The sequence below is a fragment of the Brienomyrus brachyistius genome, chromosome 11 (genome assembly GCF_023856365.1).
Source record: "Brienomyrus brachyistius isolate T26 chromosome 11, BBRACH_0.4, whole genome shotgun sequence".
Lineage (NCBI taxonomy): Eukaryota > Metazoa > Chordata > Actinopteri > Osteoglossiformes > Mormyridae > Brienomyrus > Brienomyrus brachyistius.
This window is the reverse complement of record NC_064543.1, coordinates 1,963,777-2,107,955: the sequence shown is the minus strand read 5'-3', so window position 1 is coordinate 2,107,955 and position 144,179 is coordinate 1,963,777. Positions and strand designations below refer to the sequence as shown.

General features: G+C 46.0%; 1 protein-coding gene across 1 annotated transcript; it reads left to right on the top strand.

Moving 5' to 3' along the window:
* Window positions 1-24,780: 24,780 nt before the first annotated feature.
* Window positions 24,781-124,681, top strand: LOC125751805 (transcription factor Maf-like). Its single transcript, XM_049031085.1, has 3 exons — window positions 24,781-26,205; window positions 43,208-43,272; window positions 122,811-124,681. The coding sequence occupies exons 1-2, from the start codon at window positions 25,241-25,243 to the stop codon at window positions 43,233-43,235; spliced, it is 993 nt and encodes a 330-aa protein (XP_048887042.1). The 5' UTR covers window positions 24,781-25,240; the 3' UTR covers window positions 43,236-43,272; window positions 122,811-124,681.
* The last annotated feature ends 19,498 nt before the right edge of the window (window positions 124,682-144,179 follow it).

Below are 144,179 nucleotides of genomic sequence, written 5' to 3'. Positions count from 1 at the left end.
AATGCAAAATGATATTGTATTTAACAAATTGCTCATTTCCAGGTTACAGAAAAAAAGAACTGATGAATTTTATATACCACTGAAGCATGGAAAATTAGAGCATGTCCTAACACTGAACTCCCCCTCTCTGCTATGAGGGGTTATACGTCAGTGTGTCTGGAGGGTCATGGGACATGGTACATTTTTCAGAATTTTATTTAGTGTCCCACTATTGTGCTTCTGCATATGACCACAATAGGAGAGTAGTGTTATACAATAGCTTTTTTCTAATTAAAGCAAGCTTCAAACTTGGATGTATGCATTGATTGACAGAATATTGATTTTCCTATTGTTATGTCTTTGCAATGATCTACATTTTTTTTCCTTCCGAAAAGAGAGCAGCGTTTCAAAGTAATACCACATTTGTCCTTTTGATTTTCGCCCGTGCTAATGGTTCTAGCAGGGATGCTGAGAAAAACATATCTTCACATCAGACTCGAAACCAGACTTTAAATAACAAGTTGCAGCTTGTTTGCCATCTTATGACTAAGGCAACGCAAACGTGTGAGTTTAGAGTTGACTGCAGGGGCCCTTGTTTTGTAGTACGTATGTGCAACGTTGTTCAGATAAATGTTCTACCTTCAGTACAATGCTGCAAAAATGAGTGTTATCCTCATCATCCCAGTGCAATGGGCTTTGTGTATATTGTTGAATGTCAATAGATGAGAGCTGACAGAAATACAGAAATCCATTCCCAGTAAGCTGGTGAACTTTCCACTTCTGGGATTCGGGAGGAACAGGAACCATCATGCATCGTAATTGTCACCAACTGTTATATTAGTTAGGGTCAGAAACCCTAGACTCAAGCGAACCACTGGGCCACCTTCCACATCTACACACGCACACGTCTGCAGTACACACGCACACGCAAATTACATGCAGCACAGCTGGTTTCTTGGAGTGCTGCTGTTGATGCAGTGCAGTCATGCTAGTCCTTGAGATTTGAGGTTTCTGCATATGAGGACTCTATTAATTAATCACTGCTTCCTGGGCAAATGTCAGTATGGCGACGCAGCAGCTAAACCAGCCCAGAAGTGGAACAAAGAAGGGGGGGTCAGAGTCACCAGAAGACCAGCAGAAAAGCCCAAAGCTACGCTGTTCTGCCTGCTGCTTCAGCTCTTCTTGAACATTCATTTTAGGGGTAATTCACCACTACAAATCATTAAAAAAAAAAGAAAACAAAACCAAAGACCATGTTTTAAATCTTAATTCACTCAGTATGTTACAACCCTCCATCTTCTGAGTCATGAAAATCATTAATCACGAGAGCGACTGCTAGTTATTTCAAGACCGGCTTTGTCTGACTGCTTGAATCGCAATCAACTTGGAACGTTTTGTTTCCGGTGCTCCGAAACGTCCACACTGTCCACACGAGGCAGGCACGTGTCTTATGGAGCCAGAAAGCAAACATCTGCAGAGGACAGCATAGAAGGTATCTGTTGCAGTACAGAGAGCCCCAGAGCCGGATGTGTGCCTTATGTCTCCATTGGTCCTTTGTGTAATGCTAGCTGGTACATAGACTTGTGGTGATGTTGGGACAAGAGCCGGTTGGTTTCACTCAAGTGCCCATGTCACTGCTAGAGCAACAGCAGACTGTTCCGGTGTTTTACCAAAGCATCTGTCTTCACACTGTGGCTATTCTTGTTGTTGGCATCTGCTGTCAGTGATCATTAAAGTAGCCTGCACTGTTTTATTCGTGGAGTCACCTAAATCGTACAGGGCACAAGGAGCACCCTGGATGGGATGCCTGTGCAGGAAAGGCCCTTTTATTCTGATGCAATCGTACACTACGGGCAGTTTAGAGATGTGAGTTAGCCTAACTGCATGTCTTTGGACAGCAGGAGGGAAGCTGAGCACTCTGCATGACATCGGGGATACAAACTGACACAAACAGAGGCCCCCAACCATCGAGGTGTGAGGCATCAGGGTTACCTACTGAGCCACAAAGTTCCCCTATGCACCATGCATGCCAAATACTGGCTATTTAGGATTTCACTCGAGGTTTGGGGAGCAGGACTTGCACATATTAAAGTTTGGGATGCAAGAAAGTCCGCGTTGAGAAACACTGATCTAAGATGTGAGGTTAAAGCATTCAGTGACTTTGCCCACTGTTCTGCAAATTCTGTAAGTCCGGCATGCGGGCCAGGTGGTTCTGACAAGTCTGAGAGTCTGAGTGGGATGTGGAAAGTCACATAAGTGCAAGTTGTAAAGTGCAAGTAATAAAGTTTGAATCCTGAAACAATGACGTGTGTACCACTCATATTAACAATGTTTTAGTAACTAATCTTGGAATGAAATCATAACTGTATTACTTAAATTAAGTGGTAAACCTTTGTAAAATACGCAATGCAGCTCGTCTGGTACAAATTGTACTGATTTTTCATTTATCCGGGGGAAAAACGATGTGCTGCATCATGTTTCATGCGCTAGCGGAGGTTTCATGTTTACTCACGGGTTTTCCAGGCGACCGGTTTGCTAATCTTGTGTTGATAGCCCAGCTCCTAGAGTGTTAAAGAAGCATTAAAAAATGTGATGTCACAAAAAAAAAAAGAAAAAAAAGCTGATGTGGCACATGAGAGCGTGGGAGATTGGTTGGCCGCAGTCCACACATATGGTTGCCAGCACAGAGCCCAAGCGCTTCAGCTATTAACACAGATACACAGGAGCCTGGGTTAAGAGGATCTCAGGCCTTCAACTCAGCTTTTCTAGAGTAACAGCAGGCCCAGCTGTATAGGCGCAGAAGGTATTTCGAGCTCAGGGTACTGAGTCAGAACAACTAATAGACTTTAGTGAAATTCTTTAGAATCACTGGTACCTATCGACAGCTAACGATGGTTTGGTGAAATAGCCAGAAAGCCTGTGCAAGATAAATACCACAACAGAAGAAGAACACACCCCTACTTCCAGCGCAATCTAGGATGAACAGCTGTCTTTTCCCGCCGCAGGGGGTGGGACAGAAATGGGGGTGGAGTGTGTGTGACCGAAAGTTCAAAGCTACCCCCCCGTAAGAAGTGATGTATAAAGGGGGAGGGGAGACGCCACACCCACTGCCTGTCCGCAGGTGTGCCTGGTCTCACCTGCACCCCTCCATCGGCACCCCTGCCCCCCTCCCCCTGTATTACATGTTGTCTCTGGTTCTCTTACGGGAAAGGGGGCACATTAAAAGTAAATTACAGCTGGCAGGTTTACGGCCGTATCCCTCCGCCCCTGCCGGCCAATCACAGCGTGCCGTTTTCAGCCGCTAACGGTCACGTAAAGAGTAATTAGTGTGGGGTGGGGGATTTATTTCTGGGAAGGGATGAATCAGGGTGAGGAAGGCCGTCTGTTCTTTTTAAAAGTCGAGGCTCGTGATGTCACCGCGCTGAGCTTGATGCTCCCCCACAGCACAATAGCTCAGGCAGAAGGTACATATTAATGAGCGCATCCAAACAGGCGCACGCCACATAAATAAGCGTGTGCAGCTTCACCTCCTCTGCCTACCCATGTGTCTCCCGCCGACCTGTGCACAAATCACACCAAGGCTGCTGGATGGTCGCACTCATGCCCTAAGGCTTGGACTGTCGGCTTTGACAGGCCAAATTTCACCAATGGTTATGTGTAGCTTTTCTGCGCTTTCGCTGTTATTGTTTTGCAGCTATTTGTACACACAATGGCAGAAATGCTTCACTATTTGTCACCTGATATAAATTGCAGGTGACAGGGTGACTTAGCATAGCAATGTCCAATAAAAGGGTTGGGGCTGCAGTACCAAGCCCCTTTTCAGTGCGTGCGGTGTTTGCATGTGTATGCCTGTGTTTGCATGGGCATATTCCATTAGTTTCAAAACATACAGGTGAATTCTGGATGCCCTGTGATGGACTGGTATCCCATCCAAGGTGCCCAATCATTTGTGCCTTGGGCATCCAGGCATAGACTAATTCTCACTGCTACTGGGTAAGTAGATATGGAGGATGGATGGAATAAATTCCAGAAGTGTCTGACAGCATACATTAGCTTAGGTATAATGTTAGGTTACTTTTATGCACTCTTTTCTATTTTAGGAAGAAATACTGGGAAAAAAATGTCTAAATGATTTCTCATTTAGCGGTGTGCTTCTAGAAGTGGTGTTAAATCTTGAAACTGGAGCAGAAATAGATCATCGTGGAGCTCGTTTAGCGGAGAGATACTGAGTGAAAGAGCCACACACATCTGGCATGATGCATTAAAACCTGATTCGAAGTCACTGATTCTCACTGAAAGAGGACAAGCCACAGTTTTAGTGCGTCATCTATTTCTGAAAGAATACGTTCAGCCTTCCCTGGGCGGTGTGGCTCTTCAAGAAATGGCTTCACTCTGCTGTTAACTCCCCTGAATGAAAGGAATGTGGTCAGCATAGGTCTTCCAGGAAGTGCAATGATGTGGGGGGGGGGATGGGTTAGTACAGCTGATCCCAGACCAGGATGCGGCATGGGGAACCCCGGCCCCGCGCTCTGGCCCAGCTGCTCGTGAGGGAAACGGCATCATATCCGGCCTCGCCGGTAACAGCTCTGCTGCATCACCAGTGGTACATAATCTGCTGATGCAGAGTGCCATTATTCCCCCTGCCACAGCACACATTACAGTCGAGCTGTTTCCGGCCCAGGAATTTACTGACTTCTTGTGTTTTCGTGCATTTCTCTGATGTCTTTCAGCATTACCGGGCAAAGAGCTTCAACTTCCTCTATTTGGAATTAAGAGTACCGCGACCGCAGAATCACCTGTGTCAGCAATAGAGTCTTTGGTTCTCCTCTAAATGTGTAGTAAATTGTAAACTCACCTCCCAGCACTGCCTGTGTTTTACATGGAAGCACAGGTACAGGAGCGCTCCTCACTTCCCGAGAAGGGCTTGGTGTTGCGCTGCCTGATGCACACATTATTCTCCCCTCGAGGTCTAATTCTGTGTCACATTCGGGCTGTGCCCCATTACGGCTTGATGGCCTGACACCAGCACACTCCTCACTCAGACCTGAGGTGTCTCCATCATCCATCATCTTGGGCACCGGGGTGAGGGGGGGGGGCAATGAGGCCAAGTTGCTACAGGCACACTCAGCTGAACTCCACACACCCCCGACGGGAGTTCCTTGGCCAGCCTGACAAAGGTCAATCCTAACGTCAATGTTTAGTCACATGGCAAACAGTTTGATGGCTATAAAATTTAAATCGTGTTTGTTATTGTGAATGTATCAAAACTATGTGTGTAAGTACGGAATTACAGAGCGGGAACTTGGAGACTGAGGACTGTTCTAGATCTTGTCAGGCCTGGCTGTGGCGAAGCAGTGGGGGGTGCCAATTAATTAGAGAAGTCTCGCAGTTAGTAGCCAGAGAAGAAGACAAAGCTCTCATTCCCATCGATGCCGCTACACTTCATTCCTCCTTCCCTTAATTGACGGCACATGCTGATGACACCAGTAACGGATTTGAATAATCAGTGTCTGGCTGGATGGAATGAGGGGAAAAAAAAACCCATTGGTTTGTCCCTTTTTAATTTTGAGAAGTGCTGAGTGCCTCACATAGAGAATGGCTTTGATATACTCAGTAGAAGGTAAATCCTGCTACGGATTGCAACCCCCCCCCCCCCCCCCCCCGCACCACCACATACCAATTTCCATTTAATCTCTTGATAAGAAGTATAACATATTGTGTAATAAATTATTAAGGAGTCGTCAGGTTCAGGATTAAACTCAACTCTCACTAGCGACTCCACAGAGGAAGAAATGCAAGAAACAAGAGACAGATTAATCAAAGTCTCGGATTCATAATATTTGATTGATAATATTTGTCGAAAGACTAATTATGTCTTCCCAGAAAATTTATGCTCCTAAGAAAGGTGCCCGAAATCATTTGTTACGGAAAATACAGGTTGTGCGTTCAGAACAGGCCAGTCCTGATAAAACTTGTCTTTGTTCATTATTCTAAGTAGACACACTTTCCCCACAACAGAGTGCAGTGTGACATAGGTACTTTACCTTTAATTAAGCTTTGGTTGTGTAGTACAAACGATGACTTTCATATGTTATGCCATGACCTGAATGTTGCCTCCTAAGTTCCCTTGGTCTCTCATCCAAACGGCACCCTTTGTCTGACCTCCGTAAGGCTTGTGATATGTGAGACCCTCCACACTAATCACAGCAGGCCACCTGTGGAGACTGAGGTTGCGGAGACTTTCCTCCTCTCTGATTTTAAGGTTTCCACATTGTGGGAAATGATGTTTACCGTGCCATGTCCTCATAAACCACAAGACGGCCAGCACTGCCCTGACAAACTGCTTTCAGGCAAGGAAACATTCCAGCCCAGCTCGCAGGGGCTCCATTTTTTATGCCGTGCGGTTCCTGGGCCGTTGACACTCGTGTGAAATGGCTATTACTAAGAATCATGCTCGTGGAGAAGAACCAGGGTAAAGGGCATGTAGGCCAAGCACGATGCTTTGTCCTTCCCCAGCCCTGTCCCGGAACGCCGCTCGCTGTCCTCTGTGCTCCTGTGGTGGGTGACAAAGAGCACAGCTGACTAACGGAGCTAATGATCTTGCAGCGTCTGGTTAATGAGAAAAGACGAGCGTCCATCCGGGGGGGGGGGTTCTTGAAGCACTCGCCTACTCTTTGAAAATCTTTCAGAGGAGTGTCAGAACTACAGTGGGGCCACAACCCGGTCGCCCCCCCCCCCCCCCCAGTTTTTCTCATCTTTACCTCCTGCTTCCCTTCCATTCACTACTGCAAATAAGCATGGATTTTGTTTCCACAAAAATAACCAAACACCCCAGATACAGTTGTGCTCATCCTTTGCTCTTGTTATTAGAAGGAGGAAAGAATCATAACATTTGAGGACACGCTGAAAAGCTATCCTTGTTTGCCTCTTTGGCTTAGTTGTGTCTTGGCTTGGATCCTTGCTGGACTGCAGCCCAAATCAACCTCACTCTCAATGGTCCATCCAGTGTTGTTGCTAAGCTACTTGGCCCAATCATATTTATCCACACCCCAGCTCCGCCTCTTAAAGTTAAACAAAAAAAAAAAAACAGGTCAAGTTGAAGCTTCACTCTATTATTAAATAATGAGACGTTAAGCTGAGTGAATTGTCCGGTCATGAATAAATATGCACATGGTTAAATGGGTAACAAATGGCCCCTAAGTAAGGGAGAACCTTGTCCATTGTTCCACTCTTGTCCTGCTTTTCATATGCCACTCTGGTACCTGATCCTGGCAAATCCACCAGTTGGTTGCCTGTCTTTTCTTCTACATCTTCTAGATCTACGAGCACCCCAAAGGAACAGGAGCAAAGAAAGGCCCATTTTATCAGCATCTCCCACAGAAGATCATCCTGTTTAACAGCCCTGCAAGACGGAATGAAGGAAAAAGACACCTAAATTTATGCTGCAATTACTTTTCACCATCCCAAAGAGTGCAAAGCACCTCAGTCATGCACATTGAGGGTCATGGTTTCATAACAACACGGCCAAAGGGATCCCACACTGACAAACAGCACCTTCTTGTCCCGTTATGTCTCTACTATGCTTCCAGTTTAACTGAACCAGGAATTACAGATGGTGAACAAATGTTCGTTTTTTTTTTTTTTGTTTTTTAATTTGTGGGGGGGCTTGCACAAGGCCTGGTTTGCAAAGCCTTCTGCGCACATTACAAAATACTTATTGATAGGCAAAACAAACAAAGAAAAAAACATACTGGTGACAAGACGGTTGTTGTTTTCCAAGAATGTGGCAACATGTTAACAATTAAAGATGTAGGCTGAACCAATCTGGCACAAACAAAGAAATCCTCTCAGTGCATAGTTCAGTGTAGTCAGTACCAATGAGCAGTTAAATTTTTACTGTTTGTTAACATGCTGTTTGTCGAGGTTAGTGTGATTATTTTCTGTGAAAAGGCCAGGGTTGAAAAAGACTTGTGACAAACTAACTGATATGTTTCGTTCAATATTCTGACATGACGTTTCTTAGATTCAAAAAAGCTGTTTGTAGATATTCAAATCACTGTGGAATATTACGATTCCTGTGGCTACCGTTGATATTTGGATACTTGAATTTAGGCCCATAATAGTTTTTTTTTAACAAAGTAATTATCATTGTGCTTATAGAATAGCCAGTGATTATGACACTGTCCAGTGTTCCATTGAATGCCCTCAAATATAAAAATGAATGACGCATATCAGAGTACCCCCTACAGTGGAAATGGAAGGTTCCCATAATGACACAGACAAGGGTCCCGACTCTCAGTGTGTCTTGTCGTATTCGTTTTTTTTTAACCTGGAACAAAAACTGCAACACATTTTCTGTTTCCCAGATCTGCATGAAGACCACTATTGCACCAAACATCTGTTTAATCTAACTTTTGTTGCGTGTAATTCAAACCAGCAGTTTGTATGTCAGAGTGAATGTTACAATTTCATTCCCTCTTTGTTGTTTGGGACAATCTCAGGAAGGTTACCCCAAAAACACAGTCCTGTTTGTGAAACGTAAACACTAGGTACAGCCCTAGAAGTAGATGAATATTAAAGATGTCTTTGTTGTTTTAGAACTGGATTTTAGTCAGCTTTTCTGTTCTTTTCACACAACAGGAGAAAAACAATTCATTTAAAATTGAAGCAATAAAGCGACTTCATGCAGTGAACATTGTCAACTCATATCCATTACAGTCTAATTGAGGAATGTTTGACTGCCAAGACTGTCAGGATTCTGCTATTTATTGAATAAGGTTTAATTAAAAGATTTAAACGTGGGTGCTTAAAAACTTAAACTACAGGGACTACTCTGAAAGCTCCTTTGTCAGGACACAATTAAATCCTTTATTTTCCGCAATAGGTGTGTTGAACCGAACCAATTGGAGGGACTTGGTAATCACCCTGTGGAATGTTCATTCAGTTAGAGTCAATACTCTGACGACTGGAGGTCGTTGTGTTTAAGGTTCAAGGGGGACTTAGAGCAGTGTTACTGCAAAGAGGATACAGACAATTGTTGTTTTCTCCGACATTTGAGTAGCTGATATACCCAGTAATTTATTGAGCTGGGGTACGGATGTTTACACTGTGTTTGGATTTAAGATGGAGAAATAGGTCGAATAACTTCTCCAGTTATGTCAAACATCATTTATCCATAAAACCTACGTTTTTAGACACGATGCGTTCAACAATAACTGTTCCATCCTAACCGTGTTGAACAATGAATGGTTGAGGGGAACCATCACCATCAAGACCATTAGTAGTACGAGTCCGATTCATATCATTGCTATGTAGAGTCATTGTTTTCACATTCATGAGTTTAGTTTGACAGTCACCCCACCAGTGTTTCCCAACCCGGTCCTTAGGGACCCCCAGACAGTCCACGTTTTTGCTCCCTCCCAGCTGCCCTGGACTGAGTTGGGTAACACAGGCTTAGACCATTTCAAGCAAGACAAATATCAGTCCAAGGTCTCTGTGGTAAGTAATGGTCAGTGAGACAGGAATGATTGCGTAATCGGCCGGGTTTTAAGACCTCGGTCTGGACCTCGGTTGGTCTCCACCAACATTGTTTTACTCCATCCTGTCATTATGGCACTGACCACGACTTCATGGTTGTTGTGATGCATTCAGTGGAGGTTTCCCCTATTAACAAAAATGTAAAGCGTGAATTCTCTCCAGTCCTATAACACAATTAAACAAATATTGTAACATATATATAGTAAATATTGAATGGATCTAAAGCTTGGATGTAGAAACAATTGTATTATAATTAACAAACAAATACTTGTTTAACATGTATATTAAGGGACACAAACATGTCTACACTTGTATTTTAACGAAAGAGACATAACTAACCAAACACAGATCATAAACTCCTGGAAAGTGTGAACAATCAAGATCATGATTTAATCAATCTGTCACTTTTCATAATGCATTAATAGCTCGCCTGGAAGTGGGACCCCAAAACGCGGCCTGATCCTGAATGGGTTTAAGCGGGACGCAGAGCTACACACAGACAAATATTAAGCATGAGCTTAAGTAACACAGACTGTCATTTTGCAGATTACATCCACTCGCATGTTATTTAACAAGGCCAGGAATTCTGGAGCTGTTAGTTAACATGGAAGGAGAGAGAAAGACCCTCAAGCCAGATCTGCCGTGGCTGTTAGGATTCATCACATTCCCAAGTTTTATCTCAATGAAATTCACCTTGTGTAATGCACTCTAGTAGCAAACACTGCTATTCTAGCATGGCTTTCTACACAAGAAAGACAATCCATTGAATCTTAAAGGACATGAATGGAAACTACAATCAGATGTCAGTAGTATGTAGACATTACTGTTTTACCCTGAAAATCGATTGACTTGCACAGCCATACCTCTGCAGAAGGCCACTTTGAATCGGTATTAATTAAGCCTCACTTACCTGCTGATGTAAGGGTTGCATATGAAGCAGACTGGGCCTCAGGATCCTATTACCATGGCCTGCTTTTCTTATCACTGAAACCTCCTTCCTTGTTTAGCCTCTGCTTGGCCTAATTAGCAGCCCTGGGTGGCGATATTGTGATGAGGGTCAGGACTGCGTGGGGCCACCCCTGCGGCAGCATTGCAGATTTCTGAGAAAACCCGTGGGCCCCATGACCACTGTTGGCTCAGCAGCAGATACTTCCGGTCCTTGTGTTACACCCTTGCCGCACATCTGATTTAAACCAAGCATGGTGGGAGAGATTGATAGCCTTGCCCACCACATGCAGACCTGTATATAGATTTCGGGTTTGCGCTCTGAAAAACATTGTGTATTGTCTATCATTTGTTTAGGACAGCAGTATAAAATCCTAGTCAGGTAGATCTTATCCAGCAGGAAGCATTTTAGGTCTAATTAAGGCCTGAATATCAAGCTGTTTTTGAGCATTTTATTACAGGTTGGCGGGTTGGGCCAATAACCAGTGCTGGTTCTCTTCTGTTTCCTTGACAACGTTGTCGCAAAGGTCACAGGTGTGTAACGGTCAAGCACATGTGGAGACTAAGTCAACACGGTCAAAACGTAGCTTTGACACATAAGGAGGGCCAGCAGGCTTTCTGTGAAGGAGGCAGACCATTAGCTCAGGTCACGATGTTCAGAAAACAGGAGGAGCAGATGTTAAGCAGACAGAACAACTATGAAATGGCTCACTTAACACCATAACTGCAGGGCACAGAGACTGTGCTGAGCTGCCCCGGTTTGGATGCTGCTTTCCCATGACTTGAAAGAGCACAGGCCTCATTTCTTGGTGCATATTTGATTTTCTCAAAGAATAAAAGGAGGCGTACTGCCTCTCGGTGCGTGCTTTTGTGCTTCTTGGATTTTACAGATGTCTCGGAGCAGATGTCTTCAAAAGGGGCAAGCTTCAAAGACGTCATAATAAGATAAAGAATTTCCAAACGGCATTCAGGAGTTTATGAATATTGTTCACAATGAAATTGCAGGCTGTTCAACAGAGACAGTATGGGGAGAAAATGAAAAATGAAAGGAGCGAGATGCCTGATGAATTCATAAGCACCATTCATGCAAAGTGGAATGTTATTATCTTTCTATGCGGCCATTTGATTACCTTATTACAAAAATTATAAAAGAATCGCGTTGATGTCCATCTTTGTAATGGCCTTCATTTTAGCCCCGTGCACCTTTGCTCTATTACAAAAGATACAACACTTAATTCAGCTCATAAGAGAAACATTTAATTATCTTATACCAGTAATTAAATGTTTCTTAAATGGGTTCATTTAAATCATCTTTTTCATTTGGACTTACCCTTCGACTTAATATGCTGTATTAAATATGGAATCAAAATGAATATTAAGCCACTCACCCACTGGGAATATTTGAATGATTATATTCATAATTACTGTAATAGTACATTTCTTGAGCTTAGTGAGCTCAGGATAGTATGGGCTGTTACCCAGGACAGATTTACCCCACTTTATGAACGCAGAAGGGGGGGCAATTAAAGACCAAACCTGTTCACTTAGCAGGCCGAATATGAAGCGGTCATCTTTTCACACGGCTATAATTTTGATTAGTTTCTTTTCCCAAAATCACTAACAGGAAACTGCACATCACACATACACCATTGTTGTACTTTTTTACAGCCTTACAATTGAGTGCCTCAGAAAATGCGTGTGCAGCATATCACAATATGCATTTCATATTTTAACAATGAAATTATGAATTTAGAGATGAAAATATTAATAGTACATCCCTGTGAGGGGGTGGGGGATTGCCTGTTTTCCTGGTGTTGTGTGGGGACCATCCTGGTTCATCATCCTTCCACAACCCAACACGTGCAGGTAGGTGAACTGGCATCCCAGAATTAACTGGATTGTATACTTACATCTGTGAATGTGTGTGTGTGTGTGTGTGTGTTTGTGGATTAGGTTTATATTACACTGTGGGGAACAAATGTCACTCACGATGTGAGAAAAATCTGTTATTTTGATTTTTCAGGTCCCCACAAAGATCTGAGAATGCAATCAAAAAATTAAAAACACCAAAAGTCTCATATTTTGTTTGGTTACTTATGGTTAAGGTTTGGGCTCGGTAGAGGTTGAGGTTGTTGGGATTAGAGTTTTCCCCATAGAAATAAATGGAAAGTCCCCACAAAGATGTAATTACAAAACGGTGTGTGTATGTGTATAGGTGTGTGTGTTTATGTGTGTGTGTAATGGAGTGGCATTCTGTCCAGTGTGTACCCTTGCTCTGTGCCCTACGCTGCCTAGGATAGACTTCTCTGTAACCCTCCCCAAAATAATACGTGGAAGAATGATTAATAATTAGAGAATAACACAAGAAAAATGATTAATATTAAAGCTATTCTCAGAGGGCAAATCTGTCATGAAGAACCTGCAAGGCTAATAGAGGTAAGCTATACTTACACACAATGAAGCGAACCTTTGTTAATCTACATTCGGCTGTTCTATAGAATCTGTGGCTTGGTGAGTTAGGACTTTGTGCCCATGATCAGAAGGTCACAGGTCTAAAGTCCTGGGGGTAGCAGACTGATGCGGCCATCAGGCCCTTCAGCAAGGCCCTTAAGCAGGGGGGGTGACCCTGCACTCGGACCATAACGTTTGCTCTCACCTGTATGTGTTCGCGTGTCTCAAAGAACAAGGTGGGAAATGCTGTGCTTCTACAAAAGGCAGAACATTTCATTTTTCTGAATGTTACTGTATGAAAGATAGCAAAGGCTCAAATCATTTTCTGTACATAAATTGCTATAATATGTGAGTTTAAAAAAAAAATGCGATAGGTTGCATACAACAACTAACGTAAAGTAAAAACCAGCAGTTGTGACATGCGTCAGTACAGAAAGTCAGTGACGAGAGTGAAGCCTGGATGGGCCCCGGGGACCGTGACTGGCTGGCAGGCCGCAACACCGACGAGCCTCATTGATGAAAGGAGACATTCTTCATTTTCTTTTCTTCCCCGATACACACCGCCCTTCTTGACATCCAAGACTGACCCTTTAACCTTCATTTCGATGCATTTTCCTCTATAAAAAAGGGCGAAAACATCCTTGAGGTTATCACTGAAATTCCATGACTTAGTTTAGCGATGATTTAAGATGGCCTGCTATAGTCAGACAAGGTCATCACTAGTGTGATAATCTCGAGCCCACTGCCTCCCACTCTGTGTAACTCTTTACTCACTGTAAAGGTCCACATGCCGGTCATCCTTCACAGGATGGCTTGACCTCCATACCAGTGAGATGAAGATCAGTGTGCAGTGTGTTATTGGAAGTGAGTGAGCATTAGCGGCTCGCTAACCTCCGGTGCATTTATACCCAGTTAGTTTGCCTAAGTGAAACTTAATACACATTTGGCCTTTCCGTCGCCTTTTGCCGTCAAAAGCGCACGCCTTCCTGTATACGCAATGCACCACTGCTTCCTGTGCACCACGCTCTGTCACCGCCTGCATATCCCCCAGCGAGACTGTCAGGAACAGGGCAACGGGGTGAGAGAGCACCAAGCTCAGGAAATGCAGGGTAATGGTGTAGACCGGAAAAGCGGAATTTATCATTGTATATCCTCCGTGACAATGCGGCCACTTCCAGGCCTGACGATGCTGTCTGACGCAACATTCAGTCTTTGTGGCTCAACGTTTTCTTCAGATTTTTATCACAGATGTTTTTTCCTCAAGAAATTTAGTGGAACGAAACGGGGGCCCGACTAGCTTCGGCTTCCTTTGAGGAGCACGGCTTCGCAATTAAGAAACATACGTGAATCTTCCCATGGCTGGTTGGGCTTTTTTGTGGTAATTAATACTCAGTGTTACTTCCTGTCGCTGCTGTGACAGATGCGCGAGAAAGTGCTTTTATGAAAACATGCTAACTACTGCAATCGGCACCTCGCGGGTGAGGTGGGTCAGCTTTCTGTGAGCCTTGCTGATGGACACGAGGTGGCCAATCGGAGCGCAGCGTGCCACCAGCTTAGGACCGTCCCTGTGAGGCCTTACTAAGATCGTATGACGTTACTGAGAAATGGAAGAGTCGCCATGTACGATGTCTCTCTCCCAGTGTAATTTATTATGCTATCCATATTTAGTATTGTGCACTTATCGTGAATCGGAATGAGGTGCCCATTTCGATTTTCAATAACAAAAACAACAATATGTACACAAAGCAGGAGATCTTCTAAGGCCTGCTTGGGAGCAGTGTTGGAGAAGTTACTCACAAAAGTAGTCCATTACCGACAGAAAGTTCAGGTCCAGAAAGTACAAATCCAGACCAAGGTTTTGTTTCAACCAACCAGTTGAGTACAAGGGGTCACAGAGTGGATTACTTTTGTAAGTAACTTCCCCAGCACTGCTTGGGTGAGTGTTTTTATATCAACCTACAGCACAGTGGCACCAAAGAGAAACTCCGTTGGTTGCTCTTGCTTTCTTTGCGACGCACAGGCTCTGGCGATGGATGCCGCTCTGCCGAGTCATGCTGGTGCTTCACACCTTCGCAAACCTGTCTGGCCTCTTCAAGGTCAAAGAAGAAATTACCCGGCCAGTTGTCCCAGTCTTCTTGGGCTCTTATCTGCTTACTCTATCTCATTCAGCCCAGGATGTGTGAGGTGAAATCATAAGCTCACCCAACGGTGTGGAAGTGTCACTTTATGTAATCCCACAGGTCGTCGCCTCCCCCCCCACACACACACACACACACACACACACACACACACGTACTCTGGTTTCTACAGTACTGGCACCTGAGGCTGCGTGGGAGATGCCTTGCTACACTGTGAATGAAAACAAGGCAGGAGGAGCTTCAATGTCTCTTGGGGATCGGAAAACCACATTACGGTGATTTCGAAAACACCTGTAGCCTTTCACAGCATCTGCATTACAAAACCGATCCACTACTACACTCACCATCAAAGAGTGAAATCAGCACGTGTGCAAAATAATCAATGCACGATAACCAAATGCAAGGTACAATGTGTGTACAGGCTTTGTGTGCGTGGGTTAGGTCTATATTACATTGTGCGGACCAAATGTCCCCGACAATGTAATAAAAACCTGTTATTTTGATATTCTGGGGACCATTTTCCAGGTTACTTATGGTTAAGGTTAGGGCTGGGTGGGGGTTAAGGTCATTGTTGGGTTAGTTTTCCCCATAGAAATGAATGGAGAGACCCCACAAAGATATAATTATAAATCTGTGTGTGTGTGTGTGTATGTGTGTGTGTTGTGGGGCGGGGGGGGGGGGGGGGGGGGGGGCGTTTAAGACCAACACTTAACAAGCAGGCTTTGTAATTGATATGTGTATACATGGGTAACACGGCTAAACTGCGCTTTGCTTATCTTGTGGTAAATAAGTTGAGGAGGAGAGCATGAGGCTGGAGCCCAGCATTGAATAAACATCTCATAAGACAACTGGCCTGAGTTACACTAGTGATATATTATGGCTGCAATCTACACATTAACCACTAAAAAGGACAAACCAATACAGGTTGCTGCCTGGGATGTAATACACAAAACAAACCCGCCCACGCTTCTAACTGGTAATCTGACTATTGACTGAATCTGTTCGGATTGCCTAAACTTTGCTAGCATTTAAAAAATACCAAGTCTTACTGACCCCGCTCAAAGGTTACATGCCCAGCATTATAAATGCCCTGTGGATTTTCAAATTTATGGACATATTGTGTTTTTTTTTAATGAATGAATGAATTTAATCAAACAAATGTTAATAGTTCACTTACCTTGTGGTCGTGATTGCGCTGACCGTGGGTTCAAGATACAACCCTACAGTCACGAATGAGGAATGGGGTCGCCTCTATGGGATGCCCCCACGAAAGCAAGCCAGCTAAGGCAAACAGCGATAAGCCCCGCCCCTTTGAGGCACCCCGGCCCTGATGCCGCTGTCACTCCACACTCTTAAGTCTGGCTGGGAAACGTATTTCATTCAGGCCTGGTCCATATTCCATCTGTTGCAGACCAAATGCAAATGTTAATGCTTAGGGCAAAAACATCTTGAATCGTATCTTTCTGGAAACTGATAAACACAAGGAAGAAGGTCAAACCCATAGCGCAAGACCTACTGAGCTGCCCACTGAATAAATATATTCCTTACTGTTATTATACACTTTTCATTACAAACCACTGACAACTGATTGTGTTTTCATTCAGACTGAAGTAATTTGGGCTAAGAGGGTGAAGTTAACAAAAAGGTTAGGAGGAGTTTAGAGCTTAATAAATTCCACAGCAAATTAAATCAAGATCCCTACGAAAGATCAGTGTAACAGCCATCTGAAATGTGCCCGTGTCACAAGCCGTCAGTAAATGCACATCACGACTCGGATTTTATGCAGTGCTGCCTGTAACCATTTCATCACTGACCTCCTCACCTCATTTTTCAATCTGATCCTTTTAGCTTGGTTTTGTCAATTATGCTGCCGTTCTGCTCGCAGCTTTTAGACTGAACAAAGAGCGAACCCGAGGTTAAGGCCCAAGTGAACAATCACACTTTATTTCAAATGATTCACATTGGGCCTGTTGGTTATACCGCAGAATCACAAGGGGGGGCACGTTTGAAAAAATGTCGCAGGATAAGCACTGGAGTTTTGGCGTATGACTTCAGCGTTACGCCCCGACCGGCTCTGCTCTGTGGATGACAGATTAATTAATGTAATTTGAATGCTGCGTGGTGGACATTCTGAAGCTTGGGTGAAAACTGTGACGTTCCATGGGAGACCTTCAGCTGATAAGGCTTTGTAACTCAGGGTTCTTGCCCGAGTCCGTGTTTATCCGTCATGGAACATAAGAAATTTCGGCCCATCTAGCTCGTTTGGGGAGAATTCAACAAATAGTTTTAAATTGTTAAAATGTTATCTAGCTCTGATTTAAACCCAAGGTTTTAGCTTGCACTACACTAACAGGAAGACTATTCCATACTCCAAGTACACGCTACGTAAAGAAGTGCTTTCTCAGGTCCGGTTTAAAATGTTCTCCCTCTAATTTCCATCTCTGGCCGCAGGTTTTTGTATTTCAACTAATTTTGGAGTAACTGTTTCGTTGAACAGCATCCAGACCTGTCAGGATAGGACGTATTATGGAACAAAGATGGCGTAACTTTTGCTTGCCTTACCTGCAGAGAGCTAAGCCCGACACAACGCCGCCAAACATGCCCTCCACCTTTATCTCCGTGTTAGGACTGTGGCTCTGAACAATGGCGAGGCCGATAACATGCAGATATTCCTTCAGCACTGCAGACCTATAAAAGGCGTATTAGCTGATGATTACACAGGAGGAACAGACCTTATCAAAAGCGCCGATTCAATAAAGTGTTCCAATGAATCAGTCAGACGCACGGCAAAAGCCAGTCATAACTCAATCTCCACTACAATGGAAAAATAAATGCAAGATTGCATAACATGCCCATCTTGGCACATGTGTTGTAATGAGGTTATTAATGCCCAAAAGTAAACAAAAGGCACTTAGTGACCACATTAATAAAGAAAATAATGAGGTACATTTTTGGTTTTACTTCAGTACATCTTGGTCAACTCGATGATTTCCAACTTTGTTTTACAACAACTTTTTTTTTTTTCCTGTGGACTAAAAATGGAATAAAGGAATACATACAGTTTTTAAAAATCAAATTAAGTGAAGATATATTAAGGGACCGTCATTCCACAGTTTTACATGACTTGAAAGTGCTTGCTATAAAAAATATATCCGGAGGGACAGTGTGCAGTGTTTACTCAGTGCTTAAACAGTCTCCAAAGGTTTTTCTTTTTCCTTTTGGTGATCCTAATTAATGGAATTATTTGTTAATTCTCACATCGTGTCCCCAAGAACAGTGTTTGAGACAGGCGGGTGTTTACTCATGCTGGTGAGCTGGGGGCTGGATTTGCTTTGCTCCTGGTCCTGTACCTTCCCCAATACCATCCCTGGCGCTTTCCCGGAGCCTCCTGAGAGAAGCTCGTCTTTATTTATCATATTTATTAACTACTGCACTGCACAGGAAGCTTCCCACGAAAGCAGACCTGTTTCCACTAGACACCAGTGTGTACTAAAAGGAAAGTAAACACTCGTGCCCTCTGCAAACACGAATGAGTGTTTAATAAGCAACCTTTCAAGACATAGATTTTTAGCCAAGGAAGATCGTGTTGAGTTCTGCGTTAATATCAGAAATAACATTAGTAAGCATTTAGTTTTTACAGGGCAGAGGCCAGAAAATGCACATTTTCATTGTCCAGTTACATCCCAGACACAGGCAAGCCAAACCGGCCCGGTTGTCTATGAGTATGTCAGAGATCTCACTGATCCACGGGGTGTTTCCATGCGCCGTGCAGTGCCAGCTGTCCATGACCTGCTGATGCCCTGGTGTGGCAGTGTAGCTGCCCTTCCACAAGTTGTCCTTGCAGTGTTATGAGTCACTGGCTGCACCGAAAGCATGCAAGACCTGCAGAAGGGCATGCATGCTGCACCGAAGTCATGGCACTTCACTGCACGTTAAAATTAGTTTAACTGCAAATGAACAAAATGTGATATGCTCTCATTTCTCATCATGAGGAAACTGAAAAGGGACTTTTTTTTTGTACAGTTTCCTCTGCCACTGGTGGACTGCCGTTAAATATCTCCATATACTTTTGTGTATCCTCTGTCTGGTCTATAAAATGAAAGATTAAATGATAACGTTGAAACGGTTCCTCGCTGAGAGGCGATTGTCTCGCCTGTGCCGCTCCTTGTCTGCATGTTAGCAGCTGTCGTGAAAATGCGGTGAAAAGATCGAAACTTTGGCGGTGGGGGGTAAATGAACTGGTATGCATCCATGCCCCAGCCTCACACGGCCCCGCAGCCTCAGCACTGAAACACGCCACGGTCTCTTTCTTTGTAACTGAGGCCCACTTCGTGAAAATGGAAGAAAATGGTTTTTTTTTTCTTTGGTTCTGTTCTTCGTTTTGGGGGAGACATCCTGCATCACTTTGTTCTCGTGAACTGCAGTGTTCCTGTGTGCCGCTCACCGCAAAGCTGCACGTCTTCTCTCACGTACCTGCCGATGCCACACACACACTCGTGAGGTCACAGCCGCTCCTGCGTGTCCGGCCCGGGAAAGACACTACTCCCCGATGGGGGGGCGACTGCAAGCCTATTTGGCAGCCTGGAACAGTGGGATGTTTAACCGCTGGAGCAGGGGGGGGTCAAACACGGCCTCACGAAAATATACGGACTGATTGACTAATTACTGGATTCTCGTTCGGAAAGAAAACCACACAGTTCTCCACTGAAGGAAATTTACGGTCCCCAATTGAGAACAGCTCAAGATGGCAGACTTACATAACATGCAGCAACAACAGCACTGCAGCTCAATAATTACAAATGAACGACCTTTGCTAATGGTGGGCTCGTTTCGGGCCATACTTTGGAGAGCCATAGATTTATCTTATTACACCTACTTGGTTTTGCTATTTTCTGAGTAGCTGCTGTGTGATCAGTGTAACCCTTGGGCGTAACACACATGGGGTCATGTAAAAAATTTGGACTAATCTCTGATAACCAGTAAAGCTCACTTCTGAGCCTGCAGGATCGCAACCCCACATCCATCCCCGGCCAGGGTCCTCAGACATGCTCCTCTGCAATAACCAACTCTTCTCACATTCGGCTTGAATAACAGCTGATTAGTTTAATCAGATTGTCTGGATATTAAATGTAACAAGTATACGGGATGGCAGTGGTGGGGGGGGGGGGGGGGGGAGGCTCGAGGAGAGGTCTGGGAACCACATTTCACTGTTCTGTTTCTTACGAGCTGCTAACGCCTAGATGATAAGATTGGAGCCACTTTATCATCTGAGACGAATGGTAGGCAAAGTCACTTCCATACTCACTGCCCCAGCTATATTCCAGCTGCTTACTTACGCTTCCCTTTGCCTGGAAACAACTGGACACCATTACAGTTTTCTAACCCTGGACCAGGGGCGTCATTAGGTACGATCACTGATTAAATGATTAGCCCCTATGCTACTCCTCCTTAAAAAAACAAGAAGTCAAGTCACAGGTAAACTTGGCTTAGCCCGATCTTTGCAATCACTAATAACACCCCTGCCCTGGACAGTTCCTGCGCTCCATTATTAACAGGAGCCACTGTCGGAAATATTAACTACTCAGGTTCTACTGAACAAAAACAACTTGCACCCCCGCCCGGTCCCCCATCCCCCACCGCCCCCCGCCCGGTGTGCCTGCTCGTGCTCCGAACTTCCTGGGGCAGGTAGGCTGCGGGATCACAGCGACCCTTTACTGGCGCATGTGATGAATGGTTAAGCTGGCGTGCACTGTTTCCACAAACACCTCTTCCCCAAAACCGGTGAATAAACTAGAGGAAGCACGTCATTTGAGGGACTTGAGATCATTCTGGAAGCTGAGCGGAGGCGGAGAAGCGCGGAGCGGCCGTTGGCTGCCTACTGCTCTCCGAGCAGTCCTCTCTCGCACTTCTTATTTTGATAGCACGTATTTGTTAATCTCCCAAGGATTTCACACCGTATTGAAAATTCAGCCATGCTTCACTAAGACACTCTGTCCTTTTCTTCCTCCCCCTTTTTTTTTAACTGCCACAGTTCAAAAGCAGGCAGGGGGGGCCGGCCGCCCATACAAATCGCAGCCAAGCCACATTTGCCTTATTGATAACCTCATTTCCCTCCTTTTCTGCAGTGCTTTCATCCTTTCGGCTCCCCAGATCTTTTTCATTCTTTGCTCTTTGCTCCCAGTCCACAAGGTATGGTTCCCCCCCCCCTGACTCAGAAGGGAGCAGGGTGGGTGGTGATCGGGAAGTGATTGAGGGGGTGGGTCCAGCAAGGCCTCGTTCCAGGTGGCCAGACTGCGACCTCCACCCGAAGCCTCTCAGCAGGCCTTAGCTAGCAGTGCCCTACTCAGCGGAGCAGCCCTGCTCTGCTCACGCCTCCACACCTCCTCAGATTCCTCTGGTCTTTACACAAGCTCATTGGCTTGCACCAGCGTGTCCTTTATAGGGTATATCTGACCGGCCGCAGAGATGCAGCAGGAAGTGCCGGAGAGAGCATCAGAACCAGGTGGAAAAAAGCCACGTAATACATATAAATTCCTTTTTTTTTAACCAAATTAACCAGATAACGGGTGATAGATTGTTCTTGCACAAGACACCTTACTGCTTTTCACATGATCAGCAACTTGGATTAAGTGGTCAGTCCAGAGGTCCTGCCTTTTAATTTAACAACTCTTGTACTGTTGGTGTCCATATTCTTGCATCTGACCTGTGAGCATTCCTAGCTTTCTTAGTCTTTTATTTCTAAAGAGTTAAAAAAAAATAAACTGTCATTATTGTTTTTTTTTCTTCTAAAGATTCATGCAAATCATCTCACCATAAAAAGCAAAATGTACTTCTTGAAAGCTCCAGCTCCCATGTGTTGTCCAGAGACATCACTGGAAGGGATCTCCTTTTGGTCCGACTATCACTATTCTGTGATTACCGAACTTAGTAAAATGTCCTGAATGTCTAGGGTAAGATCACAGGTTTCACATGAAAAACATTTGGTACATGATTATAGGGTCACGTTGCAGGGAAAGGCCATTTGTCAAAGCGACATCTGAGTACTGAAGTAACATGCAGTCCGAAGAGTCACAAAGAAAAGCAGCACAGTTTATTCCACTGAGCTAATCAATGTTGCACTGGAATGGCACCCTGGGAAGGTTCTCGTCACGTATGACAATCCGTATATGTGTGAATGCCTGCGCAGCATCGCTACAGTGTGCAGGATGGTCCTTCACAGACGCCGGCATGAAAAAAAAAAACAATATCTGCACAGTGGTGAAACAAAATGGGCCATAAAATTAAATTGGAATCTGCTTTTAACTGCTGTGTGTCACTGTATTTATCCTGCCTGTTTAACTCCTGGCCGTGCTGAGAATTGATACATGAGGCAAGGCAGTGAGATGGTGTTATATTCTCTGTGTCAGCGTGGGCACCTAAAAGTGAACTTTTCGGAGACGCTGAGCAATACTGTACTCCCATGTCATGGTACCAAATAAGGAGCCTTTGCACTGTGCTGTTTGAAGCTGCGAGGAAGGTTGTGACGTTCTGAGGGCTACAACCAGAGGGACACAATGCAGTGAGTAAAGAACAGACAAAAACACCAAACGCAGAGGCTGGAAGGCTGGAGAACAGGTAAAACACCGAGCACAGAGAAAAGCAGAGAATACCAAAAGCATAGGCTGAAGGACAGGTAGAACACCAAGCACAGAGAAAGGCGGACAACACCAAACAGGGAGGCTGAAGGACAGGTAGAACACCAAGCACAGAGAAAGGCGGACAACACCAGACAATAAATTAAAGAAGAGACAGAAAACACGATAAATAGTAAGTGAAGGGCACACAGAACTAGTCACAGTGAGTGAAAGGCAGCGATCACCAAACACAGTGAATGAAAGACAGACAACTGCCCTCTGAACTCCAGATAAAGAGCAATGTACAAGAAAGTGGTTTAATATATGACTAAATGTCAAAGGTCAGGCTTCACGGAATTACTCTTTAGATAAATAACTTTACAGCCATGCACACAATCTTTGGAACATATAGTCCAATGCAGAGTTATAGCTAATGTTAACCACATCATCATAACCACAGGGACCATTAAAAGGCAATCTGCTAAAACAATACTTTGGTGCCTGGATTTGAATCTGTCTCTTATGTCTTATGTATCCTCTGCTTGTAGAACTTTGACGCAAGAAGAGAATAATTCAGATGCAAGATGTAATTGACAGCAAAATAAAATGATGGAACACAGTACCTTTTCATGTTTACTGCTGTATTAGACTCTTCTGTGAAAATGAAATTACACTGTATTGTTTTAACAGGGACTGCCTGCGAAAGGCAAAACTGCTTCATGTGCTGCACATTTCTTCTGCTAATTCCAGCAAATGACATAACTTGACCCATATTCACAAAACATCACAAACTAACTAACCCTCGTCTCCCACACATTATCCCACACTTCCACCCAAGACAAATGGCACACAGAAAGTAACCTGATATTGGATAGTACAGACTACCATTGACAGTCACCGATTATCAAGACCTTCCACTCCAAAGCTACACTCTAACTACCTTTGACTGACCAAAACTGACACTTGCTGCTCTGAAATGGCACAGTTATAAAGCACCACAAACATTAAATGCCAATATTTTTAAGCGAATCTGGTGAGCAGTTAAAAAGAATTTTTTGCAGCACTTTTCTGCATTTCAAGCATAAAACATATTGCAAAGTACTGTCAATTTAGTAATTAACGTTACAGATATCGTGCATCCACGCACGTTGACAACCTGGTAACATTTACATTTTTGTGGGATGTATTGTTGTTTGTTTGGCTGTTTAATTGCTTTTTTGCTGAATACATACTGCATCGCTACTCCTTTAAATTTTTCCCCTTAAAGTGTTCCTTGTTTTCCAATAGGTGGCACTGTTGAGTTTTCAAAATGCAGAATTGTTTTTCTTCTCTTTACCGTTTAGACAAACTAATGCATGGTTAATAATTTTATTAATTAGCAAACATAATTTAATAAGTATTTGTGTAACTGCATTAACCGATTTTACGCAAAAAAAACATTTTAATACAGTAATACGAACGCTAATCTGAATAGTTTTTATTAAGAATTCGGGGTTACTGTATCTCATACAAAACGAGCACTTGAACGTATCTTTAAAGCAAATAAATATGAGGTAAAGAGTGCACAAGTAAATGTACACCCCGACACACATTTAAAATACTTTCCGCCTACATGGGCAGTATGTGCGCGTACAAAGAAATACGATCGAGCAATTGCGATATTAAATCAGTCTGATGTGTCGCTAACGCATTTAAGTTAGCCGTCCTGTAAAATATACCGCTCGCATAATGAGTGTTTTCCGACATTTTTCATTGCACAACATTCGTAAACAAATACTGTTCGTTTTATTCCTGTTCGCTACGCTAGTTATTTCATTATTGCCAGATTTTTTGCAATATTGCTGTTTGTGCAATACTACGCTTGCAGGGATATCTCCCCCCCCTCCCGCTGGATTGCTTATTGAAACGTAACCTACGCGCATTCAGTTGCACTATACCTCAATTTAAACATTTTTATTACATTTCTTCACTTCACGTACGGCGGTGCGAAAGAGTTAAGCGTTTCAGTCCCAGCTGACAGTCAGCTGATAGTCCCTGACAGTTGAAAAGTTTTGTTTCTGTACTATTATGTTAATTGGCTTTCAGAGTGAGCGAGCCCATTGGCTCCGAGTCTGAGTCAATTTCCCATTTCAAACTGACGTCAGGACGGCTATAAAACTCAGCAATGCTTTTAAACTCATCTGCTGGGTGAGCCTTTAAAATTCTCCAACAAGCCCGGGGTATTTATTTTTTTCTACAAGACTGCAGTTTGTCTACCACTTGCATCTTCTACCGTCTCCAATTTACGCAGTATATTTTTAAAGAAGCCATGAAGTGTTAATGTTTGAAATACAAGGCTGCCGATATTCTCATGCATTGAAAGGAAAAGGGCGAGACGCGCGCACCGCTCTGATGCGTCTGTGCAATAGACTCTGCAAAGGGAAAATCATTTAGGAAAAGATTGCCGCTGCAAATTGAAAACCTTTTTTCTTGGTTTGAAATAAATAAATAAATATCAAGCTGGCGCACACTCTTTCAAACCAGAACAGTTTGACAGCTGCTCTTCACCCCCTTTGGAGGACTGTCAACAGCAAAAGGATGGCATCAGAACTGGCAATGAGCAACTCCGACCTGCCCACCAGTCCCCTGGCCATGGAATATGTTAATGACTTCGATCTGATGAAGTTTGAAGTGAAAAAGGAGCCGGTGGAGCCCGATCGCAGCATCAGCCAGTGCAGCCGCCTGATCGCCGGGGGATCCCTGTCTTCCACCCCGATGAGCACGCCTTGCAGTTCGGTACCTCCTTCTCCAAGCTTCTCGGCGCCTAGTCCGGGCTCCGGGAGCGAACAGAAGGCGCACTTGGAGGATTTTTACTGGATGACCGGTTACCAACAGCAGCTGAACCCGGAGGCATTGGGTTTCAGCCCCGAAGACGCCGTGGAGGCGCTGATCAACAGCAGTCATCAGCTTCAGAGCTTCGATGGTTATGCTAGAGGGCAGCAGTTTCCCGGTGCAGCCGGATCGGGAGGCACTATGGCCGGGGAAGAAATTGGTTCGGCAGCTGCGGTAGTATCCGCAGTTATCGCGGCTGCTGCAGCGCAGAATGGGGGTCCACACCATCACCACCATCACCATCACACCGGAGGACATCACCAAGCACCAGGCATCCCCTCCAACGGAAACTCGGGAGGAAATCACCAACATATGCATTTGGATGACCGGTTTACGGACGAGCAGCTGGTGACCATGTCAGTGCGAGAGCTCAATCGGCAGCTTCGCGGGGTCAGCAAAGAAGAAGTGATCAGGCTTAAACAAAAGAGGAGAACCCTCAAAAACAGAGGCTATGCCCAGTCATGCCGCTACAAGAGAGTCCAGCAGAGGCACGTCCTGGAAGGCGAAAAGACCCAGCTCATTCAGCAAGTGGATCACCTCAAACAAGAGATCTCCAGGCTGGTCCGGGAGAGGGATGCCTACAAGGAAAAATACGAGAAGCTTATCAGCAATGGCTTCAGAGAAAACGGCTCCAGCAGTGACAACAACCCTTCGTCTCCAGAATTTTTCATGTGAGTCTCCGCTAAAAAGAAAGAAAGAAAAAAAAACATACACATCGAGCTTGTCAACCCCGTCATAAAAGTTCTCCGTGTGAATTATTTTTGTATGGGGCTTGCTAGACCAAGAAACAAGTTTGCCAACTTTTTTTGTCCTTTTTTTAAATTATTTTAATTTTTTTATGAGAATTGGGGTTTGCTCGAGCTTGACAGCGTAACGTTCTTCGTGAGTTTTTTTTTTTTTTTTGTTGGGGGGGGGAGGGGTTGGGGTAGGGGGAGGTGGGGGTTACAATAGAAAGATTGAACTTGGTTCTTCATTGTGGAGCCGGCTCTTTGAAACCTGCCACCAAACTTCAATTTAGTATCATACTTATTATTATTGTTTCTACATTTGTTTAGCTCACGTGAGTTTTTTTTTTTCGTTTTTCTTTGTTCTTTTGGCTTGCTGTGTTATTATTAATAAATACAACGTAGTTTTACATTTTTCTATAGTTGATGTTTGACCTTATAATGTATACGTGTGTGCGATTTCGCACGCGCTTATTTATATGTATACAAGGGTGGAGTCCATCAACTTCAGTTTACCTTTTTTTCACCATTATGCTTAAAACAGAAATATATACATAAAGCACCTGCTAAAATCAACTGCAAGTACCAACTGTAGTGCGGTGTTATTTTTTTGTTTGTTTTTCTTTTTTTGCTTTTTCTTTTTTGCCATCTTCAACCCATTTTCATCTCATGCATTACGCTTACTATTTTGTGTTTAGCGGCAACAAAAAACTGTATAGAAATGAATGCATACATCGTTTATAAAGAGACGACATATTATTAAAAGGCCCTGCATGCTGGACATGTACGGTTTTCTTTTTTTTTTTCCTTCTTTTTTGTGCTTGAGAAGGGACTCTCTTGGATGACGCCGGCATGGTATTCATAACTTTCTTTTACTGCCTCATCACTTTTTTGGGACTGCAGCAAAAAAGTGAGAGGGACATCCTTCACATCACCTTCCATGCGTCTAATTAGTTAGACTAGCTTTGCGGAATCTACACCCATTTTTACACAGTGAATGCAATGACGCATTCCCATTGAAAGTTGTCAGACTCTATTCCTCGTTGTCAAGGGGGAAAAGGACTTAAGCATTTATATAAGAAAGGAAATCCCGTTTGGGGACTAAAACTGTTTATTGCTTAAAGCGGATTGTTTATTTGAATAAGTACCCCATCTATATGCATTTGGTAACTCTGGAATTCTATGGATTCCTAGTATATAATTTAAGTATAGTTTTATAATCTGTAAGCCTAAGAGTTAATATGGTTATGCAGCAGGTTGTAATTAAAAAGGAATGTGGTAGATAACTTAGGTTTTCTAGATGTAGGTTTTATAATGGTCCTATGCACTAAATTGTTCCGTGTTTTTCTTTTGTTAATGTTGGAGGGGGGGGGAGGGGGGTTAAAATCTGTAAAATAAAACGGGGTTTTTAAATAAGAAAACAGCTTTGCGGCATGTGCTTGCAATTCAAACAGAAGCTTGACAGATGTAGCCCTTGTTATGCGTACCACTGACTGTATTTTAAGCCAAAGTATTATATGGAGAGACTTCTACTCGCTCAGCGGAGACGACCATCCGTTTGCAAATGTATTCCTCTCAAAGAATTGAAGTATTTGGACTGAATTGCACTAAAGTATAGCTTACAATCCTGTATTACAGAATGGAAACTGTTCAAAACGCTAATATATATATAAAAAATCATTCAGGACATTGCTCGAGAAATTAACGATGCGATTTTAATAGTTGTATTGTGATACAGGGCTAAATATTTTTCAAACCGAATCCATAATTTTCAAGGCAATAATATATTGATCAGCTATGTCTGGATATTAAGAATTAGGCAGGGACTGACACCCTGATTGTGGAAAACGGGGAAATATCATCCATCAATAAATTTTTTAAATATGTTAATTGAAACATTTCTTCATTTATATATATATATATATATATATTTTGCTGTGCAAAATTATTTCACTCACTAACCATATGTGATGTTCATGTATGTGCTTATTTTCATTTCATACCATTAAACAATATGCAATAAATAAATAATTGTAAATTGGGCTTCATTTAGTTTTTCAGTCCTTTGAGCACGCATTAACCTTAACTTAAAAAGTATTGAGGTTTGTGAAACTTAGTTCCAGTAGCGAAGGCTGTCAGATATCGCAAACGGCATTGTTTTGCATTTATGCTTAGTGATATCAAAGTTTTAAATAATCGACTGTCGTAACATTCGCCCTTTCTTTAAAGATCGTGAGATTTAATACGCACGTACACAAAGGTTCTACATATGTTTATGACAGGCGATTATCTTCAGGTCGTAATATACTATACTTCTTTCCCTTATATTCTTCAAAGGTGGTATTCAGCGGATACATCGATGTGTGCTGGTATCCGTAAACACTGCTTCATGCATTACATCAGATATATGTTGGAAGCCGTAGATAGCAAAAGTTTTGTAACTGGCAAACCAAAGATATGTTAAATGAAAAAAAAAAAAACTTTCATTTCATGACAAATCGCTAGGGTGGTATGAAATCGGAACGAAGACAGCGTATCGCACTGCTACAATTAAGAAGAAATGATAAACTTTAGCAATATTTAAATGCGATTTTTCATTCCTGTAAAGTAACGGGAGATTAACTGGTTATTTTAAGACTGACAAAGACGGGGCGGTGTGTAAATCGAGACAAATATGACTAATCGCATCTGAAAGTCGAAGATACTTCTTACCACCAGAATGAAGTAAAAGAGTAGACCAAGGTTTTATCTCAGGCAATTGCGCATGTTGAAAGCAAGAGGGAACAAGACATAAGTAAATGTATTGAATAATTTCAGTGCTGCCTGGCCTTCCGCCAGCATTGCACAACTTTCAATAGGAACAGTTCAAGCTGTCGTTAAATCATAGTTAATTATTCATTTGAAGGCAAACGTTTGGCGTTCAGTTTGCTTAGGCAATTTTCTATATGCGGGACCCTTTGAACCCTCAAAGTTTAGATGTTATCCATTAACTTGTAAATAAGAAAATCATATTGAACTTAGAGAAAGGCGGAGCAGGCTCAAGTGAGACAAAATTTTCATTGGAAGAGATTTTTAAAGGGCATTAAAAGTACATCTGTTTACTTGATTTAAAAAATCATCATGTTTATTTCATTAAATCACTGCATGTCTGGCAGTAACATCAAGGTTCATATATTATTTTTACTAGCCTTACAATTGTGTACACACGTGGATCATTCATAAATTAAGTGCAAGATGTAGCCTCAGGTTAAAATGAAACCGTGCATTTAGCAAATGCATTTTTGTGTGATCAGTTTTAAAGCAATGAGGTTAACTCACTGGATGTTAATGGCCAGTATTATGTATGTCTTGTGTTCATCAGTTCAGTTACTTGTGTCCTAAAGTCCAGAATGAATGAATGAATGAATTAAATGCGCTATGTTGTTCCATCTGTCAAATTGCGACCCCTTCCCATTTTGTCCCATATATCGCTGCGTTCATTCACCTAATGTGGGCTCTGCTTTGCACTTAAATGTCTGGAGATGTAGGTGTTGACCTGTATTTAAACATCCTCACATCTGAGGGATGGTGTTTTGAGCCTCAGCCATACGGCATGTGAGTAGTGATCAGTAGGATTTTGCTTTGCATAAACAGCAGGGGAAGTAAGGGCCGATTGTAAAGCAACAGCTACGCGTTTTGCACGGAAAGAGAAGCAAAATGAGGCAGGAGGGGAGATGAATTTGATTAGAGAGTCATTTGTGACCCCTCTCAAGTGCCATGTGTGAACAAGAATGTACCTGCATGTGTTATGTACCTGCATGCGTTATGTACCTGCATGTGTTATGTACCTGCATGTGTATATGTACTTACACATAATTGATTTTGAATACTACAATAAGCATGTTTGCGATTCCCGCATGCTGTGGGCCACTAGTACTTAAAATTATGTTTGTTTGGTTTTTTTTTGGCTTTTTTCTTTGTGCAATGCTTATAATGCAGTAGAGTAAGAGAAGGGGAGGGGTTATATATAAGTATGTAATTGTTAAACTGAGAAACTGTAGTGTCTGATCCACAAACCATGTGCTCGGGAGGTGTCTGTTACAGGGTGATGCATTTTGCCATCTGATTGTGGGAAGAGTTCCTGTCAGCTCGGGGCTTGGGTGCAATCTTAGAATGACCATAGTATATATATTCCACAGCACAGGCTAGCCGCGGCACAATCGCATACAAACAACAGCCCAGGGGAGACGTTACTGACTGCCGAACAGCGTGCAACAAAATATATCTGTTCTGCTTCACATAGTAACAAAAGACGACCTCGCAGGTATTTGCAGTATTCACATATGCTTGAGAGTGTCTTCGAGGACATGGGTCCTGTGTGTCCCCGCGTCTGAACGCCGCCTTCGTCCCGCTGTTCAGAGGTGTGATGCTCTGACGCCAGGATCCTCCAGTATAACGTGCAGGAACTGTCTTATAGAGCGCTGTGTATAGGGAACAGCGCTTATACTGGGAAGTACTGCGATGCAGCTGCCTGGACAGAAGCGACTATGGCGGTAATAGAGACGGCAGGCCAAGCAGCTGTAGGCGAGGAGCCTGGTGTAGTTACTTATTTTGGACTGCAAGTTCCATGCCATCTGTAATGTATTTTCTATATTTCAGGAAGCCCCCTGCTTGTCTCGCGGTCTGAAATAGTACTATGCCCTAAGACACAACCTGGGGTTTTCTTTCAGTCTATGTGCTTTTCCTGATTAGTATACTGGTGGGCTGGGTATGTATAGGCATACTTCATTATATGTAGATTATATCTGTGTTTTACAGATATTCCAAAATTGCGACACGTCTTGCCCAGCAGCATCTACGCGGCCTTTTAGTCAGTTTGCATTTTTCAGGTTATGGCATTCCAGGTTACGAGAGAGGGACTCTCTAAATCCATCTTGCAACATTATTAAAACATTCATATTTTTTAAATTACAAATTTGTTCTGTGTTGCCGCGCGCATCACTCCCCGCTGAAGTTTAACGAGATATTGCTTCTCGGCACGTGGGGTTCACCGCGATGCCATGGAAGTGTTCGCGTGCCACTAAACGAATGTTGACATTCACGTCAGCAGTTTTTTTTTTAACAGTGTTAAGACAATTGTTAATTGCGGCAATGTCTAATCTGACGTCAAAACGTGAGACCAAAGCGCAATGTGTCACTGTTTTCCCACAACATGGAAGCGCGCGTGCTTTCCCTGCAACCAGAGAAAGCATTAATGGTCAGTGTGCAGCTCGACACGGGTGTCCTTTGTAGAGACAGTGACACGAAGTCATTTTGCATGAATTGTTTAGCAAGTATGTTCCATCCTAATAGTACTGAAGGTCCAGTCGGGGACATCCCGTTTGTGGGGCGTTTATCCCCCTGTGCTCCACGCCGAAGGGATTATTCCGCATCCCGGACATGCCAGTATCCCTCAGCGCTTTTTCGGGCACCGCAACAAAATTGAAACGGCCTGCCCTGATGCAGATTTTCTGATTGCTTTCTTAACTCGTTTCTTGCGTTCCTTACATTTTTTAAAAAAGATATAAAGCAATGCGGTCATTTGTGGTACAAGTCAACTGGCCAGTTACGAAATTACCAAAGTAGCCTATACCCTAAACCATTCGCTGTGAGGGCTCAGTGCGCTCAAAACCAGCAAGGATGTTCGCCAGATCTCGAAACAGGAAACACAACAGCACGGACGACAAATGACAAAATAAACTGCGAACGGATTAAAAAAAAAGTCATTTCAGAGTCGAAATTAAGTAATTGGGTATGCTTCCACCTGAAACACTTTACGTAAACTAAGGCAAAACGAAACATCATATAACCACCCTATCTGCCAAGTAAGGGTCAGATCTATAAAAGCGGGAATACATGTGCGTGGATACCGCAAGGACAAGCCAACATAGCGGAGCCCGAAGCACCACACGCAGAAGCCAAAAGCGCGTCTTCGAGGTCCCCGCTTCGCTTCCTACACATAATAGAGAAAGCGCTTCTTTCAAGGACCGCAGCAAGATGACATTTTCAGAGTCTGAATCATTCTTTAATGCGTCATTCCCAAATTAATATTGCGAAAAGGATTCGTTTTAAACTACTTGCAAGATGACACGCTACAGAAATATATGTAATTTTTGAACACTCGGCTGGGTTTGAGGCGGTATCTTAAGCAGCAGATCGAACAGATAGGCTACTTCTCTAAACAGAAAGAATCACGAGCAACTGATTTAATAATAAATCGAGCCAAATTATAAAGTCGTAAAATATGTTGCTTTTCGGTGTCACAGGCAGACCATAGTTTTTAAAAATGATGTGTAATACGGCTTATTAGTACGTTCATATAAAAAAAACTAAATGGCATTTCTGAAAATAAATGTATTTACTATTGTTGTTGAATGGGGGAGTGCGATTGCAGGGTCATTAGTTTTACTTAAGGAGTAACAAACCAGTGCCGCTTTGTGAATCATTTTTGTTAATTAAAAATCAAAAGCATTGATATTCAGAATTAGCTTTCAGAATCGGTATATGTTAAAACTCGTTACTGCATATTGAAACGCCTCCTACCTTTTTACAGTACGCTAATATAAACGAATATAGTTATGCATGTCTAAATCCAGAAATCATTGGATGTAATGTATGCAGATTTTAAATAATATAATTTTGCCAGCTCTGTAGTTACAGCACCCCCAAACAGATATTACTGGTCGGAAACTTGTCTTGGGTGTCGGAGGGGAAGGATTACAGAATGTCTTATAATACTGACTAGTAATAAGAATCTGACCTTGTTAGCACTTCCATGAAATGGCACACCATTCATCTTAGCTTTTTCAGTGTTTTGAGCAGTTACAGCTTTTGCAAAGGCTTTTCCGATTGCTGCTTTGAGTAACATAGCTATGATGCATCACTTTCACGTCGCCCACGAGTTAGCGGACGGATCTGTGGACTTATTCTGTAGTATAATCTTTATTTACACAGTATACTTCTGTTTAACACGCAGGCTTACATTTTTAACCTTAAAAGTTGAACGTCATTTTTACAGTATGATGCTAAATATCGGTTTGGAAAATGGATGGATGGATGGATGCTAAATATATAGTAGTTTACTATATCACAGAACATTGCTTATTTCATAGCTCCCTTTCAGTCGTATTAACACAGCCATTCACTTTATTTAATAACTCTGACTAGGTGCACTGAGCGGGATCTGATGATTGTATATCTGGAAGTCTGCTCGGTATGTCTTGCTGATGTAGAATACATTCACAAATATTGCATCTTATTAGAGGGCAGGGTCTTTTGCATAAACCTCGTACGTAGAAAATGGGGTTCAACCCAGCATTTTCAGAACTTGGACAAGGCCGACTATTTGGTGGGTATAGATGTTGCGCAGATAAGCTGTTTCCTTATTACCTGTTTTTTTCTATACGTTATGCTGTTCAAACATTCATGCGTCGGCGGCGTAACTTTGCGTCTATATCAGTGCTTAATCAGCGCAGCCGGGATAACATTTATTTGTATCTTTTTTTTTAAACTGTGTTTAAAATGACCAACTTTTGCAAACTGATTGCGCTGAAACAATCGCTGGAGAGTACAATATGCTAAGTAGTTCAGGTATTCCAAAGGTAACGATTTTAAACGATTGAATTAAGACTCGTTTAGTTGTAATGACGTTTCTGCTTTGGAGTAAATAACCGCATCTGTATTTTGAAAGTGTAATTTCCTGAAATGGACGCTTCGACATTGTTGGAAAGGGGACCCAATTACGCGCTGGAGTTCTAATTAGGCTACTGAACACGATTTCGAATCCTATAGCTACCGCAACGAATACTAATAGTAGTAGTAATACTGAATTTGTTGGTTTCGATATTTTTTTAAAGTTTAAATTAACACGAACAGTTTGATCGCTGAAGAATAGGAAAGATTTAGCCTTAGAAATGGTTATATTATAGACTCAGCTCTTTAACTTAACCTCATTTAAACAAAAACAAGGCCCAGAAGCAGGTAATCTGCAATCTTGAACAATTTGATTATATATATTTAAAAAAATATTTTTGTTACTCACTCATAGACTCTTAAGCATCTACGTCTACTTTGACGTTGACACGATAAATCACGAGAGCATTTGTGCCTCTTTGAATCGCTCAGCATCTAAAGGCCATGACAATATCTGGGGTCCAAAATAAGTGAATGTGATGCAGTGCGTGGCAATTTATTCTTGCAAAATAAAACCACAGATCACTGTTAGGAGAGATACTACTGCTTCGTATCTTACAGATTCCACTACCAAGGACAGATATAACACATTATAGGCAGCTGTCGACTTACGTAAACACAAGTAAATCCGGACTAAGGCAAAAAATATCCTCAATAAATAGCTTACAGAAGCTTTAATGCAAAAAGGCCACAAACACATGTAAGTACATTTACACTTTATCTTTTTATTTATATAAAATGTGTTGCTTAGTACACATTAGTATATTTTTGGCTTATGTGTTTTTTTACTATGTATTGTCTTGAATTGTATGGGAAGGTAAATTCAACTTACATAAAGTTTAATAACTTTAAGTAGTTTAAAGTTTAATAAGGGACTGTGAAACGGATTACTTACGTCAGTCGACAACTGCCTGTACACATTATATTTGCATCACCTAAAAATAGATTATGGTTTGAATTATGTGTTACGTGACTTTATTTAAATAGTAAAAGCAGGAACTGGTCTAGAAATCTCTCTCTCTCTCTCTCTCTCTCTCTCTCTCTCTCTCTCTCACGCGCACACACACACACGCGCGCGCGCACACACACACACACATAACAGACTGAATATTTTTCAGCCTTAATGTAGGGCTTTACCACTTTGTCTTGTAGATGTGGCTGTGAGGAGCCTTCACGGTCTCTTATCTCTGATTGGTGGTAGGTTGCTAATGGCTCAAGTTGATAAAAACGGGGAGAAGGCAAGAAAAAAGCGAGAAAAAAGGCCGCTGTGACCTGAAGAAGAATTTCTCTGCCATGACAATACACTGTTCAGGGTCCCCAAAAATTAAGTGTTACGCTCAAAAACCTTGAGTGATGAAAAAGTGTGCAGGCTGTCGCAAGCCGTATCTTAGCAAATCCTTCTGGGGAGCCTCTTGTGACAAAGCAATGCAGCATTTCAGATTTGTGTTTCACACTTAAAGAAGCCCGTTTATGAGGATGTAATTACCAGTTAAGTTTAATAACATCTCCAGGTCCCAATTTTTTAAATATATGTAGTTTCTCTCCAAATAATAACAGTTTCATCAAGCTTGAAAATGTTTGCGTTTGCCGCTTTTAAAAATATTGACGAATGTGCGTGTGCCTTGTTCATTTGTAAGGGTTAATTACAGGGGTGACACTAGGGTTACCTTTCAGAGTCACAATATTTCCCTTTGAGGTCAATAATATGAAAACTTGTCTATGTCCATACATATTGACATTCGAATCATTAACATATATTAGGCTATAATATCCTTTAAGCTGAAGTGACAGGGTCTGTGTGGAAGGAAGTCAATGTTTAAAGTGGTGTATTTAATTCTGCTTGTGTGCGTCGACCTACACAGGCCTATTACAAGTATACTGAGATATTCAGAAGAATAAAAGGCTGCATAACCAGCTGTATGTAGTGGTCAGACCCAGCACTGAAGGTCCTGCAGATCTTGTAAGATTTAACCCAGCAACATATCAGGTCAGTTTATGCATCCACATATCTTGGCTTCAGATTTATTTTTCCTTAATTAGTAATCAGATACCCTTCCCGTAAACTGTGATTTATACACAGCAACAGAGATGCTTTCCATATGATCTCATGGCAAAATATAAAGGCTTTACGGTACTCAGAGTCAGCGGTGGAAATTTCAGATCCAGAAAGTAAAAATCCAGACCAGGATTTTGTTTCAACCAACCAGCTGTGTACTCTGTGACAGGGACTCTTCATACTTAATTGGCTGGTTGAAACAAAATCCTGGTCTGGATTTTTACTCTCTTGACCTGAAATTTCCACCTCTGCTCAAAGTTACGCACACACTGTTTACATTTTGTAAGCCACATGTAGCTGCCAAAGATACTGACCTCCATGTGGGACATATAAGGATTTCTCAGCAGCAAACATTTTTTGAGATTTTTGTTTATTAGTTTACCTTAAATTCAATTTTGCGGAAGGTAAATAACGTACATTTTTAAAAAATCACGGGTGCTTTACAGTTGGTTTGTGATGTATTACATCAATTAATTTTAGCAGTGGCCTGGACAACAGGTCTGGGATGACAAAGTCATGGTGGAGAAACATGCAGCACACTGCTCCGCCGGCATAGAGACGACCACGGTGTGGCTCGGATCCACACAGCATCGTGAAGGTCATCGTAAGAAACAGGAAAAGACCTCACTTTAAATCTGAGAGAAAAATTAGAAATGTAGATCAGTTACAATGCATGCATTTTTACTGGGAGACACGTTATTTCCCCTCTGTGCGGCAGAAAGTTGAACTGCACTACAGATAGATTTATAAGAAGCCTCATTATAGTATTTTCCTTGAAAGCCTCCCTTGCTTCAGGTTATGCTGATAATGAGGTGTGCAATGCATTGTAGCGTAATTTCATCCCTCTAAAATGTACTGAAAGTAAGAAACAATAATTTAATCTGGGTGTATCCCAATTGTTTTGTGCCAGAAAGCTAATTAAAATATATATATATATATATATATATATATATATATATATATATATATATATATATATATATATATTTTTTTTTTTCTTTTTTTTTTTCTGAATTAATGTTTATTATTCATAGACATTTAGACAATGGAGTAATTATCCTTACTCAATGCACATTTTTGTTTTCTTAAATAAAATGCATGTTTGTACACATTTTACATGATTTAGTGCATGATGAGGAAAAAATATAAATAAAAAACAGTGCTTTTGAAAATAAAACATTTACTTAAAATGTCTTATATAAACAGGTAGGACTTCAGTATAATATTCCGTCATGCGTCAATGAACATTTCTCAATAAATGTTTTCCTTGAGGTCAATCAATACACAAGCCAGTACCAACCTCTCTAAATTTTAAATTAGAGAAATTATTTACATTTATTTAGCATGCACCAAAAAAAAAGGATAGACACATCTTTGAGGTCAGCAGCCTCTAGAAAGTTAATGCAGATTTTTATTTTACGGTCAAGGGGAAATGCTTTGATTCATTTTGACTTGCATAGCGTCTGCATGTTTTAATTCAAAGTGATTTATATTTGTTGTCCGTCAGTCCATCATTTCAGGGCAACATGCCTGTTTCTTTAGAGTTTGCTGGAGCTCAGTAAAAATGTTTTACGTGGCATTTATTTGAAAACCTAATAATTGAAATCTGCCACTGCCCCCCACTCACCATCAAATGATTCCTTTTGAACTGCCCCTTGATTCTCTTCTTTCAGAATGCTCCACTAACAGGTAGATATTTGCATGCATACATTGATTTCCTTTTCCCCGCGGTTTATCTTCTAAATTCAATAACTTTTTCTCATTTATTTACTGGTATTACCCAGTTATCTATTTAATTAGTAAAAGCTGTCCAGTTCCGACTTGGCGAGAGCTACCGCCTAATTTCATGAGGTCACAGCACTTGCATGGTTCTCTTCCTACAGATGCACTTATTACATAGTAATTAATCACTTTAATTAACTTTAATTTAATTGAATAAGTATTAAAATAATCCAAATGATATGGTTTTGCGAAACAAAGCACTGCTACATCGTTCATCTGTAGGAGATGCAATTATTTTTCACATTTAAAGTGAAGGAATTACCCACTCTCTTTCAAGTATTATTGATTGCTTGATGGAGGTTGGCAGATGCAGACAGTGCGGCCTGCAGGAACTGCGCAGTGCTTACCCACGGCATCGCAGACTGGGGCTGATTGTGCAATGTGCCACCTGGTGAGTGCACCAGGGCCGTGTAGCACAATGGTGCAGATTCTCACTGGAATGCGCACCTAAGCCAGGCACTTAGTACTGTGACAGCCTATTTCCAGCTTTTTTTGACGCAATAAGGCTTTCATTTATTTAAAAAAAATCAGTGGTTTCTTGTCCCATGAATATCAGCAGGAAACACAAGGTGAGGAGGGGGCACTGCAGCTTCAAACTGAATAAAGCCGACACAAAATAGCCTCATAATGGAAAAGCAAATAACATACATCTTTTACAAAATTGCACAATTTTTACTGAACAGTGAAACAGTTCAATATCGCAAAAATGAAATACAAAACACCAAAAGGCAATTGATCATAGCTCATTATATACAATTTTGTGCTTTAAAAAAAAAGAACCTGGACACGATTTTTTTACTGTTTTATGTGTTTTCCACAAATTGTATGTTTTGTATTCTCCCAGAGACTTATTTATGAATTTATTTTTATGAAGGAAAGCGGTTATTGAGCCATTTAAATCTTGCAGAAAGCACACGTCAGAGAGCCAGCATAAGGCGTACGGGAGCTGAGCCCAGCGTGTGCTGTGCCTGCATCTCAATAGGGGCTTTGGCCGGCCGCAGAGCCCCTGTCTTTCCTGAAGAAGACTGAGGCAGCCAGGCCAAAGAGACATTGATCTCACAGCCAAGCAAGGTGACCGGACAAGGCCTTTCAAAATCGGATTTTTTTCTTGTTTGCTTTCTCTTCTGGAGGAGATGGAATCAGCCCTAAAGGATACCTGGTCCCCTATCTGCAGGGTGGATTTGGTGGAGTAAATTACTAGAGTAAAGGGCAATTGTTGGGGGAGGGAGCTTAATAAGACTTTGTGAGGCCCAGTTTACACCGGATTGATATGGAACCTTCTGTAATCTGTCCCCCTTCACTCTTACGCATTTACGTCATGAGTGTGTGTGCTCTGACTCATCCGGAGTCGCAGCAGAGATCCATCATGGTCATCATAGTATTCGTCACAAGGGCTGGAGAAAAGCTGATAGGCATAAATCAGGGTTCAGAGAAGCTAAGAGATGGAGCATTTTCTAAATGAATGCGCCAAGAACCTGTTCCTGGCGTGATGAGACGTGGATATGCGCGGAACTTTAGACCTGAGGCAGAGTGGACCTGCACCTGTAAGGGTTCCTATTAGATGAGCTTCCCATCCTCTGGTAATCTTGCGACTGGCTGCGGAGATTCTGGCCCCCATAATGTCTGACCAGACCTGACCGGTGATGGCAGATTGTTAATTTGTATTCTAAATCCAACACTCCATCCATTTTCTGTAACTGCGTGTCCTATTCAGGATTATGGGGTGGGGGTTGCAGAGCCTATGGGTGAAAGGCAACCGAGGATGGATGATCACCCCTTAACAAGCCACACTCATGGGCAACGTGGTTATTACAATTCACCTTAGCACCGGGGGGGGAATGAGTCAAGAGAGGAAGTTCCACACACGAAGCCATGGCAAAGCCTCGAACCCAGGTCCCAGAGGTATGATGCCATGGTGCTAATCACTGCGCTACCCCTTGAATTTGAACGCATTCTTAAACAACACTGTGATGTAAAACAAAGCAGCTGTTATATGTTATAGTTTAAAGAAATCTCACCTTATCCATGGGGCCGTCATGGGTTTTATATTAGCCACTGTGAAATCTTGGCTGAATCTATTAGAGTCCATTTTTGCTCCTTTTAAATAAGCTTAGCGAAGATGAATAGGACACATTGTCGTTTAAAACAGGGATGTAAGGATTTACAGTTACTCTCCTTACCTGAAATATGCCAAGCCGGAAAAAGATTCATGAGTTCCTTCGAGTTAGCCTACAGAAAGTCTTTCCGGTTTTAATCAGCTCTACTGTGCTCACTGAAAGACATAATTGTAAAGATGTTACATCCTGAAAGGTCAAGGTGGTAACCATTTGAAGCAGCACCTATCGTGCGACTGCAAATAAACCAGGTGTACCTGAATGGCAGTTTGACGTCCTAAGCTGGTCCAGGCTACCAAAAACAGATTAGATTTTTAATTTCTCTCCATAAATGCCTATTTAAAAGCTAGGAATTCCAGGATGGATGTTTCTTAACCAACTCTTTTATCATTCTGTATAGGATTATCTTTTTTTTCTCCTTCAAAATGTGACACACACACACAAGTTGGTCTTCATATCTAAATGGGGATCATCCACTCATTTCTATGGGAAAAAACCCTAATCCCAGTCACGACAGCCTTAACCCCTACCCAGCCCTAACCTTAACTATAAGTAACCAACCGAAATACAAGACTTTTGGCACTTTTACTCTTTTGATTGCATTCACAGATTTTTATGAAACTGAGGTTATCCAAATGGTTCCCCACAAGTAAGGAAGTTTCAGGTTTTAACGCACTTTGGGGACATTTTGGTCCCCAAATGTGATCTATGCAAACCCACCCCACCACCCACACACACACACACACACACACACACACACACACACAGTCTATATACCCTAATCACATTATTTGTTAAAGTAAATGCCTAAATATATGATGACATAATTTAGAAATTGTTTAGCAAGATGCTCCTCTTGGCATAATAGTAATAATATTTGACATATTTTGATAAACCTCAGATGAAGTACAGGACTAGTACACAGAATAATACAGAAGTACAGGAAGGGTTTGCCAGAATTTGGTGGACGTATTTTTAATTTTTAATTTTGGCGAACAGATCACAAGTTCATAGCTGGACAGCCATCCACCCCGTACTGGATGAAAGAACAACCAGTACAGACTCATTTTTAAAATAAGAAAAAAAACCCACTATTGCTACTTCACAGAACACAATAAAAATACAGCATGTTTCCATGTCTTATCTTTTTTGTTATTTGACTGTCACTTGTAACAAACTAACTTTGCTATTCGTAATCAGCCACCCCCTGGGTGTATCCAGGTACGTGCAGTCCTGGTTATCCATCCCAAGCAAAACACGTTAACTGTATATTTCGAAAATCACAATGAACAATACAGCAGCCGCAGTACCCCGTTCAACAATACCGAAGAAGAGTCTGGTAGAGGTTTCATCAGCGGAATCACCCGAACGGTCTTCGCCGGCTAACCGTTAGCTAGCCTTAGCTAGCCGCTTTGTCACAGCTGCTGGTTACAGGCTGAGGGCGGACGTCGTGCCTTTTATTAAGGGTCATTTACAAAGCAGTGCTATAAAATACCAGAAAAATTTGATTGCCATTAAGTAGACAGGCTCCCTCTGTGCGGTTTATTTTATAATTTTATGATGGGATCGTTTTTACTTAAGGCATGTTGTTTAGCTTAGCGTAGTTAGCTCAGTCAGTGGCCCTAAATTATATATAGATGATATATTAATTTAGTTCTGTTCTATCGCATGCGAACCTTGCTTAGTGTGTTTATGAATCATAAACCAAGATATTAGACCTTTGTGCCAATTTTATTGCCGCAGCAGCTAGCAGGTATGGAAACGCCAAGCTAATGACGGCGCCGTGTGGTGAAGCGATGATAGGAGCAGCACGGCCAGTATTCTGTCTTTACTTTAATGTTTGTTTGAATGTTCATTAGGTTTTACTCATAAAATAAAAACTCTGATGTGACCCTGACAGAAGTGATGTAAACACACCGGTGTATGTTTAAAAAAAATGCATAAATGTCATGCTTAATAATACCAATGACGTGCCATTACAATCACAGATGGATAGTCATGTTTTGGTTTCGCCATATTCCATCTTGTTCTCCTATAAGACACACATATGGGTGAGCATTTGGGGGTCTGAGCGCAGGGTCAGGGTCCGCCACTTTTCCAGTATTTCTTGGCTCCGGGGCCCAATAGTGACATGATTACTTTGCTGGTCGTGGGATTCAAACCGGTGACTTTCTGGCGCAGGTTTCAAACTCAAAATGAACTTTGGCATTGATTTTTTTTTTTACTTAATTTGAGGTAATACAGATAATGTAAAGCCTGTATTATATGTCAGATTTCCTAGCGCACCTTATATATATATAAAGCATTCAAAGATCCAACCCCAAAACTAGTAAATATAACAAAAAGTCAATATGATAGGTAGGATTGAAATGACCTAAAATCCATAGTTTTGATGGTAAGGTTTGCATGTAAGACCATGTGCATGCTTTGATTCTGGCTTGTAGTCGTTCTATGGTATCCACCGGTACTCCAGGGTGGCTTTGTGAAAGCCACACACACACACCGTCTTAGTGGGCATACTGGGTAACAGCGTACAGGATATAGAAATGAGAGCTGTCTCTCAGCTGGTTCTCTGGTGATGTTATCTGCCTGTATCTTCTGCAGAATATGCTCTGTTTAGCAGAATGGTGAAGGCAGCAGGGAGAAGTCAGTGTTCTTAAAAGTTATACCCCATTGCATGATTCTCCACTCCAGTTGCTACCGTTAGTCCCTTTGTTAGTTTTCTGGAGGATGCATAACTGTCTGGATACTGTATAATAGACAGCACCTTACAATAAAGATTTTTTTGGTTGTCCCACTGAATGTGGGTGAGCATTTGAGTCTCATGATAGAGGGATCTTTATGAAAGTTTTTGGTTTATGTATACTGTAGTCTGCATTGTGTATGGTGCATTTTTGATCCATGTAAATTTTCATTTCAACATACATTTAGTACAATGTCAGATCAGTATTGATGCAGACAGTGGCTTTCAATAACAGTATCACAAATTGCACGACAACTCCCTGAGCTATTTGAATTTATCAGTGTGTTTTTTTTATTGTATTTGTAATAGTTTCAGTAACAGAAAAAATAAGGTTTCTGGCCAAACTATTTGTATTGAAATATGTGTTTTTGGCTCTGTGTATTCTGTTTGGATATTTTTTTTAAATGCAGAATACAGATGAAGGAAACAGTCCTAGTACTGCTTGCTTGTGCAACCTGCTTGTATTTTTGTGTTTTGTACATATGATTAAGCCTCTGTTTTTCTGCTGCATGTTGATCTTGCTTTTTGTGTATGTTATGCCAGGTCCTCAAGAAAGTTTCTACACCTGTGATAGAGAAGATCCTGTGTCCCTGGCCTGGGAGTCTGAGGTAAATTCCAACATGCCAACCCTTAAAGGATTCTTAAGAGAATTCTTAAAGGAAAATACGAATCTACTTAAGCCTCTCAGCTATCTTATAAAATAACGACCAATACTTGCTATTAGTACTGGATGTGACAGTGTTGGTGGTTATTTGTTATTATAATTATTTGAATATGTAACATAAGATGATTTTTTTTTGTCATAGTAAGTATTGATAAAGTACTGAATACATTTGTTGAAATGGTTAGTGAAGAGTACTATGGTAGAATAAATACAGATGTCATTTAAATGCTTGCAAATAAATGATATTCCCTACTTTGTACTTTTACTAAACTGGATTCATTAAGTTGGATGTTATTTAAATGACTCACTATGAAATAGTACTACTTGCTTGTGCTATAGAACTATGTTGTTACGTGCATTAAATAATAGCAACCCACTACGGAACATTCATCATGGATGTGTATTCTTTTGAAATTATTACTCATTTTCTCTACTGGTAATGGAAATAGCCTCTGCCTTTTTTAAAATGCTTTGAAATGCCACACTTAGAGGAAATATCACTTTCCGTCGGTGCTGCCGTGAACAGATATGTAGGTTTGGATTTGCCAGAGGTAACTAGCGAAAGTAAAATTATGCTAAACCATTGGAAGATTTTCCTGATCACCTCCAAATAAAATCGTTACTGAATATGCATCCCACAGAAATTCTTTTTAGTGTAATAGTCCTTCTAGTTGTGAAAAAAGCATTGCATTTTCCTCCATTTGTGTGAATTGTGAATAGTCTATTCTTCTAATAACATTGTGATCTGCATCTTTTATGATGAACAATTATCCTGTTTTCTAAATGACCTACTTTTATTTTTTATATCACATGCTGTCATCACCAGATTTGGTTTCGGCCTTAAACTTCTTTATCTCCCGGCAAGCACATCGTTCTTGCTAAGCGCTAAGTGATTCCTGTACTTGATTTAAACTTTTTTTGTTAGAGAAGTGCAGTTTTTTTTTTTTTTTTTAATAATAATAACCCTTGGACACCAGAAATAAAGGTTGTTTCTTTAGGCATGGTTTAACTGCTGTCATCTTCTAGTGAGGTTAATGGCATGGAATATCCAGTAGAATTGTAGACAGAAGTGAAAGCATTTCAGTTTTAATGTCTATTTTAAATTCCACCTAGCATTGACCATGACAGGTAAAATGGCATTTGAATTATTGAGGGAAACATTAATTAGAATCAATTTTTGACGTTCCGGTTTAAACACACTTCATGTGCAGAATCAGAAATCAGACATTTTTAAGTGAGAGATGAATAGAAGTTCAATTTCACCTTCCCCTAGGGAGGTTTCCATTCTGGTAATTTCAAAAAAATCTTAAATGAGGCTTGCAATGATCCAGAGCTCCTTTTAGCGAGTGTGGCGTGTACCTGCAGCCCGTTGGGTATATGTCAGCTCTCCTGGAGCATCCTTTAGTATAGTCTTCATTTTCTTTATTTTATTCAGTCCCAAAACAGATTTTCCGCTTTATCGGAAATCTCTGCGTATGGTGTGAAGGAATTCTCGCTTTCACGGCTTCCTCGGTCCTTGAAGGTATCGCATATCCGTGTGGGATGGGCCACTCTTCATTAGTCAGGTGGCATCTGCAGAGAGAGAGCGTTCTATGTAAACTGTGAACCAGTTTTTTTCTTTTTTTTTTGCTCTCTTCCTAACTCCCTGTAGTTAAAATCCCCAGTGAGCCCACAGGAGGTATCACAGCGGTGGACATGTTGCAAGATATTCTGGAGTCTGTGGGGAAGGGGGGTGGGCTCGATCTCTGTCAGGCAAGTGTGTCCCCGCTGCAACTCCTCCGTGTCCCTGTCGCTGTGTGCCCCCTGCTTGCTCCTGGACCAGGGCAGTGTGTGGTGCGTGCACCTCCATGCTGCTGTAGCAGCACCTCACGCCTTCCATCAGGATGGCCCAGCTGGGAGCCCACAGCTGCTTCAAATCAGCAGCTACCCAAAAAAGGAAATCGCTTTATCCCCTCTACGGGGCCTTTCAAAGCAGCCAGCCTTATTTCTATCAGAAGCAGCTGCTGTTTGTTAGTTAGTTAGCACCCAGCTGACCCACATCTAAATGAGAACAATACTTAGCTATTAGCATGCCGGTTTGCTGAGGAGGTTCTGTTCACGTTGCTTTGCTTTTCTCTCCGCCCGCCTTTAAGACAGGTGTGAGGCAGGTCACCGGCTGATATGCAGCCACCCTTAATGGCAGAGCTCACAGACTAAAGCTTAATGTAGCGACAAGGACAAATCATCCTCAGATTAAATGTTGTTATTTTTGTCAGCTGTCACAGCTGAGAGTATGTTGCCCTCTTTATAGTGCAGGCTGTGGTGGATGTAACACAGGTAGGTAGTGTTTGGGGGGGGGGGGGTGGTGCTGCATGAAAGCATTTGGCCTCTGTGTTTTGGTGGAGCAGTAGTAAAGTGCCGAAATGGCTTATTTTAATTGAAATCTCCCAAATTTTCACAGATGGAGGCGTGGCCATCGGCCGTCTGTTTAATTGCTTGCTTGAAGTCACCTTTATTTTATGCGGATCCGAGCAGCAGAAGCCTGCGATGAGCATTCGCTGCACGTAGAGCACTCACCCTGAGAAGTGATTGAGAGGGAGATCGCAGAGTACCCGATCCTCCCAGGCCACCTATCGGGGGGGGGTTGTCCTGAACTCGCCCTGAGCCCCCACGCTGGCCCCCAGCTTGGCTTCAATATTTCATATTTCCTTTCCATTTTCTTACGAAGATGGGTGTCCGGTCGTACTCCTCAAAGTGACTGACAGGCTGGCCGGCACGCGGGGTGTCCGAGGGGGGGTCCCGGGGTCAGGGCTGCTGTAAGAGACAGCGAGCCTGCAGAACGGGAACCCCTGAAATTACTTTTTATCTCCTTCGGGGTAAAAGGCTAGAAGGTTGTTCAAAGACTCAATGGGAGACAGGTGAGAGAGTGGGGTGGCCTCACGCAGAGCCCCGGGAGGGAACGCGCACCCCACACTTTTGTGATTAATAAGCATGTTTCACATTGATAATTGACAACAGCCTTTATGGCTACATGCCATAATGTCCTTCATCCATTTTTTATGAATGTTAAAGGCTTTAGCTGTGATATGACAGAGCGGGAGGCTGGAGCTATACAAGCCTAAGGGCTCATTAACATCGAACCCCCTACTTCACCCCTTTTTCCTTCTTTTTTTCACGCGTGCTGTAGGCAGGGGTACTGTATTTAGGGCTGCCTTTAAGTCGCAGTAACCCTCTGCGAAACAAAACACAAAATTCAAGGGGTTAGGAAAGCTGTGACAAACCCACAGAGGTCTCCAAAATGTTGATTGGGGTTAAAACCGAAACCGGCAGTCAAGGAGCACTTAGTAAAGTTGGCCCTAGGAAGACTGTGAGATGAGACTGACATGTAGTCGCACTGGTCTTTCCACACATCAGTGTTTGCTATCCCTGTTTCACTTCTGCAGAATGGACTCAGCATGGTCCTTATACACTTATGGGAGTGATTGGAGAGGTAACATGTGTCCGATGTGGGTTAGGGGGTCCATCGTGGCAAGACGCCCCCTAGACTCATGCGGTTCTCTGACTTGGTCACTCCCCCTGTGCCCTGCCGCTCTCCGCTGTTCCCGCAGTTCCTCAGATGGAAATGGCAGACATGCTGCTGTTTGCGCGCGAGTTATATTTAGTACAGTGACTGAGGATACGCTGGTCTAGCTTTAGGGTTAAAAATATACTTCTCCATGGGCGTTGAATAGTATGTCATCTTCAGAAATTTAATTTACAGCACTGATTTAAAATCCTGTCATGATATTTTGCTCCCTTATCTTGTTAGAGATGCAGTGATTGCTAGTTTCTTTGAAGGACTGCAAAGAGAATGATTTTTTCCCCCTTCAACATGGAAATGTAAAAAAACACAATTTGATAAAAGAAGATGCCATTAGACAAATCAGTGCTGTGTTCAAAGATTTACACAAACTCGTAGATGTGGGTGAGTTCTGAAATTTTCTAAGGGTTCTGTGCATGCTATGCAGGTTTGTGGTGTCTGTCAGCCATGAGCTTTTGCTGCACGGTGGATCAATGCAGTGCAGGACTTGATACTAACACAGTGTGAATTAAAGAATGAGATAAGGAAGGGAGAGAAACCAAACAGATGATGCTGCTGTAGGTGTTGGCAGAAGGAGCTTTGTGAGCCCTGTAGATGCTGTGATATTTTGAAGCGTGAGGTGGACGTGCCGGTATAAAGCCTCGCCGCTTGCATCCAGGGACATTCTGATGTGTTACTGCTTTATGGTCATGCAGTGTTGACTGTTTGGATGAAAACACACTCATTTTTCAGTTTGGTGTGTCAGGGGTGAAGAGCCAGCAGCAGCTGTGGCATCAAAGGTTGTGTAACTGGTTCAAGGCAGACTGTGTTTTTTTTTTTTTTTTTTTTTTTGGGGGGGGGGGGGGGGCAGTGCCAAGAGTTGGGATTCTTTCCACTTCTTTCCGCTTGCTCTTAAAGGCATGGAAAATAATGAGCTTTCCAAATTAGGTTTGAATTAAGTCCTCAAGGTGCCTCTGATTCGTCTCGGGGCATGTGAGCACACAGAAACAGTTGTTCCACTTTTCTAATTATTTTTATGATAAAAAAATTGAAGCGGGGGCCTTAATTTTCTGATCTTTGAAAGCATGAAGCTAAGGCTGAGAATGAGGTGAGACTGACGTGGCACCGACTGCATTGTCGTAGACCTGGTTGGATGAGTCTTGAGACCTTTAAACAGGTTAAAAGGCCCAGCCCTCTTGTTTAATCATCTTAATTAGAAGATGCGAATGGTAAAATTCTGGATTTAGGGCTTTTGTTTACTCTAGTGGCTGGAAATTATGTTGCGAAAGTGCGTGTGTAAGCAGGTCTGTTGAGCTGGCCATTTTAAACGACAATGAAAGAATCACGTTTATGAATTCATAAACACTCTGTGCACATGAGAGCAGAACAAATGCTCCTATACTCTAAATAAATATTTAAAATGGTAAATGTCTCCCAAGTCCTGCACGCGCCCAACCCCACCACCGCCTCTGCAGGAACAAACTACGCCAGCTTTAGCGCTCAGCTGTGCTCAAACCTGCCTTTTCATTCAATGCTCCCTCATTGAATTTTCAGCCTTCCGTGTGGCATGTCTTGTCGGCGCATTAAAAAGTTGCAGGTGTGCGGAGGTGTTGTCTTTGTTTGTAACTCATTTGAATACCGTGTTGAGAAATTAAACAAGTTTTGCTGATTAGCAGCATTTTTATGTAATGTATTCTTACAGAAGCACCTCGACTGTAGCCCTGGGCGTCTCCTGTACCCCGGCCTGTTCCTCCAGCTCACCCCCCGCCACCGTTTGCTTGTTAGTCTTATTCTGTGTGTCTAATTAAACTTAGCTTCAGCTTCTTATAAAGGAGTATTTTATAGAACAGAGAACAAAGGAAGTCTTTATATTCCTGAGGTGCTAACAACAGGGGCAACGTGCTGACTGGTCTCTGCCAGAGGGCGGCTGTAACCATGGGCGATTAGCAGAACTCCATCGTCGTTCTTTCCATCTGCATGTTCCAGTGCTGCTCCGGACTCTGGAGTGACCCTCTGCTTGTCCCCACGGTGTGACGGGGTCCCCGTTAATAGGAGGGACTCTTTGGGGATAGTGAGCACTCGGAGCCTAGCCATAAAAGCATAGTTTCTTTCCTGTATCCACAGTCCAGTCTGCCATACTGGCCACCAGTCAGGAAATGAGCGACTGAGAGACACCGCACAGCTGAAGTGAGGGCATCGCCCTCAGGTCGAGTGAGCGCTACGTGCCGATGAGCGCTGACTGCCGCGCATGTAGGAAGAAGCGGGAAAAACCATTGAAGTTACCTAGAACAGCCTTTTAAAAACCAGGAAACAAATGCAGCTGGACAGCTGCAGCTGCAGCACTGGAGTCTGCATGCAAGAACACCTAAATACGTGAACCTGCAAATAGACACTGGTGTGCTGGTCTTCTGGAACATGCAGTATGCGCTTGGGAAATCAGATGTTTTGGCTGGCTTAAAGCAACCGTGTGCCCCCCCCCCCCCCAACCCCCCAGGCTGGGGACTGTTGCAGACCAGTTAATCTGTGGCCGGCACCCTGGCAAATAAATGCGTCTGAGCAGAGTGCTGCATCCATATTGCAAGCACCACTATTTATCCCAGCCGCCTGACAGTCGCAGTTTTATTCTCTTGCATGGAAAGCCAAAGCTGGAATTTAATGGCGCATATTTCCTTGGCCCCTTGTTGAAACGGGAAGCTTCTCCTCCTTGTTAGCTTGATAAATAACTTTGCTGCTGGGAAACTGCTGAATTTTACTTTTCCTTGTCTATTTTCTGCTGGCTGACATTAATTTCAAGTGCTCAGAGGGAACTAACTAAGTGTGGGGGGAAATAAATAAATGAATTATAGTACATATATAAAAATATGTATAATTTAAAATATATACCATGATATATATACACACATATGTGTGTGTGTGTGTGTCTGTGAGAGAGAGAGAGAGAGAGAGAGAGAGAATTCCATACTCTGTGTATCCATGTTTGTGTGTGTGTTTATTTATTGAATTATATAGTTTTCAGCATTTGGTTCTGCAAGGTTATTTGTTGATGTATTTTTCTTCTTTATGGTAGCCCAGTCTAATGAGGCCTACTATAACATGCACTGGAAGATTGGTCTGGCAAAGCAGCGTAAGTAACGAAGACTGTGGGCCTGGAGCCGGCCATTACCTTCCCGGCAGGATATCAGTCTCCCACGCCGCAGCGCGGCTCAGGACCGCGAGATTGCCTCGGTGCTCCACGCTGCGTGCCGGGGCCTTTTATAAACGCTCCGAGAGCTCGCGCTGGTTACCGTTTGCCATTACCGCGCCTGTACATTAAAGGATTATTTCCGCAAGCCGTCCGCCGTGTTATGTTTGGGTCTGTGTCACTTACAGCTCACAGTTAATGCCCTGTGCACAAGTGCATAAAATACATGCCTTTATTTATTTATTGATTTATTTATAATCCACATGCTCGTGTAAACACACACTCTTATTTATACGTGTATGAATAACTTATAAAATACAATGCACCAGGAGAGTCATGGGCGACCCTCTCTTTGCTATTTGGTGGTACAGTAGACTGCAGATGCATTTCAGCACCTTTTGTTTTGTGTGGCACTAAGGGAAAGAAGGGGGCATTCAGATATTTTGTGATTTACTCTAATGAACGTTAATTATTGGACGGTAGCAAATTTGTGTCAGCTGGAAATGAAAAGACTGAAAAGTTAAAGGTATTTGGTTATAGCTCCACGTGTTTTTTTTTTTTTTTAACAATCTGTGTCTTTTCCAGGCCTTGTGCAAATCGGCGGTTTGATTCTAAAATCATGGTGCCACCTGCCGTCTTCGGGAATCTGCAGTTCTCTGTGTCGGTCCCACAGCGTAACGCCGGTGCCGCTACACCTCACAGAAAATTCTGCTTTTCTGTCACGCTGTAATAACTGATATCACCGTTATGAAAATAAAATGCACTGCTGAGCTGGTAAAAAAAAAAAAAATCAATATTCTGTATAAATTAGAACATGAGCTAATGCGGGTGAAAGCCTGTCGAGTGTGATTGGAAAACGGAGTGAGAGGAAATGGGCGTGTGAGGAGCATGGGGGTGCAGGATCATCACGAACGGCTCTTCTTTGCCATTGATAGCCCCCACCCAAATGTGGCCTCGCTGACCTGGGCTCAAGCACCAAGGCACCTCCCTATTTCCCCTAAAACCAAACCCATTTCTCTGCTGGGTCATGAACTAGCTCTTACTTAGGCAGCAGACCAGGGCTGGAGGCTGCCGTATCAGCTAGTAATGTCTGATTTTTTGTTCCTGTTTAAGCATCGCTTTTTACTGGGCGGCAAGCCGGTGTGGAAAACTGACAGACTGCCGCAGTGCTATGTTGTTCGGCACTTTCTGACAGAACGTTGCATATTCTGCTGCATTTTTGCACAGGACGTGTCAAAATAGTCACGCCGCGTCATCTCTTGTCGCCGGGTCGTGTGGTGCGCGGCTGTACTGTAACACACGTGTGCTCCTTCCTCCCCGGCGCTCCAGGATCTCGGTGTGAAGTTGTCGGCTTTGTAATTCCCCCTCTAGCATCGTGTGGGTATTTAGGGCTGCATAGCTCTACGTTTGCAGGGTTAGCAGACAGCTGGAAGCTTTCCAGCCCTGTAAGATGGCAGAGAGCTAGCGCGGCTAAGGGCATTCGGCCGCATCGTCTGGCTGTACGTGGGGTCAGATTAGGCACCGTGCCTTTCCACTCCACGCACTAGAGCCCTGCCCCTGAGGCCTGCCAGCACCGCCTCCTGGAGCCGCTGCGGCAGATTGGAATCGTGTGAGGTTGTTGCGGCTGTAATTTCCTTAATGAAAGGTCTTAATCGACAATTAGCATCCTCGCTACGGCCCCAGTGAAAACAACAGCTGTTAACAACGACAAGAAGCTGAGGCCTCAAATCCCCAGCTTGTCCTTCTTAATACGTCTAAAGGAAAGCATGATTTGGATATGAGCGGCCAGCTAAATTGGGGGGAGGGAGCTCCGCTCCCTCTGTCTGAAAGCCACATGAGGGAGGCCTGAACCTCCGGCGGCCTGTCTCTCTCTGTACTGTATGAGAGAGGCCTGACTTCTTGGGTGCTGTTGGTTAGCGTCCTCCCTCTGCTGGCGAGCATGCCTTATGTTTAGCTCCACAAAACATGGGTTAAGTTAGCAAGAAGGGGTCAGAATAGGCTGGAAACCGGACCTGGTATGTTTCATGATTGGTACGCTTCCCTGGCTCACTTAATTAAAGTTCTAGCATTTTTTATTTTAAATGTGTTTTTTTTTTGTTTATTTTAATACTTAGATGAGACGAATGTAATTTATGTTGAGATGTTTAAATATTAATTTGTTTAAAACAATCATATTCTTCAGTCTTACCCAAGAAGAATTCAGTGTGTTTATTTTTATGATTTTCCACATAACAAGCATTCTCTCTGCTGGTAAAAGACTTGGTATGAATCAATAATTTAGACCGTATTAAAATGATTTTATCGAGAGTGAGCGGAATTTGTTTTCTCAATGCAGAAATCAAATCAAGTGGCAGGAACAGTAAATAAGAGGCTGGGTGTCTGAGCAGCAAGGCCTGTTCTGTTTGTAAAATGAGATGAGGCTATTGGGAGAGAGGCATGTGTGTCGTGCGTTCTCTCGCTGACACTGACTGCAGTAATAGTGATGAATCGCGTTCCCCCAACGCTAGCCTTTATCTCCTTCCCGCGAGTGCTGCCTCTAATGACCCACGATACCTCAGATGTGCAGTGCGTCCCTCCTTCTGTTGCCCTGGCAGTACCTCCCGTCTTCTCCGCCGGTGGTGAGATTCACAGGGATCTCAGAGTGGAATTCACAAGCGGTTACGTTCTTGCGGTGTACCCAGTACATGAACCCATCAACAGTGTTACCTCAACCAGCAAGCACCATGTATACCAAATGCCCGAAGCTTTTTTTTTGTGTGTACATCTTGTTGGAGAAATTAACTAGGAGTATTGGAAAAAAAAGCACAATATATGCTTAGAAATATGTTTTGAGATATATCTTATAATGTGATCCACCTCATTTTCATTCAGCTCCTAGATACTGTTCAAGTAACAGGCCGTTAGGGAAAGTGTATTTCCCTACATCTACAAAGTAGCGTTTATGTTTGTTTGAATGAAGCAAGCCTTTTCATCTGTGAGAGTGGAACCTCTGCAGGGAGAGTACAAGGTCTTATTTGGGATTGCTTGTTTTGGGATTGTCCAAGTACTTAGCTTGCTAGAACGTACGTTCTCTTTGAGGAACCGCAGGGTGACGTAACACTATTGAAGAAATAACTTCACAGATCTGTTTTCTAACAGTCTTCAAGTGACAGTCGGTTATAATTGCATATTGAAGAGAGGAAAAGGGGAGCGATTAAATCCATTTTTAGGTTCTTTGAATAGATGTGGGGTGATTATATTTTCATATTTAGCAGAGCTGAGGCCCAAAGCTGGAAGTGAGATTCATATTATTAATGCAGCATCAGTGGAGTCATTAGACTGATTGAGATGTGCTATCGTGTCAAGATAATAGGTTGATTGTACACAACTGGTAATAGTCCACTGATTCCCCTAAGCCGTTGCAAGCACAAACAATGCTCTACATAATAAGTACTTTGAAAAAGCTGGCTGTCGTTACTTAGGCTGCTCGTGCAGTCTTCTTCTGTTGTCCATATTAATTCAAGTAAGCTATGCGCGCTATTAAATACCAACCAGATAGCTATTTCCTTAAATAAAAAAAATGCATTTTACAGTTAGAAGTAATCAAGTTGGATTAATACACTGATACAATGCATTTTGGCTGAGTAAATATTTCACTACAATTATGAGAGTGTTTTGTAAAAATAGAATGTTTTCTTTTATTATTTGTAAAGGAGGTTCGGTAAAAATGTCAGATTTACTTGTTTGGGACAACCTTTTTAATTGGGAACCAATTTGGGAATACCTTTAACACGGATGGATTATGGAGCTGACCTTCTGTGCAAGGGACAACTCACAGACGACAGTTTCTGAGAGCAGTGTGATGACATGAGATAATCTGCTAACAGCTTTGGAGTGGTGTGAAACGCCGACACGCCAGTCGTCCCCAGCAGTCTCAGTAGGCCTCATCACTCGAGGTTTGCCGGTTAACACAGGACGCGCATTCAGGCAGCTGTCGGCTGATTTTGAAAAAAAAAAAGAGCTTCCTCTCTAAGAACGCAAGTGAGAAGTGTAATCAAAAGAATGAAACGCAGTAGACACTGAGCTCGTCTGTGACATTGCTGGTCCTGTTCGCTTCTCATTCCGGGAGCTGGGTCCAGATCTCTGTAAGGCCAAAGGTCATGACCCTTCTGCAGGCCTGTCCTCGCACTCTCAGGCCTGTTCTGTGGCTTGCCAGTGCTTTGCTTTACGAATACATCTTCGTTCCAAAAAACGAGACGCGTTGTGTGGCTGCTCTTAGGTGCTTGTATATGAATAATACATAAGAAAGATCATGTGACTTGGGAATGACTTTTAAAATAATGAACAAAAAAAAATAAATGAATAAAAAAAAACAAATGAAGTTGGACCTCGTACTAAAGGACTCATTACGAAGGCTTGTGGCCCATTTTGACACTACATTTAGATCACTTTCCTACTTCTACGATCTTGTAGCGATGAGCCATCAGGGACTTGCAGATCCTTCTGGAGGATCGTTCCAGCATCCCAGGGTACAGTCTGAGTGTCATAACTACTGCTGCCCTGGAGAGTCTTCTCAAATGTAGCATCCCAAGGGGGGAGGGTGAGATACTGGTTGCGAAATAACACATCCTTCTGCTCAGTAGCGTGTCTTCAGTGGTGGTTTCTGTGGCGTTCTGTTTCACACGCTGCACACGGCCCAGGCTCGCAGTGTGCCAGAAAGTTCCGTGTTGTCAGGCCTGAAACAGGGCATGGAGAATGGGGACCACCTAATGTAACCGTGGAGCAGAGCTGCCACACGAGTCCGTCTGGCAATATGGAGTTGAAGCCCCAGTAAGACTTGAGATTTGTGCTACATTGTTGGTTTGAGTGACTATTTCCAGGAAGAATTGTTTGAAAGTATCCCATCAGGGTTCCCACCACATAGAATTTCCTTTATCATCCAAGTTTTCTAGCGTAGCTCTTGTGTAGTGGTGTAGCTGTCTTAAGGTTATTGAAATAGTGAATATGCAGGCTCCCTCCACAACCAGGGCTTGAGTCAGAGCGACAGCATGATTGTGTTGCAGTAGAGTCCAGAAAGCAGAGGAGTGGCCTATTTCATTAGCAGGGAAGCGGAACCACGTTCAGTGCCGGCAGGTGCTGTTTCAGGAGTCGCTGTCATTCAGCAGTCACAGACCATGCGCGCCCCTCTTGCAGGAAACTGTAATTTATGTGTTTGCTTGGGAGGTTTGTTCGGCAGAAGCACATTTATCACACATTTATCAAATTTATCACATTGCAGTATGTGCCTTGGTCACCTGTGTGAGAGAACAATATTTTTAAGAAAGGACAGGCCAATTAAAGAGTGCGAACAGCTCCGTGTGTGCACGTGGGCAGAAGGCGGAGGACTGCGGCAGGAGCGGACACCCGGCTGACGAGGCCCTCCCTGCCACAGGAAGTGCCTCAGCTGCTCGGCGTGCAAATCCTTCAGCGCCACGTGTCAGCTTCACCTTGAGCTCGGTCTGTCTCTCCCCTTTCCCCATAACAGAACTGATGAACATTGGTCTGCAGTTGGAGAATGAGAGGGGCCCTGACCTTATTAGCCGAGCGGCACCGTCTGTTATCGCATTTCCTGCGCGCGTTGCTGCAGAGCTTGGCCGCTTTCTCACTGACTTTAACCTGCCAGTGATTTATCCAACCTTGAAGACTTGACATTTTCACTTTTGATTTATGGACTGTTCACTGTAGGCATTTAGTCAGTATGTATGGCAGCAAAAAACGACATTGTTTAGCAGGAGCATGCTTAAATACACCTTTAGATTTTTCTGGGTGACTTTATTTCTTTGTTTAGTGCAGTTTGTGGTGCCGTCACCCTCTAGTGCTGCTGGTTTGTCTTCGTGTTATTGTGCAATGTACTGTAGATGAAGTTTTTTCACATTACTCTGGTGAGATAGATGTGTGGCAGCACAGCAGTAGCAGGAAGTTGGTCTGTCGTACCATCCCAGCTTGTCGGAGGCTCCGGCCCCCGTGGCAGAGATCCTCAGCCGTGCCTGTTTATTTTAAATGGCTGATTAAAATTTCACGGTGACAGGAAGTGGCAGAGGCAAGCAAAGACGAGCAGCAGGAGAACGAGCGTTTATCAGAGTTGCGTGGTACTGATCGCAGGCCTCCTGTGCAGCCCAGCTGTACCGAGCCGTACCAAGACCGCTGCCCCATTGGCTCTGCGCAGGAACTATCCACGCCAGCCTATTAAAACTGTCAGCGAATAAAACGCGCTTTAAATATAGCGTCCTCTTGAAGGAGTCACAGTCTTAATATGTAACGTGACACATAAGTGCCGTCACATGTAGTATTACGTTTGAATTCACCATGTTTATGTGGAGATGAACGCTGGCATACTGCTGCTCTGTCTAGATTCAGGGAAAATGCATTCGTGTCAGCAGAGATGCCTGGATATTAGCGACCTACACAGTTTTCCTATAAATAAACCAAATGCGAAATTAGGTTCAGACATCAGAGCACTTTGCCTATATTAACATAATAAACAGCAGCATTAAAGTAGGGACTTTCGGCTAAATGGAGTGCTTTTCCACATGGTTAACATGCTGGTATGGGGACAGGGTATAATGTGTGCGAGGCATATCCAGTTTTATTTAGATGTGTTAATGCTGCATTAGTGTTTAATTACATCATGCTTACGTGTTTGGCTGAGGGCTGGTGTGCGTGTGGTACACCAACCGCTCTGGACATACAGCCCGCTGTCGTTTAGGAGTGTTGGGTGGTCAAAAGTGTCAGCCACTGTGCCTGAGCCTGGGGCAGGTGGGAGGCAGCGGGGGAGGTTGCTGTGGTCTGATATGGGTTACATATTGAGGAGACACCTTTCCACTCTCTGCATCGGCCCCCGAGGATGCCATAGGGGGTTACGTCAGGGACAGGCCGGGTCTGTGAGGTCTGCTCTGAGAAGCACCGACAAATACTTGCTGTAACGGGTTAAAATAAAAACAAAATCAAATGAAAGGCCTGCGAGGCGCACGGACATCTGGAACAGACGGGTCCCATCGGCTCCTGGCTGCGGCTGAGGCAGTGCTCCCCCAGGCCTGGTAAACCTCCGTAACTGGCGTCTCTCCATGAGGTGATCAAGCTAAACACTCTTGTTTTCTCCAGTAACACTGGTTTGTCTTAACTCTCCCGCATCCCAGTATCACAGACGGTTTTAACAGCGGCGTGTTCGCTTTCCGTGGTTGGCGGCGAGTTTGCGCGCAGCGGTAAAGCGCGTGAATGTTCACACAGCTCGTTAGACGTTGGTACGGGAAAGGAAGTGCAGTCTGTCTCAGCTTGTAATATCTGGGGGTTATTAGTCTTTGTTTGCTTTTCATCGCGTTGGTGCTTCTATGGATGCACGGCGTGTTAGTATGAAGAAATGCCGGTCGTACGGCTCTCAAGGTAGAGATGAGTGTTCGGCTGCCAGACGGGCATTTAAATCGACCCAGAGCAGCTGTACAGCAGAATGGCGTCATGAGAGAACGCCTGGGCTCGTTCATTTACTTCCTCTGGCTCCCTTTAATGCTGTCTGTCTGAGGATAGCGAGTAGAGCAGCAGTGGTCATTTAGCTCAATGCAAAATACAAAAACAGCCGTAAATGCACCCCAGGGATGGTGTGCACTCCTGGATCTGTCATCATCCGAGTGCACGTGCAGCAGTCATGCTTGCTGCCCCTTTGACCTCCTCGCGGTGCAGTGATGCTGGTGACGTTCTCTGGACGTCAGGCTCCCCGGGCAGCGGCTACCATTACCGGCCAATCACGTGTACCCACCCAGAATCCTCGCGCTCAGAAATCCTTCCCCTGATGCACAACGAGCGCAGCCTCAAGTCAGTGCCTCTGCTGCAATTAGAATAATTTCAAATTAATATGAGTGAGCCGGGCCGTGCTTATCTGGAGCGGGAGAAAGCTTTCACTTCAATCAAAATGCACGAGAGGCCGCCCCGGCTGAAAGCAGGACCGGGGTTCAGTTTTAATGCTGCCGCGTGTAATCAGCACGAGCAAATCCGTGCAGCCGCTCGCGCTACGATGGCCGGCACCTTTTTGTTGTTTTAAATCAGCGGGGTTCAGGGGTTAAGATTAAAAACGAAAAGAAATGGCACGAGAGGCAGAGTCTCTCATGGCTTGGAGCACAGCCCTGTGAAGCAGTTAAACACACGAAGCGACTGTGGGCAGATCCTGTGAAGTGTGCTGTTTGGTGGCCTGACGTGTAATTCACACTGCTATCGCTGGCTTTTTCTTTCTTTTTTTTTCCCTAACCAGCGTATTGTGTAATTCTTAATATGGTGTCAAAAGCAGCAGAAGGCTGTTTGTAAAGAGAGGTATAAACAAAGAAGGAATGAATAAAGCATGGCCGGCAGATGCAGACACGGCCGCAGGGGAGAGAGCGCCGGGAAGAAGCCGAGCAGCCAGAAGACCTCTTCCGAAGTGCCATTAATCGCCGCGAATTAGAGAGAAACTCCTGTTGTGTTTTTGTCTCACGCTTCAATTGATCTGAGCACAGCTATTAAGTCTGCGGCGGTCTAATCTGGCGATATTATTTCTGCGGCGGCCGTCTTGGATCCGTAATGCATATTCTTATTTCCTCGTGTTATTGTTGTTGTGGGAAAGTCAATTGAATTTGCACCAACGCAACTCGGCGGGTATTGGAGGGCACACGGGGGCAGTCTTGATGAAGTCTAGTTCCATCTCATGCAGGCCCGCTAGGCTGGACCTGGCCAGTCAGACCCCCCCCCCTCCCACAAGGGAGGGCGGGAGCCTTTAATGCACACCACATTTACTGTGTTTAGCGGGGGGAAATTCCGGGGATAAAAGAAGGCTCCGGATGATTGGATTCTGAATCCCAGACGTCCCATGCTCACATTCACGTTTCTGCCTTCTGTGTCTCTTATAATGATGTCAGTTTTAACTTACGGATGGGAGAAGAAGAGGAGTGAAAAAGCAGAGGGATTAGTGCGAGGCCGCTGTTGAATCCCCCTTGGTTTCAGCTGGACGCACGTGGCGGTCCAGCCCGTCTTTGCCTAATTGAAGCTGGCCGCTCCTCTCGTTAGGATTAGTGTTCCCGTAATCTCTTTGTGAGTGCGCTTTACATACCTGGGCAGTGTCTTTTGGCGTGAGAGCATACGGTTTAAGCTGCTTTTAGTGAAACCCTGTGTTTCAGGGACCGTGAAGTGCTGCCGGTTGGCAGGCGGGCGGCGTGTTCCTCATGCCGTCCGCTGAGTGCGTCGTACTGCGGCTCGGGAGTGGTCGCCCCGGCAGGCGGCACGGCAGGGCGCCTTGCCGGGCGAGTCAGCTGTTTCCAGGGCTCCCTGACAGACGGCCGCTCGCTGGCGTACACCTGCCAGCTCGTCGGGTGGCCCTCGCAAAGGGGCGCATCGCTGCAGGGCCAACGCCGAGCTTTCAACAAACTCAGAGTATAATATAACTAGCTACAGTAAACTGTGCTGCCAAGGCTGTTTCATTGTGCTCTCATTGGCGGCGCGAGACCATGCTACGTGACAGGCCAGCGGCTTGGCGGCTGCAGGTTACAGCCATTTATGTGCACCTACTTTAAACACCATCGGACCCCTTCCACCAAGACAAACAGAAAAGGTCAAACTGTGTCTATCTCTGCCACCCCACGGCCCAGTGATGTGACTGGCACTTCTCCGCCGAGGCCCCCAGATGGCCACTGTCACTCGCATCTCGCTTTACCGCATCGACCATCAGACGAGGGAGGGGCATGAAAAAGCCTGGCAGGCAAGGGGAAACCCAGCGGCCCGTCGCGGCCTGTGCTCCTCCGAACAAAGGGGGGCGCTGGCGAACTGCAAGGTTCAAGGAAGCTACTAAGGGTGTCACTTGCTTTTAAAGAACGAGTCTCCTTCCAGCAGCTCTTGTGGTCCCCCCCCCCGTGTGCTTTAAATGGCCTCTGCTTGTACCCCATCAAGGGAACCCCCCCACAGACAATCACCAGCTCACTCCTGGATCTGCCACGAACATCCTCTTTCATGGGCCTCTTCAAAAATTTAAAATTTCGAGGGAATCAGTTTCCTTTGCCTTCGTGCTCAGGATATCATCGCCTTATCCCTTCCAACTCGCTCCTCCCCCGAACTGTGCCAAAAATCCGAGGCTCGCATTATCTTGGCTTTGAGATTCCACACTGATTTATGCAGTATTTATTAAAAATGGATTTCATCTTCATGCATTTTATATGTGTGTTTGTTTATATTCAGTCTAATCAGGTAATCACTTTCCATGCAATTTGCTCTCACTTTAAATTTTAAATGTAACATAAAATATTATTATTTATTCAGAATAGTTGTGAGTCTACAGTGTTTTGATACATTATATATATTTTTATTGGAATCATTTTATGTCGTTGTTATTAAAAACAGCTGAAATGAAACATGTAATTTTTCAAATCTTCATTTAATATGGTGCATATGGGCTATAATCGAATCGGCATCATGCTCGGGGTGTGTGTCTCTCCCTCAGACAGATGTGTTTCACCCGGGCCATGGTGCATTTTGACCGCAGTGTTCGTGCTGAACTTGGGAGGCCCTCGTAGCCTCGATCACTCTCCTCTGTTCCACTCTACCCCACCCAAACTCGCTGTGGAACAGGAAACGCTCAGAGCTCGGACAGCACAGAGAGGAACCCCGGTTCTAGCAGCGTGCTAGTTCAGGATTTCCCAGCAGCCCGTCGAACAGTCACGCTCCGTCCTTGCACCCCTGACCCTGCCTCCCCGGCGCTGACGCACTGCGCGGTCTCATTCCGACAAATGCCACAGCGCTCTTTCCTTTCCGTGTCCTCGGGCTGCTTTCCCAGCTTCCAGAGCTGTGTGAACTCAGTGCCGCTAATTGCTGGCAGCATATTAATTCGTTTGTTCTGCCGTGAGTGTGGAGCCGCGCAAATGGGCTAATTCATAACCAAAGGACACACAACTGTTTGCTCATCTGGGAAAGTTAACACTTCGGAAATGAATGACTCTTCAAAGGGGATTCAACTTAGTGAAGCCAGTATCCGGACTCGCTGGAATATTTGAACGGAAGATAAATTTGCTTGTGTAGTTTTGGCTTTGTCTGTAATTATGTACGCTGACATGTTCCATTCTTAATACGCTGCCTTACGCTGTGAAATTATCTCCTGGAAAAGAATGACAATTAATTGTGGCACTTTGCAAGCATACTTAAGTACTTTAATAATGCTTGCTGGGAAATTTCGTACTGTAAAATCTCTAAAAAATAATATCAGAGGTTAACCAACTGCGCCTATCACTTATGTAAATTGTAGAAGCTTCCTGCATATGAAGACGAATCATTTGTATGTATTGACAAAACTGGAGTGCAACGTTAGCCTGGAGGATGAGGTTTTATAGGCAAAACAATGAAGGTAAATGAGGTGAAAAAAGCAGGAATGGGGGAAACGTCACAGAGGATGAAAAGTAAACGAGGGGGGGAGGATCTGTAGATGGCTGTGGGCAGGTCTGGGAACAGCGGCTTTTGGGCCTGCTCACGCCACACGGAGGGGCCCGTTGTCAGCTGGGCGGACCGTCCTGTCAGCATTTTGGAGAAAACCCCTTTTGTTGCCGGTTATTGGCTTCACGGGGACGAGTTCCAGCGGTGTGCGGGGGGAGGGGCAGGTGATGGGGCTTCCCAAAGGGAGTGCCAGTCGTCCAGCGAGCTGGAATGGGCACTCATCCACACAGGGCCTCCGCGTAAGCGTGCGTGTTCCTGTCTGCCACAGACCCTTTCTGTGCACAGCCCGCAGTTCAGGGTTGCGGTACGTGTTGGAGAGACGCCTTTGCATGCGTCTGGCTGCTTCTGCGCAGCTGTGGTGTTGGGAGAATAGTAATAGGATGCTTCTGTAGAGACACTCCTGGGGTAGTGATTCGTTTGATGTTTAATAATAAAACTGCTGATTATTTGTGATATAATTTTATATGTGAATTATATACTGATGGGATTTCTAGTAATAAAAGCCAAGCAGCGCGGGAAGGAGTTTGAGTGTCGCAGGCATGTGACCGGTAGGGTGTGCAGGGAGGAGCCAGCAGAGGGCAGCCTCCTGCAGGTGGAGGGCGGGGCGGGGAGTGCGTGGGTTGAGCTGGGCGCGCGTTTGGTTCGGAGGACGAGGCAGTAGGCTCAGGACGAACTTGGACGTACGTTGTCCGCGCTGCTAATCTGGGCATGCGCCATCCGCGTCCCAAAGCTGGGCATGTGTCGCTCTGCATCCCCACCGAGGGCGTGTGTGCCGTCTGGATGTGAGGCCGAGCAGCTGGAATGGCACGTCTGTGCTCGTGCGGGGTGATCCGCCGCGAGTCCTGCCCTGTGCGTCTCACAGCTGGCATAGGAGACAATCACGGAGCCCGGAGGTTGTGCTGCGAGGCTAGCGAGGGCTTGGAAATAACATCCCTTCAGCGTGCAGTCTTCTCTAAAGCGCTCGAGTATCCGCGCTGACGAATCCCTGATGGTTTCAAGCACTGCAGTTAAAGACAAACTGCAGCCATATACTACAATAAACAGGCAGCCAGTTCCCACTGCACTTTGTGTTTGTTTGATATAGTTTCACTGAAGCTTTTTCTTAACAAAGGAAAAGAGAAAATATGGTGCTCATTTGTATTGAAAATACTACTTGGCCGATCTAATTATAGAATATCTAGCTTAGGTTGTAGTGGTGGCAGGTTGGTTTCCCACGTTTTCAGCCACCTAGAGACCCTCCAGGGAGGGTCTAACGGGGGGGGGCGGGCATTCAAGCACGTGCAAAAACTTTGACACCACAGCCCACTGTTCAGAGAAGACAAGCTCACTACCACCGCAAACGCTGTGCTGCCATTTCACGCCTGTCACACGTCCTTCGTAGAAAATAATCATCGTTAGACAGCGTCGCTGGGAGCTAACGACTTTGCTTCAGTCCGCTCTATCCGTTATTAGATCCTTAATTGTGCGTTTGCCTCTTCTTAAAGCGCACGTTCATGTTTGCGCGCGCTCCCCCATGCCGAAACGCTCACAGTCCTGCTGGGCTTTATTTAATCAGATAACCCGCCGCTGGGGCCCGCGGCACACACACCATCCGCAGCATCTCCTGTCGCTTCCACGTCTCTGCATAATAACCCATAGCGCCGCGCAGCGCTTCCACGAGCAAGCGGCTTAGCCGGAGACAGCGGCGAGCGAGCGGCGTCCCCGCCGGTGCGCCCCTTTGATAAGCGCGCTGCGCGCCGTCCTGCGATAATGCGCCGCGGCCGGGGGTCCCAGGCGTGCGCTCGGCAAATCTGCGCGCCTTTCTGCTGCTCCTTTCAATCGGCGTGAAGGACACAAAAAAAGCAGCAGAATCGATATTCTGTGCTGATGAACGGTGGCTATTCATGGAAAGTTCAGGTATAAAAAGGCCCGTGTTCCCTTACAGGTGCATTTCCTCCAGCAGCCGTACGCTGGCCCGAGTTTGTACAGGCTGCTCGCGCGAGGCATCCTAACTCATCTCCGTATTTATCCGGAGCCGGCGCTCAACTGCTCTAGATTAGAGCTAATCTGAGTTGACAGGAACGAGGAGTTTACATCTCAGATTGTCTCCCACTCCTCCAATGCCGGTGAACTGCATTTCATGGGGCTCTTTGGAGAATGACGTCTCCTGTATTCATTTGCATTAAAATTGAAATATAGATATTGAGGGGGAATTATGAACCAGTTGTTGCAGTGATCAGTGATTACTTTTTATTTGATTGATATTGTGTTTTGGCCTTTTTAATAAACATTTTTATTTGTAATTTAAGAACAACAACAGTTAATAATAATAATAATAATAATAATAATAATAATAGTATTCATGATAATGATAATAACAATATCATTGTAAATGTTAGTGTCTTTCACCGCCCCTTTGCTCAGTGAGGCCGCCACTGGCCCCCAGGCTACCGTTTTCTCCGCATAGTTTATTATCACTTCAGACAGGACGCATGGCGTTTGTAGCAGGTGGCATCTTCCCACATTATAGTTAGTATATGCCGTTATTCCGCTTGGAAAATCATTTAATCCAAAGTGACTTATCTTACACTTCACAGAGCTGGCAGGTTTTTTAAAATTTTTTTTATACCACAGCAGTTGGGGTTAAGTGCTTCACTCAGGGTTATAACAGCAGGGCTCCTACAGGCAGTGTTAGGGTCACGTTCCCAGTTCCTTAGCCACATAGCCACCCCCCCGCACAGGAGCAGCCCGATGGGGGTATTTCTCTAGCTTCCCACCAATGGGGTTTTTCTTCAGTCCCTGTTCCTTCCCTTACTCCCCTCTCTCGTTGCCACACCATGGTAAAACACCATTGTCAGGGTCCCCCTGATTCCACACCCCTTCCCCCCCAAAAAAAGGATCAGTGACAATTGCAGGCAGCACAAAGAGTTCTGAACAGCTTTGCATTTCTGCTGGGGGATAAAATGATTTTCCATTTTAATTTCGTCCCCATTGCTAATTCATAATCTCCTTTTAATGAAAAAATAGTTGTAGTTTAATTTATATTTTTTAGCCTGTTTTTTTTTTTTTTTTTAATAATACACGCCCAATGTATTTATTACTGAGTGAGCACACACACACACACACGCACACGCATGCACACACTGCTCAATGCACGGGCTCTTCTGAATTTGCAAAACCACATCCTGCAGTGTGTATATTTTTGCACGTTTAGGCTTTGCTTGCGCCTATGAGTACAATCGCGTCTGTGTTCATGTGTATGTATTAATGTCTGGCCCTCTTCCATCACGCTGGGCACCCTAGTCACGCTTAGCATTGCTTCTAAAGAGCTTTATAAGATAGGGATGTCGGGATGGTCTCGTAGTGCACAGGGCAGCCTGTCATCCAGAGTTATCAGGCTTGGGGAGGGACCTGCCACAGCAATGTGAATCGGGGATCAGGGGAGATGGGCTGCAGGTAGGGCAGGCCCAGGCTGACAGCGGGCGAAATGGTCGGGGGGGGGCAAGGGGTGTCTGTGCTCGAGAAACTTCACTATTTATCCAGCACTTTAATTTCTGCTGTGAGTAATCTTCAGTTAATAACAGAACTGCTATATCATAATGCACGTAATCGTTGGGTTTTACTCCCAAGTTTCCATGGGAACGGCAGTGGGCGTGGTAATGTCATTCATGAATATTCAGCGTCTCAACCCTGATTAGTGTTAATCTGCGGAGATAAGACCTTTTTTTTTCGCGCCGTGAAGGGACAGAAAAATTCTTTCCTGCTGAACAACAAATATCGTGTAATAAGACTAATCACATTTTCACACTTGTTTTCATCAGCTGTTGTACAAATATGGTATGAATGCATGAAAATGAGAATTATGCCTGGAGTGTGCCTTTTAAGTCCTTCGTTTTATGAATGTATTTTTTTCCACCACCAGTATAGAAAAATGGTAATATACTTTTGTTTTAGTAATGTGGAGCCTGTATTCCATTTAGATGTTTGTATAGTTTTGAGTTATTTAAAATGAATGCTTATCTGATTAAATGAATACAGTGAATGCTTTCAATCTGTTTAACTGTCCACCCGCACCAAATCAGACACCGCTTGATTATATCATAGGCGCATGTCAGGTTTGTTGAGTGCTTGGAGGAATTACCTTCTGTGTATAAAATGGCGAGAAATCACTTTGTGATTGTACCCGCACATTTAGCAAGTGTAGCTTGTGGATGATTCCAGGGAATCAGCTGTGAAAGTGCTCCCCAGCTGAGATCTTTGCTTTTTTATTCTTTCGCATCAACGATAAAAGCAGCAGTGAAGTGACAGGGCCGCGTACGCGAGGTATCAAAGCGACCTCCGCACACAGCGTCGTGTATGTGGTTAATGTTCAGCCTCTGCTTAGACCACAGATCAGATTGATGGCTCACTAAGACCCCATGAGCAAAGAGCTATTTGGGTGAGAGGCACAGCAGACTAAGAAGTGCAGCAGGCCCCTGGGTGGACTCCGTCCCTCCACTGCAGCTGAGCCAGGCCACAGGGTCACGGTATACAGGCCAGGTCAAGGAACTGGAGGCAGTGGGCCGGGATTCTGCTCTGGGTCACCGTGTTAAGGCAGCGTTTCCCAACCCGCTCCTTGGGGATGCCCCAGACAGTGCACGTTTTTAGGGAGCTGGGAGGGAGAAAAAATATGGACTGTCTGAGGCTCCCCAAGGAGCGGGTTGGGAAACACTGTGTTAAAGAATGCCTTCGCCGGAGAGGAGTTACCGGAAGAAGGGAACTAGGCGATCATGAGGGAACCGAAGAATCCTGGAGGTGTTTGGTGTAAGGGGAAGGTGGCGGTCTGTTTTTCTCAGTCTCACTGATGCTTCTGCAATGCTGGGGGAGGGGCTCATACCCCGGACCCTGACCCAGGTCTGTTTAAACCCCTTTGAGTTTTGTCTTAGTCAGTGTGCCTCACTGGAGGTTCCCTGCTCATTATCTTTGCCGTTGGTGGTGCGTGAGCTGCTCTGTGGCCTTTTAAAAGCACAATGCTTTTAGGCGGCTCGAATCGTTTCCACTGAAGGACTGAAGCTGAGGTCCTTGATGATTTTCAGGTCCACTTGCGTTAGACTTGTGTTTAACCAGGTGTAAATAAAAAAAAAAAAAAAAAATTGTAAATTCACCTTCCACTCGAAATCCAGAGCAGCTGGAAGGCGTCCGCCTGGTAGCTGGCTCCAGACCCCCACAGCCCCGTGGACTCCCCGAGTTGTCATTGCGATGCCATAACTGCCGCCAAGATCTATGGACCTGTGCTCTCTGTTTGGTGGGGAAGCTCCTGGTGCATTTGCACCTCGTGGCGTCTGCTTTTGAGTGTCCTTCAGAAGACACCACCTCCAGCCGAACAGATTAATTTCCAGCAGCTGACGGCAGAGCTGCGGTTCAATCTCTGATCACCTGCTTGCCTCTCTATGCGCCTCCTGCTAATGAAAAGCTTTATGTTTCTCTTTATTCCCGTTATTGCCAAGAACAATGTGTCCAGGCTGATATAATAGTCATTTAACTTCCCTCTTCTTTGTGGCAGTGAATCGAGGTCATTTCCCCTTCAGAGGGCACCTGTAACTGGCTTGTCAGAGCCAGCCTTCCTTCACATGTATGTTCTTATTTCCCTGAACACCATTAGGATGAACATGCACAGCCGAATGATGAGGGGGGGGGGGCGAGGCCCTTGCCGTGGGTAAACCTGGTGGACCAGGCCAGACCATGGTGCCACAATGACAGCATCTCTACCTGTGGCTTCCTCTGTTGCCTGTCTATGGAATATACAGCACTGTGCAAAAGTCTTAGGCAGTCAAAGAAAATGATGTTTAAACAATCGTATGTTTGTCAAAGTGTGTCAGCTTAGCCATTTCAAAACCTTTTCTAAAGTCACCCCACTAGCTGCAATAACCATCTAATATACCCATGTACTTTTTTGACTCAACCATTAGCATACCATGTTTGGCTAATCGATACCTCACTGAGTTACCGAACTAATTCTTAATTAATTAAGATGGCTGGCTGTGAAATTTAACATATACGTGGAATAAATGGGGTGTCCCTGAAGAGAGGTTTGGGAACTGAAGTGGTGTTCATCTAGACTTCTATCAAGAGTAACTTTTGGAGAACCGGAGAAATTGCTGCTATTAGCTTTTACTGTGTTGCTGTTAATTTGAGTATGTTCTAATGTTATTTTTTTCTGAACAAATATGCAAATATATACCCAGAAAAATAAGTTTCAACATTTGTCTGCTCAAGACGTTTGCAGCCATTACTGTGTATAGATAGGCACTAGAGAAGAATTTTCCTTCCTAAACACAGTGCTGATGTCTCCTTGATGTATTTAGCCTCCGCGTTTAGTCTGCTTCTTAGAGTCGGTCCCATAATACGCCGTGAAGGTTTACCCTGATGCGTTCAGGCTTGTCCTCCTGCGCTTTGTGCTTGGTTAATCCTGCCCTGCCTGCACAGACGCTGCCACAGTAAGGCAAAAAAGAATCAGCACCATCTCATTCTCTTATCGTTTTGCAAGGTCGGAAGAGGGCTGTCATTCGCGCGGCCTTCCACCAGCCCAAACTAAAAGCAGGACTTCTGTTAATATGGACATCTAGGCTGGACCACACCCCAAACCTTGTTAGCTCGCCATCAAGAAAAAGAGTTTTATCAACCGTTTGCAATACTTTGTACTGCACAGTCTACAAAATTATGTCTTGGACATTTATTTTTACTTCTTTTTTTATTATTTAATTACGCAGCTCACCGCTGAAAATATTAAGAACATAACAAAGAAAATGTTATCACATAAATGGAATTTGCAGGACAAAGGAATCCATATTATGTTAATTAAAAGTGAAATGCGCCATATGGCAGAGGAGAGAAGTTGGGCCTCTTTAAGCACAATCAGAGTAAAAGCTTAAAGTGAACAAAAAGCATGCATCTGTGTGTGTGTGTGTGTGTGTGTGTATACCTATCCTTATGGGGACACAATGTCCCCATAACATGATAAATATCAGTTTTTTTTCCCTTATGGGGACCGGTTTCCTGGTCCCCATAAGGGAAAACTCTATTTTATAAAAATCAGTGACTGCTATGAAAAAACTAAAAATGCAAACACTCTTGTATTTTGCTTGGTAACTTGTGGTTATGGTTAGGGCAGGGTGGGGGTTAAGGTTGTCATAGTTAGCGTTAGCATTTTCTCATAGAAGTGAATGAGCGTGCCCCATAAGGATAGGTATACCCTACGTGTGTGTGTGTGTGTGTGTGTGTGTGTGTGTGTGTGTGTGTGTCTAGATTTTCCTCCCAAAACCAACTCCGCCATCCCACTGTTCCCACTTCCTGAAATGTGACCTAATCAGGAAGATTCCAACACTTCAGCCAGCTTACAATCTTTTAGTGTATTAATGCTTGCAAAGTACTGGAGGGCAACCCGCAGACATTTGTCAGTGTGTGATTACCATGACTCAGTTTTTATTATTAGTATTATTTTTTATGAAGAGCATATGCCATCTGGATCCAATTAATTTGCCAGCTAAACCTTTGATCAGTTTTTTTTTTTAACACAACTGAGTGCAATACAGAGTGGAGGAGTCTGACACGGATGTTCTGCAGATCACTACAGCCCCCTTTCACCCAGGAAGAGCCCCCAGACCTCTTGAACAGTCATTGCTTTCCCCCACTCCCCCCCCCCCCCCCTCAGCTCGCACTTCTCCGACCTCTGTCCCCGCCATGTACAGGAACAGGCAGCACGTGGCTGTACCCTGGAGATTCATTCCTGCAGCAGGAAGCCGTTATATAGTTACAGTTATTTATATTGTCTGTCTGGGTATAGTTTTTACTGGGAGCGCAGAATAAATCAATATTGTCATAAAAGAGCGCGTCACCTCCTGCCCTTTGCCAGGGGACACTGCCGGCTGCTACGGCAACCTGTCTGCACATAGCTTGGGGGTATGTTGTCCATCTGTGTTCCATGCGCATGTATGTAAACTGTGCAAGCCAGTGTTCTCATACAGATGAGCCCATGCGATGTCAGACACGCTAACGGGGGAAAAGGATTAAGGCGTGCAGACAATGTGCCACAGCATCCCAGGCCCATGGCCCCCCGCCCCCAGCTCGCGCAGCTCCGCTGACCCCTGCTGTGGCCACGTGAGAGAATCAGACCTCATTTTGCTCTGCCTCCCTTTGGACATGACGCAGCAGCTTTGCACCGCATGCAAGCTGACTATTCAGAGCAATAAACACATGCAGGGAAATTTGCGATGCCTTCCTTGGTGCTGTGACCAGCTTCACAGCTCCTGCACCACTTTGCCTCTGAGCAGAGATGCTCCCTCAGGGCTTCCGTTTTCCCCCGAGCTGAGATCCTCCCGTTACTTGGGCATCAAGTCGCCTCAGTGCTTCTCTTAGTCAATGCTGTCTGACGTTTAAGCCCTGCGATTCGTCATTGTGCTTTGGCCTGCGCGTGCTGTACTCTTTTTATACATCTGTACATCCAAACTGCTGTACGGTCAGCATAAAGGCAGCCCGCCCCATGCGGTAGCAGATTGACACGGGGGGGTCTCATGGAGCTCCCTGCAGCCTTCGCACACCACTCTGCGTACACGGTGGGAAAAGTTTTTGTTCAATGTGGGGGGGGGGGGGTCAGATAAACATTACATTGTGGGGACCAAATTTCATCACAATGTGATAAAAACCTGTTATTTTCATGTCGTGGGGACAATTTTTTTTCAGTGCAGACGAGGGGAAATTCAATTTAGTAAAAATCTGTGAATGCAATCAAAATTCTTATATTTTCTTTTGGTTTCTTATGGGTTAAAGTTGGAGCTGGGTGGAGGTTAAAGTTGTCATATTTGGGATTAGTGTTATGCCTATAGAAATGAATGGATGGTCCCCACAAAGATATGAGTACAGGTCTGTGTGTGTGTGAGTCTTTGTGTGTGTGCGTGTCTGTAGATGGTCCCCCCCCCTTCAGTCCTGGTAAACAGGTAAACGCACCATTTGGGGATGTACCTACAATGTAAAATGTTTTTTCTGACTTGCAGTGTTTTCAAAACTAAGTGAGAATATTTTGTTTGTGAATCATCTTTGTGGATGTTTTGCCATTTTATATCACATGAAAATGAGATCTGGTGTGGAGTCAAACCGTGGCGCGTGTGTGAGTGTCTGTGAAGGATGGCCGCGATGTCGTCCCTTTATAATTATCATTGATCCTTTGATCGTTTCGTTTGCTGCGCATGCCTGCTAGCGGCACAGATGTTCTGTATTCCGGGAGGGCATGCGGTGCGCGGCGGTTCGCTGTAGCCGTGACGACAACAGCGACGGCAGCATCGGCGCAGCGGCTCAGGCTGTTATGCAGCTTTGCGCATTACAGATGTAGGGTTAATAAGTTAAGTGCTCTCTGTCTGTATGACGATTTTACTCGTTTAGCAGCTAAAGCACAGTCGTCTTCACACACTCGACTACGAATAACATCTGTTTATTTCTAGCCGAGTTAATCTTTTCCATATTTTAATTAACGATGATACAAGGCATCTAGATGCACGTTGGTCTCTGAAATCACACCTTGACTGTCAACAGCATGGGTTGTATGAGGGGGAGCCACATAAGCGGAGGAAGAAAACACTTAAACACAGCTAAGCAATAGTTTAAAGCTCTTATGAAGCTAATTCCCACATATGACATTCATTAGATAAAATAACTCTACTTATAAGGTCATATGCAGATGTAGCATTCATTTAATTCTCGGCCTAATTGAAAATATGATTGCTGTAAGTAGTTGAGACCAGATTTGATTATTTTAAATGCGCTGTCCACACTGCCGTACTATTGCTGTCTCACTGCTCTTGTTTTGATGTCAGTCAGGCCTTTAAAACTTTGCACTGTCGAACAAACGAATGAACACGTCTTAGGACAGGGCTCTGTTAGATGAGTGTGTGTGCACACGCCTCCTTCACCTGTCCCCTGTCTCCGGAGATGTCCTGGGGGGGGGGGGGCAGGCGCGGACTTGCTGAATGTTCACTCTTGTGTTAGGGAGGCCTGTTTCCATACAAACGTGACCCGGTCTGCTGCTTTCACTCCCCAGGACTGGGCTGTAAATACATCCCACAGCTCCGGGTTTACTGTATCATTTAGAGTTTATACAAAACACTGGGCTCTCGGTGCAACTGTAAACAAAGGCAGCAAACACATAGACACACACAGACACTTACACATACACATGGACACACAGGGAACATTTCATTTTTATTTATGCTCTTTGTAATTTAAAATATTTTTAATAATAATACATCAGCAGCAGTAACATTTATAATTACCAAGCAGCTTTTATCGCTGAAATTATATTTTTCTGTATTGTTTCTCATATCAGTAGTAAAATATTACACCTAGCATAGCTTTTGCCTTAATGAGCGTAACTGCAGCATTTGTGCCACTGTAACGGCCCTTCGCAGGAGAACCACATGCTGAGAAGCTTTGCTGTGATAATGGCCATGTGGTCCAGCCATGTTCAGGGATTTCGATGGATGCTGTTCTCATATCCCCCCTCCCCCCCCGATGCCAAGTGCATCGCATGATAGGAGGAACACTCTGCTGTCCTGAGTGTGCGCTGGTTGTATACCTGCTAGCGGCTCCCTGTACCTGCGAGTGTGGAGGCTGGTGTACCTGTTAGCGAGGGGGGACATGCTGACCTTGTTTGCCCCCCCCCACCATGTTCACGTTCACGCATAGCTGCAGCCGTCCCCTGAAGCAGGAGGGTCACTGGCCCGTGCCGCCGGAAACCCCTTCTTCTTGGGGTGCGGGAACGTCCCGCCGGCCTTCTCTGCAGCAGCTTAAAATAGCAAGAGGAGCGGAAACGCGGTGAGCAGGCGGCGGAGAGCAGGCAGTGGTGAGCAGGCGGCGGAGAGCAGGCAGTGGTGAGCAGGCGGCGGAGAGCAGGCGGCAGAGAGCAGGCGGGGACGAGCAGGTGGCGGAGAGCAGGCAGCGGAGAGCAGGTGGCGGAGAGCAGGCAGCGGAGAGCAGGCGGCGGAGAGCAGGCGGCGGAGAGCAGGCAGCGGAGAGCAGGCGGCGGAGAGCAGGCGGCAGAGAGCAGGCAGCGGAGAGCAGGCGGCGGCGGGCCCCCAATAATTAGATTGTTCCTCGTAAATCAGCAAGCCCCTGAGCAGAGGCTCGTCCCAGTAGCCCGCTCGCTGGACACGCCGTGAAGGATGCGTAAATCACAGGTGCGGAATGCACTTGGGTAGCGGTAGCCCCCCCCCCGCGCCACTGACAGTTATTGTCCTGGGCCTTTTAGTGCCGGTGTCTGCCCGCTTTATGCACCCAGCTTCTCCTTACCATCCTCCCTGACCTCTGTGGTATTCGTGTGGGGCGCTTACCTGTGTAAGATGTGCGTCTCCCTGGCCAGAGCAGGAATCTGTTTGCCTGCGTGATAATTTGCTAATAGCACAAGGCTGGGACAGGCACTATGACCCGGTGCTGGGAGAGGGGAGGCGGGCTGGGCTGTCACTCCTGTGTGAAGCGGCATGGCGACTTCCCGGCATGCGTGTAGCCCACCGAGTGTAATCACGAGTACACAAAAGTGGCAGAAATGATTCACTGAAAAGCATCGCACAGCTTTCGGAACGGATGATTAACGCTTTTACTTATCAGAAGAGGGGGGCTTCTCCTTGTTTTCATGGGCACCGGCAGAGTAAATAGGACACATAATTAAAAGGACATCAAAATGTGCTGCACAGCAGAGCCAGTAATATATGAAGGGCAGTTAATTTTAAGTGTTCGCCGTCTTGCCTGACATAAAAGCCTCTGGTGATGATGAGCTTTCCTTAGTAATTGTGGTGCAGTTTACACTAGAGTCACCGATTCTAATGAGCAGGAGGGAGAAAAAAAATATCCGAGCGTGGAAGGGAGAGGGATTGAACTGAATCAGGTTCTGTGTGTGATGCGTGTTGGTCTGGAGGAGGCGGAGGTATCATCACGTGGGAGGTTGGGCTTGTGAGCTCCTTCCTCTGAAAAACACATGCGGACACAGCTCAGGATAAAGTTCTCCCGGCCTACCCAGCATGCAGTGTGCTCCGTACTCAGCAGCTCAGCCTACGCTGATGGATACGCCGGCACGGTGAAGCTGAAGTCTAACGCACATGCCTGACCTCCCTCTGGCACGGCCTGGCTGGTCTGGCCCCCTCCTGCTCCGCTGGCTGTATTTCCAAGAGCACGTCAGCTTCGTATGAGAATTGTTTTCATCCCAATCATAAAAAAAAAACTTCCAGTGTTGCTGTGATTTTACAGATGATGGAGCACACCCGTAACGCGCGCGTGGAGCAGTGTAATGACGATAATGGGCACAGAACAGCGTTATGTAAGAGCAGTTTCAGTATCCCTGTGCTGTTTTCTTTTTCAGTCATGGGGCCTGAGCCGTTCAGTCACTTTACTGCTGCTGTGTTTCAATTCGTGTTTTGACACCACATTCGTGTTAAATTAGAGATGGTGGTTGGAGCACTATGGATGCGAGCGGGAGCACCAGCGCGGTGGGGGGCATCTTCCTTTACTTTTTGTTTTTTTTTAAGGCTGGGCGTTCTGGCACCCCTCCCTCCTGGCCCCCACCCTAGTCGTGGTGCTGGACCAGTGGCCCCTTTGATGGGTGGTGCCTGAAAAGCGGCCTGGCGTCGGTGAGGATCCACGCTGCCCCCGTGCAGGTACGCCATGCAAAGCTACCTGCGATTAGCCGCCAAGGTAACCCGGCGACCCTGTCCTGCTGCGCTTGACCTCTCGCCCTCCACCACTTATGCACTGCCGCCTCTCGGGTGGCCAGACGACGGACGAGCTGCAGATCGCAGCCCTGCGTGATGGCCTCCGCCCCCTCCCCCTTCCCCGCCGCCTCGCTCCTTCCGCCCCCGCACCGACCTTCTCCATAGCATAGCGGCCTGACCCCAGCCCCTGGTGTCCTCCGCATTCCCCAGGCATTAAAAATTCATGGTGCGGAAGAAAGAAACCCCGCAACAGTGAGCCTCCTCTGCAGCCGGGCCGGAGATGCGCTTGCCGAGCCGGGCCGGACCACTTCCTCCCACTCGGCCCCCGCAACCCAAGCAGTGCGCGTACCCAGGCTCCCCTCCCAGCCTCTGTCTGCTGTCACGGTCATGCTATGAGAAGCGGGAGCCACTTTTTCAAGAGAGCCCAGCATGCACCTCTCCAGCAGCTGCCACGCCCCCCCGCCCCATTATCACACTTCCATGATCGTTCCTGAAGAGGGCTGTCCCCAGTCAAGGCGTGTGAACACCCAGGGACCCTCATCATGTTGTGTAACGCAGCGAAGCGCAGAGCCGGAGGGCTCGTGCCATTTGCTGGCACTTCAGTCTTGGGTGGTTTCTGTCAGGGGACTGGAGCTGTCTGCTGATGTATTTATGGCCAAGTCGGCCAATCAGGAGTAGCATTTGCCTCTTTCATTGCCTCTCAGTTGCCGTCACGCTGTATTCCTCCAGGGCTGGGCTCGCTAGGAGGAGATCGCACTCTCCACGCCAACGCTGCAACTGCGGGAACATACCAGTGCAAGTCCTGCAGGAGCCCATTTCACAGATCGTTGTGTTTACATGCAGGGAGGGACGGCCATAACGTGCAGTAACAGAGCGTATCCCGCGCCCCGGACACGTCCCGTCAGCTTACGCGACGTATCCGCGAGCTGGGCTGTGATTTGAAGGGAAGGTTGTATGCTGCTCTCCTGTGTGTCACGCGTGGTCCGGCAGGATCTGTTTGGCGAGCCTCAATCAGCGGGAGCGGTCCTCCCCTTAAAGGAGCAGGTACCAAATGAGCTGCCCTCCCCCCTCCCCTGTTTGGGCCTTGGCCAATCAGATCTGCCGCATTGTCAAGGAGTCCAAGAATACACAGTGTGCCCGTGCCTGTGATGCGCCACGGCCCTGTTTTAGTTGATAGTCGTGGCTTTGCATGAGAGCTTTGGTACGGGGAAGTCATATCTCAGGCCCACAGATCTCGGCCTCCTCTAATGCATTTATTATTTCCAAAGAGGATTGTGCTCCGCGCCAGTTGACGATAAATAGCCGACGATATTAAAGTCTGTTTCTGTTCCTTTTTTTTTTTTTTGGGACAGAAATAATGAAAGTGTGCAGATGCGCGGCTTGTCCCCCGCACTGCAGAATCCCTCTCTGCATAATTATGGAGATGCTGAGTTTTGCTATATTAAGTCCTTTTTTAATTAGTGTTACTTGTGGAATAATTTATTTAGAGTGAAACATGCCCAGTGTGGAGAATAGACGGAGGATGTAGGGAACGGGTATGCTCGGAGCGGCGGACCGGGGGAGGAGTGAGTGCAAAGGGAGGGGATTATTTTAAACATGCAGCAAGTGATGTGTAGGGGTAGCACAGGGCTGCCTGCCTTTGGTTTAAAGCACGCAGAGGACTCAGAACAGGACTCAATCAATAAGTTCATCTCTGCAGTACCCCGGGGATCATAAAGGACAAGCAAAGAAAACATGCGGACACACAGCAGGGAAATGGTGATGAAATACATAAATCCAATGTTTAATTCTACCCCACGCGCCGGCTCTGAGTACACGTGTGCCCCCAGATCGCGGCGGCGGCCCTGGGATTTGCGGAGTAGAGAGCTACTCTCCGGGCTCATTCTGCCTTTGGCTTAATAGCTGCTAGCTGAACTCCGTCAGTATCGCAGTCGGTCAAAGGAAAAAGTTGCAGCCTTCTAGAGAAATTTGCTGCCGATATCTGCTGTCATTCCCCGCGGCTGATTTCCCTGAACCCGGGCGTCACAATCGACATGGGCTCGGCCCGCCGCTGCCTCTCGTCGTCCGGATCTCTGCAGAGATGAGGCCCACCCAGCATCCGCAGTCATCCTCGGCGTTCTGCGTGCGCCGAAGCTCTCGGGGTGGCTGTGGTTTCTCTTCTGCCGCCCTGCTCCCCACCCACTCCCAGGGTCTCCTCATACACCACAGTTGCAAAATCGTTGCAGTTCATAGCATTTCCGTGATTTATCTGAAAGATCAGATTATCTGAAAGTAAAAGTACGTCAGGAATTACTGTAGGTATTCATTTGTTTTGTGAACTGGGGGGATTTTCTGGGGAAATTAAATAGATCACCCTCCCCGAGTCGCTCATTACCTCCTACATGAGGTAAGATAACACTTTTAGGGTCGTAGTTTCTCAAGAAAACAGGCAGAAGCCGGAGTGAGACGTGCCGCCCGTGATAAGGTGACTCACTGCCAACCGGTATTTGCTGCTGGTCGAGGGTCCATGTCGTCATGACGGCGAGCTGATCTGACACTAGAAGCTGCCGTCCGCAGGCTGTGGCGGCGAGATGGTTATGTTTTGGCTGCCTGCGCTTGCTAAAGTACAGTTATAAATGCCTGTTGAATGAGGAACATTCAGCCCTGCTATGGACTGGGGGTGGCTGGGCTCTGATCTGCCAGTCAAGAATCCCTGTGCGTTTGTGTGTCATGACTCCAGCTGTCATTCAGTTTACTATCCAGGCAAAGCGTCGCCTGTTCTTGTTTACAGAAAGGGGGGTTTTCTGGGCCCTGCCCCCCCCCCCTACCCCACCCATCATCACAGCGATATCTGTAATCTCCCAGGCCTGGACTGGACTGGACTGTACCACAAACAGCAATAGATCACAGAGGAATTTACAGGCTTTCGTGGAATTCAGTAAAAGATGGACAGCCATGGTTAGAGGTAAAAAAAAAAAAAAAAAGTTAATGGCAGAACATTTTACAGAGCACGGCACTCAGCAGGACCCAGACACTGTCTAACATTTAATATGACGTTTACTTGAATGGCTGCATCAGGCAGAGGACATTTAACAGAAAAAGGGAGGAGGGGCTCCGTTAGGTTTCAACCACTAACGGTACTAATGGCATAACTGTACTGATGAACACACCTTGGAATTTGCAATAGAAATCCGAGAGAGAAGATACATTTCTTGGCTTAAAGTGTGAGGCCTGGCTTCCTGCTTCATAGCTGAAGCCCTTCAGTCTCCCCCGGCAAACTAACGGTCTAAGCGGAAGAAAATCGGCTCCTAAGTCCCATTCCTCTTCATAGCTTCAATATTCAATGAGAGCACTAAATGCACACAACAGAGAGGAGAAGTGGGCTCGCTCCCATTCCTTAGGGGACATTAAAAAAACAATAAAGGTGGAGAATTTCCCAAGGAGATTCTCCAGTGGTCCACAATGCATCTTTGTGTGATAGTGCTGATTAGACGATCCCTTTGATGTATAACACGCCGTTACCTGCAGCGCCGTTCCCACATGCCGGAGTCAGGGCCGTTCCACGGCCGCTCGAAGGATAGGAGGAAGTGCGGCTGCCGGATCAGATGCAGGAACCTGGGCTGTCCCACAGGTATATTGCAACCGATCCTCCGTCAATTTCCTGTAATGCAGTCATGGGTCACCGGGAGCCTGCCGTTGAAGTCTATGGTGTGAGACAGGGCAGCACAGGAGTCTGCAGCTCAGCTGAGAGAACACGCTAACTCCGCGGACATTGGGAAATGGGGCCAGATTGTCAGCTTGGGGGAATTATGCCATTTTTTTACAAATAAGTCCCTAGTTCAAAACTCCCTATGCCCATCCAGCTGCATGTGATGAGGGGCGGCCTGGTGGCTGGGGTTGGTGGGTCGCATTGGAGCCCCACTCCTCCCGTTCTGCGTGTGTCTGCATGGTTTTCCTGTGTCTTGTGTGCATCACCTCGGGGCACCAAGTTCCTCCCAGAGTAGAAGCTAGTCTAACTCGACTCTAAAACTTGCCCATAGTGCATGATTTTGCGTATGTGATGGACTGCCGTCCTGTTCCGGGTGTACCGCAGCCTTGAGCCCCATGCTGCCTGGGATAGGGCCCAGACCCCCCATGACCCTGACCAGAATAAGCAGCTAGAAGATGGATGGATGGATGTGCAGATTGGGCCGGCGCTACGCAGTGGGAGAGCAGCTCCTTGCTGGCACATGGCTCAGCACACCACTGGCCCACGAGTGTGTCTGCAGCAGCATCCGCAGTGACATGGGCTGTCAGAGTGGAGTAGGCAGAGGAAGAGGCCCGCGGGCCCAGCGGGAGGCGCGGCCGTGTGACGTCACGCACAACACATGGGGGTGAGGGCTCTGAAGCCCGACTAACAGGATCCCAGCAAAGCATTGTGGGAGCTGGCCACCTGCTCCTGTCAGCGCTGTTAACCTTGCACAACGGTGTTTCTACATCCAAAGATATATGGGTAATAAAATAGTGCTGATCGTATATTATCTCTATAAATCATGCCAGCAGGAAGAAGGGGTGACAAACGCGGTGTCCTTACATATGGCAGCGAGACACCAGCCCGCCACCGTAACGCTCCGCGCTCAGAGCTCGCTGCCTCTGAATGGCTCTTGGCTGTGCGCGCATACATGTGTGTATCTTATGTATATATTACATTACTGGGACCAAATTTACCCATAATGTGATCAACAAAACTTGCTATTTTGATGTTGTAGTAAGGCTGAGTGGTATGACTTTGAATCAATACCACAATTAATTGAATTTTTCACCTCAATTACAATTAATGGCCGATTATTGTGTTTTTGTTTTTTTTTTGTTTGATAATATTTGTAGTGTAAATATGGTCAACTATTAAAGCTGGGATATTTTTTCTAAGGAAATACTATATATCTTTATGATTTTAAAATAACTGAAGGAAACATACAAATGAACCATTTATGGTTATTCATTGAATATTTCGAACAAGTGAAATCAAAGCACAAATTACTTGAAAATATCTATTGAAAAAGGTAACATTTTAGTTTTAATGTAATAAAAAATAGAAAATAAATTATTTGCATTTCTTGCAAACAAAATAAACCATTTATAGTGATCACATCTGTCTGGGTGAAATTGATCAGTATAAGTGGATGATCCTTATAAAAATAATTTTTTTTCTTCTTTATGCCTCAGGCAGATTACCACCTAATTCACATTTGTATATTTATTACACAAATATAAGGTAATAAACGGACAGTGTCGCTATTTACTAAGTCTTATTAACTCTTTAAAAATAAACTGCAGCTTTTTCAAAAACTTTTCAAAATATAGTACTTAACAAATTAAATTACTGAACTGTGTATAATTCAAATACGCTATAATACAGTGCAGTTCTGTACATAAAATACAGCTTATTTCGCTGCTGCATCTCGTCGGCTTGGTTTTGGCAGTTTATCATAAACTTTGATGAGTCTATATTCGTAATTGAGAGGAAATGACTTTCTTTTGCCCGTCTTGTTTTCTGTGCACGCAGCATTATCTAACCTCAGGTAGAATTACTGCGTAGTTTAATTTTTTCCATATGTTGTTTTATATATATATATATATATATATATATATATATATATATATATATATATATATATATACTTTATTACAATAAGTGAATTATTTAAACTGTATTTGTACAAGAATGATTCTGTCCGAAGCTTTTTGATCCATATAAGCAGTTGATCACTATAATCATGATCAGTATAAGTGGTTTCCACTGTATTTTAAATATTGCTAGTGTTGAAACCGATTGGTGGTATTACCTTTGGTAGCTGAAACAGTTTTTCCGCACTTTTGAACTTGACCTCTTTTTGTTCGGTATCGTCTTCACTAAATCCACAATGTGTCCAAATGACGCACACGGTATTTTCCTTAAGTACAAGCTGCTGGAGTTGCTCAGTTGGCTTGGCGGTTGAGGTCTCCATGTTGCATCCATGTCGCTGATTGGATGGGGGCGGAGTCACGTGAGCACACACGCGGTAATATGTTTTTAAGGGGACAGTACATGAACACGCTGGGGAAAATATTAACTGATTATTTTTTATGCATTAACGGAATAATAATAATAATAATAATAAAATGAAGTAACCAACATGGCCAACATTACGTTGATGTTATGTAGATGTTACGTACAATCTGCTGAGTATGATGAGGTTCTGAATGTTGGTTTTGATTAATTTCTGATTAATTGCCCAGTCCTACATTGTGGGGACCATTTTTCTGGTCCTCACAAGGGGAAAAACCAAAAAAAAAACAAAAGTCTTGCATTTTGTTTGGTTACTTATGGTTAAGGTTAGTGCTGAGTAGAGGTGAAGATTGTCATTGTTGGGATTAGGGTTTTTCACACAGAAATAAATGGACGGTCCCCACAAAGATATGAATACAAAGATTTATGTATGTGTGTGTGTGTGTGTGTGTGTGTGTGTGTACATGCCTCACATCTGGAACGCATGCTCTGGATTCCGTCCCCCCGAGGAAGGCAGCCCTCGACTCTGTGGCTTCTTCTCTCGCCATGCCTGCGCTTGTGTCTGGGGGGATTTGGGGGGGGGGGGGTGCGTGGTTAGTATGCTGGTTGCTCACCACCCACGTGTCTCTGGCACTCTGCCCTCCTGCGTACCCCAGTGATGTCATGCAGAGGGGCTGAGGGGACGGTGAAATTCGGGACGGCCCACAGCAGCTGCGGGGGCCTGGCTCCGTTTATGGGCGGCACCACAAACCAGCCCCGCGCTGCCTGTATCCGTTTTAACTCGCTCCCCTGCTGCCAGGCTTCTTGCATTGCGGACTCCACATATAGACACAGTGCTGGCTCTGCAGCCGCTCCCTCCCCCGTGTCGTATTCTGCACCGTGGCATGTCCCCCCCCGGCTGTCTCCATCTCCACATGCAAGTGACAACACCTGGGAACTGCCACTGTCCCTTTGCCACACTCCTTTGCGTTCGAACCTCATTCTGTGGCCTTGACTGCATGGCTGCATACGGAGTTGCATGTTTGGGTCTTGGACCTCACCGCTTATAAGAGCACAGCTGCTAGGGCTTCTGACCAGTGGCCATCTCGACGGGTACCGCTGTTGTACTGCGAGATAAGGAAGCAGCTCAGTATGAAGTAAAGTGCGTGAAGCAGGAGGGACAGTGCAGTTTGTACGCTGCCGATGTTCCACATGTTACAGACCATGTTTGCAGAGACGAACTGCTTCCTATATTTAACTATAAACCTTGAATCTCTCAGCTTGTCTTTCCCAGGAAAGACTCCAAACTGGCCCGTGGATGCACGTGCGTGCGTCGTGCTTATGTGGAATATCGTCATGGCGATCTGCCTCCCCCGTCTGTGAGTGGTTCGGCAGGGTTTGGGCGGATCTAACGGCGCTAGTTTTGTTCAGCGGATTGCCAGGGGAAGCGCTGCTGCCTCCCAGCCTGGATTGCAGTTGGTTGTGCTGACGGAAAGTGAAGGAAAAGGAGCATAGGATGGAGGCCAGTCCTCTCTGCTGGAGCAGGAGACTATTTACAACAAATGGTTTCCTCTCCGAGAGCCGGGGCCCGTCGAGGGAAAGCAGCCTCTGGTTATCTTCATAAGCAGCACTTCACGTGCCGTGACTTTAATTGTTTTCCGAGGAGCGGTGTTGGCATAGGCAGGCTGGGAAAGCTTCTGGGAACAACCTGAGCATCCTTCCCCGCGTCATTAAGCCAGGGCCGTAAACAAAGCTCACCGGAGGCTGCACCGTGACGGGAAGCCGGCCGGGAACGAGGGCCCCGCTCCCCCCTGATACGGAGCTTCATAACCGTCACGGAGAGCAGGAAGAGCAGGCTCTCGGGCCCCTTTCCTGCTGCCCGGCTCCGCTGGGGAGCGCTCGCATGTTAGCCCGGCGCAGCGCTGTTTGGCACTGGGCGTCCTGTTCTGTTTCCTAATAAGTTAATGAGAGCAGGTTGCAGAAAAGCTGCTGCTGTAATGTAAACAGCTAAAGACACAACTGGAACACCATGGCACACAGCAGAAGTGCACTGTGTGTGTGTGTGTGTGTGTGTGTGTGTGTGTGAGCGGGTATACCTTACCTTATGGGGACACAATGTCCCCACAACGTGATGAATACCTGTTTTCCCTTATGGGGACCAGTACTCAATTTAATAAAAATCTATGACAGCAATGAAAAAACTAAAGATGCAAAAACGCTTGTATTTTGTTTGGTTACTTATGGTTATGGTTAGGGCTGGGTAGGTGTTAAGGTTGTCATAGTTAGCGTTTGCATTATTCCCATAGAAATGACTGAGCGGTCCTCATAAAGATATGTTTACCCGACGTGTGCATATGTGTGTGTGTGTGTGGTTTGGGAAACTGTTTTAATCATATGCTTCCAAGGAGCATCAAATCCACTTTAATCACAGGAATATTTTTAGGGGCAGAGGCTCGTGAGAAACACAAGGGGGAGAAGTTTCAGTGAGTTTCTCTTCTTTCCATCAGTGCCTGCGGCGTTATTCGCTTGTCCTGCTTTTATTATGACCACAGGGTCATGGCTGAAAGGCTGCGGTCTTTCACCCAGCCTTCTGAGTGTGTCCATCAGTATGGCGGTATACCTCTCTCGCTCCCTAAGCCCCCAGCTCATGGCTGCCTGTACGTCGCTGTTTAGGGAGTCGCGTGCATGTTCTTGGTGCCCCTCTTCCCACACAGTTATCCTCAGGTCGCCCCCTCTGAGCCGGTTTGGGATCCACGCCGGCAGTCAGAGGGCTGCTCCGGGGGCCATGCGTCTGAGCAGGTGTGAGGTAGTGGCAGTTATTGCCTGTGCTCTGGGCGACAGTTGTACGGGCATCCGGCCTTGAATTTATTAGTGCTGAGTACTTGCACTGCATGGAGTGCCTGAACAGACAGCTGTCTGCTCCCCCACAGAGGCACCGTGCCAAGGCAGAGCTGCCCTCTTTAGTCTCCCATCAGTGCTGTGCGCGAGTCGGACACTCACTTATAGGCCTCCGGTCCTCCAGGGGGTGTGGGTGTGCTCAGTGTAGAAGGGTTTTGTGAGATGCTAAGCCTGCTGGCCAGCTCAGGGGAACATTCTTCCTGGTGATGACAGAGACAGGGAGCGTGTTACAATTGGGAGCGTGTCATGGACAGGGAGTACGTTCACGGACAGAGAGCATGTCACAGGCAGGGAGTGCGTCACATTTAGGAGTGCGTAATGGGTAGGGAGTGCATCCCTGATAGGGAGTGCGTCATGGGTAGAGAAAGAGTTGTGGACAGGGAGCGTCATGTTTGGGAGAATCTAACAGGGAGGGAGCGTGTCGTGGGCAGGGAGTGCGTAATAAGTAGGGAGTGCGTCACAGACTGGGAGTGCGTCACGGGTAGTGAGCACATCACAGGCATGAAGAAGATCTACACAAGGATACTCCCTCCTTGGAGGTCTAAAGAGGCATTTCCACCGAAATTCAATAAATATTATATGTATTTGTAATGTAAGTGTTAATATTGCTATGCACCATTTAAGGGAGGATAGAAATTTGCAGCAAACGATCAGGAATACATGTAGGATTTGACTGGAAGATCCACTTTTGACTGCTGCTTGTGCTTTTAAAATTTTTGGCACACAGATCTGTGACATAATTTTTTGAAAACAAAATTCCCTCTGTCTGACAGTTTCCTTTGGATGCGTATCAGGTGATGGAGAAAACCAACTAACTCTATTTCGGCTGGCATACAGTTAGAAGGGGTCCTATGTTCTACAACATTAGATTAAATTTTCTTTTTTAATTTTATTATATCAAGCATTTATAATGGGAACTGAAAGGAAACAATTTTCTTTCCATTATCTAACACATTCAAGTTCAGCAATCAGCACATTCATTTTTAATTCATTTCATTAATTTCATATTCGAGTGTTAAGTCGGGGGATTTCGTGCGGCTGTGCGTCTCATCTGGAGATAGCCGTTCCTTTCCATAGTGGATCCTGCCCATCCCGACCAGCACACCTTCCATCAGGCTCCCTGATGATAAAAGCTGGTCCACTGACTTTCACGGCCCTGTCCTTCGCCCATTCTTCCGCTGGCTAGAGTGCGCCGCTGTCGCAGGAAGTGACGAGCTCTACCCACGATCTGGTGCTGTGGTTCGCGGTGCCAGCACACGCTGGGAGGATAGTAGCTGCTCAGAACGCGCCACCCGACCAACGAGACAGAAGGCCGACGTTTATGAAAATCTGTTTCGAGGTCCCTTTGTGCCCAGGAACATTGTATTATTATATTTGATAGGTATCATTTTTAAATAAAAGAATTCCTGCCATTATTTATGTGACCCCTGGAATGAGGTTTGACAGATGATCACAGTATATGGGCTTTAAGGCGGGGAACAGAGAGATGTTCCTCACTACCCAGAGTAAAGCCATATCCAGCTGTGAGCCTCACGTGTGTATTACTTCTGAACTGGAAGTTCTGCTTGGACAGCTCAGAACTACTTTTTAGTGTGTTATAATATGAAAATGTATCTATTGATCAAAAAATGAAAAAAAAAAAACATGGGTATTGAAGTAATTTGTCTTTTGCTGTTGACCTTGGTTAATGAATGGTAGCTTTTTCCGTCAGGAAGTCAGATATTAGCGGGCTGACAATCCATCTTGCATGTTCACTCAGCCTTCGCCCTTTGTTGCCGGGAAATGTATTTTCTCACGTACGTGATGAGTGCTTCGAGGCTCTTTCTGTCCATTACCCACCACGTCATCATCCAGCCAGACCACAGCGATTCTCTGCCTTCTGCTGGTCAGCCACAAGACGAGGAACTATATGGGGGGTTTGCTCCGTGGGAGAAGCAGGGCTGTAGGGGTAGCTTGGCAGGTTTTTGTTGTTGTCCCCAGCTGCATTCCTTCACACCCTGGGGGAGGCGACTCCCCAGCCGTGTTTCACCTCGCTTGTGCTGCGGTGTGACGGAGACGCAAGGGTACAGTGAGCAGGAAGGGGCCCTTCAAGTTGCCTTTTCCAGGGCCACAATCTGCTGACTCATGTAGAATAAGGAGGCAAAATCATTACTCTTAAAGAGTTCTGTCAGATGCCGCAGGACAGATAAGGAACGGCAAGCCATGCTGCAGGCGCATGTCAGGGCGTTGTGGGCTGGTATCCGGCTCACTCCTGCCCGCCCGCCCGCCTGCCCGCCCGCCCGCCCACGCCCACGCGCGACCAGCACGCAGTATCTCATATCTCCCTGCTTTAGAAGTTTCACTGTGCCTCCTCAGACATGCCTGTTATTATTAACCACCAGCATCTGTGGTTTTCGTCGTTGATGTAATTATAGAGCCGTTGACAATCGATAATGAGGACAGGAAGACGCGTCGGCTGGAAGTGGTGACCAGGGCAGGCTATTTCGCTCCAATCGCAGGACATGCGCTATTGCTAGTTGGCACCATTTACACCCCAAACGCGCCGAAGAAAAACTTAAACGTGTAATCAATGTAGGGCCCTTTGGGCAGAGCCCAAGGCACAAGGAAAAGCCGTACGGTGGAAGGTGCTCCAGCGTAACTTTGTAGTGCGTATCAGCATGTGAATCAGCGGTTAGCTGTGAGAAACACTTCACCTCATTCTCTGCTCCTCACTTTTAAGAAGGAACACGGCACAGGGGAGATGCTTTCAAAAGAAATGTCCACTGGTAAACAAGAATAACAGATGGAAATCATTCTCCTGGCAAATAAATGCTTGTTTTTTTCTTTGGCCTGCAGTAGTAGTTTTGTATTAAGGTTTGTTTTTAATTTATAAGCTAATAGTATGCCTTGTGCACTGAGTGGTACACAGAAGCTGACAGTTACTGCAGAGTTAGAGACGGTGCTGGGTTCTCCAGCATCATAAATTCCCTTCTGTCCTCCGCTGAGTGTTTGACAGTGATTGACAGCCCTCTAAATGCGGTGAGGTTCCAGCCTTGAAAAGCATGGATGAATTAATACAGAAACAGGAGAAAAGTTAGAAGCTGGGACTGCTTTGTTCTCTGCTGAAAACATGCAGCTTAGCACACTTGTATTTAGGCGGCATGAAACTGCTTCAAGGAAACTATCAGTTGTTATTAAGCTGTTTTACAGCATGGAGTTTGCGGCTGTTTTCCCCGATTTAAGTAGTTTTTCTGCTCCTTGCATGTAGAGGGTGTTAAATTATTGTTGTTATTATTAGTATTTTTTATTTTGCGAAATAGGAAGTTCGGCCCTTGTCCCTGCCCTTGCATTAATGACAATGTTAACACAGGAAAGTAATTTGAATTCTAACAAAGTGAAGATTAGCTGCCGGTGGTATGGAAAATGGCGATTATTTTTAAAATAATCCTGTTTTGATATGCATCAGTGTTCCAGCAAGAATTTCATTTTTTTTCCCAGGCCTGTGTGTAAACAGGCCGCGTGTTTCCTTATCAGAAAACAGCACAGGCGGGACTGAAAGCTCTTTGGCCCCCCTCTCGCTCCGCCTCCCCAGCAGAGCCCCGCTAAGATGCCTCCCTGGGTGTCAACAAGTTCTTTCATTATGTCCCAGGTAGTTTGTATTTACCTGAAAAAAATCATTTACCCATAGCAAGCCCTAAAAATGCATGAGTAAGTGGAGGATTTTTGAATATAGAATTTTCCAGAGCGTTCGGCCACACGGCAACTGTCAACAGTCACTTATGCTCAACAATGTGATTGAATAATGTCACTGGGGCATGCTGTGTTTACAAAGTTGTGTTTAAAACATATGTCCCAATTGGTTTATATTGGGCTGGGCAGTGCCTACTTTATCTCACAACTGCAGTTAACTTCAGTTTAAAACTTGGAATGAAATCCTCAAGGTATTCAACCTTTTTGGTGCTATATTGGTAGTGAAATCCTGCAGGCTTTTCACAAGGTTTGGAAATGCTGGCAAATTCTGTTATGTTTAGGTAACGTTATTTTATTTCAAAATTATTTCATTTTAAACCGTCAGTCTGAAATGCATGTGCTGCTCTTTTTAAATCGTTGAATATGGCAATATCATCCTGATCTCTGTTTAGTTTTTCAGTGATTGATTGCTCTTGCCTGAGGCTCATCTGCATGTTACACACGTCTTAATGTTTATTGGGATTATCTGAATAGAGAAATACAAATCAGTAACATTATTTGAGATTTTCAGTTTTATTGCCGCGTTCCATGTCTGTCAACTTGCCCCATTGAAAGAATATAATGTCATTTAGACTCTATCGCTCATGTCCGATTTCCTTTCATTCTATAGGCAGCCAGAAGTACTGTCGGTCTTTTTTTGTTGGTGTAGAGGTTGCAGGGTTTGGAATAGAGGTGACCAGCAAGACGAGACTGCGGTCCCTTGAATTATAAAACCTCCATTTGATCCAGGGGTTGATGTCCAGTTAATGCTGACAGTCGAAATCGATTGGAGCTGGATCGTTTACGTTCATAAAGCGCCCAACGACTCCCCCACCTCCACTCCCAGAAGTTCTGCTGCGGATTTGCCTGCAATGAGAACCGAACCGCATCCTCTCAGCTATCAGTCTTTAGTAATAATTAGACCTAATGTCTGAGATTTGTTTAAGGCTGCTTATTCCTAATTACATATTTTTCATGTTTATCGCAGTTTCGTCCTGCAATTGTAAAGTTGAAAACAGCAGCAGTCTTAATGAAGGATTTCAGGAGTCGCATGCCATGAGAAGTGAACATGCACCACAGCTGTCCTTTGTGCTATTACAGTAGAGCTGGCAGGGTTTATTCTGAGGGCAGCATTCACAGCCTTCCTAGGGGTGGAGTACAAAGGTGCTCAGGTCTGTCCTCATTCAGAACTCAGCACTGTGTACCTGCTGGTGCACAGCCTGCTTCTAATACTGCTTCTTTCATGTGGAGTGTATGCTTTTGGTGCCATTGGTGTCATTTGGAAGGCTGTGATTAGGATGCGAAGTTCAGCTCATATTTGACAAGGTTATAAATAGCTAATGTGAGCTCCTATTCTGAATTGCAACTGGAGCAGGATGGACCATATCAACCACCCCCACTCCAGGCTGGCCCAGATGCTTAGTCCAGACCACTGACTGGAACATGACACCGTCAACAAATTGTCAATTCCGATTTCCGACAAACTCTCAGCCCTGTGGCCTAGGTTGTCTGGAAGCTGCGAGTAAGAAGCTGGCCACTGAGGTCATGCCTGATCATCCTGAAGTCATCCTGTCTGTCTGCTTCATCCTCCATCTACTCCCTGCATACTTTGCTGCAATCTTCATCCAGTGTCTCTTAACTGCATCTAATGTCTCTTCCCTGCATTCAGTTTCTTCCCACTGCATTGTCTCTTCATTGCATTCTTTTTGTAATCTTCATCCAGTGTCTCTTCACTGCATACACTGTCTCTTCACTGCATACTTTTTTTTTGCTTCATCTTCATTATCTCTATCTTCATCTTTCTCATTTCGCTTCATACTCTATCTTGGTCCTCTTTCTTCATCCTGTATTGGTTCACTTCATCCTATTTTCATTGTGTCTGTCATCCTATCTGTTAATTCCATGTTCTTGTCCTCTCTTTATTCACTTCATTTTTTTTATCTTCATCTTCTCTCTGTTCAGTTCATCCTTTATTCATCCTCTCTCTCCACGTCATTGTCTCTATCGTCATCCTCTCTTTCACTTTATCACACATCAGTTTACTTCTGTAAGCTCACTGTATTTTATGCATGTCTTTTGTTCTATAACACATGATCACTGGCACAGGTCCCGCCATGGTTCCTAGGTATACTGGCAAAAGCATAAAATCAATACGCACAAATCAGAAGATCCACAGGACCCTCTAACATGCACACACACACACACACGCACTCACACACACACACACATTTACATTCGTACTTCCATCCGTGAGCCATCTAAGCTGAGTGAAGATGCACATGGCTGAGAAGCAGCTTGCTCGCCTCAGTGTGATTTTCCCTAAATGATGAAATCATTATTGCTTTTAATGTTTCCAATTTAATGGACACATTAATTTGCACTGATAGCCCCACAGAGTGTTTTTTATGACTTGTGTTTAATTCAGAGCTCTGTCGGTGGGAATATTCAGCAATTCTTTCTGTCCTCTTCCGAGATTCTGCACTGCTTACCATATGAAATAAACATGAAAGTCTACAGAGACACTAATTGGTGCACAGCAGTGAAACCTAAAATTGAAACAGAACAAATAGTTATGTGTTAGGAAGGCTTCCTTATCCGATGTCACATGTCCAGCTTACTGTTTACACAGTCGCATTTAGTGACTCCAGTTAGGCAGGGAAAGGCTCATTGTTACACCGCGCCGCCCCCCCCCCCCCCCCCCCCCCAGTCACTGCACAGGCCTGCAGCTGGTCAGGGGCTCAGTCTTTTTGTCAGAGTACCTGAACTTTTAAAAGTGCCCTTTGAATAAATAATAAGTTCAGTGGGGAGACGCTGGGCCCGCCGGAGTCTCTCCTGCTTTTAAAGGTTACGCTGTTACATTTGCTCAGCTTGGCTGGCTGTTCTGGGGTCAGTGGGGTGGGGCCGAAGGTGCTCGCTGTCCCTGACTCCACTGGCATTAGAACACAAGTGGAGTATGTACTCCAGTTGCCCAAATGTGCCCCAGCCGGAGGACCTCCAGCCCACTGTCCTTTCACCTGGTTAATGAGGGGTTGCTTTAGCGTGTACCTCCTTCGTAGGGCCTGGCTCATTTACATGAGGAGGAGGAGAAGGAGGAGGCATGTTCCAGTAAGAGGGAGTGGGGTGTCCTTTCCGCGAAGGCTTTCCAGAACTGATCTGAGCACAGGTCTGTGTTTGCGGGTCTGTGCACGTCCACTAACCCAATGGGTCCTTAGGAGGACCCACAACCTTATGCTGGCTTTGGGCCACAGGATTAAGCATGGATGCCAGTGGCAGACTGCAGTGAGAATTCACCCCAGGGCCTGATTGCTTACATCCTTCTACAGCAGGTAGTGAAGGTCCGCATGAAACCAGCCTATGTGGCATCGTCTTTGGTTCCAGGGTGTGTGTCAGCTACTTTCCAGATACGTGTAGCACTGGTGGGCGGGGCCCACACTCACAGCTCTCTCCACCCACAGAGTCGCCCGGGTAACCCTGCACATCAGTGTCATCAGGAAATCCTGAGTGGTCGGTAACTTTCTAATTTATCGAATAACACATCATATTTCATTAAAGCTGGAGAGAGGAAGTGAGGCAAAGTTAGCAACTGAACATATAGTTTTCTTTTTCGTTAACTTCTGTATAATATATTTCAGTTAGACTGGATGCAAATTAAGCTTAAAGACACAAGTGAAGGGAATTATGTGTATTGTTCTAAAGATGAAAGCAAAGATGATTATTCAGCGATCGCCTTATAATGCTTGGTAGTAGGAGGAAGGAGAAATGCGTTTATACAGAAAAGCAGCAAGTTGTGCGATCCCAGCAGATTCCCTGCTGGCTGTGACATGGAAGCTCGGAGCTCCAGGACCCTTTGGTACCTGGGTCACCGTGGTTCCCGCTGCATGCAGTGGCACCAGCAGGGGGCAGTATGCCAGCCACACCGGACTTCCTCCCCTCCGCCCCCCCGGAGCCAGGCTCGGAATTAGCATTCCGAACGATGCCGTCTTGCCAGTACAGTGAAACATAAATAACAGGGAATAAGTTATTCAAGTCTCCAATTACCGATGAGCAAACGGACATTTTAAGATGTAGATGAAACTCCGGGAGCGCGGACTTCAAAGCCATAATGGAGCATAATGCTCTCAAACTCTTCATAAATATTGCAGCGTTCCGGAGCCACTTCTCCTCATGTGAAACAGAAACTTCAGACGCAGGCCTCCCCGTTGTGGCCAGATGGCCGGCACATTAACTATTGAAGAACACAAAAAGTTGGGATTAGGAATCGCCAGCATATTAATGAAAAGCGGTGCATCGGCCTCCTTAGAAGTGCCCCTCTGTTTCTGTTTACTTTCCACAGATTTCCTCATTTAATAACGCAGCATAGATGTTCAAAACAGCTCGGCCCTCCAGTACCACACGGTGTAATGTTTGGGAAAAATTCATTAAGCCCCTGGTCTTTGTATGAAGCCCTACTGCATATTCAGAATTACAAAATGTTTACTCATACATCGCTCCATCTATAAATTATAAACAAATATGTGATTAAAAAGGGCAGCTACTGGAATGACATATTGCACGTATTGGTAGCGAATAAGTAATTGCCAAAGAGTGGGTGGTCTGTGTGATAAAAGGAAGTGTTGTGTGTTGCAGGGGGATTTCGCTGAAAAGCCGGCCGGCACCAAATGAGTAATCAACTCTCTCTTTTAATGAGGATCACGTGTTCTCAGCAGAGGGCCGTGTGTTGAAAGGGAAGTCAGAGCAGGACACCTGGAGTGATTATGAGGGGGGGTTGGTGGGCGACAGTACAGAAACACGGCTACCGCGGCTCCGGCCTCCGACATCTTTCCTAATTAGCCGGAGATGGCTGCTGGGTGTGCAGGCCATCAGGGCTGTCGGGGGCTGCGATCCCCTGACCTCAGCACTGGATGGACTTACTGCATGCACTCGGCCATATAAATATCCCCCTCATGAATAATTTATATCTGTTTACCTACACACCTCTAAGACACCGCAGTGTCATATCGTAGACCTTTAAAGGGATCTAGTAGCTGTTAATGTGTCCTCTTTAAAACAGCCATTGTCCCTGGATAGTCCAGCAGTCGGGGCTCCACTCGGCGTGGGGTAATTCAGCCTTGGCCCTGACGTGGTGTCATTGCCGGCCTGTGGCTTCTTTATTTTGGTTGGTTGCCTGGTGCCGGAGGGGTTGGTTTCTTAGCTTTGGCTTAATAACTGTGAAAAGCCAAAGGAGAAAAGCATAAAAGTTGGGTTTATAGCTTTCCGAGTCAGCGTTCATTTCCTAGTGTTTGTGATGGAAATTACCCACTGATCTAAGGCTGCTGATACGTAGCGTGTTTCTGTGTAGCTGTACAGGACACTGGCCCAGTCTGCTGATTCCAGGCCAGGCAGAGAGGCCGTCTCTGGGAAATGCCTTTCAGTGCTGATCAGTCAGTACAGTAAAAATGTCAGTATGAAGGAGTGATCCCTGCAGGTCCCCGGCAGGTTGATAAACCTGCACAACAGCACTAGGGCCAGATAAAGCTGCCGTCTGTAAATCACCAGCCTCTTCACTGTCCCCCCTTCTCCGCCCCAGATGGGTGAAACATGACGGCGGCCACCACCACGTCGGGGGGGGCGTGGTCAGGCAGAGTCATCGTTCGCACTCCCTCCTGTCCACCCATCTGTCTGCGCACTGAATGTCTGTGTCTCCTGTGGGACCGAACCTTGGGCTCTGATTGGCCCAGTTGTAGTCACGTGACCCATCTCTGTTTGAACTTTTGCCCCAAGAATGACTCACAAGTGGGCACTAGGGAGCCACCTGTCAAATGTTATTAGTCCTAGCAGGGAGGGGGAAAAAATCATTGGGCTGTATGTGATGAAATACAAGCATTTATCACACGGAAGTGTTTTCATAACAGAAAAAGGCCCTTATAAAGGAATCTGCTTAATTAAAAAGCATTAAAATGAAACATGAACTTTTTAGAAAAAGGTTTTCGACAGGCATTTTGTGAAGAAACTTTGCAGTGTCTGTCATGGAGGAAAACAGGTGAGGGATGACAATCTTGAGCTTACATTTGAGTCTGTAGAGCAGTCTGGCATCGGCCTGCAGTGACGGGTGATGGACCACCTGGTGTTCAGGCTGCTCTCTCTCCATGAACCCCTCGAACGCACGGGGCATTACGGGAAGCCCTGTGAAATGCCTGTTCCTCTCAGAAGGCTCTTACCGGTAGGACTACATGCTCTGGAGGGGAAAACAAAGATTTGTTGATAGCCAGCCGCTGCGGAAATCACACCCCAGAGGATTCACTTAACATGTGAAACATGCTGTAAATTAAAAACAACTGGATGTCGATGTGGATAAGAGTGATGTTTTCATGGGTTAGGCATATGGGCTTTGTCTGAGGAGCTCTGCCTCCCCGTCTACCCTATGCACACCCCCAATCCCCCCCGCCCACAAGCTCACTCCCTCATCCACTCCCAGACTGCTTCTAGCTCAGCATCCCAGCAGCTGATAGCTGCTAGTCAGAAGTTGGCCGTTTCCAAAGATACCTTGCGTTTATGTTTCACTCCTGCTACTGGGCCGGCAGACCGCGCGTTGCGTGTTTAAAGGCAGCACGTGCTGCTTCAGCGAGGGAATTCACCTCGCTTGGACTGTACAGCAGAATTTTAACGAGACTAAGCTTTATTAAAAGTGAGGGCCTTTGATCATCAAAGGGCCTGGAAAAAGCCGCTCTGTGACTAGGTGATGTTTGTTCCTGGTGCTTTTGCATTGACTTAAACCTTGCTAGACACTCATTTTTACATGCAGGGGATTTGTTGCATGGGTGTGTTTTCAGACAATTAACCAGCGTCGGCCGACGGCAACTCGTTCGTAATGGGCCCCTCACCTGCTTCTGACGTCACCAGGATGTTCAGTGTGAGCAGGGCCTTGCTGGGTTATAAATTAATACAGTGACCAGCTGTAAATACTCATGCCTCTTCACAGGGGAAACACGAACTCTGCCTGGCCCGTCTCAACAATTACCATGTGCTCTGCTGCTAATACTATACAATAGCCACTTACTGTGCTGCTGTCAACATTTCTGCTAGCTTACATATCAAAGCGGAAGCACTTCCCTCGCACCTGCCAATATCCGCTCATGGCCGACTCTAATGGATAGACCTTAAAAGGAGATTCCATTACACTCCATTACGGCCAGATGAAAAGTGAAGGCAAATAATGATGCTTTTTATTGGCTTATCTACTGATCTTAAAATGTCCAGTGCGGGAAACCACTGTATGAAGCACCTGAACTACTATCGATAAGTCGTACCAACATGCGGAAAATACAAAGAAAACTTTAAATATTATTGTTAATGTTGCAAAAAATGAACTAGTGTAATGTTATGAGTCTTCGGTACGAGGCTAGTTGAATGCACCAAACTGTTACCATGTCATTTCCATGGAGGGGAGGGTTATCTTGTATGGTGATTTGTCTTTAAGTTTAGGAGGTTTTTAAAGCATCCTAGACTTGATTAAATCTGCTTTGGGTATAAATCAGCCCTTCACCTCAGAGTCTGCTGAAGTTATAAAAACGTCAGCCAGTGGAGTCTGTGGCGTCAGCCCTCTGTTCACATCCAGGGTTCACTGGGGTAGATCCGGCTTTGCCGTGACCCTCGCCACGATGAGCTGTTTTGGGATAATTAACGGAGCCATGGGTTAAAGAGTATCAGCCATGTCATAATGTCAGAGAGACTAATGATTGTTTACTGTTCATTAGGCTCTGCTCATGCTGTCTGTCATCTTAAAAAGATTAGCGCAACCAGATGTCCCAGGTTATTCGGGACTGTACGTTTTCGGCCTGCGTACGTGGCCGCCACGTTAAAGCTCCTGGTGTCTTGACCTCTATCACGCCGTCACTAGTCCTCATCTGCAGCTACATTCTATTTTGATGTGACACCCTTAGCAGCTGTGTGAGTGACAGGGCGGACAGCAGGGTTGGGTAGCTCAGGTCCAGAGAGTAAAAGTCCAGACCAGGATTTTGTTTCAACCAACCAGTTGAGTACTCTGTGACTGTGATTCATTATACTCAACTGGTTGGTTGAAACAAAATCCTGGTATGGACTTTTTCTCTCTGAGTTACCCGCCTCTGGCTGTCAGTGTGGTCTGCTTTCCAGCACAAGGCTGTCTGCATGGCTGGCTGATGTTCCATGGAATTGCTTTGCTGCTCTATTCACATAACTGTGAAAAGTGCTTTTATTAGCAATTTAACAAAGCAGCTCTTATTAATGGCCTGAAAACACATTGCTTATGACAAGGAGACATTTTACTCTTTGTGAAGTAATTAGAATGACCGTTCATTCAGCTCCTGTGGTGTATTTTATAGTTCAATAACAGAATAGTTAGTTTAGTAGAAAAAGTGTGTGTATGTGTCGGTATTTACCACATTGTGAGGACCAAATATTCCACCAACGATAAAATCTGTTACTTGTTAACTTGTGGGGACATTTCTCAGGTCTCCACAATATAAACTTCAATTTCATAAAAATCTGCGAATGCAATAAAAAAATTAAAATTGCCAAAAGTCTCATATCTTGTTTGGCTACTTATGGTTAAGGTCAGGGCTGGGTAGAGGTTAAGGTTTTCATTGTTGCAATTAGGGTTTTGCCCATAGAAATGAATGGAGAGTCCCCACAAAGATATGAATACAAATGTGTGTGTGTGTGCATGTGTGGGGATATGGCAGCTCACAGCCCTGATTTCCGTGCGTGTGTTTCATTCTATGAGCACACAAGCACATGAGCGTGTGACTGAGAAGAACTGGTCCAAATCTATGCCTTAATGGACAGGGAACAGCCGGCCGGAGCCCGGCAATCCTGTGCTGGGACCGGCAGCTGTGGCAGCTAATGGAAATCCAAGCTGACAGGACAATGAAAGGGCAATTGGCACTCTTTAGTACAGGAGAGCTGGGAGAACAGAGCGAGAGAGTGCATGTGTGATTATGTGTATGTGAGACAAAGCAAGCTAAATGAGTAAATGAGGAGAAGAACCTGCCATTGCTGGCTCCCACTCACTGACAATGCTTTCTGTTCGATAGTTAAAGTGTAGAACAATTTAGATTTATATCCATCTCCATTCCACAGCAGGGACACGGTGACACGGTGAATGATCATTTTCCCTCCACTGAGATTAATGGAACGTCTCGCGTAATTACAAATGTTCAGTCTGACGACAATACTGGCATCTGCCATCACTTCTGCTGTGACACATCTGACAGTTGTGAAGCTCCGCTGTTACTGAGATGGCGTGAGTTAAAGCAGCAGATTTGTTTGTTTCACAGTCATTACTATAAGCATCTGTCTGGATGGACCCAGCTGTCTTACCGAGAAGCTTTGTTTTAGACTGGGGACTTTTTCTTGCCGCGGTAACATCGTGCATATGATGGATAATGGATGGTATGGAAAGGCTGGGAGGGTCATGTCTCTAGATGTCGTTTGCATGCGTCTCACAGACTAGCCCGATCGTTGTGTCTGTGAGTGGCATCAACCTGAGGTAGCAGTTCATGTAGCTTATTCATCCACGGTCCTCAGCAGGTCGTGATCTCTCCTTAGCCCCCAGAGCTACTTCCAAGACATTTCCTAACACTTTAGAAAAAGCGGCGAGTGAGAGGAACACGGCTCCGTAAAATGGTAAGCTGTGGGTGACGCGCTCCCTTACCAGCATTTTATAACTCAGTGCTGTATATATATATATAATGACCCATTTAAAATGACCAACTATATTTCTGGTACCATAACCAATAAATCTATTCCATTAATTAAATATCTCTGGTGATAGATTTGCTTTGGACCTCAAATCATAATACTCTTTTATTACTATATTATGCAGATGACATTTCAATAAATGTCACTCTGTGTTATATCCTTAATGGAACAGGCATTGTGACATCAGCAAGCCACCCCCATGTTCATGGAAGCTGCCATCGCCTACTGGGTTATTTTATAGCACAGGTGGGTATGTTTCCCATCAGGCCTGCTGTCCAACAGTTGGGGGGGCGGGCCACGGGCTCATCTTTGCCTGGGCTTCCGGAACACGTTTTGAGCAGGGCCCTCTTGCAGGAGCTGATTACGTTGGTCCTCCATAATTAAGTGCGGAATTAGAACGCAGTGATGTCACATCTCATGCGCTTTCTGTGGCTTGACAGGACCTAATAAAACAGTAATGAGACAAAAGGCTAACGATGGCTGCATTACATATAGATCCTGGTCATCAGAGATCATTTAAACAGAGCTGCTTTAACAATCAGCGATGCCAATGATTAACATGAAAAACAGCAATTGCCAAATACGTCCAAATCAGGCTTTTCTCAGGTTTGAAACATATAAAAAAGCTGTATGATTAACGTACAAATGCAGCCATATTAAATGGGTTTAGCCAAACGCCAGCTTTCCACACCATGGGGCAAGAGAAATGGTATTTCAATGCAGAACTCTTGTTTCTTATGTGTGGCTGGTGGTGTGCTCCTGCGTCTCCATCTCTGCAGTGGAGACACACTTGCTACTGAAAAGAGAAGGATTCAGTGAGAGTTTTATAAAAGTCACAGATTCTGACTGTATAAGCTAATGATTAATAGGCAAACAGACAAGCAGGCAGAGGGTGACCATATATTTGTTGATTCTTGAAAACCGCGTGCGGCGGCCTTATTTTAAAAAGTCATAAAATGCACATGACTTTATGTGTGATGTTCCTGACTGGGGGCCACAGCTAATCCGTTCTGTGACTTATGTCCTGCGGGTATAGGAGACCCTATTACATTTCTTGTGGGAATGTTCACGGACCCACCCCCCCCTACCCACGCCAGCTTCTTCTCTGATTGAATTGATGGGCAGAGATCGACCCTTGACCCTGCTGACATTAATTCTTCCCAAAGAGGCAGTTTTACATGAGTGATATGGAGGCCATTGACCCGCACAGTGCTGGATAAGAAGCACAGCATCCCCCATCTCTGGCTGGCTGGGAAGCCTCTTTCTATCCTGCACACCACTCAAGAGATGGGAAAGAAATCATGGCTTGTGTGGATATTAAAAAGCAAACACACTCCTCCATTTAATTAGAGCTGCGCTGAAAACAATGACAAAATTTCTGTGAGGGAACTCACTAGTTCCATTGTATGGAAGAGCGACCATGGTTACCGGCCTGAAGGGGAAGCTAGAGGTGGAGAGTCCATATTCGGAAAGTACAAATCCAGATCAAGGTTTTGTTTCAACCAACCAGTTGAGTTCTCTGTGAATGTGACTCTTTATACTCAACTGATTGGTTGAAACAGAACCTTCTGAACCGGAACTTTCCACCTCTAGGCTGAGCTACGATGACACGTGTCTCCTGTGTTCATTTTCATGCTAGTGCTGGAGCTAGCAGAGATCACTGTGGGATAGAGACATGGGAAGCCCGGATGGTCCGGTTGGGAATAACCTTGAGGACAAGCCCGAAGTGGCAAGAAAACACACTTGACTGGAATGAGCTTCAGAGCCCATGGAAGACCAGGCCCTCATTAATGGCCTGTGTTCTTCAGAGAGACCTGGTACAGCTCTGCATTTTTGCCAGGTGTATTAGTAAGGAGTGCATGTGCTATCTCACCATCTGTAAGCACATGGTGTAGCAGCATTTCAAATGTCTTATTAGGGAGCAGTTTACCAGTCATCCTGTGATTCTAGTTGAGGCAATCAGCATAATCAGAGCGGCCAGCCCACGTATTATTTCATTATCTATAACACCGTCAAGGAGGTTTGAACGTTGCAGGATGAATGTTCCCCTAAGAAATGCAGGAGACCCGGCACTTACTGCTTTAATGGCTTTTTAAATGTCACGAAATGTCACAGAATGATAAAACGCGAATCTGTTATCCCATGTCCCAGTGATCATCACGCAAAAGGCTCGCTCCTCACCGGCATCCTGAGTCGGCCTGCACAGGTGCAGCCCTGATTCCGCCGCTTGCCAGATGGCAGAGTGATTTATACACCGGGCCGGCGAGCCCCGGGAGAACGGCACTCCGTGACAGCGCTCCGTGGAAGCTCGACTTGCCGCTCCGGCTTTAACGGCGCACCGTCGGTGGGTGCACCGCGCGTCGGGCCCGGCAATGTCTGCCGCTCCTGCTCTGCTGGGGCTTTAATAAGGCGCTGCTGCTGTCTGCAGTTAGCTCAAAATACCATGAACAGCCAGCCAAAGGATGTAAGGACATGGCTGAGTGGACTACAGAACATTTGACAGATGTCCAGATGTCTGCCACGTGGAGAAAACCAGACAAGTTCTTCATTTAAAGAAAAAAAAATTAGGTACTCTTATTTGTAGTAATGATGTTGCCATGTCACATAGTGGACAAAGTACGACGCTTTTAACTGGTTGAGTCCATGAAGAATTATGGCATGGACAGCCGGAGCTAGTGTCTAGCCCATAGCCAGTGTAACCCTGAGGCCATCTCTGCTAACACCGTACTGAATTTCAGCATCAATCCCAGCTTGACAGCAGGTCTGGCACACTGTTTGGTCCTCCAAGACCGGATTTGACTCCGGGCAACATAGGCGATTGTCCAGCGCTGGCCTGCCCGGTTCCTGTAACCCTTCCTGTGGCGGGGAGAGAGGGGCTCCAAATAAATATCTGCCAAATAACGTGAAGTACGCCCCAGACTCCCCGACTGCTTCGAGCCCGCGGGCCTTTTATACAGGTCCTGCTCGGTTGGGTTGGATGTCTGGGGGGTGGACGGACACATGAGTCCCCGCAGTGACACAGTGACAGTGGCCAGAGCGTGTTAGATAGCAATGAGAAGAATGAGAAACGTCTCCATTTAAAGTATCAGATCACAGGCATCCCGTTTCCTGCAGGCTGAACTGCTGCAGCAGCACTCCGGCTGCCAGATATACCATATGGAAGCACGTAGAACACGGGCCATTAATAGGTCCCGCTAACAGTCACCTGTGCACCTGCGCGCAGGGTTGCGCCCGGGGGCGGGGCTCGCTCCCGGACATCCGAGGTCCGCTCGGTAGGGCGACTCCAGTCGGAAGTGCCGTCGGACAGCGTGCTCACTGGCAGCCCAGCTCGCTGAAGCAGGCGGCACAGGCTTAGGCCAGAGCGGAGAGCTGGACTCCTATCATAGAGTAATAGGCTGTGTTTAGCCGGCAGCTCTGGCCAGAGAGGTTCATATTCGGTAAAGAGCACTGATTTCCCTCTGCGCTGAAGCAGCCATATTCTTCTGACTCTTGTGACTGGAAGCTATGCCATGAGTGTATATCTGACCAGGGTGTGATAATGGGCTGCGCTTGTATGAAGGAAGCTTCAAGGTTGAAGAAAGCAGGTGTGATTTTCAAACCCTATGTTAGAAAATAGATTTTACATAAGTTTATGGAAATTCTTCTTATTATTATTTGGTCCTGGGCCTTTTAGTTTGGTCATTTTGAATAAATACACTTAGACTGATGTAATGAATGGTCCGGAGTAAATTCAAGCAGGATATCCACTGATGTAACTGATCTGGATGCCGGTGTGACCTTTCTCATTTGAAGTGCCAATTCCAGCGTCCCTATTTGCAGTGTTGGTCTTCTTTCTGAAGGCGCTAATCAGACTTTTTATGGTACAGTAGCGAAGCTCCATAATCCGAAGCCATTAAAAACTCCTATAAATCATTATTTTTTTAAATTGATAGGCTACTTAATCTTACCGCATAAACTGACCACAGGTGAATGACCACTTTCTCTCGTTTTGTTTTTTTTTTTTTTTTAAACTGCAAGGCCACAAAGTGGGTATGACAGTGTAAACATTATTATAGGAGGGGTTGGGGTGCTGGGGTAATTTGTTTGTCTTGCATATGGATGAGCCCCTGACCCTGTTAGCTTACACTTGTACTGAGCCTGCATTCTAATAGAAACCTGTAATTAGAGGTGGCAAAGAGCAAAAGGTTGTGAAATATCGGGCTGTTTGTGACATGAATTATGCGAGGTCTTCAAGCAGATGGTAATTATGGAAGATGATTAAATTAATTGCACAGCGATTTGGATGATTTGCAATTAATAATTTATATGTGTGTGTTTAAAATGCAAAGCTCCCAATGCAAGGCGGCGTAAACGTAACTGACGGAGGCTATTGTACACTCAGAAAGTATAACTCAGCGTGACACTAATGTCATTCCATTCACTTTGTTTTACACACAGCCATTCCCTTTGCATATCGGGCCGAAAACATTATTAAAGATCTTGATGCAGTACTTTCTGACCTGTCTGTGGTCTTTAATGTGATATATTGTGTACATCTGTTCTTTGTAATGCAGTGTGAGAATGTAAATAAGTGCTTCATTGTATTCTGGGCATGAGAAGCACTCGATTTGAGCTTTTTGAAGCAAATGAAGATCAGGACCAGGCAAAGCAGTTTTGAAGGGTTGTAAATAGACACTGGTGGCCTCACTATAGTGTGTTCTGAGAGTAACACTTATACTCACCCACGGGTTTTACAGAACCGTACGGAGAATGTATAGAATGATAATCAGCGTGGATATGTTGGGCTTAGCTTGTTTATCTGCAATGTATGAACAGCATGCCGAGCTGCTACAGTAACGGTGAACCTGTTAAAGCAGAATAGCTGGGAATGCGACGGGGGGGGGCACTTTGTTTTTTTTGGAGTCCACTGGACAGGAAGGGAACTGAAGGGACAGGCCAGGAGCGACGAGGCGCGGCACAGCTGGGCTAGCTGCTGGCAAACCCTCAGCCAGATGTGGAGGGTCTGCATCCAGGGAGACAGAGTGGGTGGGGTGTGTGATGCCAGTACAGCTGCCATGCAGTGGATGCGCACATTTGGCGAGGTGGGGGGGTCTACTGGCTGGCCATCAAGCAGATTTGGGGTGATAATGAAGCCACCATAGATACCTGAACCTTCCCTGGAGGTGTCTGACTGCTGACAGAGAACACAATGGTGCTGTGCGAGTGGGGAAAGTGTTCGCAGACATCTAAGTCCGAAGTGAGGAAGGGTGAGGGGAATCCGGTAGGGGGAGGGCTGGGCAGCCCCTGGCTCTCACACACACTCCCCGCACACAGTGAGCCCCACGCGGGCAGAGTACTGGGGTGTGTCCAGGAGCTCCTTCACCATGCCTGATCCCAGCTCCGCATAACGGCCTTGGTTCCGGAGAGCGACACGCAGAAACACAGCTGCGCATGATTAGCACCAGGATTACAGGCTTATGCCAGGACCTGTTACTGGGACGTTTTCCATTTGACGCACAGATCTAATTAGATGTCAGGCTGCAGTATGCAGTGCCCAGCATATTGAGCGGCCCCCATCCTAACCTGGCCTAACCCGGCCCGACGCAGGCATATGGGGCGATGGACCTCACCGGCCGGGGGTCAGCAGCGGCCCCAGTGCCAGAGACACCTGGGGGGAGCATCAGCTAATTACAAGTGCACCTCGATTTCAGATGGGGTCACGTTCAAATGAACCCAGTGTACGTGGAAAATATCCAAAGTCGAATATGAATATGATACGGTAAATAAATAACTACTGTCATTAAAAATGTAGAGGCATAATTACTGTAAGTAAGTGAATAATAAACTAAATAAACGAATATGGGGGAACGGTGGTTTAGTGATTCACACTGTTGCCTTACAGCTCTATGACCAGAATTTGAGTCTCTGCCACTGCTCCATAATGTGGAGTTTGCATGTTCCTACCGTGTCCTCGTGGGTTTTCCTCCATATTACGGTTAATTGGAGTTACCAGATTGCCTGTGTGTGTGTGTGTGTGTGTGTGTGTGTGTGTGTGTGTCCTATGATGGATTGGCGCCCTGTCCTGGGTTGTTCCCTGCTTTGTGCCCATAGCCTCTGGGAGTTTGGCTCCCCTCCCCACGACCCCAAGTAGGACAAGCGGTTTCAGAAAATGAATGGATACACAAATGAATACAAGTGTATTTTATTAAATAGTGACTGTCTTTCATAAGGCAGGACTAAGCTAATCATCCACAGGGAGACGCTGGGTGTCCTATAGCTGAAGCGAAGATGCGAAGGGGCTCTGTGACACCCACACGTGGGGTGGGAGGGGCCGGCCTCCATCAGGCCGAAAGCGCAGCATTTTCAGGAAAGCTCTGCTCACCCAGGAAAATGGGTGCCCTTAAAGCAAGCCGGACGCCCCCCCTCCGGTTTTGTTTAGTTTGCAACCAGGTTCATCCAGCGAAGTTGCACACAAGTTAGAGCCACATCAATTAGGCTGGAAAAGCAGGATGTAAAGTTCATGTTAATTAGCTCTTTTTCCTGTTTAAAGTTCATTTCAATTACACAGCTCCGGTGCCGCGCTGCCGAGCCCGTCGATTAGTCACCGCGTCCCCCCCACCCCAGTCGTCACACTGCAGGACAGGTTTCTCTAATGGCAGTGCGTGGCGTGGAAGAGGGGGCCCGTCACCGTCGCTCCTGCCAGCGCTGCCACGCCGTTGTCGAATAGCTGTAATGAGTCACAACCTCTTTCCCTGTAAGACAAGGCAGAGCTGAAAAGGTTCCTCCTCGTTAACACGTGTTTTAATTGCATAAAGGCAGCCAGCTGAACTGCGATTTGCGGAGCAGTGCTGGAATATAGAAATGCAGTGAGGATTGTGTGTGAAGCGCTGAGGCTTTCGCCTAAATTGTAAATTCAAATCGTGTGTTTGGGTCTCACTTAATTCTTTTTTTGTCAATGTATAGCATATTATTTAATGTTTTCTGACAGCACCTCGCTATACACATCGCTGTTCATCATGAGAGTGTCAGTAATGATATCACGCATTATTATGAATTATTGACCATTTAAATACAGGATGCGTGTACCATCTGGGTGTCCAGGGCTGAGGCAGGTCAGGTGACCAGGCGGGGGGGGGGGGGAGGGGGGGCGTTAAATGCAGGCCGTGTGCTGATGCCTTTAATGAAAATTTCATTACGTTTATTGATCATAAACAGAAGGCCACGCAGCTTATGAAGGAAAAGTGCCGGTTATCGTTCTTCCGAACAGCACAGATTTTCTTCAAGTGTTGGCGGGGGGGGCGGGTGGGGAGGGGGGGGGCTGGTAAATGGCTGTTAAAAATTCACAGTAATGATGGTCTGGGCAGAAACATCATAAAAGCCATAAAAATGATTGAACTCATTTTTTTTTATTATTATAAAACAAACCATGTCCACCTCGCAAGTGCGGCTGTGTGTTAATTCTTGTTTTTTAAACATATATTTCTTTCACGGAGCTTCCTTTGCGTTTGGGCCGTTATTAATGTCCGGTCATTAGAAGCCTTTATTCTGCACAGTTCTGAATCTAAAGCGTTTCTGCATTACCGCATGCAGCTGGCAGTGCCGCCCTAATCCTGCCTGTATACATTATTGCTGCATGTCCCTGGAGATGTATAGCATTAGCCAGGTAGATCTGCATTCAGCATCAGGCCACGGAAGACTGCTTACCTGGGAAAAAGTCTACAAAAATAAAAAAGTGTTAATATTTTATTTAAGTAAAGTATACCATGCGGGCTCAGAAAACAAAGGGAAAATGCAGACTCTGAGTGTATTTCTGAAACCAGACGTGTCCTACAGCGGTAACCGATAGCACAGACCTGTACCGACAGTGTCAGCTTTTTCTTAATACGCAATCAGAGATTGTTATTGGATAGTGATTACTCTGGATGTTGAGCTGAGTAAATGTTCACCTTCTGCCAGATGTGAATGCGTGGCGTGATGCTATTTAACACTATTTGTTTACATACAAACGTTCTGATTAGGCTTCCCTTCGGATCCGCGTGCTCCCGTGTGTTTAAATGCTAACGTTATTACCGGCAGAACTCCACTTAGCAGCGTGGGGGGGGACATGACTGACAGCGTGCACTTCTTTGTTGAGCCCGTCACTTTACTTCTCATTTCTCTCACCGTTCTTTTCGCTTTGCTTGGCGTGACTGATGCCTGGTCCTCGGGGCCTCCCTGCCTGCCACTCGCTCACTCTCTCCGCAGAGACGGGCCCTTTCTCACGGCCCATTCGGCCAGCTTTCTGCAGATGGGCCAGAAAATAAACCCACATCACGCCAGTTGCTGTGACGACAATAAAACTGTTTTTTTTTCCCCCTCCGTCCCCATTGCGTGTTTGTGCTTTTTTTCTGCTGAATACAGCTGTCAGGACCCCGCCAAGCAGAAAGACCCAATATGGCTGCATGGCTCTGTTGGGTGCCGGGGGGCCGTGGGGCCGAACGCGAGGAGGTGCACCCAGCGCATTTCCCGCGGGCGTCGTTTGGGGAGCGTCGCTTCCTGCCAAGTGCGCAGGTTGCACGGCACCCAGCGGCAAACCGTGCTGACAGAGTCACTCAGCCGCCGCGGTAACGGCTCTGTTAGCGGCATGTGGAACAAGCTGGGCGGGAGGCGGGCTGGCGGGCAGGAGGAGGGCTGGCGGGCAGAACGCCACGTAGAGCCTCTCTGCAGCCCCCCTTATCCAGCTCACTTTAATTAGCCCTTTAAAAGCCTAACGGGCCACTAAAGGAATTCATTAATTGCAAGCAAACGCTTTAATACATTACCTGTATAAGGTGGAGCAGTAAAACCAAAGCTGGATATGGATTCGGTGAAATTAATATCTATTTCCGGATAGGTTTGCTGTACGGCGCAGTGCTTAACCAACACGGGGAGTTGCAGGGCGGCAGAACACATGCTCGTAAAACCGAGCCTCCCAAGCGTAGCTTGCAGAACTCGCCACCTCTGCAGCGGCACAGCTGAACATGACCTCCTCTACTCACGCTGCTGAACTACAGGGCTGTTGTGCCGGCACTACGGCAACCATCACATCACTGACGATGGTGATGATGATTACAAATCCATGCACAACATTAATCTGATATTGCAGTCGCAGCCCTTTGCACCCGCAGGAAGCTGTTGTGGGCAGTGGAGTAATTTATTGGTTAAAAAAGTGCCATGGAGCTTATTTACTGAGGAAGTGCTGGTGGTCAGCCAGTAATAGCATTAGCATCATTGTTTAGACTCATTATGCAATGAAATACACAATAATAACTGTAAAACTAGAAATGGAAGATTTCCTTGAGTGAGGTAATTGTCTTCAGCATTTACCACCCCACCCCACCCCAAGTTATAAATCTCCCCCAACCTATAAATCACCTTTTAGGGGTTAGTGGTGTACACCTGTAGATTTGTGGGAGAATTCCAAAGCATTCCAGGGGGCTCTAGTAGAAGGCACTGTTTACGTCGAGGAGCGGTGACAAGATGCCAGTAACGGGGGCGAGAGGACCCCAGTGTGCGGGAGTGGGCATGTTTCCACAACAGTTACATCACTGCCTCCCACCATCCCGATTCAGGTCACCATGACGACCCTGCTCCTTCAGGCCACCTTCAGGCTGCACTTTAGCACGTTTAGCACAGGCTACGCATTTCTTTCTTACTTACATGTATGTGTGAGACAGTGGTGCCTCATGGTGATGAACTGTGTGTATTAAGGTCTTAAACCTCACAGAGGTGTCAGGCTGGGTCGCAGCAGGAGAGTGTGGAGTCGACCCATGATGCGGCATGGTGAACGAGAGCGGCGTGTGCTGATTAATAAACTGGAGACAAATCTTCAAGTAGAGGGCAGCTGGAAGTGAACGGCTAGAGGTGTTTGCTTTGCAGATAAATAATGTAAAGCCGCTCTTTGCCTGTAATGACAGTGTTTACCAAGGTAGCCATGAGCCCACAATGGGCTGCAGTGGCCTCTGTTCAGGAATGTGACCCTTCATCTTGGCTCAAAGCCTCCGTTCTCCGCAGGGGAGCTTGTCTGGAAGAGGCGGATCTGGCTGACTGATCTGAGAGGTGAAGCACGACAGCCATCGAGTGTGGCTCCGTCAGGCCTTGTCGACAGGACAGGGCTGTTCAGTTTTCTCGCCCTCTTATTCCAGTGCGGTTCAGCTGTGCCACACGCCCCAGCGCCCACGCTCAGCGTCCGTGCTTTGTGTTACCCTGCGCCCAACTATTCACCTTGTGGGGCCCGACGGCGCCATCGTCACAGACGTATCTATCGTGACAAATGATTTTTGCTCGGAACAGTGCAGTGGACAAGCAAGGCGAGAAAAAAAAATAAAACTGCCCAATCCTAGAGTCTTAAGCAATATGCAAACAGTTCTGAGAGAGTGGCCCGAGAGAGCACGGGCGTCGCTTACAGACGAGGCAGAGGCGTGCTGAAGTGCATATGGAAAACACCATTAGTAGGAACTCTGGAGCATTTCAATAAATCGAGTCATTAAGCATCCGTTTGTCGGAGAGCTGCGCCCATCTGACACTGCAGGATAGCAGCTCTTTCCTCCAGTCTCTGTTCCCCGTTCCAGTAAATAGACAAACAGATTGTCTCGTTTGCATTTCTCGTTTAGCAACAGCTTGTCTGGGGCTGGGTAATGCTTAGCCGTCACTGTGCTCTCCGCAGCCCCCCGGAGTTTAACGGAGGTACACTTTTAATGTCAGAAGCCCGTTTCCTAAAATAAATGCCTTCTGCTTGGCCAGATTAATCATGCTGTGCCTGTTACACAATAGGTGTTTTTTTTAGCTCGCTGTTCTTATAATAACGTCTAATAACTTCATTATCATATGGAAAGAGTTCTAGGTCATGCCAAGAAACAGCTCAGTCCTCAGAATACGCCGAGATTACTTACGCTCCCTGCGTTCGTGCGCCAAAACCTCCACCCCCCCCCCCCCCTCGCTCCCCTGCAAAGTCACGCTTTACTGAACGAAAGCTCAGGACTAGGGATGCGCAGGAACAGCACAGGGAAGCGTTAGCCAGAGCCTTTACGAGAAAGCCCTCCCAGTCCACGTGCATTTAAAGGGACAGTCTCTAAAACATGCCTTAAACCAGCGTTTCTCAAACTATGGGCCGCGGACCCGTGCTGGTCCCTAAGAGGGTTCCTGCCGGTCCCTGAAAGGGTTCCTGCCGATCCATGAGAGGGTTCCTGCCAGTCCGCAGAGCCTCGCTTCTGCACCAATCAAAATTCAGTCAGATCAGGTGAAGTATTATAATAATAATAATAATAATAATAACAATAATAATACTATCTCTCTATAGTAATAATATCTATCTATCTATGCGGATACTCATCCGCCGGGGGGGTTAGGGTTAGTGTTAGGGTTGGGGGCCCTCGTTTATGCGCGACCCTGCAGCCCCAAAGCCTGACATGACTGGTCCCCAGGACAAATAAGTTTGAGAAACACTGCCTTTCCACTTTCACTGTATACCAACTCGCACAAGCAGGCAGGCAGCCGGTGATTAATTACCACCCATCCCACTGAATAAGCCCAGCGCCTATTATATTTATTAAGAAATATACTTAGAAAATATACGCTCTTTTCGAGTACCATTTGTCCTCAACAGCATCGAATGTCACTGCAATGTGATAGATTTTAAGTGTCTGTGAAGTTAAAGTATATTATTTATATAATTACGTTTAATGACATGTGAACAGAATAAGAGGTAGATTTGTGTAATGTGCTCAGATGGCGGTAAGACTTGCGTTGTGGTGTTCAAGGTGGGTGTTTTTGCTTGGCAAATTTACACCCAAGGACATCAGAGGGGCTTGGATGCACTGGTACATTCATTCAGGGATTCCAAATTTTACCATGCCCCCCTCTCCTCCCGGCTCAGCAAAATCTATCATGTGGGGGCCCAAGGTGACATTTTGTCAAGGGCCCCAGAATTTCTAGCTACGCCCCCCCCCCCCCCATTCAGACCTTTAAGAGGAGGACAGAAGCCCTTTGCTGGCTTCCCGTAACGTACGTCCTGTGTGTCACTTCTAGGTCATGGTCACCTCCAAAACAGTCTCTTTGAACACCAGAGGGAAATTTTCTTTGCTTTGAGTAAGCCGGAGTTCTGTAATTCGTAAGTAAGGATGGCGAGTAAGACAAACGTACTTGAGGAGCTTCCATTAGACAGCATCGCTGCTCTCCTGCTGTCTCCCTCTGAGGGTCACGCCGTGCCTCGCTGTGACACGCTGTGACTCGGCAGATACAGCAGTCATAGTCCTCCTGGCCACCTCCGAAAACATTTCAAATAGTGCCGCCAAAGCATATGATCGGGAGCCCAGGTTCCTTCCTCCACAGCCTTTGGGTTACAGGAGGTGCACTCATGTGGCGCGGGGCCGCATGGCCGTACACGTGCCAGCCCTTACGAGGCTTCTGGGGAAGCCCCCCTACCCCCCCCAAACAGCTTTCCATTCAGAGTGCGACTTTGGATGGGACTCTGTGGTGGGCAGCGTGTAGTAATGAGCTGCCAATCATTGTGGCCGGACGGACTGATTTACCGTAAATGCTTCTCCCTCCCGAGAAGCCCTGTCACAAATAATGTTTCGTAACGCTGGGCGTAATTGATCTGGCAAGCGGGGACTCACGCACACACCTCCCTGGCGATGTCTCCGAGATGCCCGGCGTGCTCGTACCGCACACTGGCAAAACAAGGCAGCCAGAGGGATGCCGTCATGCCACACTGTGTTAATATTAACTTTGGGGTACCTTAGTAACAACATGGACTCGGTAAAAACACAGTGCTTCAGCGCAGTTATGCTAACAGATGTTTAGTTTAAAAAAAAAAACATCTCGCATTGTTTTCATTGGAAACCTATTTACAGGGTCAGGGCTTCTCGGTTGGTCACACATTAATGCGAGTGGCCAGTGAGAGTAAACACGCGGGAAGGCGTGGGCGCCTGGGAGAGCGGTCACGGGGCACTTAGTGACGCGGCAGCATGGCGTGGCAATGCCGCGTGCGTCTGAGAGCTCGCCGGAACAGATTGGATTGTGTAGCTGAGCGTTCAGATGATCCGTGCCGCGTTTGCCTGCGCCGAGGAAGGGCGGTGCGCCGGGGACGTCTTATCAGATATCAAAGGGGCACTTGGCAGGTGAAAAATGTGGGAGAGAGGCCCACGGGTGTTCTGTGAGAGCTGGGGGCGTCGTTACATCATACCGGAACGAACAGGGGGGTTTCCCTGCTTTCTGCCAGTCCACAAGAAAGGCTGGTAAGGTATGGATGGATGACTAAACATAGCTGCTGCAGGGTTTCTCTCATGGTCAGGGGAGCCGGGCAGGTGAGGCATGAGTGTGTGAGAAGGGAGGGCAGGGAGGTGGGGGGCACATGTGACATGGCACAAAGGTCATGTGAAGCAGCGGTATGTGATCTGCAGAGGAGGGCTGGGTTTCTCTCTCTCTCTCTCTCTCTCTCTTTCTCTCTCTCCCACCCACTTCCCCTGTCACCCCCCCCCTACCCATCTGTTAGATAAGGAGTCTTCACTGAGTGGGCTTCCTTCTCCAAGTGTTTTAAAAAGACACCTTTTAAAAGGGAAGTTGAGCCAAGAATGCAGGACACATACAGTAGATGCAGTAGCGAAACCAGGGTATCGTCTGTTTCGCATTCCTACAAAAGCTTTAGTGGAGCAGTTCAGGTTTTGCTCCAGGGTATGTCAGCCGGGCTCCCGCCTGGGCCCTGGATCTGCCTGCTGCTCGCCCCAAGGCCGTGCCTCCCTACCTGGGGTGCTGTGGGTATGGTGGCATGTATTGGAAGCCCGCAGACCGCTTAGTGACCACAGACTGGAAGCCCCTGCAGGAGATGAGAGTGTGGCGTGAGCGTGGCAGTGTCCCAGCATGTCGGGGGAGGAGAGGCAAGGTGGGAAGGGAGGTCAGCGTAAAGCGACACCACAGCATCCGCAAGGACGCTACGCGGAGAGAGCCAGGAAGGGAAAGTGATAGCAGGCAAGTAAGCAAGGGCTCCTTTGAATAAAATAGGACACCTTTCTTAGTGTGGATGGGGCCCCGACAGGGACAGGACGGGAGAGCAGATTCTCAGCCTCATGTCCTACTTGAGTTTGAGAAATGGGAAGTGATTATTCTCCCTGCCCTCAGCATAAATGGAGCATTGGAATATTATTTAGCAATGAGATAATGCAGTATCATTACCATGGTATCCATGCTTAACTGGTGGAGCTGAATGTCAGTGCAGTTAGGAGGTGATTTCTAGGCACTTGGTGTTACATTGGGCTCATTTTAAATAAACAGCAGTAATGGCTCCCTGGTGCAGAAAACGAACTCAAACAGACGGCTAAGGGACAGCCTGCCAGTAGCCCCAGTGCCTCGCACCACTCTCTCTCTCCCCAAAGCCTCCAGTGGCTGTGGAGCAGGGTACCGGGGGCATTTGTGCCAGATCCACTGTCTGTCCCTGCAGCCCGGCCAGGAAATCCACCCCCAGGCCGGTGTGTGCCTGAGGCCAGCACTAACGCCGGCACGCAACGTTCCATGCCGAGTAATAGGGCTCCATAACAAATCCACATGCTGCCAGACCTGGTCACACACACTTATATTTGTGCTCTTCAGAAAGACAGGAATCTCTGATTTCCTAGGCAGCTTTAACAAGGTAGATTAAACCATCAGACCTTTATCAGGCCATGACAAATATATTTATTAAGAAGGTTTTGATAGGTATCGATTCATAAGCACAGTAAAAATGAGTGTTTAAATAGCGACTTTTCCACGGCATGGCTAACAGAATGACACGTGGCGGCTGGACCGGGTCAGTACTGCACCCCTAGGAACCTCGTCTGTGCATAAAGACAAATGAGCGGGAAAGGACCGGGTCAGGAAGACCGGGTTATGGCTCTTGTTGTTCTTGAAGTCGTCACAGACATTATGTCCCACTAGGAGATTAATTACGGCATGACCGAGCCCTGCTCTCCCCCTTTTGTTTGTTTCTGCAGAAAATGAACATCAGGGAATGCATTTTTGGTAAATCTTCCTGATTAAGCGTACTGCCGGGATTGCTGTTGTCTGGTCACATGATCTCCGGAGCCAGTGCCTTCTGTCCTTCCGCTTGGGGCTGTATTCCCTTCCCGCTGTAGGGGGTGTGGGCAGTGGCCAAAGTCCCAGTGCCCATGTGGCGTGTTCCTCCTCTTCTACTGTTTCCCAAACGATCGCACGCCGCCTGCGCCCAGAGCTCCGCGGCACCAGGCGCACGCCATCTCTCTCGCGGTAACGGAGCGTGTTCGACACGCTTTCCCTGCTGACCTCGGGCTTGTCTCACATGGCCGTACCTGCGAGCCGAACACGGACGGCTCAATTCCCGCTAATGCGCAGGTATGTGTGACCTTGGAGGTGCCCCTGGCAGTGTAGCCGGCCGTCAGCGGCCCAGCCGAGCGTGCTCAGACAGATTATGAATGTTTCATTACTGCCGGCCCGGTTGCGTCTCGCTGGCCTTCTCACTGGCGGCCTATACAAATCCACTCTCTCCCTCGCCTTTCTCCTCGCCCGGCCCACCCCCATTGCTTCCCTTTGCTGCGTGATGAATCTCCTGGGTGAGGCGAATGATTGTACCGCAGCCCAGGTGCTCATTTTTCTTTGTGTTTGAAAGCTGTGACTGGCAATCACTCTCTCTCTCCCTCTCTCTCTCCCTCTCTCTCCCTCCCTCTCTCCCTCCCTCTCTCTCACTCACTCTCTCTGTCTTAGAGCAACTGCACAAGGAATAACTCAAGGCTTACAAGGTCATTTGGTTTACCAGTACGCTTTTTTTTTTTTAAGGGGAAACCACGTAATGTTCTTTGACTTTCTAAATACCACCGTATAGCAGAACACCGTTTCCAAAAAGAACGATTTCTCCCAAGACTGATTCTTGGATTCCCGTGCTTTAGTGATACTTCCACACCAGGTAACATTTATGTTTTCTTTTCTTTTTTTTTTCTGCTGAATAACCACAATGCTTTAGGGGAGTCCATAGTAGCAAGTATCGCTGTGGTGGTGTGACAGAGTGAGCAAACGACCAATGAACAGTCAGACCAGGTGACTTCATTGACATGCCATCCATATTCAGGTATATTCAGCCGGTGGTCTCCTAGTACCATGATGCGACATAGAAACAGCAAGTGATGTCGGGAGTCAAAATGGTCTAAAAAGTACAAAATACAGGAGAGTGCAAGAGAAGGAGGGATAGACTGCACAACAGTTATGAGTTCTGTTTAATCATGAGCACGTGGGCGTACCTTTGCCTTACCATGCCGGAAAGATTTCCTAATGGTTCGCCAAACCCTGGGCTGTAGAGACACGTGCTTGAGTGGAGGAACGGTTTTGTCTTGTCGTTTTGCCCGGCCCATCTTCCATGCAACCCTAGAGACAGCTCCCAGAGCCAGGGCAGCATAACTGTAAGAATGGAACTGTAAGGGCTGTAAGAAACAGATTCCCAAGCAGTAAACTGTCAGATAAACAGACACGTTAAATCGGCAGTTTTCAATCAGGAAGCATTTCCTAACCTCTGAGTGCCTTGGACGGGTCGTTCCAGCCTTGTGTTTTCAGGCTGCCCTTCAGGTTCAACTTGAACAATCTGAACTGAAATTGTGGTTTAGTGCTCTACAGCCTTCAGCTGCACCATTGTGTTTTCCCGTGGAGGTCACTGCCGATAGATATATGAAATCTGCAACAAATTTCGAAACAAAACACACGCAGAAAAGAATAATTAAGAGAAACGCAAAACCATGCTGTCATTTGTTGAGCTGTACATCATCTGCATAAGCGGGGATCTGAATTTGACGTCACCTCAGTGAGTCTCATCAGGCTGGTGGATGAGCAAGCCTTGCTACAGTGGGAGTAGGCTAATCGTCACCGTTTGTTCCTGGAAACGAACATCACCTTCGTGAAATTAATTTACTGGTATTGGAATGTTTCTGTGTTCATTTAAAAATGCTAATGGTTTCTAATTTACTGAGGTTCAAACCACCCTCCCAGTAAAGGTTTCCACCGATTACAAATTCTGCCCAGTTGGTGCCACCGTAAGAACGGCTGCTAAGAGCCGTATAGTAATGAGCATCAACCATCCTTTCCATGACGCTTACCGTTTTTGTGGAGCCCCATGCTTATTGGTTCAGATGATGAAAGACCACCATACTTCGGACCATTCTATTAATATGGACCCAGCTGATCAATCCTTGTTCTCACATGATCTCTGTTGCAGACAGGAACTGACTTCGCAAAACACTCTCAAAATATCCCACAGTGAGGGGCGATGAGGTCAGTCTGCTGTCCTGCTTGTACCAACTGTGTGGATTCGCTCGGTGAAAATAAGGTGGAAATGTCCATGCTATCTCGGTCTGCAGAGATGAGCTCTCCAGCTGTCTGGGTCTCTGTGCCGCTTATCAAATGGGTCAAATGGTGTGTGTCTGACAAGCAGTCTGTAAGTGTGTGGGTTGTAAACATTTACATACTCACTCCAGTCCTTTATAGCGTCGTGTTTTACTTAAAATTTTTAAGCCACAGAGCAACATTCATTTTTAAGGTGTAGCAAAAAAAATGTACAGTTATGAAAAAGTAACAATTTTTCGATCAAGCAATTTGAATACCAACATTAAATTTGAAATTTCAGTTATATTTAATTTCCACCGTGTTGTACCATTGTCTACTAAAGGTGTTTAAAGTTACGGCGTTACAGCAAAGCTAATTAATGCTTGTTTTCAGAAGGGCCCTGCCAGGTCACCGTGCTTCCGTTGATTCCCGGACTGATACAAGTCATCGGAAGACAGGGAGACGCGACTGACGCTTGACCTGAACATCTCTGACTGTTTATTAGCTACAAGGTTCAGATGTGACCTTTCAGATGCTTTATCTCCATTTCCTTTGTGGCACGGTTCTTTCTGGGCCTGGCATATATGCGGCACTTTTAAGCATTACTACCGGGCCCCCCAAGCACTGCGAGACAGGGCGCCGGTAGAGACTGACACGAGAGGAAGTGGAGAAAAGCTGTAGTATGAGCTTTATTTTTCCATCACGTATATTAATGTTTGAGTGCTAAATTTGTTGGACTTTCTGAATTCTTATTCTGTGGAATTACTTGAAAGAATAGTTCTGAATGGAGCCAAATACCATGTGGCAGAAAGCACCTTTCAGTTAGTGACATTTAATAATTATATTCATCTTCATCGCACTGCCTTTCTTGGGGAGGGACAGAGAAATACTACTAAATGATAATGAAAATTAAGGGATCAATTGGCAATTTCAAAAGAAATTTATTGTTGTGCGGCATCTTAAAGAAATTTGTATTTTAAATTGTCCAGGTTTGAAATGAGAAATACATAATTATTCCTAAAGCATTATTTATTCATGTCAGTCAGAACCTGGGCTCTGCTCCTGCACTTGGCTGTGTAGTGCTGCTTAATTGTGACATATTAACAGTAATCAGTCTGTTCTGATCATTGACATTAAACCTGAGACAGAATGTAAGTAGTGACTAATGGCAAGGCCATCGGCCAGGTCGCCCCGCACTCTCAGAGCTGCCAGCACTGACGTGGGTGGACGGCTCAGTCCACGAGGTCCCTCAGTCCACAGCCAGCGTACAGTCCTCCACAAGCCCAGCACGCACAGCACAGCACACTGGCCATAAACCCGATATCCGTTTAAGCATGGGCTTTTCTAAGATTACTGGCCATTAACAATGTTTAACCTAGTATCAGCAATTTAATTTAACAGTGTAAATAACTGTGTATTGTGGCCGATGATGATGTTACAGTCCTGGGTAAGAGAATTAGTGTCCTTCCTTGACCTGAGCCCAAACCAGGACAATCCCAGTGTCTCACTTATGGATTTTACTGCTGTTTGAAAATGATTCAGAGGTCTTAAACAAAATTGTGTTTGTCTTTGTTCGATTTAGTTGGATAATTATACATAACATTATCAAGCAAGAGTTCACAGCTGAGTAGCAGCATATCTGTGAGGACAGTATGTATGGTATGGACCTGGTTATTATGACTGGCTTTCACTGCCTTTAATTCACATTTCAGAATTTGGGAATGAGGCTCCAATTAATATCCTCACAACAGGAACATTTTCAGCAATTATATTTCCCTGGTATGGTTGTGTTGTAGGCAGACCAATTATCCCGCGTGTCTGCTTACTTGAATATGGATTGATTGCGCTTCATTTGCATTATTTATTCATTAATTCATCCACTTATTAATATAGTTTTGGACAGACTTACCCATACATAGGTAGTGAGACTAATTGCGACTCATGTTTCTGACATCAGATATGGGTAAAAAGCTTTAATACGCTGTCAAAAATAGTCGTCTTTTACCTTGTGTTGCTGCCACCTTCTCCCAAAAAAAAGGAACAATTCAGAAGCGAGATTTGTAGCGTTTGTGTAAACTGCATTAATCTCAGTGCTGGCTGTATTGGGATATCGGCTGGATATCACCCATTACCTTTCAGATTTGGCTGCTCAGCCAGTATTAACAGAAGTGTGTGTAATATTTCTAGTCAGATTGAAAGACACACACACACATTTAAATTTAGCACCAAAGAAAGCTTTCTGTCTTTTTTGTTTTAATTCTTCCCCAAATGTTTCCACTGCAATCTTTTGTGAACAAATGGGTGTCAACTTTTTCTTTCTGTTTTCCTTCACCCATCAAAGCGGCGCCTTGCAGTTGAACCACAGACATTAGCATTTCAGGAAGTGTCACATCCGTGACTTGCCAAGGGACTGCCCCGTTAGGGTGACGGGCAACGCCTCCTCAGATACAGAAGCACATGGCAGAGATCCGTATCTCCCACCCCGCCTACACGGAACGCTAATGCCGTAGCGGCTTCCCGTTCGCACGCGCTCGAATCGGGCCAGATGAAACGTGACAGGGGCCAGGTGATGCAGCGCACTGATGATGTGCCTCGGGGTCTGGGAGTCTGAAGAGACATCCCGGTGGAGGCAGGGACGCTGCACGAGGATTCGCTGCGGCCAGCGGTGAAAGTGCAGCTGAAGGCGCTCAGTGCTGTCATACAGAACGAGGCTCTGAAATGCACAGATTGATGGTTATGTATGGGAAACCATGGGGGCAGGCGTGTTGCGGTAATGGCAGGAAGAGGGTCCCCAGCTCGAGCAGGGGGATGCCTTTCAAACCGGCAGCTGTGCCTTGCTCCCTGGGCTTGTCCGGCCCCAGAGTGCCGCTGCCGCACTGCCGCCGTCTGTGACATGCCAGCAGCTCGAACTGCAGCCGCGAACCACCATGCAACTGTGGTTATTCTTAGCCCTGTTTGCCTCCAGAGGACGGGACGCCTCACTTTCAGGTGTGTGCCTGTGCTCGGAGCCAGCGTTCACGCGCAGGGAGAGCGGAGAGACAGGACCCAGGCCTTCCGCGAGAACGAGCGCAGCACAGCACCTCCACTAGGCCTTTGCCGTGTGACACGCTGTGCCGGCCGCTGATTCGCTCCCCAGGAAGAACACGCATTTCCTGAGGCCAACAGTGGCAAACAGGAAATGTTATTTAATATTCACTGGTGTTAAGAGTCCACAAATTGACAGAAATGTGCCACTGACACCCGTACATGTTCCATCGGGTCGGCTGAGGAAAATAATTGTTTTTCCTTAGGTTTGCTCTTAATAAAATATGCAGGGGAACCTGTGCTCACCTGCAAGTATCTTTTAGTTCTGTTTCGTAGTTATAGATAGCGTGAGATGTTCCTGACCTGAAGTTTCAGACTCGTCATTGACGCACTTGCTTTGTTTATACAGCATGTGTACACGCCGTTGATGGGAGACCTTTAGATTAGAGACACTGCACATGCTTAGATGACACTTCTCAGTTATTATTTGCTCCTTTTGATTCCATCTTTGATATCAAATATTTATTAGATAATACAAGTATCATTTACCGCGTGACACTGGATGTCGTGCAAACAGTCGTGCTTCAAAGTCAATCTAACACTGCACAAAAGCAGGGGACTGAACAACAGGCATTCTGCAAAACTGCCAAAGCAAGACGAGGAATTTCATGTAACTTTGCAACATTTTTTCATTGATTTTGCAATAGCACTTCATAAATATTGATTTACAATTTTAATTACATGCTAATCTCAAAACACATAGATTGCAGCTTTATGGCTTACTGAATTCAGATGGTAAATTTTTGTATAGCAAATATTTATTGAGTTTATCTGGTCCAGTGAGAGCTATAAAGTAGATTGTGATCATTAAACATATCTGCACGAAATAGCATTACACTAGACAACAGACATGACCAATGAAAAAGAAGGCAACGAAGATCAAATCAATTGGGTTATAATTTTTCTTGCTCAGACACAATATCAATCATAATGAGAAATTTAAGACTGAAAGCTAAAATGCATATGGACAGAGCATTGCTCTGATCTACTCTATTTATGGGTAAGATAAATTCTCAGCATGAGGCAATAAGTTAGATCTGATAAAGAGAACCAGGCTGGGCAGAGAATATTTAAACCATGTAATCCTTTATCTCAGATGATGCTGGGGTATGTGTGGCTTAAAAATGCCTTTTAAAGCAAAACAAAAAAACAATATTCTGAAATAGAGAAATGAAAGAGAAACATGGTGGCTTCATGAATTTGTTTAATGAAAATGCACTGGCAATTGCGGCATGCTTTGTTTGCATTTAGCTACAACACAGTGACTGAGAAACCTTCAAGGTCAGGAATGTGAAAGCACGAGATGCTCGATGTTTCTTTGCAACTTTCTAGAGCATTCTCCAAAAATCAGGTAGACAAAGTGTGCACAGCTGAGAAGCGGCATCACCTGGATCCTTTACACAGATCACTGCCAGTGATCCTGCTGGCTACACTGCAGGGTGACTTGGCCAGCTGCAAAGTGCAGCACTGCTGCAAGGTCAGCTGGAGGCTCACAATACTTTGAGATCACTTGGCCCTTGCAACAGTCAACCATGCAGATGTGCAACAGTCGTGTTAAAAGCTAATTTAGCAAAAGTAAAATCCGAAGTGCTGAAAGATAGGCAGGGCCCTTTAGCTAACGTGAAAAGCCAGTTTTACTGCAACAATCGGTACTCATACAGTAATTTCACAATGGAGCACCTGTTGGTTGCAACACAGTCTGAGGACAGTATTTGAAACCGATAGCGGTAATGAACTCTTTAGTGCGGCTTTGACTACTTGGCAACAGAAGACGGATGTTTAACAAGCACCGATTCTGACTGTTCTCCCAACAGTTCTAGTTTGGTTCCCAGGAAATGACCCCCTGGCATTGATAATGTGGAAACAGATTATTAGGAATACACCTAATATTAATCAATAATAATATCTGTTTTTCTTTTACATAAGAATAACTTGTTTAAATAAATTGTTTTCAATTATCAGAATAAAATCTAATTGGAGGTCATTACCGAAACATTCAACATGATCACGCATGCTGAGATTGGCCTCCTCACTTCCAGACCTGTTATCACATTTCTATGTACTGTTATTAGACTTTTAATAGCCTCATACCAGCAATACATTTTACTGACCAGTCTTCTACACATTTGGGGAACACACACAGAGGTTATGCTGTGCACAAGAGACAGGCTGTCAAACTAGGTGCAGCGCACACAGGACACTGCGTACGGAACATTGTGGGGCCAGCCAGTCTGTCCTGTAGCTGAGCTTTGAGGACACAGCATGCCAGCATGCAGGTTACTATCAGAGAATCATTAAGCAGAGGCCCAAGCGTGCAGGAAACAGGGCAGTTTACAGTAACTCTCTTCCCTTCCATCTGCTCGGGCTGCCTCCTGTGTGAATGCAGCCAAACATTATACGTGAGATTGGCTCTCGGAGATCAAGGTTGCCTTTTGAAAACTGCCCCAGCACCTTGAACCGACTGGGCTGAAAGAAAATACATCGATTAGCTATCAGATCATTTCGACATGGCAATCATTGCGGCTTTGTGCGGGAGCCTCCCAGGATTTTGATTTCCCTGCCAAGCAGCCCCTGATGGATCCCCAGGCTTCGCAAACAAAAGCCACGGAAACACTCCTGGGGGGGGTCGGTCAAGCGACGTCTCGAGTGGGCGCGGCTTATCAGCACTTGTCTCTCTAATGGTAAAACCGTCCACAGCCGCGGACAAACATGTTTGCTCACATCCCTCTTCTCAACACAGACGGAGGGAGTGCTGTGAAGCTTGGATTTTTTTCCCTGTGCGCTAAGTAGGATAGAGATGCTTTATTAATCCCTTTGGGGAAATTGCCTTTGACACATCTTGCTTTCCATACAGGTGAGAGCAAACTTGGGGGAACTGGCAGTTAAACAGCCTTACTTAAGGGCCCATGATCATGTGACCAATTTGCTGAGGCAGGGCTTGGACCAGTGATGAGATAATCACAGGCAGACTTACCTTGCTGAGCGACACATAACCCCCAAATCAGCGATGGGACTGAAAGCCTTTTTGTCCGCTGCTTCATTAATGACTGATATGACACAGAAGTGATTATGCGTTTTTCTTTACCTCACTGGCTTATTTATATAAGGTCCGTTCTTCCAGCAAAATCCATGACACCTTTGTAATTGTCATACTTGGACCAGAAGTGCTGATGCCGATGTCTATAGATACATAGGCGGTGATGCAGTGTACAGTGCACACAGCCCCCTGGTACACCTTCTGTTGAGTTATAGAGAGAGGGACACAGCTGGCAGAACGCATTCTGGGGTAGAAGAGGACCCCCCCCCCCCCCCCCCCTTCGGTTGCGGGTGGAAATGCAGCCGACGTGCGAGAGCCGCAGCCTGTAAACAAAGCACTCGCTCAATGCCACAGGGACAGACACCGCAAATAACACAGCTATTCTCCATGGTCTGCATCTCCACATCAACATGCGTCTTTTTGGGGTCGTCGTCGTTCTTGTTGCGATTGTCACTGCTTCTGCTTTTATTCATCTGACCTTAATAGTAAAGACCTCAATTTCTTTTCCCCTGCATCAATTCCCCCCCCTTCCGATTTCTTTGTTAAAGTGCTTAGAAAAAAAACGTAATTAGGTAACAAGCATGCAAGTTTATTCTAATCATAATCAATCCCTTATACCGTATTTCTTTATCTGGAAAATCACTGTACTGGATGCGTATAATTCATGGTCTAACAGAAATGCCAGTCCGCAAACAGCCCTACAGTTTGTCCTCCTGCACGGACGTAAAAATCCAGTGCGAGCACTCGTCTCCAGTGTCCGCCTCCTCCGGTCATGTGAGCGGGACAGTTTAGGTCGCCAGTGCTGCCGTTTGGAATCGATGCTGCAGCTGGCATCTCACCCAAACAACTCCATCAGCGCTTTCACTTTATTTCCACTTGTCCAAATTGCTGGGAAGCAGCAACTGTTCCTCCACCCCCCCCCCCCCCCACCTCCCCCCTCCCCCCAGCATGCACACGCACACACAGATGGATTAGAACCACAACAGGTTTACACGCCGCACATCATTAGCTACCCTCCCTCAATATCCAGCAAATAACAAGCAGAGTTCTCTTTCACCCCACCATCCATTACACACTGACACTTTTACTGCGACTCCAGACTCCCTTCCCCCTCCATGCTCCCACACTGAGCAATAGAGCTAATTTAGGGGGAGGGGAATATGGAGGCCATGCTGACCAAATCCATGGGAGAAAAGGAGAGGCTGACCAGAGCCAGCTGGAGGCGTGATGATGTTTAATTTCATTGAGCAAACATGCTAAATATTTGGGGCAAATGCTAAGCCAAATGCATCAAATGTGGCTGAGTGGAACATGACAGCGTTGTGTGTGTATACTTAGGTAATGATTCAAACATGAATACTTACCTATTTTTATGCAGGTAAATTAATATAACGTGTTCAGGGAAGTCAGCGATGAACAATCACCTTAATGGCACGGCATTGTGCATATGTGTGTATATACTTTTGTGCGTAGTTTGTGTCAGCCTGCATCGCTGAAGGGAAGTTGTTCTACATTTCCTACGTGTCTTATTCAGGACGTCTGGCTTTCTGTGGCGGGTGACAGATGCAGGGTTATCAGCTGATCCACAGGCTAACACACAGGCCGACCCCCCCCCTCCCCGTCTGCCCGGGGGCCCCTGTGAGGGCCTGGTGACTGTGCTTTTCAGGCGCAGATCCGCTACATTCTATACACGTTTACAGATGAGGGTAAAGAGGAGGCTAAGCCACCAGCATACGCACAGGAATAATTATCACCCGGGAATAAGTGTGATGCATCAACAGGCAGGGCCCACGCCATCGCTGAATCCAGGTTTGTTTAAATGTAGGAAAATTACCTCCTGTATTATGCCACAAGGTGCAAATGAGCTTTTTCTGCCTCCGTGATTCTCTGTTTTTGTGACTGATTGATGTCACCTGGCACTAACCCACAAGTCGGAAATTGGTTAAGTAAAGCGAGCTGATCGGATATTGCATAGGCACAGCAGGATCGGACTGTACAGTCCATTTGGGGCAGTCTGCCATTGGAGATGCTTGTCACACAGGAGATACCCATCCAGCCATGAGGATGCAGGTTAGCTATATCGCAAAACCGGCCTGCTCGATCGGCAAATACAAGTATATAGTATGTCTTGTGAAAGAAGACCATTGTTTCGGCAGAATTCCAGGTCCGTGTAAAGTATGTTTGAATTGTTTTAGGAACTGGTCTGCAGTCTCAGAGGCTTCATGAACAGGGCCCTTACCGCAACCGACTCTTAATTTGCCTGCAACAAAAGCAAAATGTCACGAGGTCTGCGTCATGCCATTCGTGAAAGGCATCCGTCATGTCATGTTTCCGAATATCATTTTTTATATAAATATACCATGTTGTGGCGTAGCTGCCTCTATTCCAGACGTAAGCAGATCACACATCTTCTTAAGATGACTAATAATTTAAACATTTTTCCGATGACATATTGACGTCCAAGTTATTAATAGAAAAGTATATCATGTCCTTAAATCTTCCATCTGAATTAGTGTCTTACGAATAATTATCAGTTAACTATGTGAATCATATTCCTTAAAAACTGCAGAGTGATTCAATTGTTTTACCACTAGAATTTGACTATTACAAAATTACATTTTTCTGTCGAACTAGAAGGCGTATTTAAAAAGGATAAAAATTGGGGGTGGGGCCTACAGTAAGTGATGTCACTGACACGGATATCTAAGTGGCTGTGAGACTGTAGCTGTGCAATAAATCATGCTGGTGTAGCTGTCATGAGCGATGATGCTGGGGCACGCAGGCCGGACGGCAGTGCCACAGAGACGCCCACAGACGCGTTTGGGGTTCAGTGCTTTAATGGGCTTGTTCTCCGTCTCTCCACAGAAAACACAATGCCGGAATGCCGATGGCAGACAGCAAGCCTGGAAGCACAACATTTAATATACACCGCCACACCAGAAGACGAGAAGAAATCACACAACCGCAGCAATGTTCCTCAAAGCCTCTTCGACCTCTCCATTCCTCTTTCTATTCAACTTTTTCTTTCTGTTTCTGAGCAATAACAAGATAAAATAGACATTCGATTTCAACAAAACAGTGCTATTGAAAAGAATATTTTCTCTTCAGGTGAAATTAACTCCGCATGTCTGATTAAGCCAGAAGAACATCCCCCTATCCCTGGGCAGCCCTTGAAAGAATTATTCTCCACTGGAGGACTCCTTGTGTTTCATCACATTTTATTGCATTTTTTTTTACACATTACCTTTTTATCTAGGGTAAACATGTTAGACCTCTTTACTTAGCGCTAACAGTTTGCATAATGAAATAACTTATAAGCAGTGTTCCTTAATACCCAGGTACATTAGCACATAAACTCCAAACGAATGGCATAGAATAGAGTGAAATGGACTCGTGTACAAGCCACTGTGGCGTTTCATAGTGGATTATCCAGTATTCCTTTCGATCAAGGTTTTCATACCTGTATATATTGTAAACAGGTCTGCGTTGTCAATTTTCTTTAAACTACCATGAGAATATATAATTCAGTGTGTTTTCTATACCTATATTGGAATATATTGACGTAAACAGCTAAACTAGACTGTGCAGTTTAGATTTTCACCATAAAAATTGTGTAAAATAAGACTTTGATTTGGAGGGGTAAGAATTCCAAAGCAAATAGCCCCCCCCCCATCAGCAACAACCCACTGGAGTCACGAGTTTCACAAATGTGATTTCCCATCAAAGCTATACCCTAACAATGACCGGCAAAGCCGAATGCAAGAAGCACCTTTCCGGAAGTAGGCCTACAGACAAGGCGAGCTCCAGAGATGGAGACGGACAGGAGGACAGGATGCCCTTCACCCGGAGGTGCTTCGCATTTCCCATCAGAGCTGAGCACTGACCCTGCCACTCAGCACCGTCATGTCTGTAACCAAGGTGTGTGGAAGCGTTTACTTGATGCGTTTGGATGAATTCCCGGACTGGCAGCTTCCTCATACAGCACGGTCCAGGTACTCTGTCTCCCCTTCTTTGCGTGCTCTTGACTCCAGTGGAGTTGGCCTGTGGTGGGCTGGAGCTAAATGGCCTGGGAACCGACCCTCTGCTGGACCAGCTGGGCACTGAGCTCCCACAGGCTGGCTGCCGTTGCGTCGTTCTGAGCCTCCTGGGAGGGCAGGCAGCGGAAGCAGTTGTTGAAGTACATCCCACCCAGGCCCTCCAGCTCAGGTGCCACAGCGCAGTATACAATGGTTGCCGCTCCCTGTTGCTAGGATAAAAGAAAAAGAAAAAAAAAATACGTGTCACAACCCCACTGACCCAACCAGAGGGAAACAGCATGAACCAGAGGAGCAGTTCAGTGAAGGAAAGGGACCTCAAGCACACCCATGTCACCCCACCCTGCTCTCTGCAGTACAGTCCGCATCCAGCAGCACCTCCTGCATGACCCAAACGCTGAGGTCTACAGCGGCCAAAAGATCAAGTCCAAGCCTGATCTCCGGGAATCGGCTAAACGGTCAAGGAAAACTGCTTTGTATATGTATATAAATCCATATATGTACAGGAGACGTGAATTAGCCAGCGTGCATGCCGATATGTACTGTAGATAAGCCGGCAGAAAATTATCATAAAACTGCAGACAGGGGTTGCTATTGTTGTGGACAGAACAGCTCAAATCTTCGTATGAATGGGCACAGCGGGCTGCAGAGACACTTCCTCGTTCTCCGAGCCTCTTTGATTAAATTAGGCTTTGTGGGGTGGGGTGGGGTGGGGGGGGGGGGGAGAACTGCTACAAATAAAGAAACATTGAGAAAAACACCAACTTCACCAGAAGATTTAACTCGAAGCTCAAGAGCAAAACGCAGGATAAAACAGCAGATATAAGTAATTTGATGAGCAGCATAATCTGGCATCTTTGATGCTGCGCAGAACCCTGCCAAAAAGTGGACTCAGGCACTCCAATTAAGTGCCAGACTGTCTGTTCATCTCCCGTCAAGGGGATTTACACATGTCAGCGAGCCAGGGGCAGCCGACGATTCTGCAGAGGACTTCTCTGCCGAGCTGGGAGGCACGCAGCGTGACGGGGCTGCAGTGAAGCCGGGGGACACAGCAAAGCCCAGCACAGCTCGCGCCGTAACTCAGCCGCGGCGCCGTCATTCGGACACGCCGCGTCTGCGTTCCCCCGCCAGTGACCTCTCTGGTAACTGGACTGCAGTGTGTGTTCAACCAGGTGCTGCAACTGCAGGTTAAACGTCGGCATCCTCCTCTGTCTCTGACTCGGTGACCTCCTTTTATCTCATCGTACTGCCGACCAGGTCAAGGCTCCCTCATGACTTCCCTCTCAGCAACAAGGCCAGCGGACTGGTCACAGTTAAAAGGACAATACAGCTGCATCGCCGCCAAAGCTGATGAGAGAACCGCAGAAATATCAAGATGTCCTGAAACACCGTTGGACAAAAATCCACACCGGATAGAGGATGAGATGAGAAACTGAGGGCGAGATGTTTTCTTCTGATTCTTCGTTTGCTTTTGAACAGTTGTCGTAGCTTACAAAGCGGCATTAGGAATGACGCAGTGTGTGCGAGAGGAGGCTGCCCTCGCTTATCAAAGGCCAAGAGCTCTGACTGAGACCATGGTCCCCCAGTCGCGGTCTGTCGGGGACGGTGGGTCGCCGCGCGGAAGCCTTTCAACAGGCCGCTACAAAGTCCTTCGCCACGTCCGAGCCAAGCAGCTGGGGTCCCAGCTGGCAGAGACGGCAGAGCGCCGCCGTAGGGAGAAGAAAGCAGACATGGCCTCCACATGCTCTGCTAGCCACATCACAAAAGGGGAAAGGCCACTGCAGAGCCTCTCTCGCCTTTCTTCTTCTGAACTGCTGTGGCGTTTCGGCTCGTTTGCCCTGTGAAACGGGCTAACATGCCACTCAGCCCTCAGACAGACACCATGTCCTCATACATAATGCTACAGGTCCTCCACTTAAGTTTTCAACTGGCCAGAAACAACGAACTGCAGTCGTCTTGTAACTGGGGAGGGGCTGCATCGTTTCTGCTTGTTTTAGCATCCAGTGGTATTAAATGGACACAGCATGTTGTGATCTGACCTCAAATACAGCTCAACACATATTGGTGCAAGTTAATGTTAGTCGCTGTGATCTGAAAACAAACAGACAAAAAAATTTTAAGTGAATCTCAAAATAGAAACTGTTTGCAAACGGTATCAGCTGCAATCAGCAGGTCAGCAGCAACTGCTCAGGTGAAGCACTGGGTGTGTGATTTTTTATTTTTTTTAAAGACAAGTATTATTTAAACAAAGCCCTGATCAAATCTCTCCTTCCAGCCCACACACACTTGTAGTGTTTCCATTTAATGGGGTTTCGATGCCATCCTCTATCCACCCAAACGCTGTTGAGGCAGGTCGCTTCATCGGTCTTTTTGTAGCATATGTGAAATTACCTTAGGATCCTATTTTTGGATTAAGCAAAGAGGGCCTGAGCAATAAGGGACCATCATGCCGCTTCACAAACTATCTGTCAGCCCACACAGTAGCACCCCAGCGGGGAAAGGTTAGGGATGCTTAATAAATTACTGCTCTCTCATCGAGAGAGCTCCTGTCCGTCTTCATTAGGGGGTGTCACCAGACAAGTGCGGTGCCATTTATTGCCTGCCATGAAGCAGGATTGGTTCCCATCAGAGCCAGGTCCAGTGAAATCCACAGGGCTGATTCGGTGAATGGAGCAGGGCTCAGCCTGTGCCCAATCGCGCAGACCCCAAATAAATCAGCTTCTCACACAGGAGACAATAATTGAAGTGCTTTGTGTATCCGCTTATCTCACAATATCTCATTTTAATTGCTATGATTATTTCCCTGCATTTAGGTTAATTACCTAGAAGTATACATACAGTATGAAATACTTGACAGAAATACTTGACAGTTCTGTTTGCCTTGGGGGCCGTAACATAAAGGTTAACAACAATAAATGAAACACTCATGCTGCTAATAGAGTGCTGATTATGGGAACTGATTGGACAGTTCAGAGGGTCATTTGGCCATTGGTTAACGTATCCTGCTTGGCAAAGCAAACAGTCTGGATTGATGTGAGTAGCGACTCAGAGGACCGCGGTGCCCAGACCAGCCACTGAGGGCCTGAAATGCCAACAGGAGCTCAGTGACTCTCCTTCGCTGCTGACACCTATCAGCTGCTTAGGAGGCTTCTGCCCTTGTCCTGCTCTCTCCCAGTTCCCCTACCAGACTGGCAATAAAATGGACGATACCAGTCCCTTAGCAGAAAACTCCCAACCTTAACTGTGAGAAGCCAGAAAGAGAGGAGGCTACACCAATATGGCCGCCGAAGGCCTGCCTAACTCTCTGGGATTTAGACCTGTTGCTACATGAGACTCTCAGAGAGCCCTGGTTGTCTACAGTTATAACTCCATCACTCCAATGCACCTCAGTATTACAGCCAATCAGTCAGTACCTGAGCTGCCCTCGCAAGACCAGTCTGCAGCACTGCTGTGTAACCATGGCCACGGAATCCGTAGGCCCTCGCTGTGCGCCTGGTTAAGTGCAGCCACCGGATCTTTGTTGTGCATGATTTAATTGCGACAAGCTGTAAAGCTGCCATGTCTGAATAGGCCTTTAGATTGAAAAGCTTTTTAACCCTTAGCAAGCCCTTCAAGGGGACTGAAGCAGATTAGCCCAACTTGCGGCAAGTGAAGACCCCCAGTGAGGGTTTACCCCTCTAAACCATTATCATAATCAAGCGCGAGTGCAACAGCTCCACCATGCATCCACCCACTTCTCAAGACACGGAGAACGGCTGATCGCGCACTGTTAAATAACTGCAATGTGTGACTAATTCACTTACTAGCAGCACCATGCTTCCAAATGAGCGGTTTTTGGGGAAGGACACATCTTGAATACTCAACTCTTCATTAAAGAAATAAATAAGCGCAAAGAATTAATTGCCTTCGAACAATGAGCAGGTGGCACTGCAGCCTGTGCCATTTACGAGTGCAGTCTGCTTTCTGACAGCTTGATTTAGGCTCCCGAACTTGTGCGACGGAAAGGAAAAGCAAGAACAGGGAAACTAAATGACTTTAAAAATGCTTATCTGTCACACTAAGAGCCACAGTGGTAAACTCCACAATAGAAAAGCTTCACCCCCATCCAGGGCTCCGCTGCGCTGGGCTGCGCGAAAGTGCGCGTCGGAGCCCGCGCTCATGCAGGTGGCAGTCACCGCTGCGAGAGTGTGGGAGGTGGACTGAGTCACCTGCACACTTCCCAGGATCCCAGAATAGCTGCAGTGACCGTGTCTGAGTCACCGGGGCTGCTGTGAGCGCTCTGATCAGAAGACAGCAGGGGATTTGGGGAGGGAGGAGGTGCAGGGACGCCACTGAAGAGCTCATGTTGAGAACAGCACAGTCTAGAACGTTCCCTCCGCTTGCCCCATTTGTCTCAGGAGAATGGCGAGTTCCTTGGCGGGTGGCACAGCTGTAGGGGCTCTGGGTCCTTCTGTGCGCCACAGCCAGGAAGCGGGGCCAGGACGCCTAAGCAGGGCCTGCTCATCTACAGGGCATCTCCCAGCAACTCTGAGGTGCCCTTTCCTCTTGGCTGCGTTAAACAGCACCTCCGACATGGAAGCTGAGGTCAGCCGGCAAACAATCCTGTGTGTGTGTCTGTTCTTAATCACTGTCTTAGTTAGGTGCTCACAGCATAAGGGTAAGGATCCGTGTACATCTGCAGTGCATATGCAGTGCTTTCTTCTTTATTTTACACTTTCATTCTTATAAATAGCATAAGTCCTTTCTATGCAGCATGTCGACCTTGCAGAATTGTACCGTGATTATTTTAATACTGCGAGAGGCATTTGCAAGCTGAACCAAGAGGAATTACGTGGTTTTGCTGTTTAGCTCAACGCCTTGCCACTTGGCCTTGGTGACCCCGGTTGGCAATAAGCTTTATGAGATAACGCATTAACATGCTGAGCCACCTGCCACTGTCATTTATCATACGGAGGGCTGTGAAATCAACTGTGTATAGACCCGATATGGAGGGAACTCCACTGTTCCTAATTGCTGCTGTTTATGGGGGAAAACATACATAGGTTTGTTTCCCCAGACAGCGGTGATTGAGTCTCGTGTGGTGTGTAATTATGTGAAGCACCACTGTGGTGGTGCATGTGTCTGCCGACCACCAAAGCAGCTTCTCTTCTGATCTCTTCAGATCGCTATCGCTCCTATTTGTTGATATCAGTTTACTGGTTATGATACCGTACCTGGTCAATAAAACTCCTTGGCCTGCATTCTAACGGGTCACAGCAGGCAGTGCATCCAGTCAGGCAGCAATATTTAATGGGGAAGAAACTCCGAAGCAGAGTTTGCTGGCAACAATAAACAGGGAAAGGGGGGGTCCCCACAACAGCGGATCTAGCTGTGGACGGCAGGCATTTGCACAAGCTCCTGCTCTTTGAAGACTACCCACTTCAATGGCTGCAATAATATAGCCTTCATCCCTAGAGCCAGGGTTGAGGGTTTGATCTACGTCTTCCAATTGCAAGTATTATGAAGAAAAAAAAATTAAACAATATTTTGGCAATAAGCAACCATGATAGAGATAACTGGAGAGGAGATGCACAGGGCTGACAAAGGATGGACGCTGCTGGTGCAGGGTCTAGTTGCACACTTTGGTATTGGTGTTTACGTGCCCTGGGTGTATCTGTGGCATTGGGCCAGCGGGAAGGGCTTTAGAAAACCCCGACTGATGCCTGCTGGGTAAACAGCCTTGTTTGCATCGCTTCCAGAATGAATGACCGTAGTACGGCAATGTCTTGGCGCAAAGAGACTGGTCTGTCAGCTTGTGGTTTACCCAATGGGAAAGACGTAGATAAATGTCACTCACCAGCATCTTAGCAGTAGCTCATAGTGCTCTGTAGTGTTTACCGTTGTTTGAGTAGCAGAGTGGTTCCTGTCTCACGCCTATAAATGATCTCTTTCCAAGTCCTCAGTGCTCATTGAGTGTAGTACGACAAAAACACTAGTATCTGGTATACCTTAGCATAGGAGAAGAAGAAACACTGGTAGGTGGTTACATCCTAATAAAATGGAAAAATAAGAAAAAAAAAGTTTGGGTTTGACCATGCGCAGTTTGTTTTTTTTATATGCATGTCATGAGTATGAAGATACCTTTCCGTCTGACAAGAGCTGTAAATAAACCCAGCACATGTAAATCATTGTGTCCTTGGCCCATCTCTGTACATAGAGTGTAAATAACAAACAGCTATGCATGCTGACAATTTAGCAATTCTTTCAGGTACTTTTATAACCCCACAATTATTGTATGGCATGTTGGGAATAAAAACAAACGGAAAAAAAAAAACTGGAAAAAGTGAACAAAAGCAAAACAAAAAAAGTTTGTTAAATGACTACGGGAAAGATGGTCTGTAGCTATAAATGTTTTCTTATTATATGGTTCTTCACGTTGCCTGTCATTCTCATGGTGTACTCACTGTTGTTGTTACCTGTGTTCACACTTTTTTAAGTAGGGTTGAGGCAAACGAGGAAATGAGCGCAAACGAGGGCACCTGGCAGGACTGGAGGAGCTACGGACCACCTGTGTGGTTCCACTGCCCTGAGCTTCCCACCAACCTGTACACATTCATCAGTGTCAGAGACATCCACGCAAACCCTACTGTGATCTCCAGAACATGTCACTATGCGCTGTCACACCAATATCATTATACCATAAAAAGTACTATTCACAGGGTTAGGTTTTGTTTTGTAAAACTGGACAGGTCTGGCTGCTATTTGATGTATATAACCAAAATTAAATTTCACCAGCTTTAAACTGTAATTTTTTCAACAGGTGCAATTACGTTTCTTATACAAGAACATAGCAGACTAGCAGGGGAGGGGGCTTTAAATGGTGGTGGGGCAGATCGTTTTTAAAACAAGCTGAGAGGTTTCTTTATGCAATGGGACGGGTAGGTGAATTATGGGGGATGCAAGGGCACTGCTCATTTTTCTAAAGAGGGCCAGTTTTGAGGAAGGTCAGGGGTACCGACCACAACCTTCTCAGCACGGTCTTCAAACGGCTCTGCGGGGAAACAGTGCAACTAGTGTGACGGTCAAGCTTTGCCTCAGCCCTATGGACTGATATGTACTGAAGGGACCTTCTGCTGAGAGAGCAGGGTTACGCTGGATAAGGATGGTCTTTTGGAAAGGCTTATCTTTCAGTTTAATGAAGTTTTATCATGTAAGATTACCATGGCAATCATGATAGATGGAAGTGTCTACTTTTTAATCTGTGCTAAAGATATTTTAAATTTAATAAATTATCATTGTAACAAGAGAATGTGTAACATCTTTGTGTGTCACTCAGTGTTTTTCTTTTTTTTCTGCGCATGTTTTTGAAATAAGTATTTATCAAGTGGAATATCAGCAAAACCAGGCACACGGCTGAGTCAAATGTGGATCCCTTTCATAGGAATTCAGGAAGCACTCTGGTGTTTGCCGTGTAGAATCCTAAAATATTCTCTGCAAATGTGCAAATTAGGGGATATAAAGAGTATTAGCCAGCCAGTTCAGTCTTGAGGGTAACTTTCTCTCTGCAGAAGGCAAAACTCAGTTTATCATTTGATTTGCCAGAAATCCTGGATAATGCGAAGAGATTTCACTTCCGTTAAACCCTAACTTAGCTACACTGAGCTTTGAGCTGTTAACACCCCTGATACTCCACTTCGTAGCAGTCCTGGTCACCTAGTGTGGACATATACTAGAGGACACAGCTAGACCCCCCCCCCCGCACACAGGCTGTCTGTGAAGCTGAGGGCAGCTGTGTGGAGGTGGGTTGGAGTGGGGTGGTGTTGGGTGTGGGGGGGGGGCAGAGTGACAGCACGAAGCCGATAAACAGCTCCAATGACAGACAGTTCCGCCACACGGCCATTCAGTGTGCCCAATGAACCGGGCGGGAACGGATTTAAGCAACAAAACACAACCCACTTCAGGCTAATTTGCTCAACCAGAAAGCTGCTAGCGAGGGGAAGACTGCAAAACAGATGAATAATGGCTGGAATCAATGGCCTCCTGCCGCTTGCTCTCCTGAGGCAGACAATGCAAACGCACACGGCCACTAAGTAAACAGCGTGTACACTGACTGCCCAGCACACAATATGGTCACTCCGCCCGCGGGGCCTCACCACCAACTTTGCTGAGTGCCACCCGGTCCACAGTAGAGGGCGAGCCGAGGCCAAAGGGGAGCTTCCCAGGAAATAATGCCGGTTAAACAAGGAATTAAGGGAGGAGAGCGCAGATTCACATTTTGTCCATGCCTCAGCACCGGCAGGCCAGGCTTTTCAGACCTGCTACTCCTTGACTCACGTGAGATAAAAGCATTTTTCTTATCTTTCACATACAGCACTTCTACCTTTTATTTATAAGGAGGATTTCTGTGACCAGATGCTTCTGTCTGTACGGCCACTTCTATATTTACTTCACAGTTGTATGATTTACGATGCAACGTTAAATTAACCTAGGCAGCAGAACGCAGTGCAGCGCTAACTGCTGCTGAATACGGGCAGAAAAAAGTCACAGTTGCTAAAAGAAAAACAAATAAAAAAAAATAAATATATATATATATATATATATATATACACACACACACACACACACACACACACACACACACACACACACAGAAACATCACCCCAGAATTACTGAAGGTTTGAGTCAGGCCTGGCTGAATGTTCTGCATGGGTTCCTCTGAATGGCACAGATTATGGTCCTCACTGCTCCAAACAGCAAATTCAACATTAACAGCTAGTCCTCCATCAGATGACCTTTGACCCTAAACCAAAATAAAAGACGTGATTTCATGACAGCCATCATTACAAAATACAATTTCTATTTTTTTATGAATCAAATAAATCTGCACGGTCCAGTCTGCTCCACTATAAGGAGTATCCTGTCACCCGTCCAGGTTAGTCACCTTGTAAATGATTAACCCAGAGTCTCCGTCAGTAAGTACACTGTCAAAGACAAAAGCATGTACACGCACACAGGCACACACAGGCACACACACGCACACACAGTCCACATCTTCATATCTTTGTGGGGACTCTATTCATTTTTATAAGCATAACCCTAATCGCGAATATGACAACCTTAAGCCCGATCAAGCCCTAACCTTAACCATAACTAACCAAACAAAATACAAGACTTTTGGCTATTTTAGTTTTTTGATTGCAGTCACAATTTTTTCTTTCTTTTTTTTATTAAAATTGAGGTTATCCTTGTGGGGACCGAAAAAATGTCTCCACAAAGTAAAAAGTCACAGATCTTTATTACATTGTGAGGAAATCTTGTCCCCACAAGGTAATAATTACAAACACCCACAGACACACACAGAGACACACAGAGAACAGACATGCCTTACCGCTGTTTACACCTCCTACACAGTGGGGCACACACAGGATTTCAAGGAATGTCTAAAATCATCGCATTTACAGGAAATCAAGCAGGCAAGGGCTTTAGGTGGCGGGAGAAGAGTGCCTACATGACGTCCACAGTGCAGCCTGCGAGTGAGCAGATGAACGGCAGAGAGGGAGGGGGCACGTGCTCCATGGCCTACGGCAAGATCGTCCCCGGACCCACTGATGGACGCTGGCGTCGGCAGAACGGCCACCCGCCCCCCGTTCATGGCACGGGACTCAAGGTCCAGACTGAATTCTAATTTTAAGCATGACAAATTGCCATTGTCTCTTACCACAAATGAGGGGTAAAGGGCTGGGAAGGGAACAAGCGGCACTCCCAATCAGAGCCGCTTCCCGCGCCCACCGCCACTCCGCCATTAGCTGGGCGCTACAGCTCCTTCCCCTGCTCGCTTCCCCCAGATGGGCGGGGCCTTCGAGCCTCTTCGTCCTTCCAGCTCCTCCCGCCGTTTTGGAGAGCGGTTGGACAAGGGTCCCGCTGCCCCGACACAGTAGCAGGGCTAGGAGGTACTGGGGGAGGGGGGGGGGTACATAAAGAACTATCCATCTCTGCTCTGGACAAGCCATAAATGAACGCTTATGATTAGAGTCTCTTATTCCTCGGTTTGGACCAGGAGGCTGGTAGACCTCACCCCTCCACATGCACTAAATCCTATTAGAATCACCTTCATTATAACATGTGCGAGCCAGTAATAGTGGCGAGAAGGCAGCCCACTCCCTGGGGGGTCATTAGGGTGATGGCAGCACACACGCTGCTCCACACGGCCATTTTCACCTTTCCATGGCTGAATAATAATGATGGGCTCTGGGCTGGGGAGCCTAAACCTCTCACATTCACACACACGGAGACATGCACACATACAAACACACGCACACGCGGCCGTGTGCAAAACACAGACATCCACGTGTACGGATACAAGAGTAAACACGCGTGTCACGTCTGCCATAGAAATATACATATTCTTTCCTGAATTCACATTTCAGTGGCGAAGGAGACAAACAGCAAAGACTCCTGCCTGATATCTTGTATTTCAGAATTCTGATGTCCTCACAGACTTCCTGTTCTCACAGGAAACACATCAGATTTGCATATGACTGTCTGCCGTAATGAAAAATCCTCTTCTTAATTGTATTACGAGAGTTACTGAAAGCGTCACTCATCACATAGATTCTGTTTGCCTCCTCTTAGCACCGGAGTTAATCGGGAAGCTCATAAGCATCGTTCTAGATGGACAGACGGGCAAATGACGCACAGACCCACGAGAGACCGGCGGATGCGACCCACGCTGCCGTGTTTCCTTCGTTAACGGGAGGAAAAACAAAGCGAAGCACTTTCCTTCTCCTCCTCGCCGACCGCAACTGAGAGCTCATGTCAGACACTGAAGATTTCAGACGTGAATCTTAAACTGATGCTTTAAGACGGTTGCGACACAATGAGAAAAGGACTGAGAGAAGAGCAGCCGACCTGCATACGGTGTTGGTGGCACTGGGCTTGTGCACCATTTATTCACAATGAAAATGACCTTGATGACTGGAATGTGATGTTGCATCAACTCCTACATATAAAATAGGTCCTTCGGAGCTCCTGTCAGGTGCAGAAAAGACACAGATACAGTCAGATGCAGAAAAACACACATGGCACAAGTATAAACACCATCTCGAGAGGAAATCTTACGTGGGGCATCAGTATTCAGGGTAGACTTTCCCCTCAGTGACACAGAAATCTTAATAACCTACCGCTAAAAAGAGTATTATTTTAAAAGGCACCAAAGTGGACAGTGGGCAAACCTGCTTTATCTCCAGGCAGAAATGGCAGTAAAACGCAGGCACAACCACACTTGCAAAGGCCTCTTGAGTCCTAAGCTCCCTACTGGGCTTGTTGTTTTTGGCCCTTAACTCACCCCATTATCCGCCCGACACAACATACCCCATCAGCACACAGCTGCTGTGAAGCGAGTGTCAGGGATGAAAGGCTGCGCTCTTTCGAGTAAAGGGTGAATCACAAAGGGGGGGGCGGGAATCGGTACCTCTGCCCCACACATTACAGCAGCACCAAAGGCCAGAGTGCACCAGGTCCCAGTCTCAGTCTCGCTTTCATTAGGTGACTTAAAACTGACATGGACTGAGCTATTTCTGTGAAACGTCTGACGCACGCCCCAGACGGCCTAAGATGTATCACCTGCTCTCTCTATTCTTGGCAAACCTGACTCAGGTGGCACCGGGCCGTTTACGGGCTGGAATGAAACACCCGGGATGGAACATTGTTTTCTCTGTGGGTGAAGAGAATCGCTGCTCTTCACATAGAAAGGTTCATTAAAAGCCCCTTCTGGCCTCCGCACCGCCGCTGAGACGAGGGCTGCCTTCAAAGCCAGCTGTGCCTTCGCCCCGCCGTCCTCGTCAACCACCTCAAAGCAAAGCAAACAGTCAGCACGTACACGTGCGCGGGGGTGGCGGGGGGTAGGTGCAGGTCAACACTGAAGCGCTAGGATGGCCGGGGGGAGGAGGGCACGCTCAATGTTCAAGTGACAATCACTCGTCAGTCAAAGGCTTCCACGTCTGCCACTCGCTGATAAGATCGAGATGCGTCGGCTGTCAGGCGCCTCCAGTCACAACTCGGCGTGAGCTAAAACGCGCTGCCTGAGAGGGGCTACAAAAGAAGCGAGGGAGATGGAAAGAGGCCCCCAATCGGGGGCCAGGTGGGGGCTGAAAAGAGAGGTGGGGACTGGGACCAAAAGCACCCAAGGAGAAAACGACCAAACCAGAAGGACTTGTGCAGCCACTGTGAAACTATCCAATTTTTATCTTTCAGGAGGACTTCCGAGGTGATCCGTAGAACGTAATTATTTTCACCTAATAAAAGCAACATATGCTAAGACAATAAAATCTCTTATTGGACGTCTATTCATTAAAACTGGTTGTAAAAAAGGAGAGAAATCCAGCATGAGGATTAGATTTAAAAGGGCTTTTTGCATTTGGAAATCGGGACAGGGATCTTTTAAAGCTGCCGTATATCCAGGTGTTAATGTGAAACGGCCGCATAACGCGCGAGAAGGTGTGGTTTTATGGACCGTGTGGTCCTGCGTGAAAGATCTCTGAAGGCTGAGGAATCCCAGCCATTTCATCCTCCTCAGCTCCCTTCCAGGTGGGAGCTGTGTACTGGGAACAAAGGCCGCACTGCAGAGCTGAAGGTCAGCAGAGGACAGCGCCTGGCCATGGAGGGAAGGCGGACTGGAACAAGGGGCTGGCGCAAGGGCGACTCTTTGGATCAGAAGCAAAACCGCTGATCCCTGAAGCCGATCTCAGTGAAGACAGGACCGGCATGTCGTCCCAAGCCCAGAGCCCCAGTCATGTAGTGAAAACGGGTGCAGACACCAGTCATTTTATCTTTCACTGCGGTATCGAAGGACAGGGAGACGCTGGCCTGAGGCCTACTCTGAGTTCCGAATGCTGCGGTTTCGCATGCTCTAACCCTCGATGGAACCCGGCAATCTCTGCACCCTAAACCCCCCCCCCCCCCCCCCCCGACGTGACCTGACACATTCCACATGTGAAATGAAAACACAAGAGGAAAAATCACCTTCAGAGGCTATTCTAAGCCCAGCAGAGCTTTCGCCCACTGTGCGCTAGTCGGAAGCTTCCGGAGAAAAAGAAAAAGAAAGAAATACGAGATTTTTATCAGCCGGATGAAGAGACCCGTGAGAGCCGCCCCCAGATAAGGCCCGTTAGTTACCAGTGCTGTGTACCGAGGATGGTTAGTAACCTCTTATACAGCTCACCACTGCCGCCAAGGCTCCCAATTCATTTAATGATGCAATCAATTTCACAATTACAGCTCTTTCAGACTGTGACCTTACTTCTGACACTCATTTGTTCCTCGTTGCTTTTTATTGTCCGGCATCTGCTCAAAACCGTGAGACGTTATTCCTGCCCAGTCCCAACAGGAAGCTCCGGGAGCCAGAGCTATTGTCTCCAGGGCAGCCCGGTATTTTCCTGGACGGGCGTTAGCCTGGAGAGATCAGCCAGGCTCTACGGTTAGCGGAAGACAGCAGAGCGACAGCACACCTGAGTGCGCACAGCACGATCGCGCAATAACACAGAGGCAGCGGGCTCACTGTAAAGCAGGGCTGTTTATGCGGGTATAAGCCGGCGACACGAAGGTCACCAGGATCCTCGCAGCGTCTTACAGTCTTTACACTACAGCAAAGGCTCTACCTGCTACTTTGACACACAAGCAAACAAGCCAGTGGTGGTGAGCCACCCTATATCCGAAAAATCATATGGATTATTGCCAAAGACCCCGCTTTACAGAGACCGCCATGTGTGCTAGTCCGAGGTTGATAGCGCTGCCGTAGAACAAAATCAAAGAGTCCAGCTAAGTATTAAGATCGGCTCACTCACCGTCTGACCAGTCATAGAGAGGAGGAGGACTGAAGCTCTAACAGCACAGAAGAGTGAGTGTTTTTGTTACCACTGTCACCTCAGAAAGGAACATTTCTACGTCTTGGGTTCCACGCCACGGTAGAATGGGAACTGTGAATTCCGCTCCCACAAATCCCGCCATTTTCGCTCCTTCCCCTCTTCCTGCCTCGCTCAGCCGTTCTCCGGCGATGGAGGTCGTTCGTCGAACACTCTTTTAAATAAAAAGTATTGCAGCACCATTAAACGCCGATAGTAATGATATTAATTTGCCAAGACTGTGTCATTTTCACAGGAGAGCGGCTAGCAGAAAACATTATGAAAATGTCCAAGTAGACCGGTAATTGAGTTGATTAGTGTGACCTTGGTTATGAAGGTACTGTAATAGGGGAACAAGTGGAGCGTCCACTGAGTTATGGGCTTCCCCTGCACCACAGCGCCGGCGAGCCACGATTTGCTAGCGGTGACTGTGGGCCGTGCTGCCCTGCTATGATAGAGTAATACTCTGTGACTAGCTGGGCTTGTCCACCTACTTAGCGCTTTCTCTCAGCGAGTAATGAGGGTGCTGGGGCAGGGGCCCGGCTCGTGCCAGAGGGGCCCGGCTTGCGCTAGAGGGGCCCAGTGGGCTTCAGCGCAGCGATTAACCTGGGTTGTGCAGAACAGCTTTGCATTTAGAGTAGGTGCTGCACATAGGTGTTGAAATAAATGCAGGAAACAACCCCCCCCCCCCCCCAACAAAATTTCATAAAAATCCTTTTCCCTGAAGCCCCCATTCCCCGACCCCCAGAACACCCCATTTGTTTATCTAAAATTACCACCCTGCCACCCCTTTGCCAAACCATACACATGTACACGCACTCACACACACACACACACATGCATGCATGCACATGTAGGGTATACCTGTCCTTATGGGGTCCGCTCATTTATTTCTATGGGAAAAATGCTAACTATGACAACCTTAACCCCCACCCTGCCCTAACTATAACCACAAGTAACCAAGCAAAATACAAGTTTGTGCATTTTTTGTTTTTTCATAGCAGGCATTTTCATAAAATAGAGTTTTTCAAAAAACACAGATATTTATCACGGTATGGGGACATTGTGTCCCCATAAGGATAGGTATACCCGCTCACGCTCACACACACAGACACACACACACAGACACACACACACAACTGGAGTGATACTTAGAGTCTGTTTAACAGGTGATCTTACCTGGGTTCCCCTGGTAGCTACCTCAGACTGCCAGTCGCTGCCTTTCTCTTTTTGTCTTCATAGACCTAAATACCCTTTTCTGTCTGTATTGTGGTTTCTCACAATACAGAATTAAACTCTGAGACATTCATTTCTCATTTGCTTAAACCTCTGATATTTAAATAGTCAATGGTGGAAAAACATAATAATAGTTTAAAGATTCTCACACTCCGGTGGGGCTATCGCAGCCTTCACAGCTCTCGGTGAGTAAATGTTGCCCATGCTGCATTACTGTCTATTGGCGGGGGGGATGCTCACATATGACATTGCCACTGGGCCACTTGCTTTGTGTCGTTGGCTTAAACATGGACATGAGATAAAAAGCAAAGCCTGATGGGAAGTGGGGACCACAGGTACAAACTGATGGTTTGCAGGCCAGACAGCGGCGTGTGAAAGGTAAACCGAGCTGTCCACTTATCTCTGAGGACATGTGCTAAAAGCAAACCGGCATTTGATGAGGGCAGTCCCACGCAGGGCCGGAGATGGGGGGGGGCACATTCTGGGGCATTCATTAAACATCTGCACGCAGAGGGGGCCGTCGTGGACGGGGCACGCAGCCTCATCTGACTCTACTGCTAATTGGCTACCTGTTGTGAGGGTCAGAGGTCAGGGAGGGAGGACACCCTTAAATTCCATTCTTTCACTGGCCTCCTTTCATGTTCCGCTGCCGGGCAGAGACACCCACCAGGTGGCAGGAACCTGGCTCGCCCGACCTCCTCAGGGCAGGATGGAGTTGACGTCCGGAACCAGCAGTGCATTGCTCAGAGAATGCGCACCAGCACTGTTCACCTGCAACTGTCAAACCACCCCCACCCCCCCCCCATGTGGGGAGCCAGACACCCCCAGCTGTAGCCAGACCCACTGACCCCTCGGCATCCGTAACGGAGGTCGGCCCACAGGACACACGAGTGCTGACACTGACATTTAAAAACCTTCCAAGTTCAAACTGTAATAGAGGGCGGCTTTTCTCAGGGTTTCAGGGTTATGGCCGTGGGGTCGATCACCGTGGGGGTCACGTGCACAGAGAAGAGGGTGGGATTCTTGCCCCACTCTCTTGGCCAGGGACAGAGAAAGGTGTAAGGCGGGTCTGCATGGATTCGTGCTACGGGCCTCGGGGCTGGGAACCCTGCTAAATGCCGTGGGCTCTGGTACTCGGTGACACCGATTCTCTGTCCCGCTGCGTGCAAACACAATCAGTCATGTTCCCCACGACATAATTAGCATTTAATGAAGGTGACACAAACCACAGGCTCACAAGAAGTACAGAGACAAGGCTCACAGAGTGCACTGAAACTCCTAACTGATATCACTTTTTGAGATAAATTAGTCATCTAACCCCTCTGAGAAAATGCCAAACCAGGTGTTCTTCTATAAATATGAATGTGTACAGATATAGAAGAGAGACTGCTGGAGAGCACGTCTTTGATCCACGGTGAAATCAGTCACGTGAGGCAAGTAAACACCTGATATACTGTTATTTTCAGGCAGCCATCGGCCTTCTGAAGAAACCATCTCCAGCACGATGGCCCCAGTCTTTCATGGTATCATTCAGCATGCTAATGCCGACATGGAGACACTGAAACAGCCTGCAGATCTCCGTACCCCACTGGGCACACTGGACAGCGTGCATAGGCCCTGCCTGGCCAGTCATCCTTCGCTTCTCTTCCTCGCACTGTTAGCTGCTTCTCTACCTCCCATGAAAGCCATACATACGAGATCGAACGCAAGGTCTAATGGCGCCTTTCCACTGGCACTCAGGAAGCAGGCAGTACTCAACCTGCACTGCTAAAAGACACCAGTTACGGGGCGGTTCCGGCTCACTTCGATTTTCCACTGCAGAACGGTTGCCTTGATAGAAAAGTGTTGTTGGGTCTGGAGACCGATAGCGACGTAAAACCGAAGAGATAGTTATTTGCTGCTCACACAGTGAATATCGTGATTTTCTGTGTGCTAATTTCCGCTAGCATGTCTGTGCGAGTTGCCATGTTATGTTAGCAATTAACGTTAGCGGAATTGGCGTTCGCTTGCGTAAATTTGCATTAGAAACCCATTTCGTTTTGCTGTTTTCTCGTACTTTTTTTTTTGGAATATGTCCTGTTTTCCTTCACATAGTCCATGTACATCAGTGCATCTCACCAGTATTTTCCATGTATTTTCACCAATCAGATGGTGGTGACACAACCAGCTTGGTTTAGTCATGCTTTTGGCCCAGCTATTAATCACTGCCAAGTCAGTGTGAGTACAAATCGGTTAAGGCCTGCTAACTTTACAACGGAAAACCGTCTCTTCGCATTACAGCTCAGGCTCGGCTCAGGTCTTGCTGGTAGTGGAAAAGCCAGTTAGATCTGAGATGCTACCCCCGCACATGGTGGAAGAATGTTCCTGAGATGCTCTGAACGTAAGTAACTACTCCATGTGGAATCCATTCAGTCCAAGCCTTACCGTAACCAGAGATGTGGAGGGCCTTCACTGTGTACCAGTGACAGTGCTTTTGAGCCTTGCGACGAACCTAATTAGTTACACCCTTGAATCCTCACAGCCCCTGGATATGTCCCATTAACCTCAGGTGTGCAGATTCATTAGGATGCGTTAGAAAGGCCCCAGGGGGCCCGGATCACCCTACCACCGCGGCAGCTTCCTTCACCCGCTCACCGAGCAGCGTCCCCATCCGCAGCATGTGGGGGGGGGGGGTGTCACTCTGAAGGGGGAGACCTCTGCTACTCCAGAAACATCCCCATGAGTGCAGTTTGGGGGGTGGGTGGGGGAGCAGGGTCACGTGCGCTATGACCTTCCGCACCCCCGCAGTGCCCCAGCCCCCATGTATCCTTCACAAGTGCATGGCGTTCACCGCTCGTGTAATTGGCTGCCGTCTGTATGGTTTGTTAGCTGCGCATAATTTATGCTTGAACTTTGTCAAGCGATTGATAGGATTGCCGGTGCCGCACGTCTTCACTATTGCGAAGAATCTCTACGGAAAGCTGGCCTGTTTCTCGACATCCTGACGACATCTCATGGAAGCATAACGAAACCAAAAAAACGAAATCGTAAACAAACTGTATTGAAAATTCACTGCGATATTTCCAAACCGCCATCAAACCGCTTACTATAAAACTTTTCCTCCTTTGTTTTTATAGTCTAAACAATAAAGACGACCTAACGTCGAAGATCACACAATTTAATTGTCCATAACAAGACACCTCTGCAAAACAGCTAATCTTTTTATGACTACATGATGGCAAAAACCGATCCATTCAAGTTTCAATAACATCTTACGTCATGATTCTTTGAGACATATACACAAACGCTCTCCAAATCATTTGTGAAAGTAACATCGTCTCTGATACACAGGTACGTACTGACACAAGCAAGGTATCCATGATCAAAGAAACGGTGAAAGAAGACATGTGAGTCACACTTTCCCTACACAAACATGTGCATATGAGTCTGTACTCACATTGATCTTGCGTGTAACAGCCAAGCACAGAATGAATATCTACGGCTGGGCAGGCGTTCATCGTCCGCCATTGATTAGAGATTCGTGGGGGGGTTGGTCCTACCTATCACTCCGCCTCGGGAATATTCAAATCAGTCAGGAATATTCAAATGTGACCAATGGCAACACAGAATTGCCTCCTTAATGGAGGTGCGGAATTCTTTAAAGAGTGAAATAACGATAACAAAATGGAGGAATAACAGAATGTTTTCCAAGCAGCACGCCTTGGTTTGCAGCCACTACCTGACCGGCGGGAAAACCACATTAGAAAGTGACGCACCATTCATCTCGTTCATAGTTGCGGGAACATTCAGCTAATTAAATGATTAATAAATTTAACGCTGCTTAATAATTTCATTTGGCTGCGCGTGCGATCGCATGGTGTTCCATGCCGGCGCACCGAATTGGATGAGGTGGGTGTTGAGGATTCTGTGCACTGCCCCCGATAATTGAGATTAGTCTATTACTGCTCTGACCTTTTTCCTCCTTCATATCCAACAAGAGAAGGAAATTAAAAAATAATGCATCGACTGAGGGGAGCTTCTCGGCACATGTGGTGGTGGGGGGGGTGGGGGGGGATGTGTTCTTTCACTACAAACACCTTGCATTATTAATCCTGCACACTATACGTGCAGCAGAGCACATGCGGCATTCCTCTGTTTAATTTGTGGCCTGTGAACATGGACGCCACCAGCCGCAGTGGGATTAAGGTGGAAATTAGAAAGCTGGAGAATTGCGGCAAAGAGATGCAGGGAAAAGAGATGTGCTGGACATGGAGCTGTGTGTGTGTGTGTGTGTGTGTGTGTGTGTGTGTGTGTGTGTGTGTGTGTGTGTGTGTGGATTAGGTCAATATTACATTGAGGCGACCAAATGTATTTTGTTTGGTTGGATATGGTTAAGGTTTGGGCTGGGTAGAGGTTGAGATCGTCATTGCGTGTGTGTGTGTGTGTGATTGGGAAGAACCCTGACACCTATCATTTTCGTAAAATATAGGAAATCTGGTACCAGACATTTTACTGCCCAAAAAGGCACAGTTCAGATTTCTTCCGTGCTTAAGCGGAAAGGCACTTACCAAATACAATTAAGTCTCGCAATGAAATCACTCCAATTACTGCGTAGCACGAGGTGCGATGTTGGGACAGAGGACCTGGCGGTGCCATCACACTGCTGTCGGAAGCGACACATGGGAAGCCACAAGAGCTGGCCGCCATCATGCCTTTACATCATAGAACACCATTAAATCAATACTGCTACTATTTCCATAGGCGTTCGAGCTCTTTATAAAACGTGTGCATTGGCGACTTTCCCAATTGCGGCACAGCGAGGGCGATGGTAGATAAGCCTTTACGGAAGGAGTGACAGCTACGTGCTACCTGATATGCATTTAAGGCTGGACTGAAATAATTACAAAGCAAGTTGTTCCGACGGAAGAAACAAGCGGAACAAACACCGAAGCCTTTGATTCGGCAGACAACAAGTGGTGGAGGTGGTTGGGGAACAAGCTGCTCGGGTGGGCTGTGATCGGAAATGCTCTGGGGCACCCTGCCTGCAAGCCGGCCGCCCGGCACTGACGCAGGACGAGCCCGGTCCCATCATGCTCTGCTTCCGTCT

Coding starts and splice junctions, on each gene's coding strand:
- LOC125751805 (XM_049031085.1), top strand. CDS start 25,241: ATGGCATCAGAACTGGCAATGAGCAACTCCGACCTGCCCACCAGTCCC. Junction 26,206..43,207: donor TCGTCTCCAGAATTTTTCAT/GTGAGTCTCCGC, acceptor ATGTTATGCCAG/GTCCTCAAGAAAGTTTCTAC.